The sequence below is a fragment of the Polypterus senegalus genome, chromosome 4 (genome assembly GCF_016835505.1).
Source record: "Polypterus senegalus isolate Bchr_013 chromosome 4, ASM1683550v1, whole genome shotgun sequence".
NCBI lineage: Eukaryota > Metazoa > Chordata > Cladistia > Polypteriformes > Polypteridae > Polypterus > Polypterus senegalus.
Window position 1 is genome coordinate 41,800,001 of NC_053157.1, and position 137,442 is coordinate 41,937,442.

Genomic DNA, 137,442 nt, shown 5'->3' on the forward strand with positions numbered 1-137,442 from the left:
AATTTCCAGGGCTTTCCTAGCAATAGTAGGATAACTTACCATTTGTCGACACCAAAACGATGATAGCGTTGTTGTTCTGAAGAGTTGCTGTTGAATCTCACTCTGTTGAATTTCAATGATTTCATCGAGGTATTCATCATTGACATCTGCTGTCTCAATGTCAAACGTAAACGGCTGTCTCACCCATGCTGGATATGACTCTCTTGTAGGGAAGTATCCATCGAGAGACTTTGCAAGCTCATCTAAGTGCGTGGCAATTGCTTGCTTCAGTTCCATAGGTACAGAAATATCTCCGATTCCAGACACATCTTCGATCTTACTTACACAGTCGTCTAGCAGGGGAAAGTTTGCGAAGTTATCATTCTTTGTTCGTCGTTTCCATAGCGGCAGATTTTTTGAAAAGCCTTCAGGTTTTTTTCTGCTTCGATGATGTTGACTCCCCCACCCTGCATCTGCTGATTGAGATGATTAAGAGCTGCAAATATATCGGCCATGTATGCTAAAATGAGAATGAACCTAGAATTTTTAAAACAATCTGCATGACGATGTTGGTGCTCTTCTAAAAACTGAGTTAATTCCACACGCATAGCAAAAACACGATTCAACACCCGTCCCAGGATAACCACCGAACGTTAGAATGGTACAGAAGTACCTCGAATTCAGAATCCATTTCTTTACACAGCACACTGAAAATGCGGTGCCTTGTCGCACAATTTTGCACATAGTTCACACATTCAACTATAAATTTTAATGCTTCCGTCATTTCTGGAGGTAAGGTTTTTGTTGCCAGCGCATGCCTGTGCAGAATAAAATGCGTAACAATGATGTGTGGTGTGTCAGCTTTCACTAGCGCACCAAAACCAGACTTTCTTCCCAACATGACTGGAGCTCCGTCCGTACAAACTGCAGAAACCATATCCCACAAAAGATTGTTGCTTCTGAAGAAGTCATCCACAAGTTTCATCACATCGGCTGCTTTAGGTGTTGTTGTAAGAGGCTTACAAAATAAAAAATCTTCCTTTATCATGTCATCTTTCACATAGCGCACAAATACAGCAAGTTGACTTAGATTAGAAACGTCTGTGGTCTTGTCGAGTTGGAGGCTGAATTTTGTCGGGCTTGAAATTAGATTGGCAACTACTTGAGCTAAGATGTCTTTGCTCATATCCTCTATTCTGTCGTTGATGGTGTCATTTGAAAGAGGAATTTGTGATAATTTAACTTTGGCTGCTTTTCCCAGCATCAGAATCGCCATCTTCAACACAGCTGGTTTTATGAGTGCTTCACCAATGGTGTGTGGTTTGCCCTGCTTTGCGATCAGGTAAGCAACTTCGTACGATGCTGTTAGGATCGGTTTGTTGATGGGTACAAAACCGAGAGCAGGCAGAGTGGCCTTTTCATCAAATCTGGCTCTCTTTATCTTGAATTCAGCAAGCGTTGTGTTCTTGTATTCCCCATCTCCATGTAGGTTAAGGAAGTGTTCTTTTAGTTTTGCCGGTACTAGACTAGAATTGCTTAACTTGGCATTACAAATCATGCAGATAGGATGCTGACTCCCATCACGTTCTGTTATATATGTGAATCCATGTTGTAGACCTACATATTCATCCAACCACTTTCTTTTTTAGTTCAACATAGTTAGTATGGATTAAAATATTATGAAAGAAATCTCACGACATACTATCCCGACAGTCACAAGTCCACTACTGAGTGCACCAAATTCCCTGCAGCACCGATTGGCCGAACAATATAGCGTAATTACCTACAGCTAATGATGACCAAGTGGGGCGTGTCATACGAATCATATGAGTCGGGTGCATGTCTTGACCTCCCGGCACTGAACCCCTGAGACTGACTCACCAAACCCCTAAGGTTCGATCGAACCCAGGTTAAGAACCACTGTTCTAGTGCAATGTTGTGAAGTCTGGTAGAGAAGATAGTTGAACAGACCATAAACTGTCAAAGTCAGGTTTAAAACAGACTCTGCTGTGACTCTCTTGGTTCACTGACCCAATGTCTTACTTGTGTTTCTGAATGGATGAGTAGGAATTTTCTCAAACAAAATAAGGAGAAAACAGAAATTTTAGGGATTGGCAAAAATGGATATAATGAGGGAATTAGAAATAAACTTCATCCATCCATCCATCCATTCATTATCCAACCCGCTATATCCTAACTACAGGGTCACAGGGGTCTGCTGGGGCCAATCCCAGCCAACACAGGGTGCAAGGCAGGAAACAAACCCCAGGCAGGGCGCCAGCCCACCGCAGTAAACTTGATCCATTAGGCTTAAAAGTCAAAACAGGAAGTAAAGAATTTAGAGGTCATTATTGACTCTTACCTGAATTTTAAATCACATATTAATCAGATTACTAGGACAGCATTTTTTCACTTAAGAAATATAGCAAAAGTTAGACCTCTTATAACATTGCAAGATGCTGAGAAATGAGTTCACGTGTTTGTTTTCAGTTGACTAGATTACTGTAGCACTTCTGTCAGGACCACCCAAAAAAGACATCAATCGGTTACAACTGGTGCAGAATGCAGCTGCTAGAAACTTAACCTAGGAAAAGAAAATCTGAGCACATCACTCCAGTTTTGATGTCACTACACTGGTTACCTGTGTCATTCAGAATTGACTTTAAAATACTGCTTATGGTTTACAAAGCCTTAAATAATCTCACACATTATTTTAACATGGATTTCCCATAGCTTCATTTTAGTTTAATCCTAATATTCTGTATATGCATTTAATTATCATTTTTATCATGGCTTCACAATACATGCTAACTTCTACTTTCTCTGCTGTTTTTTTATCAGGTTTATTACCTGATCAGGGCACCATGCATTCCTTACATTGACGGATTAAAGGCCAGAAGTCCACATGACCATCATCATCAAGTTCTTCCATGAGAACCCTGAATACAATGAGGACTGATTGAGGTCATTTATGTTAGGTAGAATGCCTAGAGTGGGCTGGGTGGTCTCGTGGCCTGGAACCCCTGCATTTCTACTTCATCACTATACACCACTGACACGCCTCTTTGAAGAACATCTTTGGATTTTTTAGTCTTTTTAACATTTTGCTTTGCTACTGAATATTGGCAGCTGTGCTGACCCAGTCAACTGTAAAGACATTGAACTTTTGTTTAAATTCTAATTTAATTCTCTTGAACTAGTTTTAATTAGCTTGGCAATTACTGCACATCTCGAAGAAATTCAGTTCCTTGATTGTTATTGAGCATAAAAAAAATTGACTTAAGCTGCAAAAACAAATCAGATAAATTGTCCAATTAGCAGGGTGGAATTTAATATTTAAAACATGTTTTTCTTTATCAAATTGCACAATTGAGCAATTAAGTTGTGTCACTCAGATTCTACACCCTGTCTCTATTTCTCTCACACTCTCTATCTTGCAAGTGCGCTGAATTCTGATTCGAGAGATATTACTGTTGGCAGCTTGAGACACAGATAATCATTCCTCATCTATAAGGACGACCACATCCCATTTGCATAGCGATATTGTGAAAGTCACGCAAATGTAATGAGAATGAGGAGCTTGAGTTTATCTGAGGTTTCAGTTTGAAGAGGTGCAGTTAAACTGGGTATGATAATGGATACTGGGGGAGTGGGCACCTCAAGTTTATTTTCAGGAGCGAGGGGTCCAGAGACACTGTTTATGTATGGGGCCCAGAGTTCAGTGCTACAACCCTGGGTATAATAATCACAAAACTGGGCTGATGAATATTTTTGCTGTGAAATGTGAGATGAAAAATTTGTCAAACCTCTTTTTTTATTAAACGCCAATTAGACAGCCCTTTATATACATACAATCTTTACTCTAAAGTGCTCCCAGACAAATGATGTTCAGCTACCTTTTGAGGAGCTTTGACACTAAAGCATGCAGTCAGCCTGCTCAGTCGTCTAACAGCCATCAATTAATTATATGTTTGTTGTATTTAGAATTTAATGTCTAGTCCTATGACTAATTGCAGTAGCAAACTTCTTGTGCCATACCCTAAACTCCTTCTCTATTGCCTATTACTGTGAATACATGTAAATGAATTATCTCTTTTCATTTTCATAATTAAATTAATGACGTAGGCCCTGTAAACAGTAATGCATTTTCATTTGAAAAGGGACATATTTGCCTTTCGTTTACACTACCCCATTGACTTTGACCCCTGAAAATGAACACTTTTAAAAATGCTCTTCAGAGCCATAAACTTCTGAAAACGCAGCGCCAGCATTTTAGTGTGAATGGGTATAAACTCTGCATTCTGATTGGTTCATGCTGATTTCATGGCCCTTCCCTTCCAGCTCCTTCCAACGGCTCATTCCCTGACTGATCACCCTTCACGGAAAAATAACATTTTCCAACATAGTAGGCATAAATGAGTTGCTTTCCATTGGGCTTGTTGTACTGCTTACTTGTACACATCTACAGTAAATCATGTTTTGCAAAGTCTGAATGCTGCTGCATATATGCGTAAAAAGCAAATTACTGTACATACTTACTGGTTGCTACAGTTCTGTGATTAATACCGTTGCCAGCACCAATACCATTGTACGAAAAAAATCAAAGTTCCATGAAAATCAGATTGTAAATATCTCGGCTGATAGCATTTAATGAATATTTATTATTTAAACTCAATCTGTTCAGTAAGGAGGTGTACAATTTGCAGAAAAATTAATAATAAGGCGCTTAACGAAGTGGATGTGTGTAGAATGCAGCCAAGCAGGACAGTGAGAGATACGAAAGCACAATGTGGTTATGATATAGATGCACGCACTCGCTTATTTAGTTATGTATTCATTTATTTAATATTTATGTTAGATTTACAAATGTTGTTTGTTACAATTGCTATGGACTGCTTATAAGCAATCATCTTGCAAATGAACATAGACTCCATCCATCCATCCATTACCCAACCTGCTATAACCCAACCACACGGGGGTCTGCTGGAGCCAATCCCAGCCAACACAAGGTGCAAGGCAGGAAACAAACCCTGGGCAGGGTGCCAGCCCACCGCAGGGCACACACACACACACACACCAAGCACACACTAGGGACAATTTAGGATTGCCAGTGCACCTAACCTGCATGTCTTTGGATCGTGGGAGGAAACCAGAGCACCCTGAGGAAACTCACACAGACACGGGGAGAACATGCAAACTCCAAGCGAACCCGGGTCTCCGTACTGCGAGGCAGCAACGCTTGAGCATAGACTCAAATTCTTTTTTTTTGTGTCGCTTTAATATTTGCTTTTTTATTTTATAATGAGAAGCGAAGCAAAATGACACCTTTTATTTTTATTTTATAACAAGACAACCGTTGCCAGTTACATTCAACAGTAATGAATGCATGAACGTGACACAGGGGCAATTTGCTCCGGCTTCATAAAGAATTTCTTTCTTTTTCTATGCTGTGAACGTGGTATTGCAGTCCTGACCTGAGAGTTTTGAAAGCACATAAGGGAATCTTTAAAGACCAGTGTGGATGGAGATCACAAGTGAAAACGTGGTAGTGTGGACAGCTGCATTTGGCCAGGGGCCCTGCCCAGTGGGAATAGAAAGATGGATGAGAGCATGTTCAGGATGCTATGTCCCCTGGGACACTACAGGGCAGCCACTCTGGGTTGCTGGGGACCACAAATTCCTGTGGGACATGCTGGGAATTGGAGTTCGCTGCAGCCCCTGTTGGGTTCTGTGGCTTTCACCACACCTAAGGACCTCCTGAACAAGTCACTCGGAGCACTTCCAGGTGCGGCTTAAAAGGAGCCACAGGCCACTACTCTGGAAGCCAGAGGTGGGAGGGAGAGGACAACGCTTGCCGGAAGAGGAGTGAAGGAGGCGAGAAAGAAGAAGAAAAGAAAGTGCTGTGATTTGTGCTTTATTTGTACTTTACTGTACTGTGCTGCTGTGGGGAGTGAGGGAGAAACGCATCCTCACTTAATAAACGTGTGTTGAGTGCTGAACTTGCGACTGGTGTCTGTCTGTGTCAGGTTTGGGCCCATCAGGCCACAGAACATAGCCATAGATAATACGCCACATTTTTTTCCTGTCATATATTCATATATATTGTATGTATAAAGATTTTATATGTTTACTTAGGTAAATCCATCATTTAATTAATAATAATAATCATAATAATAAGAATAGCAGTGGTCCACCCTGTTTTGGATTTTAATACTAAACTGGTCACTGTGTGTGTTTGCGTGTTTTTTCTTTGAGTTACTTTAGTTTTCCTTCCACAACCCAAAGATAACTGACATCTCCTAACTGCCTCCTTATGTTATTTTTATTGTGTTGAATAGCCAATTCTTGTTTAGATTGTTGTAAAGTTCTAATGAATAAGTCTGGATATGTGCGTGAGTGTGTCCTTTGATGGACTGTAACCCCATTCAGGGTTTGATACTGGAGAGACGGATATTACTTATATGAGCTATGTAACTTTCCTTGTACAGTATGTAAAGACACATAGATTGGAAGTTAGTATTAAGTGCTTTGTGTCACATGGAGTTTCTAGTGCAATGTTGTGAAGTCTGGTAGAGAAGATAGTTGAACAGACCATAAACTGTCAAAGTCAGGTTTAAAACAGACTCTGCTGTGACTCTCTTGGTTCACTGACCCAATGTCTTACTTGTGTTTCTGAATGGATGAGTAGGAATTTTCTCAAACAAAATAAAGAGAAAACAGAAATTTTAGGGATTGGCAAAAATGGATATAATGAGGGTATTAGAAATAAACTTCATCCATCCATTCATTATCCAATCTGCTATATCCTAACTACAGGGTCACGGGGGTCTGCTGGAGCCAATCCCAGCCAACACTGGGCACAAGGCAGGAAACAAACCCCAGGCAGGGCGCCAGCCCACCGTAGTAAATTTGATGCATTAGGATTAAAAGTCAAGATGGAGGTAAAGAATTTAGGAGTAACTGTTGACTGTAACCTGAATTTTAAATCACATATTAATCAGATTACTCGGGCAGCATTTTTTCACTTAAGAAATATAGCAAAAGTTAGACCTCTTATAACATTGCAAGATGCTGAGAAATGAGTTCACGCGTTTGTTTTCAGTCGGCTAGATTACTGTAACGCACTCCTCTCAGGACCACCTAAAAAAGACATCAATCGATTGCAACGAGTGCAGAATGCAGCTGCTAGAATCTTAACTAGGAAAAGAAAATCTGAGCACATCACCCCAGTTTTGATGTCACTACACTGGTTACCTGTGTCATTTAGAATTGACTTTAAAATACTGCTTTAAATAATCTCGCTCCATCCTATATTTCAGAATGCCTCTCACCTTACACTCCAGATTGTAACCTTAGATCTTCAAATGAGTGTCTGCTTATTGTTCCGAGAGCTAAACTTAAAGTGGTGAGGCGGACTTCTGCTGTTATACACCTAAAATCTGGAACAGCTTACCAATAGGAATTCACCAGGCTGATACAGTGAAGCACTTTAAAACACTGCTGAAAACACATTATTTTAACATGGATTTCTCATAGCTTCGTTTTAGTTTAATCCTGATATTCTGTATATGCATTTAATTATCATTTTTATCATGGCTCCACAATACATGCTAACTTCTACTTACTCTGCTGTTTTTTTATCAGGTTTTCATCACCTGATCAGGGCACCATGCATTCCTTACATTGACGGATTAAAGGCCAGAAGTCCACATGACCATCATCATCAAGTTCTTCCATGAGAACCCTGAATACAATGAGGACTGATTGAGGTCATTTATGTTAGGTAGAATGCCTAGAGTGGGCTGGGTGGTCTCGTGGCCTGGAACCCCTGCAGATTTTATTTTTTGTCTCCAGTCGTCCAGAGTGTTTTTTGTTTTTTCTGTCCTTCCGGGCCATCAGACCTTACATTTATTCTATGTTAATTAGTATTGCCTAATTTTATTTGTATATATTTTGTCTTTTTTCTCTTTCTTCATCCTGTAAAGCACTTTGAGCTACACCAAAAGAGATCCTACTCTGCTGGGCCCTTGAGCAAGGCCCTTAACCTTCAATTGCTCCAGGAGCGCTGTACAGTGGCTGACCCGGCGCTCTGACCCCAAGGGGTATGCGAAAAACCAAGTCATTTCCTTTGGGATTAATAAAGTATAATAAAATATAATTGTTGTGTGGAATTTGAGGGTTGGATTGTTTGTACTGCACACCCAGGTATAATTAAATCAAAAAAAAGTTTAATATGGCGGGTTGTCAAATTACCTGAAAAGCTGTGATTTGCCACACTTTCATTGAAAACCAAAGTCTTTTGGTTGGAACAAGTATAGTATATGATACTTTTTCTACAGTAAAGTTTATCATTTTTTTGAAACATGTATGTTGGAAAATGTAGGGGAGTAAAAGGAAAATAGACAGATAATGTTAAACTCAAGTAAAGTAGAAATATTCTCAAAACATACTTAAGTGCAATAATAAAATATTTCTACTTCATCACTATACACCACTGACACGCCTCTTTGAAGAACATCTTTGGATTTTTTAGTCTTTTTAACATTTTGCTTTGCTACTGAATATTGGCAGCTGTGCTGACCCAGTCAACTGTAAAGACACTTAACTTTTGTTGAAATTCTAATTTTTTATCTGTCCCTGGCACTCACTGACGTACTACGCTTCCTAGTAACAGTTTAACTCGATATTGTTTGTTAACTTTTGTGGCAGACGTTAAAGGTTACTTCAACCATAATACCTATTGCTTATCAAATTTTACTGTCATATCCGTACTCTGATTTTTATTTGTGTTTGGGCATTTACCAAAGGTGAAGTTATTTACTGATATCTCAAAATGTAATAAACATGTCTTAAACTACTTTTAAGATATTTTGAAATTGGATCAGAGTTGCATTATCTAAAATACATTTTCAGATATCTTAAATTTATATTTGAAGTTTCTTTGACTGAGTTGCAGTGTCTTAAATTTTCTGTCCCTTTTGCAGAATATGAAATGCATTTGAGATATCATGAATTATATGGTGAGTCAGTTCTGAGATATAATAAAATGTATGGCATTTATTCTGAGACAGATAGGAAGTTAAATAAAGAAAACATAGTTAATTAAAGATATCCAAAAACTTTTTAAAATATCTATAAATGTTATGGCTAGCAGTACTTTGTGTTCAGGATGCAGTCTCAGTACCACACTGACATGCCATCATGTGAATACTGCTAAATTTGATTTTCTTATAAGAATTATAACAATCAGTTTAAGAGTTATGTGTGTAACAACCTGAGATGTTATGTTTGACAGTTTCAAATTATTATTCAATATGTGAATTAGCTAGCTCTGTTGGTTTCATTCTTTTGGAATTTCCCCACAGGGGAATTCTGACACAAGTGATACCACTGCGTATAATATCTCTAATTCTCGCTTTGTTATTTTTATCAGTCTTGCGTCTGAACCCAGACCCTAGTCATTTTTCTTTTGTCAAAAGCACCAAAAGCCACTGTTTGTAACTTTGTGCTGGCTGTATTTTTAATGGAAACACATTTTTTTAGTCTGGGTGAGGAAAATACATTTTATTTTTTAGATGTCTTTAACTGCATGTTCTCCCCGTGTCTGTGTGGGTTTATTCCAGGTACTCCGGTTTCCTCCCACAGTCCAAAGACATGCAGGTTGGTGATTCTAAATTGTCCCTAGTGTGTGCTTGGTGTGTGGGTGTGTGTGTGAGCTCCCTGCGGTGGGCTGGCGCCCTGCCCGGGGTTTGTTTCCTGCTTTGCACCCTGTGTTGGCTGGGATTGGCTCCAGCAGACCCTCGTGACCCTGTAGTTTGGATATAGCAGGCTGGATAATGGATGGATGGATGGACGTTTTTAACAAATAAAAAACAAATGACTGCTAAAAATTGAGAAACTAATTACATCATTCAACTACATACAATTATATACTATATATATATATATATATATATATATATATATACACGGTGTCCCAAAAGTAACTATAAACTTTTAATAAACTAGGGGGCCTCTGCCCTCTGCTCGCTTCGCTCGCCCACCCCCGTGTTTGGTTTACCAGATATGCAATTTAAAGAGATTGCTATTTTCATGGGAATTGTTACATATGCATTATTTTCACTTTTACTTTAAAAACTTTTGTAAAAACAATGCTTGTCCTTTATTTCCAGCCCCGTGCGTGGTTACATCTCTTTCTCACCACACATATAATGCTGCTCGCGTTGTGAAGGAGGGGCGGCTGAACGCACGCTAAGGATATGCTGTTGGATCATCAGCTGTCTTTTTGCTGCTGGCGAGCTGCCTGTTCTACTTGTCGCATGTCGTTGTTTTAACAGCTGGGACCACATGATGCTTGTCTGCCAAAAACAATCCAACAACTGCTAGATTAGATGTCCATGGACTTGTTTTAAATGATGGCTCACTGCCTTGTCTCGCGTGATGTTGTAAAAACAATACTTGTCCTTTATTTCCAGCCCCGGGTGTGGTTACATTTCTTTCTCGCAGGACATATAACGCTGCTCATGTTGTGAAGGGGGGTCAGCTGCTGTCGCGCTGCCTGTCGCTCATTTTAAAGCCTGTACAGCCGCTGTCCTTTTTGCCACTTCGTGTCTCTGCTGCTCACCGTGTGAAGAGGGGTGGTTAGGGTGGCTGAATGCACGCAAGGAGAAGTGGTCTGATCATCTGCTGCGAGCTGTGTGTTTTGCTTGTCGCTTATCATTGTTTTAAGAGCTGGGAACAAGTTAAAGTGTCTCTCGTGGGACTTCAAATTGTCTTCTGTCTCGTCTCCCTAGTCTGCCTCCCCAAGATTTTTTTTTATAATAGAGAGATTCCTAAAAATTACACAAGACTAGCATCAACAAAGGAGTCATTGCAGTTTTACTTGCTTGGGTTCCCATCACGTTCCAAAGCCTTGTATACCTTCAAATGAGCGCCTCCATTTTCGACAACTTTCAGCCACCTTCAGACACAAGCCTCTCCAACATTTTGCAGAATCTCTTCCCCAACCTTGCTGCAGGCCATGCAGATTTTTTCCTCAAGCTGTGACAGGTTACGGGGCTTAGTGGCATACACCTTGCTTTTGATATAGACCCACAAAAAAAAGTCACAAGGTGTAAGGTCAGGGGAGCGCGGAGCCCATTAGAGGGGACCCCTTCAACTGATCCATTGGTCAGGAAACTTGATGTTCAGGAAATCTCTGACTTACCTGGCAAAGTGGGGAGGGGCGCCATGGTTAAGGGAATGCTACGCTTGCAAAAACTGCAAAGCCAAAGTTGTCAAATGCTGATGGCTTAAGTCTCTCCGAATGATACCTGGAACGAAATAGAAAAAAGGAAGTGTATAGTGACTTTTGGGATACTCTTGTATATATTGTGATGGACAGCACAAATGGCACAAAGGTTCCTTATGTGAATGGGAGGCTAGCCCTGCGGAAGCACAAGAAGGAAGGTATAGATCATCCTGCTCTGCCAGGAGACAAGCAAAAGATGGCATTGTGGCAGTGAGTTAGACTAAGGCAAATACCTGGCTGAGAGGCCAGTATGGTAGAAAGTTCGGGGGAGACAATCTGGCAGGGCTACATGCTCCTCCAACATGCTAGGTGGCAGCCTCCCTGGACGACTCTATCTGCGTGGACACTCACAAGACATGCTGGGAACAGTAGTCCCAAAGAGCAACCTTGTCAAGATATGTGGGTGCCACCATTATTACAACTTTGTGGGACTTCCAATTGACCTGGAAGTATGTCCAATGGGCTATGTCATAGGACCAGAAGTACTTCCTGGTCTAAGATAAAAAAGCCACTCGGTCTCATCCAGGTGAGTTGGAGTTGGGTGGAAGATGGGCAAGCTTGCCTGGAGGAGAGAAAGGAGAGGGAGAAATAGAAGAGCATGTGTGTTTTTGTTACTTTCAAAGTTATTTGTAAGGTATTTGTGTGAATAAACATTTTATTTTGAACCTGGGACTTGTGTTGTGGTGGTTGTGTCTGGGGTTTCGGGTGCTGAAATACCCCCTACTGGTCACAATTTATATTGTGCTGATGAAAAACACTTCAATCAAGAGCCTTGTAGATTTGTACCCTTCATGTACAGAAACAGTTTGGTTCTTTCGGGAAATTTTAATCACATACTATTGAATTACTCACCTATGGTCTACTCAGACACACTTCACTGAAATTAAACACAATTCTGAAGAAAAAGAATGGAATGCTAATCAGGCAGTCAAGGGCTGACATCCAAAACTAAGAAAATCATTTCATAAAGAAGAAGTGGGAGAATTTGCACTGTGTGGCTGGATTGTATTTTTAGGAATGTTGGGATGGGTTCTGTTTTTCAAGGTTTAAGTTATTTTTGTTTTATTCAGTAATGTTTACACAAGAAAACACGACATTTGCCTTCTCAGCCGCATTCAATAATAAAAAAAATACACAGAGACAAATAGGAAACATTCCACACAAATTCTAAAACATTTAGATCATTTGAAAAAAAATAGTACTTTGTTAGCACTTTTTACTAATTTGATTTTTTTTTTTTTTACTAAAATACATATGAAGGACTTTCCACTCCTAGAATTTTTACCATCTTTGATAATCCTCATGAAAAATATTTTATAGCACTAGGAAGAAAGTGACTGACGTCCCTGATTAACTGAAGGAAAGTGCTGCATGTAATGGGTGTCTGTCATCGGCTGAGGTGATTTCCAGTTTCTTCAACACTGCCGTCAGACACAAACGCACCAAATCATCTATGGCACACCCAATAAATGTAGTTGCACATTTGGTTGTGCTGATGCATCTCGAAGAGCTTTATTAAATTTTGATTTGTCAGACCATTTAACCAGGCAATGAAACTGAAAGTGATGATAGGCTGGATGACACTGCGATAAAAAGCAAGCATTAATGTTAATATTAAATAAATGTTTATGGAACTGTTTGCCTTTTTTAAAATTATATTTTTGTGTTAATGTTCTAGTTAACAGTACAGTTGTGGCAAAAATGACACCAATATTGGTTTTCACTAAGTTTGCTGCTTCAGTGTTTTTAGATCTTTGTATACTGAAGTATAGTTACAAGCATTTCATGAGTTTCAAAGGATTTTATTGACAATAACATTAAGTTTATGCAAAGAGTCAATATTTACAATGTTGGCCCTTCTTTTTCAAGATCTCTGCAATTGGCCCTGGCATGCTGTCCATCAACGTCTGGGCCAAATCCTGACTGGTGGCAGCCCATTCTTGCATAATCAATGCTTGGAGTTTGTCAGAATTTGTGGGTTTTTCTTTGTCCACATTCCTCTTGAGGATTGACCACAAGTTCTCATTGGGATCAAGGTCTGGGGAGTTTCCTGGCCATGGACCCAAAATTTTGATGTTTTGTTCCTGGAGTCACTTAGTGATCACTTTTGCCTTACAGCTCGGTGCTCCATTGTTGCTGGAAAAAGCATTGTTCATCACTAAACTCAGGACATAACAGAATTGGCAAAAATGTTCCTGAATTCAGTTTGGATTTACCAGAGTGAGGAGATAGTTCAAAAGTACAGTGTGCTAAGTTAGGAAATCATGGTGAGCCCCTCAAACAACGTGGATGTCTTTGATGAAAATGTGAGGCAATGGATAATTTACATTGAAATAACTGAGCACTCTATAGTGGCTAATGATATTAGAGTGTACAAAATGATGCTACACAGTGTTCTGGGAGACAAAATGCATGAATTGCTCCTTAGGTTGATCACTCTGGGGAGCAAGCCAGATGAGAAACTGATGTTTTACAGCAGAACCTTTGACCAAAACTTCTGGTCATCACAGATGAATTTCTTTTCACAGAAAAGGTGGAGAAACTGGATCTATATTTATTTGTGCTTAGAAGAATGTCAGAATAATGTGCGTCTGGAGGATTCGTTATGTGGATATAGAAATTAAGTCTCGCAAAAGTGGTGGTTAACAGAGAATATAGCCATAATGGAGACAGTACACTGTACAAAAAAGTTAAAAGTATTTTCATGTTATTCCAAATAACTAGTATCTTCCTGTATAGAAACAATCTCGTCAGAGGGTCACCGAGTTAAGCAATACCACCCTGGGACAAGAGGGTTTGCTGTTGGTAATGGTATCATCTCTTTCTGCCCCCACAGATCCGAGAAGATGCCCAGTGAGGGTAACTGGTTCTGATGCTTCAGGTGGGAGGACTATAAATTCAAGGCGATCCCAGAAGGTGCTGTTTCATTTGGTCATAAACTCAGTGAAGGATGGAGCTCAACCACAGACCTCACCACTTTACAGAGGCACTACCACCTTGTATTTTTGAGCCACCAAGCATAAACCCGGTTGGCACCGTAACATTTTTTTTTTTGATCTTGTGTCATACCTCACTCAAGAACACAGCAATGAACTGCAATTTAACATTTCTTTGTTATTTAACTAATTTCCCCAATTTTTAAAGAAAATCACATCAATCTTCCATCCATTATCCAACCCGCTATTTCCTGACTACAGGGTCACGGGGGTCTGCTGTAGGCAATCCCAGCCAACACAGGGCGCAAGGCAGGAAACAAACCCCGGGCAGGGTGCCAGCCCACCGGAGCATATCCATCTTATATCTGTAAATTTAGTTTTATTGCCATTTAAAGTAGTATTACAGAAAATAACTATTCAAAAAAATAAAATATAAAAAAAAAATCAAAAATATGGTGAAAAGTACGACAGCAATGGGTGCCCACCAAAAACCTTAAAATGACAATCAACCCCTAAAATAACAGTAATTTCTATTACATCATTAAGTGGTAAGAGGCTTAATTTTAACAGATACTCCTTCTATCCTCAAGGCAGATGTCTGTTAAAAACATGTTTTTCACATATTAGAAGGTTTTAAGTACTTCAAATCAGTACTGAAACCTTAAACCAATGCAATTATCACTTAAGTGATCTCATCTTCACCCAAATAAATACTTTTGCCAGACCATAAAGAGTATAAAGGCTGTTTTTTTGCTAGTGACTTAGTGTTTACATAATTTTCATGATTAAGTTTCAAGTTTGACTTCACCTCTCTTAACTCTCAGACAGTTCCACTTCACTCCAAATCAATATTTTTACATATGCATATTAATAGATTTATATTTTTACTAAAAATCTGCATTATTTTAGAGTTTCAATATTGATTTCAAATAATTAAACCCTTTTAATATGTTAAAAACATGTTTTTTAACAGACATTTATCTTCTGGATACATGGAGTATCTGTAATTTAATAGTCTTTCATCACTTAATAACTTAATTATTATCATTCTAAGGTTTTTGGTTGGCACCCATTGTTGCCATACTTTTACAATCTTTTTACTTTTTTTTTTTTATTTCAAGGGGGATGAACCATAAAATAGCCAGCTTAGTGAAACAAGGCCACAAAAAAATCTTATTAAAGGAAGAAATGCATTTGGTTTTAACAAAAACAACAAAAAATGACAAAAACAGTAAAAACGAAGGCAAAAAGGATTTGCCTAAAAAGGCATTCCAGAGCAAACAAGTCCTAATACACAATCAAGAACAGAAAACCCAAAAACAATAAACCTAAGAAAGCAGAAAATCAGTACTCACAAGGAAATACAAACTCTAAATATCAATGAACCACTGAAAGACCACCTCCTCAGGTTCACCAATAAAGGCTGAGGGTGGTCCTTAGCAGTGACATCATGGTGGTCCTGCCTCTTGTGGTTCCACCCACAAAACACATGGAAAATATAAACATTGAAATACATAAATACTAAATAATACATATAAGAATATTAACAAAAATAAACATGAAAAATACTTAGCAATAAAAGAAAAGCAAACATAAGCCAGGGAATAAATCTTGGCTGTAACATAACAGAGTTCTGTTTGCGTTCAAAACTGTTGTCTGCATTTCCATGATAATAAAGGTCCCAGACATCATAATTTAATAAATTGCATTTTAAAACAAATGTTGATTGACGTTTTGCTATATCTCTCTAATTACGTCTGGGATCAAAAATTGCCCTCTTACGCCACAGAGACATCATGCTGAAGCTTCTTCTGTTATCCCCAGCTGTGTCTCTGTCATCTGCATCACCTCTGGGATGAGGAGATTTCCTTCTTTTCTTACAGGAACACCAGGCTAGAATTCCCTCTATGGACCCTAATAAAAGAATAGGTACTAGCATAGGACCCAAGAAGAGGATTATTATCATAATAAAAGCAGAGTCTTAAATAGACAAATAACAGTGGCCATATAGTAAAAACAGTAAATGTTTTTGTTTCTTTTCAAAGCAAAATTTCCCCCGGGGGAAAAAAAGTTCTAGCTATCGATCTATTTCTCTCACATGATTATTGCTAAAAGCAAACAAATGAAAAGAAAGAGTATTGTTAATAAAACAATAATTATCTTTCAAAATGGGGAATAGATTACTGGGGTATATTGCCAGTGCCAGTGTAAACATTTAATGAAAGCTTTAGTAAAGCGGACAGGTGTAAATTCCTGGGGTGCAGCACGAGAACGTTTTAAATTTCACAAGGACAGAATGAATGGTCACTTGACTCATGGTGTCAGTAGTCAAAACATAATTAATTGACACAGTTTATTTTCCTTGTCATCAATAGCATTACTTAAAAAAATTATGCTTTCAAATGAGCTACACGATTTTTCATAAATTCTTATAAATAAGTTTGAATATTGTTTGAGATATCCTGGTTTCATTTTACAATTTAACCCTATAACGCCATACATATCATATGGGATACAGGTATTTCTAAGGCCTGTTTCTTAGTAACAGGATTGCCTATTTTACTCAAAAACCAGTAGTATACAATAATATACATGTTTTCTCCCCCTGGTGGATGATCTATGCATCACAGGTGGCAAACACAACTTTTTTTTCAAGATTCCAAGATGGCTGCAGGCAAGGTGGAAGTTAGCTTCGTTTTCAAGCGATAAGATGCCCTAATTTTAAAACAGTTACAGTAAGTGAAATGAAAAAAAAATGTGATTATATTTCAAAATAAGTCTTTACTAGGTTGAAAAAGCTCATAACAACTTAATTTGATTTTAAATATTTTATAGAAAAACCGTCAGGAAAAGGTGTGAATCAAATATGATACTATGGGCATATCAATGTATTTCATGGGTCAGTGCATCAGTTGTTGTTTTAGTGCATTTCTTGATTAAATTTGTATTATATGTACAGTAATTCAAACTGCACTAAATATATTGTTCAATTTAAGCTTGAATATTTCTTTCACTATATATTTTGATTATAATTTTATGTTTGTCAGTTGTAAATAGTCAGTATATAATTTGAAAATAAACAATGTATTGTTTGTATGATTATGATTTGAATATTTAGATGGCAAAGAAGTACAGTGTAGAAGACGTCTTAAATATGATGATTGATGGAAATTCAAGTGACACAGAACAGTTAGGGGAGGAAGATGATGATGGTAGTGATGAGGAATGGACTCCTAAGGGAATGTCTGCTACAGAGGGACCAGACAGTAGTGGTGAAGAAGATGAACCTGTAGATGAAACAGACACACCAGTAACACAAAAACAGAGCACAACAAAGCAGTCAGCAAAGGGCAAAGTAAAAAAGAAAGAATACAAATGGAGAAAAGTGCCATTTAAAAGTCCAACTGTTGATTTTGATAGACATGTTGTGGACGTCTCTACAGAAAGGTCAGAATGGACACCATACATGTATTTCAAGCAGTTTATTACTGATGAAATGATTCATGATATTGAACAAACTAACTTGTACAGTGTACAGAAACTGGGAACATCAGTAAACACAACACCCAAAGAAATTGAACAGGTTCTTGGTATGTATATGCACATGGGGTTGGTACAGATGCCCAATGTAAGAGCCTATTGGGAGATGGAGACAAGGTACCCCACAGTGTGTGATGTTATCCTGAAATTGACCTCAACCCTTCCAGCAGGACAAAATCACAAGGTTTTTGCTGACAACTATTTTACATCAGTACCTCTGGTGGATCACCTGAAAGAACGAGGACTCTACTATTTGGGAACAGTTCGAATGAACAGGGTAAAGAACTGCAGTATGATGGAAGAAAATGATTTGAAGAAAAAAGGAAGAGGGTCATAGGATTTCAGAGTGAATCAGGAAAACACTATCATTGTGAGATGGTGTGACAACAAGGCTGTGAATCTGCTCTCCTCATTTGTTGGAGTTGAACCAGTGACAAATGTGAAACGCTGGGATCGAAAATCCAAAATGTATATAATGGTGCCAAGACCCGCTATTGTGGAGACATACAACAAATTTATGGGTGGTTTTGATCTTCTTGACATGTTGTCTGCTCTTTACAAGTTCTCCTTTAGATCCAGAAGATGGTATCTGTACATTTGGTGGCACACTGTCACTGTGGCAGTCATAAATGCATGGAATCTTTAGAGAGACCGGAAAGAACTGAAACCTAGGAAGAAACCAATGCCATTGCGAAGATTTCAAGCTTCTGTTGGGACTTCTCTCACAAGCGCAGGAAAAGGCAAGATCCAGTATGGCAGACCACTGTCCTCTCCAGAACATGAGAAAATACCCCCACGTAAAAGACGAGCTGTTGCTGTACCCCCTGATGTGAGAAAGGATGGCATTGACCATTTACTAACTTGGAAAACAAGACAGAGGTGCAAGCACTGCCCAGGAAGTCACTTCTCACATGTCTATTGTGAGAAATGCAAAGTCAACCTTTGTCTAAACAAAGAAAGAAACTGTTTTTTGGCATTTCACGATACATAAACAAGTTGCCAAATATACTAAACCTGTTGTAAAAAGTTGTTAAATGTTGTAAAACATATTTGTGTGTGATAAGGTTTTTCTAAAGGCACACAGTTTTTGGTTGACTTGAAACACCTGGTGTTTCAAATGTGATACAAAAAAAAAACATATTCCTAGGTCGTATCTGAAAATTTTTTTTTTGAACTCTCAAAAGGATCCAATAAACAGTTCAATCCTGAAAAAACAGAATTTTCTGACTATTCATTCATATAGCAGGCTTTATAGGGTTAATAAATAGAGTACAAAAGTTGACTTGTGTAGCTAAAGTATTCCAAAAAAATATGTGCTAGTTGTATTGTGTACAGGTGACAGATAAAGTTCTAATAAATAATCTTGCCAACAGTCCAGTCTGAAATGTTTGATTCTATTGACTGACCTCATACTGAACGCAGAGTGCTTTCCAGTCTATTTGACTGTTCGTACAGTTCTCTATGATCCAAAAATTAGTCAAAAAATGAATCCATGCAGTTTATTTACCTTTTCATGAATAACATTTTTTAAAAATAATGTTTTTCATATGAGCGCCACCATTAATATAATAACATATTTTTCTACATGAATATCCTAGTTTTCATTTAACAATTCAATAAACTGAGTAAATAAGTAGTTAAATTATTCCTAAAATTGTAGGATGAAAGGATAAATCTTGAATCAGCAAAACAGTTCATTGGGAAATGTTTAATGCTATTGTGCTGAATGTTTACAGCCCTTGATATTTTCTGACAGTTCTTCTTACAGTTCTCAGTGGTCTAAACATGTACCTCACACTACCGGTAGACTTGTATTTATCATACCACCTTAAAACAGAATTAAAGAAGGAATTATTCCTCTCCAAAGCAAATTAAACTTCATGCAATATCTTTTTTGCACCTCTGTTTCAGAATCAGTTTTTGTTTATGCCATTACAGAAAACACGTGACAGAGCAAAGACTAGTTTCGATGACCACTGAAAATGAATATAACATACAACACTGCTATGGCACTATATATATATATATATATATATAGTGGAACCTCGGTTTGTGAGCATAATTCATTCCGGAAACGTGCTTGCAATCCAAAGCACTCATATATCAAAGTGAATTTCCCCATAAGAAATAATGAAAACTCAGATGATTCGTTCCACAACCCAAAACTATTCATATAAAAATGATTAATACAAAATATAAAGTAAAAATACATAAAACAAATTAACCTGCACTTTACCCTTAAAAAGAATCATGGCTGGTGTGAGTGAGTTTCTAAACTCTTGTGGGATTCCACCCAACGAGACGACACGCGGAAGAGTATCCCAGAGCAATTGCAGTCTCCCAGCACTGTAGCAGTTCGCCGTATAAGCACATCCAAAAAGATCGCAGACATGCTATAAGCGCCTGCCGTTGATGGGTGATACAAGGAACATTATAAAGATCCCGCTACAATAAATAATAGCGCTGTTGCTGTTTCAAGCTGAATAAAGTTGGTGTCGTTAGAGTACTGAGACTCAGCTTCGTGTTTTGAGGCGCAAGATGGGCATTCGCACCTCACAGCACACACGTGCGCGTGCGTGCACACACACAGTCACAATGCTGTAGTAAACAGTATATGCTTGTACGGATGTTGACTATATGAGTGAGGCACACAGACTCAGACGGAGAATAGGAGACGATTGCCCTCAAGAGAAGAGAGAGAGGGAGAGAGAGAGAGAGACACGAGAGATGCGCAAGCGAGCAAGCAAGATAAGTAGCGAGAGACGCGCGCGAGCGAGAAAGATAAGGAGAGAGAGAGAGAGAGAAAAGGAGAGAGAGACATGCGCGCAAGAGAGAGAAGAACCATCAGCTCAGTTGTGGTCACATGATATGATGCTCAGCAGACAAAGTGTATCCATACTACTCATATTGCAAGACATCGCTCGTTTATCAAGTCAAAATTTATTAAAAAGTTTAGCTCGTCTTGCAAAACACTCGTAAACCAAGTTACTCGTAAACCGAGGTTCCACTGTATATATATATATATATATATATATACACTCACCTAAAGGATTATTAGGAACACCATACTAATACGGTGTTTGACCCTCTTTCGCCTTCAGAACTGCCTTAACTCTAGGTGGCATTGATTCAACAAGGTGCTGAAAGCATTCTTTATAAATGTTGGCCCATATTGATAGGATAGCATCTTGTAGTTGATGGAGATTTGTGGGATGCACATCCAGAACACGAAGCTCCCGTTCCACCACATCCCAAAGATGCTCTATTGGGTTGAGATCTGGTGACTGTGGGGGCCATTGTAGTACAGTGAACTCATTGTCATGTTCAAGAAACCAATTTGAAATGATTCGAGCTTTGTGACATGGTGCATTATCCTGCTGGAAGTAGCCATCAGAGGATGGGTACATGGTGGTCATGAAGGGATGGACATGGTCAGAAACAATGCTCTGGTAGCCCGTGGTATTTAAACGATGCCCAATTGGCCCTAAGGGGCCTAAAGTGTGCCAAGGAAACATCCCCCACACCATTACACCACCACCACCAACCTGCACAGTGGTAATACGGCATGATGGATCCATGTTCTCATTCTGTTTACGCCAAATTCTGACTCTAACATTTGAATGTCTCAACAGAAATCGAGACTCATCAGACCAGGCAACATTTTTCCAGTCTTCAACTGTCCAATTTTGGTGAGCTTGTGTAAATTGTAGCCTCTTTTTCCTATTTGTAGTGGAGATGAGTGGTACCCGGTGGGTCTTCTGCTGTTGTAGCCCATCCGCCTCAAGGTTGTGCGTGTTGTGGCTTCACAAATGCTTTGCTGCATACCTCGGTTGTAACGAGTGGTTATTGCAGTCAAAGTTGCTCTTCTATCAGCTTGAATCAGTCGGCCCATTCTCCTCTGACCTCTAGCATCAACAAGGCATTTTCGCCCACAGGATTGCCGCATACTGGATGTTTTTCCCTTTTCACACCATTCTTTGTAAACCGTAGAAATGGTTGTGCGTGAAAATCCCAGTAACTGAGCAGATTGTGAAATACTCAGACCGGCCCGTCTGGCACCAACAACCACGCCACGCTCAAAATTGCTTAAATCACCTTTCTTTCCCATTCTGACATTCAGTTTGGAGTTCAGGAGATTGTCTTGACCAGGACCACACCCCTAAATGCATTGAAGCAACTGCCATGTGATTGGTTGATTAGATAATTGCATTAATGAGATATTGAACAGGTGTTCCTAATAATCCTTTAGGTGAGTGTATATATATATATATATGTAATATATATATATATGTAATACGCCGCTATATAGCGCCCGACCTGGCACAGATTGATGCAGAGGCATGTGTAAAATTAACACACTTTTTACTTTTCTCTTCAGCTGTGGGACACACCTTCCCCATGTCCCACAGGGCCAACACAGTCCCAAAAGCACTTAGCCAACACACAAACACTTTTTCTCTCCACCTTGGCACCACCACTCCTCCCAGGCAACCTCGTTCTCTTCCTTCCGATTCTGGCTCCTGAGTGGTGGATGCTGGCCCTTTTTATAGCCCACCGGAAGTGCTCCAGGTGCTTGATCACCTGTGCTTAATTGCATTTCTGGGCGGGGCTGTAGAGGTGTCCATACAGGCTACAGGATCCATGCAGCACCTCCTGGCAGCCACCCCAGATCCCCACAGGGTTGTGGAGAACTCCATCTCCCATGGAGCCTTGCGGGAAACTGAGGCACCCACGTCACCCAGGGAGGCTGCCACCAAGTGTCCCGAGTGAGGTACTGGAGAGCCCATGGCTGCTCTCTCTGAACATATGCAGCAGGGGCTTCCGTTAATATATATATATATATATATATATATATACTGTATATATATAGGGTGGCACGGTGGGACAGTGGGTAGCACTGCTGCCTCACAGTTAGGAGACCTGGGTTTACTACAGGTATTCTGGTTTCCTTCCACAGTCCAAAGACATGCAGGTTAGGTGCATTGGTGATTCTAAATTGTCCCTAGTGTGTACTTGGTGTACTTGCGTGCCCTGCGGTGGGCTGGCACTCTGCCCGGGGTTTGTTTCCTGCCTTGTTCCCTGTGTTGGCTGGAATTGGCTCCAGCAGACCCCCGTGACCCTGTGGTTAGGATATAGCGAGTTGGATAATGGATGGATATATATATATATATATACAGTGGTGTGAAAAACTATTTGCCCCCTTCCTGATTTCTTATTCTTTTGCATGTTTGTCACACAAAATGTTTCTGATAATCAAACACATTTAACCATTAGTCAAATATAACACAAGTAAACACAAAATGCAGTTTTTAAATGATGGTTTTTATTATTTAGGGAGAAAAAAATCCAAACCTACATGGTCCTGTGTGAAAAAGTAATTGCCCCTTGTTAAAAATAACCTAACTGTGGTGTATCACACCTGAGTTCAATTTCCGTAGCCACCCCCAGGCCTGATTACTGCCACACCTGTTTCAATCAAGAAATCACTTAAATAGGAGCTGCCTGACACAGAGAAGTAGACCAAAAGCACCTCAAAAGCTAGACATCATGCCAAGATCCAAAGAAATTAAGGAACAAATCAGAACAGAAGTAATTGAGATATATCAGTCTGGTAAAGGTTATAAAGCCATTTCTAAAGCTTTGGGACTCCAGCGAACCACAGTGAGAGCCATTATCCACAAATGGCAAAAACATGGAACAGTGGTGAACCTTCCCAGGAGTGGCCGGCCGACCAAAATTACCCCAAGAGCAAAGAGACGACTCATCCGAGAGGTCATAAAAGACCCCAGGACAACGTCTAAAGAACTGCAGGCCTCGCGTCAATTAAGGTCAGTGTCACGACTCTACCATAAGAAAGAGACTGGGCAAAATGGCCTACATGGTAGATTTCCAAGACGCAAACCACTGTTAAGCAAAAAGAACATTAGGGCTCGTCTAAATTTCGCTAAGAAACATCTCAATGATTGCCAAGACTTTTGGGAAAAATACCTTGTGGACTGATGAGACAAAAGTTGAACTTTTGGAAGGCAAATGTCCCGTTACATCTGGCGTAAAAGGAACACAGCATTTCAGAAAAAGAACATCATACCAACAGTAAAATATGGTGGTGGTAGTGTGATGGTCTGGGGTTGTTTTGCTGTTTCAGGACCTGGAAGGCTTGCTGTGATAGATGGAACCATGAATTCTACTGTCTACCAAAAATCCTGAAGGAGAATGTCCGGCCATCTGTTCGTCAACTCAAGCTGAAGCGATCTTGGGTGCTGCAACAGGACAATGACCCAAAACACACCAGCAAATCCACCTCTGAATGGCTGAAGAAAAACAAAATGAAGACTTTGGAGTGGCCTAGTCAAAGTCTTGACCTGAATCCAATTGAGATGCTATGGCATGACCTTAAAAAGGTGGTTCATGCAAGAAAACCCTCAAATAAAGCTGAATTACAGCAATTCTGCAAAGATGAGTGGGCCAAAATTCCTCCAGAGCGCTGTAAAAGACTCATTGCAAGTTATCACAAACGCTTGATTGCAGTTATTGCTGCTAAGGGTGGCCCAACCAGTTATTAGGTTCAGGGGCAATTACTTTTCACACAGGGCCATGTAGGTTTGGATTTTTTCTCCCTAAATAATAAAACCATCATTTAAAAACTGCATTTTGTGTTTACTTGTGTTATATTTGACTAATGGTTAAATGTGTTTGATGATCAGAAACATTTTGTGTGACAAACATGCAAAAGAATAAGAAATCAGGAAGGGGGCAAATAGTTTTTCACACCACCGTGTATATATATATATATATATATATATATATATATATATATAGTAAAATAAGGACAAAGAGAATGGTTTGGGGGACCCCCTCCATATACTTTGAAAATGGTTGGTGTGCAGTGGTCCCTAAACAAGGAACCCTGTATTGATGTAATGAAGACAGATGCCCCAGCTGTCCACAAGACCAACATCATCAAATACAATCAGGTGAAGCATGAAAACAAAGAGGAATTAATTAAAAACATTGTGGGTGGTCTTTTGGCCTTGGAATCCCTGCAAATTTTGTTTTTCTTTTTCTCAAGTTCAACTGGAGTTTTTTTTTGTTTGTTTTTTTTGTCCTCCTGGCCATCTGACTTTACCTTTTTTTTTGTTACTTAATTTCTTAATATTATTGCCTAATCTTAATTGTTTTCCTTTTCTTGTAACTTTCTTTTTGTCATCTTGTAAAGCACTTTGAACTACATTTATGTATAAAAATGTGCTATAGAAATAAATGCTGTTGTAGTTATTATAAAGCATGTATACATTGTCTATCACATTACATCTAAAGTAACTCCAAATGCCTAAAACTGGACATTTAACAGGCCCAGAAGCATTCAGTGACATACACCGGTGCAATAAATAGACATACAATATTATGAAACTGAATGAAAATCAAACACACCATTTTTTCAAAGTCAGATGAAACTAGATTAGAATTAAATGACAATGTGAACCTTTCAGATAAAAAACTAAATAATGTGGTTATGTAAGCAACCTGAACAACAGAAGGAAACAGAAAAAGAGGAAAAATTATTAAACATATTTTAAATTACAACCAAAAAATTCAGCAAATGTATTTTTTGCTTATCACATATTTGTCTTTATATTAGAAAACAAAAGCCACGGTTTGAAAATCCTAATCCCTAGTATTGGAAATCCAGGAAAAATAGCAGTATCCAGTAAAATATCCATCCATCCATTATCCAACCCGCTATACCCTAACTACAGGGTCACGGGGGTCTGCTGGAGCCAATCCCAGCCAACACAGGACGCAAGGCAGGAAACAAACCCCGGGCAGGGCGCCAGTCCACCACAGGGCTCCAGTAAAATATTGATTTTGAATTTCTGTAAAGTGATTTGGGCCTGGGTAAGGCACTATAAAATTAGAATGTATTATTAGTATTATTATTATTATAAGAAGTAGAAAACATTTCAGATATGATGGATATTTAGCAATTCTGATAAATGACTACATTAAACAAAATGAAAAGGGGAGCAAAGCAAAGAGAACGTGAAGCTCTGCAAATACATAACTTATCTTATAATTACGACAAATGAGAAAATGATGATAAAACAAGAAATACAAAGTAAACATTTATGAATAGAAAACGATGTAAATTGTAAAAGCACAAGGAATAAATCTGTGGCAGCCAGAAACAATAAAATGACTATAAAATGCCTCAAATTCAACCTTTGTAAAATTGTAAGCCCTGGAAATGTTAACTTGCATGTGGAAAACAGTCTAGGCAAACAGAAGATTAGTATACAAATACACTTAATATACTTCTGAAATTCCTCACATTGAAGAAAATAAAAGCAAAAAGGTAAAGACCAGACATACGTAAGCATGCATAAGGACACATGGGATAACCCGACAGGTAGAGAAACGTGACAGGACAGCAGTTAAGGTGACAAAGTTGCATGTTCTGTAATTCCGTTCATGCAGAATGTGACGGTGCGGGTTGGCTCCTTGCTCCCACTCTTGTCTGTCAGCCTCTTGAACCGAAACCATCGATAACGTAATTGGATGAGCTTGGCAGATGAGGGCACACATACAAACCAAGTAGATGGTGAAACAGTGCTCAGTGCTTTTATTAAAAAACAATTAAAACAAGTGTCCATAAGGTACAGTGTTAGTTTGTGGTTAAAATACAATCAAATAAAATTTCCTTTAAAAACCTGAAGTTAAAACCAACAGTGAAGGAAACTGTCCCTTGAAAACACGTGCCCTGGTGCAGTCCATTAAAATCACCGTTTCTCCAGCTTATCCTTTCAGACCTTGCAGCTGAGGAGGTGCCTACCTGACAGGCTCAGCCATCTTTCTCCTGCAGTCTACAGGTCTGGAGCCCTGCTGCTTCCATGGCCTCACATAGGACCCCCAAATCAGACCTAGACTTGGGTCCTTCTCTCACATGGAAATGTGCACCGTCTGAGCCTCTGTCACTGACTCTGTCTGCCTTAGGCTGAGCTGCAGTCCTGGTACTTCCTGCTCCCTTAAATGTTTAGTAGAAGTGAACCATCACTGCAACCCGCATGCTGTCCTCCTAGCTGTCTGCCTTCTCATGCCTGCACTGGCGCTCCCCTGTTACCTGCCCGCTCCACACTCTCTTCTTTAACCTCTGTTCTTTTCTCTTACTCTTCTCTTTTTTCTTTTCTTTTTCCAACAATCACACTTCCATTTTTGAGGAGGAATGAGTATCATTGTTATTTGTTTATGCTTACAGTTGGGACACCGTAAAGTAGCTTAATCTGAAATACCTGACAATATTGACACATGAAATCCTTACCTGTAACTTGCCAATGGCCTCCTTTACTTTCTTCTGGTGACATTCAAGATTTTGCAACCTTTACCTTGCTGTAACCTAAATTTTGGATTAAGGACATTTCAAAGATGGCCAGATTAGACATCATTCTACCTGAATACATTTGAGTAAAATGGCCCCTAATACATTCTTGTGTGTTTTGCAAGGCGTTGGTACATCAGTGTTGATCAGAGGATCTTAACCAAACTGACAATACCTTGTAGCAGTACACTTTTTGCATTCCAGAAAAGGCTGCATTTTGTCCATCAGTATGGGTTTTCCACTTATCCAACACATTTACAATTAATTTGTACTTGTCTCTTCCTTGTATTATGTACTGGGATCTTGGGGAAGAGAAAAGTAATTGAATATGGCTTGATTTTGGCCGAGTTTGGGACATTTTATTCAATCTTACTTTGGGCAGGGAATATAACTCCTAATTTACAGTACTAGGGGGAGATGTTACACATTTCATCTGCACCTCTTAGTAGTACCCCAGCCCCTGACAAACCCTTTTCCTGCTGGGAACTCTCATACAAAAATGTATTTTTGTATATCTAAACACTTTCATTTCCTTTTCTCTTTTTTCTTTTCTGTACTTGGCCGGTCATTTGATTTGGAGGTCAGAACAGCACAATGTGTCTCTTCAATTATATAACTAAATGCACACACAGCAATACACATAAAAAAAAATATATATATATATATATGAGACCTTTCTCTGTTTATATATTTCAGGTATCAAAGCAAACTATTTCCTGTTGTTTATGAACCACAAGGCCCATCTCTCCTCCCTCTTCGCTAAACTGAGACGGATGTTGGTTATATATCAGGACAAACCAACTTCACAGCACAATTTTCAAGCCAACACACAGCAGCTTTGCTTTTCTTTGGATTTTACTAATTCTGAAAAATGATCTACATGACTCTGTTTGTATTATTACTAATGCAGTTATCAGTTTCTGCTCAAAGTGGATCAGGGGATTATGACAGTGGTAAGTGCCCAGCTTGTTCATTTATAGAATGACAGTGACTGATATATTTCATGGTATTATAATCACAGCTTAAAGCATATTAGATGTCTATTGAGTCATCTGTCTTAACAATAGGTCTCTGGAAATGAGCATTTGTGTTCAAACAGAGTGGTTATAGTTTGCTAAAAGCATATATAAGACATGTTGAAAGAAAGACAAGGCTTAATGCTTTTAAATAAATTCAGTGCATTAATACTTGATACTTAATGTGTTCCTATTTACACTGAAAAAAACTTGTGAGATAAAGGAAACAGAAGATGTGCATATCATCACTGATATAATGCAGTAAATGCATCAGAGAAAGTATCAGCACAGAACTTGACATGGATAACTAAATATACTGCTATAAGCTAAATGATTATTAATGACACCATTTAATACATTTATAACCTACAATTTTGCTATGACACTTCCAGTTCATCAGTGAACAGCCTTAGCACAGCAAAAGCTTTTATAAGAGACCCTTTACACTTCATAACATTTGTTTTTAAAACTGATATAACCCGCACTAGTTAGCAATTATAAATTAAATAAACGCACATAAATTAAGTTGCATTCAGATTTTTAGTAGGTGATATTAAGTCAGTCATGCTAACCTATCCAAATTTATGTTATATAGTGCTTTATACAAGTGCCACAATTACAAAGTATCTTAGCCTACAGACTAAGCATCAGCAGAAAATCTTGTTTAAACTGAAAAATCTTTCTAACTTTGAAAAATCATGTTTAAATTGAAATCACATATTTATAACATGTTTAAGTTAATTCTGGGACAGTTTACCTCATCAGCATCAGAGGCAAGCAATGCAAGATCCAGTCCCTTGATGGAGTCCAGGTTTGTCCCATCAATGCGTAAATGTTAACTTATTATATAAATATAGCACAAGGCAGGACCCAACCTTGTAAAGAGTGCAATCCCATTGATGATCTTTAATTTGGATGGATTTAAATCTCTTGAACATTTTTAAAATTATATAATATATGTAACATATATATTATATACTGTATGTTTAATACCGTATATATTATCATATATGCAACAAAACACTGGATTAGAAAAATGCAGTTACACTTTTCACTTTGTGCCCTAGTTTGAGGTTATTTTATTCAAACCGTTTTATTGTGGTAGGCACAGTGGTTAGAACTTCTTCCTCAAAGCTCAAAACTCCTGACTTCAAATTCCCGGACCCAGACACAGCCTGTGTGAACGTTGATTGTACCCTACCATGGACTTGCATTGTGTCCTGCGTTGTCTCTTTCCTCATGTCCAGCACTGCTAAGATAAGCACCAGCTCTCTACAACCCTGAACTGGTTAAGCATGTTAGGAAATGGAAGGGTGTATAGAATATTTTATCACATATGAAGCATTTACTTGGGAAGACCAAAATTTCTATATACGGTATAGTGTTTCTCTTTACGTCCATATTCCTACCGTAAGGTCACAGTACAGAATTCTTTTTGAATCATCTTTTAGTAAATTTTGTGAGGTGATCCTCTAAAAGAAACAATAAATTTCAACTTTTAATTTTTAAGAAATCTCTTTTTTTACAGGATAGTTGTGGGTAGAGTGTGTGGGGAAAGGACGTCATTTGGGTTGTCAAATCAGGTCAAGTTTTTTTGTCATTTATACTCGGCACATTTAAATTCTTACTTGCATGTCTCCTTTGAATAATCGGCATTAAAGCAATGCCTACTAAAACACATATATACACACACACACAAGTATACATAGTATGTAACACACTCTGTACATAAGTATATACAGAATATATACAATCATATAAGTATTAGATATAAAAGTTATAGACAACGTTTGTTATGTGACAGTATTTGTTCTTACGAATTACGATCTATGGGAAGAAGATGCCAATTTGCCTAAAGGGAAGAAAGAGAAATGGTCATGTTTGCCTTTCTAAGGCAGAGGGTGTTGTATATGTCCTGAATAGTAGGCAGCTGGGTTCCAGAAATATATTTTGCCAGCTTACTCACCCTTTACTCTCCTGAGTCAAGCAGGTGGTGGGCCAGTATGTGGTACTGAGAATAAACTCAATGAGTGCACCTGTAGGAGTTTTTTAGAACACACGGTGAAATCCAAGCTATCCTCAGATGCCTGAGGAAGTAGAAGTGCTGATGAGCCTTCTTAACAAGAGCTGAAATGTTTTGTGCCCATTTCACTTTATAGGTGATGGTTACTTCAAGTCATTTAAAGCTTCTCACCATTTTAAAGGCATCCCCTCCAGTGCAGATGGAAGTGTAGTCTGCCTTTTGTTCTTGAAGTCTATGACACCATTCTGACACCATTGAATCAGCAGATAGACCTCTTCTCTGTAAGCTGGTTTTGTCATTGCTAGTAATTAGGCCTGTGAGGTGGTATTTTCAGCTAATTTAATTATAGAGTTGCAGTGCATTGGCCACACAGTCATAGAGTACATGGAGTACTGAAGTGGACTCAGCACACTACCCTGTGGAGAGCCTGAGCTCAAGGTCACTGTGGAGGATGTGATGCTGCCAATCTCCACATGTGAGATCTGCTTGTTAGGAAGTCTTAAACTGAGGGGTTTGGAGGTCAACTTACCTGGTAGAACATTGTTAAATTCTGAGCTGTATTCTGTACACTATGTATCTTATCTTTGACTTACATTGATTTTATTGAACTTCAATAAAGAATGTGATTGCTAAAAAAAGCACAAAGGTATATTTATATATATTTTTTTTTTATTAATTTTATTACAATCCATACAAAGCAATCAAGTTTTTACAAAAAGAAAAATTGAGTTAAGAACAGATCGAAACAAAGCACAAAGCTATATTAACTAAATAAAATTGAAAACAATAAAAACAGTGAAAATGTTTCAATCAGTGACACTTCATTTTTAGCCCACATAGGCCACACTTCCTGGTAATTTTCATTGTAAACCATTTACTTAATTTATCACCAAATCTGGCCATTTTCTGACCCCATTGATAAATCACACTTATTTGAGGTTACCAATTCCTTATGAGGCAGGGCATAATAATAAGTACTGCAATGTGAATAGTCAATGTGAACTGCACAGTAGAATCTGAAATCACTGATCTGCTACTGTCCAGATGCATCCATCCATTTTGTGACATGCTTGTCCATTTCCGGATTGTGATGGGTAGGTGACTATACTTAAAAATATTTCTGCTCTTGGCGGGAACCCACACCAGTCTACAACAGACAACATGCAAACTCAGTTATACTGGACCAATGAGGACATGAGAAATAACCTGCTTGTGTTGGTATGCTTTTATTATTATTTAGAAAGAAAGAAGAGGAACAGATCCTAAAGTAAGGTATGGCCCAATTGCACTCATTTGGGCAAAGCATTTTAACATTTATTAATGCAACTTCTTGATGATTTTCATACTTCTGTATTATTTGGATTACAGTGCTAAGTCAAAGTTAACTTTATTTGTCATTCAAAAGCACATAAAAATTAGATCACCTGACCACATTATGTGTAAGAACAGCCTATAGAAATAAACAAGAATAATAATGAGAGTAGACTAGAATAGACAACAAAGATATTTACAGTATAATCATAAACCCTACAATATAATACAATCCAGCCCATAGATTTAACTTAATAGACTATAACAGAAGTCAATAATGAACTTATAAATTATATATTGCACTGTATTAACAGACTAACGCTATATCAGTAAACTAATCATGATTTAGAGTCTAATGGTTTGTGAGATGAATCTTTTATGAAACAGCACTCCAAATGGCAGAATACCAAACAGAATATTGTGGTGGTGAGTGTGGTCTCTGATAAGGTTGTTGGCCCTGTATTTGCAGCATTTGCTGTCGAGTTCTACAGTGGGAGTAGGAAATGTCCCAATGATTCTGTCCATTGCTCTCATTACTCTCTCCAAGGAAATCTGGTCTGAGGCATTGCAGTCCTGACACCAGACAGAGATGCAGGTTGTCAGTACACTCACTATGCTGCCTCTATAGAAAATGACGAGGGTGGAAGTAAGGAGGTTGGCTCTCCTAATGTGCCACAGGAAGTGTAATTGCTTTAGTCCTCTCTTGACTAGGGAGGTGTGTTGAGTCCAGGAGAGATCATTTGTTACCTCTGTGCTTGTGACTGACTCCACAGTGATGCCATTGATAGACAGAGGAAGGAGGGTGGTGTAGTTCTTTCTGAAGTTAACATTCAGGGTCAGGTTATTATTCTTACACCAGTCCAGTAGTTCTTTAACTAGTTGTTTAATTGCAGAGACAGAAAGCATATGATGAGAATCAGTCAAAATGACAGACATAATCTTGGTATTGCTGTTTTAAAGCAGTCAGTACTTTTTCTATTTTTATAGAGTTGTACTGCAACTCAATATCTTTATTACTAACTTAATAATGATGTTGTATTTCTAGAAAATGATGCTATTTTGAAAATAATAATGAAATTAGTGTGTAATCAGAAAGTAATACATAGAAATAACTGCCTATAAGTTCTAAATTATGCCATGTTGCTCAACAGACTCTGAGATGTGTGATGTGATGTGCCAATCAGAACTCAGTGATCCTGAGGAGGCGATCTTTTCTGTTGAATGCCAGCTGGATGAATGTACTATTGAAGATATTCAAGGACTGGAACTATGGTAATTCTTTTTGCTCAGCTATATCAAACACATTTTCTGATGAAGTATAGTCTTCATGCTTCAAAAAATGTATTTAGAGAATTATAGTCCTACATGATCAGCTTCAGAAAAGAAACAAAAATGGGTTCTTCACATACAGCATTACTTTCATGTCCATGGCATGAACTGTGATTCATGTAGTCCCCCCTTGCTTTCTCTCCATTGAATCTCATTAAACATTTTATACTTTTGTGGACTATAGGTATGACAATTCAGTATGTCTTATTTACGCTTTATAGAGCAAAAAGGATTACACTACACCATTAAATACAGAAACAGTTAAAGGAAAAACAAAAAAAAACCATAAAAAATGACAGTTTCTGGAAGTAAGTGGATGTACTACCTTTTATTATAGGCAACAGGATGGAAGTGCTTCCAAGCATGAATGGTATTCTCACATTTTCTCGTGTCCTTTTTGCTGCTCATAGAGTATTGAACGTCTACAGAAATGTTCTCCTGGTAGCCCCTGTTTCTCCAAGTTGATACAATTAGGAACTCCCCAGTCAGCAGGCTGTCTTTCCTGGTACATATTCTGCCCTTATATTATGTTCCAGCTCTGCGTCCCTTCTATTTTTATTTCTTTATTCTTGATTTGGAAGACTCAACCTTTTAAAACATATATGTTCAAGGGAATTTATTTGTTTGAAGGTTTTGTGCCAATATGTAATTACAGAATGTTAGCCCAGATATTCTAATAGACTATTGTAAAAAATAAACATTTAGTCTTTCTTAGAGACCAGCACACTGTCCAGGGTTAGTTCTTGCCTTGTGTGCAAATGTCTTTGAAAAAGACTTGTTTCTTATTTCCATAAGTCAATTTAAGCAGGTTCAGAAATTTTGTTACAGGCCCTCTAAAATTTGCTTTATAAGATAAAATCATGTACAGTAAAAATCTGGTTTCTCTTTAATTTGCAAAATATGTATGAACATTTAATACTTTTAATGAAATCAAGTCTTCATTTTGGCCATACTTTGATACTTGTAGAAATATTTTTTCAGAGATAAACTGTATACCACTTCTATGTTAAAATGTGTACAATTGAACTCATTTTCCTGTGACAATTTCTTCTAGGGCACACTTTAAAGGGGAGGCTGAGAAAGGGGAAATAAAAATGGCCATTAACTGTGGCTTTCTTTTTCTTGCTTCCTCTCAGCAATATCTGAGTGTAGTAAAAACAGATTGTAGGCACACAAAACCCTAAATACACACAATACAGTGCAGGACTGGAAAGTGCCGGCCAGCAAAAACAGGGGATGGAATCTAAATGCATAGCAATAAAGAACACAGCAGGAATTGTATTTAAAATAATTTGGATATCACATGCTGAGCATTGCTTTCTGTTATCTCTTGGCAATACACACTTTAACTTGGGTTTTGTTCCCTTTATTGTGTGTTGATGCCTACCCTGGATTTGTTCATGTAGGATTTTTTTGTCTTACTTGAAACAGAGCCACATGCATTTGTTCACATAGGTGCTGACTCTTTGCAGTAGCTATAACAGAAAGTAAGGTCTTTAAAAAATTAATATAACTTAATTTAAATTAACTATGAAAACCACCAAATATATCAAGCCGGAGCGAACGAAAATAGTCACACTACTATGATTGGCCAAGAAAATTATAGATGTTTTCTTTACTTGCAGAAGAAGATCTCAAATCAAACAATTTCAATCAGACAAGGCAAAGTTTTATGAACAATATTAGTCAACAAATTAAAGCATTGGAGCACCAAGACGAGTAGGGGATTCTAAAAGTATTGTTTTGCAAGAGCCAAAACATTCTCTTTAAAAAATCAGCTTACTCAGACAGTTGCAGATGACTCCTAAGTCAATCCCATTTAACTGACCTACTAATAGCTCTGCAGCCAATGATCCATATGTCACTTACATTGTACTATCAGAAGAAAAAACATAAAACACTACAGTGGTGTAAATACTAGACAATGTTTGTTAGGAAAGCATGGGAATAGAGGACAGCAGGCATGGAAAATGATTAGCACTGCTGCCTCACAGCACTTGGCTTAAAGAGTTCTGTCTCTCAGCTTAGCTTTGACACAAGATTGCTTGCCTTTCTGATTAAGAACCCCTCAAAGACTTTTCTTTTTCAAGTTACCTCCCAGTCCATCTATGCCGATTTTTAATATGACAATTTCCACATCCCGTGTCAAAATAACATATATGTTAGATTAACTGGTGACTCTAAACTGGCCTGCTTTGAATAAGTATAGATGTACCTGATCTCTGAGCATGTACTCAATGAAGAATGTTACACAAACAAATTCGGATATGAGCTCCAGTAGCCTTTGCACCCTAGGAACCAAACTATTCGATAACATTTCAGTAATTATTTACTGCTCTGATGCTGATCTTTCTGATCATAAAGAAAGTAATTACAATAGCAATTGACAAGAAGAATTCATAATTAATTCTTCAATAATTAATTGCAGATTTATGGTATTTGAGGGTTCCTTTAGAGTGCCTCTTTCTGTTGCAAGATTTGGCTGAAAAACTAATCAGTACATCATCATCTCATAACAGGCTTAAGTTTCGAGTTTGGTATTTTTCTGTCCAAGTGTCCTGTGTCTGTGTCTGTGTGTCACAGTTTCTTGAGGACGGTCTAGAGCTAAAACCGTCCTCAAGAAACTGTGACACACAGACACAGACACACACCCATCATCGAGACATCGATGTTTTCAGTATTAGGGGATCCTAAAAAAACAAGATCCGTTGAAAATCGAAGATCGAAATTTTTCATGAATCTAAAGCTTTTACTCCTCCTCCCCCTTAGATGTTAGGTTATAGTGGGGGAGGGCGCAAAGCAAAAATAAATAGATTGAATGTCTCTTTGAGTATGCTGTGCTGTCACGTGTACCCAGTGCTGCCCTATCATAAAGAGATGAGGCCGTAGAAAATGGATGGATATATGGAGGAGACGATATGGATATATGTGACGCAGCACATTACAGATTTAAAAACGCTCTCTGCCCCTTCAAAAAGTATTGCAGTGGTTTATTCTGGCAATGCACACTAGTGATTCAGTTTGTCAAGTACAATAAATCATTTTCTAGGGTATGGCATATGTTTGTTTAGCTTTAAATACTAATGTAAGTCTCTCTTTGAAGAAGGTAAAGCATTTTTAAACTTTTCTTTATTACCTCTGTGTGAGTTTGGAAAGATAGCAAACATGAGGAGCTGATGGACATGAGGCCCTTTATGTCTGTCTTAACACAAATGTAGTAGACAAGCTTGTATCTTCCTCTGTGAATTAAAACCCACAGCTTGCATATGCTACAGGACTCATTGATAGTCCTGAACATAAAGGTAGTGGTGTGATTTAAATATTTATGACCATTGAGCTGTCAGCTCTTCAAGCATATTCTGTGAGCTACCTCCTTATTCTAGCTTTAGATTTTACAGAGCTATACTTTGACTTTGAAAAGTCCCTGACAAAAGTAATTGGTAAAATGACTACACGTTGTATGTTTAGTTTATTACAGCCTCAGTGGGCCAGTTGTGGGACAGCAGGGGCTGCTGCACTAATGTAGAATGGAGAGACTCTTTTACTGTACATCAAACAGATATGCAAAACAGACTGCAAATGTGCTAATCTTTTTTTTCCAGCTAAACTGAAATTATTCAGTATCTAAACTAAACTCTCAGATTAGGCTGTGCTTGTAGCAATGTTAAAACTACATGCTAGTTAAAATGTTTAATGTTTTGAGGTGCTGCTCTTAAGACTTACACATATTCTGGTATATACAAGGATAAAGTTGTGTGATGTTTAGTTCCATCAAAACTTGAAGTGTAGGACCAAATTGTAAACTTTCCAAACCCCATCTAAGTTGTCCTTTTATTTCCAGATTTCATGAAAGATAATCAAAATTTGTTTCTAAACTGGCCTGATTTGAATGAACTTTAGGGATGCCAGTACCTTGCAACCCAAGAAAAGACTATTTACTTCCTTTATTGCACAGAATTACAACTTTTCAAACACAATTTAAAAGGTTTCTTTAATAACTAATTAACATTTAAACATGATTAATTAAGGATAAGCTAAGAGAGATTACCATTAGAGCATTGGAGTAATTGCTGTTGAAACTTGGGCTTTGCACTTATATGTGAATAATTAATTTAAAATCAGCCATTTCAAGCAAGACAAGTCAAGTTAGGGAGCATGCACTGGTACAGAGCGTTACCGCACCCACTACACGACGAAACACCTCCGGATTCCCAGTTGGCAGCCCCCCAGGCAGACACGCAGTCCAGTCCTACCCTCCAGAAATGACCCTCTATCTGCCGCAGCCAGGTGTTATGTGGGCGACCCCTTGGCCCGGTCCAGCCATTTGGGTCCCCAACAATGAAGATCCTATATGCTGGATCATCCGCGGGGAAACGTGCCACATGGCCGTAGTGCCGTAACTGACGTTCCCTCACAATGCAGGTAATGTGCCTCATTCGGGATCCATGAGCAACCGGTCATTCGACACAAAGTCAAACCAGCGGTACCCAAGGACTTTCCAGAGAGACACAGTACCAAAGGAGTCCAGTCTCAGGTCACTGGATAGCATCCATGTCTCACAACCAGTATAGCAAGACAGGAAGCACCAGGACTCTAAAGACTTGGACCTTCGTCCTTTTGCATAGATATCTATTTCAAACAGTAAACTTTATTTAATTCAGTGTGGAAGCTACAATAATAAGAATTCCAATTATTGGAGGGCAGAATGGTATTCGACTACAGTGTATTTGGCACCCTTGATCTATTGGTGCAGACATTGTAGTCCATTGGTCCATTATTATTATGGTCATCACAGGTTTGGAGTGTAGGAAAGAACCCTTGTGACCACTAAAGGGAGCTCTGAGGGTATATCTGCAGTACAGTATCCATGTTCCCCAGAAGAACTTCTCAGGTTGTACCCAGAAGTAGTCTTCGACTAGATCTTAAAAATTCTACTGGCAAGAGGGACAGTGAACTTGAATTCAGGAGGTTAGCATTTAGCAAGGACTCAGTAGGTTGTAGGAAGTACAGGTGAGGGTGTGGAGTGGGAATACGGTATATCCAGCCGCCACACATGATTCATAGGTGTTTGTCGTTTTATTCCTTTTCTGTATTTTGTTTTATTCTGGTACTTTTATTCTTTTCCTTTAATAAAACCCCCTTTTGTACTTTTGTCCTGTGTGGCTTGTCTTTCTGTTCAAGGACTGTATCCCTTATAGTCCACAGGAGTCAGAAAGTAAGGTCAAGTTGTGCTTTGAGTGCATTTGCCTGTGTAACCATATAACCCAATGTGAAAATGACCACCTCTGATGATAGAAACACATTCTTAGGTATTTTGAAAGAAAATGAATAAATATAACAAGATATATTTTTCCAAGAAGCAGACTTTGATAAGCAGACAATGTCATCTCAATATATAAAACACCTGCAAGATCAGCATCCCATAGAGCTTTCTATGCATAACGCTTGTGTGCTTGAGCATTTACAGCTTTCGCTTCTTTTGTGCTAATAAAAATTTAGCATATATTAGGAAAAAAAACAGCATCAACCAAAAACACAGACCCCAGCAAATACTGGATATTGCAAGGTGAAGTAATGGCATTCAAAATACTTGCCTAGAAAAATACAGTAACAAAAATGTTCAATTTACAATCAGTTGGAATAATAGAAAGATATTAATATGACTAAATATCTTAACATTTTTCATGTAGTGAAGGTTGTCACACACGTGCGCATGGGAAACAGCTAAAGGGCCTAAACACTAGTAATTCCACGCCAGGCCAGGGGGTGGCGGAGTGTACTGACTATCTCTCTCAGTCCCTTGCAGACCTTTCCCGGGAAATCCCGCCTGTTGCCGGTCCCAAGGATGATGTCACTTCCGGGCACAAGGATGCCACTCCCAGTTCCTGCACAGATGATGTCATTTCCCTTCCAGGCCTTTAAAACTGCCATCTTGCCTCAGTACAGGCAGTTCTGTTCTGGACTCTGAACTAAGCACCTCGTGCTACTTAAAACCAACTTTTGCAGCCGATACAATTATACGGGTGGCTGTCCCAAATCTTTATGATGTCTCTGACTCATTCTTCTTACAAGGTCCAGGAGTAAAGCGTTCAAAGTTGATTACAAAGAACAAAATCACAAATGGGTGAGCCACGTTACAGTAACAGAAATGTTCTGTTTTGAGCGTATATCACAGTCTTTTGGTTATAACTGTGATTTCTACATTAAGAAAGAAAAGAACAACATAAATATTTTGAAAACGAGGCAAAGTTAAATGCCTTATTTACATGCTATAAAAATCCTGTCAACAGCAGGAAAGCCTGAGCATAACATTCCCAAAGTGAAACGCGGGACCTCTTGACCAACAAAGCGTGTCTTGTAAATGCAGATCCGAAACAAATGAAGTTTTAAATCAGTTAAACGGATTAAAACCCCTTTGGGTGAGGAGATACCCAGTACCAGTTGTGTGCATGGTGGCGTCAGAGCCGGCGCCACCATTAAGGTAAATTAGGCATTCGTCCAGAGCACAGATAATAAGAGAGGGAAAAACCCAGCTGCACATGTTAGCTACCGAACACTCAGTTGGCACACTAATAAGCTTGGCTAAGGGTGCAAAATAACCCAGCACTGGCACTGGGTGGCTGGAAACCCTACATGACTTAACTATGTCCTTTTAGGTTTTCAGTTTATTTTTGGGTTCCTCAGGTATGCAATACAGAAATATCAAGTTCAATGCCGATCCAACTCCCAGGCTGACAGAAAGATTCAGAAACAAGTGCTAGATTCAGACTCATGTTCTTGCCAAGAGCTACCACTTACAGAAAATAACTCTTTCAAGGGACTGGCATTTGTAACTCTCCACTGGCTGGTGACCCTTATAATCTAGTATCTCAGCCGTAAGAGTCTTCACTCAGACTTGATTCAGTGAACACCTAACATCTGGAGTGTTCAGCATTCACTGACTTCTAGAATCGAATGTAAAATCCTGTTGATATTCTACGAAGCTTTAACTGGACTTGCATTGACTACATCAGTAGCCTTCAGTTTGGCTGCTCCATTCTGCTGATACTGGTAATCTTGCTGTGCCCCATTCAGTCGATAGGTAGCAGAGTTTTCAGTTCTGTTGCACCCAGATGTTGGAATGACCTCCTTAAAGTTATTTCTTAATAACTCCATTCACTCCTTTTAAATGCAATTGTTGAAGATGGCATTTATCTTCTACCAACAATCAGCACCGACTCTCTCTTTTCACTCCTTCCAATCAGGTCTTTTATGATTTAACTATGTATCAAAGTTAGTTTGTACACTAAATTCATGCATTTTTGTGCTATTCCAGATCTGTGTTTCATTTACAGTGGTGTGAAAACTATTTGCCCCTTCCTGATTTCTTATTCTTTTGCATGTTTGTCACACAAAATGTTTCTGATCATCAAACACATTTAACCATTAGTCAAATATAACACAAGTAAACACAAAATGCAGTTTTTAAATGATGGTTTTTATTATTTAGGGAGAAAAAATCCAAACCTACATGGCCCTGTGTGAAAAAGTAATTGCCCCCTTGTTAAAAAATAACCTAACTGTGGTGTATCACACCTGAGTTCAATTTCCGTAGCCACCTCCAGGCCTGATTACTGCCACACCTGTTTCAATCAAGAAATCCCTTAAATAGGAGCTGCCTGACACAGAGAAGTAGACCAAAAGCACCTCAAAAGCTAGACATCATGCCAAGATCCAAAGAAATTCAGGAACAAATGAGAACAGAAGTAATTGAGATCTATCAGTCTGGTAAAGGTTATGAAGCCATTTCTAAAGCTTTGGGACTCCAGTGAACCACAGTGAGAGCCATTATCCACAAATGGCAAAAACATGGAACAGTGGTGAACCTTCCCAGGAGTGGCCGGCCGACCAAAATTACCCCAAGAGCGCAGAGACGACTCATCCGAGAGGTCACAAAAGACCTAGGACAACGTCTAAAGAACTGCAGGCCTCACTTGCCTCAATTAAGGTCAGTGTTCACAACTCCACCATAAGAAAGAGACTGGGCAAAAACGGCCTGCATGGCAGATTTCCAAGACGCAAACCACTGTTAAGCAAAAAGAACATTAGGGCTCGTCTAAATTTCGCTAAGAAACATCTCAATGATTGCCAAGACTTTTGGGAAAAATACCTTGTGGACTGATGAGACAAAAGTTGAACTTTTTGGAAGGCAAATGTCCCTTTACATCTGGCGTAAAAGGAACACAGCATTTCAGAAAAAGAACATCATACCAACAGTAAAATATGGTGGTGGTAGTTTGATGGTCTGGGGTTGTTTTGCTGCTTCAGGACCTGGAAGGCTTGCTGTGATAGATGGAACCATGAATTCTACTGTCTACCAAAAAATCCTGAAGGAGAATGTCCGCCATCTGTTCGTCAACTCAAGCTGAAGCAATCTTGGGTGCTGCAACAGGACAATGACCCAAAACACACCAGCAAATCCACCTCTGAATGGCTGAAGAAAAACAAAATGAAGACTTTGGAGTGGCCTAGTCAAAGTCCTGACCTGAATCCAATTGAGATGCTATGGCATGACCTTAAAAAGGCAGTTCATGCTAGAAAACCCTCAAATAAAGCTGAATTACAACAATTCTGCAAAGATGAGTGGGCCAAAATTCCTCCAGAGCGCCGTAAAAGACTCATTGCAAGTTATCGCAAACGCTTGATTGCAGTTATTGCTGCTAAGGGTGGCCCAACCAGTTATTAGGTTCAGGGGCAATTACTTTTCACACAGGGTCATGTAGGTTTGGATTTTTTCTCCCTAAATAATAAAACCATCATTTAAAACTGCATTTTGTGTTTACTTGTGTTATATTTGACTAATGGTTAAATGTGTTTGATGATCAGAAACATTTTGTGTGACAAACATGCAAAAGAATAAAAATTAGGAAGGGGGCAAATAGTTTTTCACACCACTGTATGTATGTTGTTATTTAGTATTTAATGATTATGATATCACTGCTTTTTTAAGTTTTAATGAAGCAAGGGAATGGCTCTTTATAAGTAAAGCATACTATAAAGTTTACACATCATTTCTTTGTACACTAAAGATATCCTTTATTTTTCCATCAACCCCATTCTGCTTTTGTATGTGTCTTTGTTCTCCAGTTTCCCAGTCTTATGTCTGCCTTGCACTGTCAATGCAATAGCTCATACCTTAACACACCTGCTCACATACCTAGTGTTGAGTCCTAAGGTCACTAATATTGGTGAATATTGCAGAAACAAACAGGATTGCTTTTCCTGTAAACGTTTTAAATGTCCATAAATTGAAATCTCCCCACACTGCACTGTTTTGGCAGTGAAAGCCTTACATGTTTGGTCCATGTATTTGCTAGAGCAGTGCTGGGGAACCCATGTGGCTGCAGGTTTTTGTTCCACCATCACTTTAGTTCTAATTGATCTGATTTAATTATTTTACATTCATCAGTGTAAAAGGCAATACGGGTTGGCTGGCATCCTGGCCAGGATGGATGGTTCTTTCCTTTAATGGAAAGATGTGGGTGAATGGGCATCACGACCAGGTTGGTTAGTGGTGCCCTTATTAGCAGGAAGGTCGCTATAATGGACGGACAGAGGGAGACTGCTTCTCTGGGCCATGTGCTCCCCCTGTACACAATGGATGGCAACATCTCTGCATTGAATTTCCCAATGGAACACTCACAGGGCTACATGGGAGTTGTAGTCTTGGTAGGTAGCCCTATTGGGGTCCTTGAGTGCTGCTAGAGGAAGTTGCAGGCTTTCTTGTCACGGGGAGGGAAGTGCTTCCCAGATGCAATGTGATAGCACTGGAGGTCCAACTGGGTCCCATATTAAAAAAAGCTGCTTCACTTGACCCAGTGAGTCAAAGTCGGGAGATTGGTCGGATGAAGCTACCCTGGGAGGGGTGTTGAAGGGACGAATTGTATTGTTGGAATTGTGGAGTATGTGAAAGAAGAAAGCTATATAAGGTATTAGTGAAAATAAATTGATTTATTTGCACCAGGAGCTGTGTCTGTAATATTGTATCAAAGGTGTCGGGCCGAGAGACACCCCCTAGTCACCACACAGCCATTTAGAAATATTTGTATTTTTACTATCATTTTCTCTTAATTTATCTTGTTGTCACAAACTCCACAAAGGGCCATCGCAAGGGTTGGGGCAGACACCCGTATATTCATTTCCTGGCTGCAAAAGTTGCAAAAATAAATGACAGCATTGATGTGCACAAACTGGAGTCCAAAACAGAACTGAGGGAATAGGGGAAAGGTGGAGGTTTTTAAAGGTCAGGATAGGAAGTGACATCAAAGGGGCCGGGATCGGAAAGGTCTTCAACCGTACGCTCGAGCCCGGACGTGACATCAAGGGGGCCGGAGCCAGCAAGACCTTTCTCCGTAGGTCCGGACCCGGAAGTGATGTCAACAGGACCAGGTGAAACTTCCCATTAATGGTCTCCAGGAAAGCGAGAAAGAGTCAGTGCCACATCCCAGTCGGATTCGGAATTGAGCCGTGAAGGGGGAAAGCCTACTGAAATGTATTGGTGAATAAAGGTTCAGTAAGATGATGCATATCTGTCACTCCAGCAAGTGCACAAGTGGAGTAGGAAATTTAGAAATGGAGTGAGTCCTGTGACACACCAAGTATTGACTCGAGAGCTGACTGCAGAAATTGAACACATCCTGGCAGAAAATCATTAAATGACAGTGAAGGAAACAGCTGTAACTCTGGACACCCGTCATGGTTCAGTACGATGTACTCCACTTCCACAAAGTGTGTTCCATGCGCACGTGTGTGACACTGTGTTGTTTGCTCCTTTATTTGTATCCTGATAATGACAATTACCAGGAAGAACTGGGAATTAATGTTGAAAGGTTGTAACTACTTCAGTATCAGACCCACTAATGTGCTCATTAGTCAATGATGGATTAAATAATTAGAACACCTGGAAATGCAGAAAGAAAATCATGATGATAAAAAAATCTTATTAAAAATCAAGTTAAAAACACACTAAATTATCCCTATGTAACATATTTACTTATGCTTGGTACATTTTAAGAAACATTTTATTAAACTCAGCTTTGTCGTTTCTACATTGGCTGTAAATTTTTGAAATTGGAAAATAACAACTTACTTAGATAGGCTGTTTTTATTTATGTAGATAAGAAAAGTAACACATTTACATATTTTAAATTTTCATTGCTTACTAATTCCTGCCTTTATTTTTGTTTCCATACAGTGAGGACAAAAATCATTGCAAAAAAATGGAGAAAATAAATGGAGATTATAAAACAAACAACGTTAATATAACTTATCAGGCATTTAAACTGTGCATCAGTAATAACAGATCAAGGAACTGCTTCACTAAAGCTGATGTATTGCACATTAGTAAGTATCGCTTCTTTATTTCTTGTTACTCTTGATAATACAGTGTGGCCATCCATCCATCTGTTCGTTATGAAACTGGCATGATAATTTGTTATGTCTAAGGGTAGAGTCCATTTGTGCAGCATTAGGTGAAGGGCAGTGCTGGTTAAAGCCCAAATGTACTCCCACTCTAAAAAATAAAGATGCCAGAGCGTTTCTTCAGAACGATGCCATATGGGAAACCATTTTTGGTCCCCAAAAGACCCATCCGGATGAAAGTTCCAGAAAGAATCTTTATTTATATAGATCTGTAACAGGCTTCATACAGTGAATAACCATGAATAGATGGTAAAACATTGGTCACATTAAAAGGAAAGTACAATAACACAGGCGAAGTCCAGGCCTTCTTAATCTGTTAGTGCTCTGCTTGGTGGCCTACCATAAATGGTGCTTTGTCAAGCAAATGTGCTAGTAGGAACCACACAACCCAGTAAAGAACCTTATAATGTCTTTAAAAAAGCATTATTTCTAAACGTATAGGCAGGCAGTGTGGGATGGACATTCACTCCTTTATTTTCCAGAAAGGTGCCCCTCACTGTCCATAACAGGGATAGAATGATTTGGAGCATGCGCCACTTGAGTTACATAAACTTCACCCCTCCCTGACTGGAGCATGTGCCTCTTAACTATAATAAATGGGGTCCCTCGGGTGTTGGCAATTTCAGCGGCAGCCTGTTACCTAATGGAGTAACCGGCTCTGGTGAAAGGCAGAAACCAACAATGGATGAAATGACTATCTTGTCACAAGACATCACGTGTGCTCCCAAACTCACTTAGATACAGTGACCAGATTTTTCTGGGGGCAACCTGGGACACAGGGCCGGGGGGGCAGAGCCCCAAGAAGCCAGATAGACTTCAATAATGGAAATGCCTTATTCTGTACGAGTTTCTTCCATTCGAAACAATCATATTATTAAGCTACAAACATATACCTATTTTCAAAGTAGGGTTCTATACCATTGTATGCTATTTTTCGTGAAATTACAGGCTAGATCTTGCCAAAAATAGTTTGTGAAAATTGACAGAAAGACACGCTTTCCTGAAGAGCAAATAACAAACTCATTAGTGTACATTATATTATATACTGTATGTTATGGACACACCAAAACCTTACGTTGTTAATCAGGAAACGCAGTGAAAGTAGAGAAGTGCCAGACATGTTTTTTGAATAATTTATTAATACTTTCTGAAATTGAACATGACACTTTTTCAATGTTTATAAAGGAAAAACACCTTTTCAATGAGTAACTTTCATAATCATGAAACACTAATATTTCTGAGATGAGTGGATAGCTCTCAGGACATCAGGATTTTGTTATAACATGTCATAAAACTTGTCACATGAATCACTGAAATTGCATTTCACAATATTGCATCCCACGTACATGTGCCGACTTCAAAAGAAGAAACAGCAAACTAAATTCCAAAGAGGCAAGGGAAGAAGCAATGTCACTCTGCACTCTAAAGTAAAGGAAAACAAAGTAAAATACAGCTGTAAGTGTAAGGAACAGGCAAGCACCCGCAAATGTTGTTGCGACTTGTGTCAAATATTCATTCATTATTAATATATAAATTAACATTATCAGATTCACAACTACGACGAAATTTACAGAGTACAGACTGCAGACTTGAGACTATACAGTAAAATGTGTACAGCAGTACTTAAAGAATAAAGAGCTAAAATTAAACTTAAAAAAATAAACTTTGTCAGCACTTTCAATTTTGTCGTACAAAATAAATTGGCAAGTTTAACTCTTTTAAGTTTAAGCTTTAACTTCAGTGTAAACAGCTCACCTCGAATGCCGTCAGGCATCAGCTCTTATATCAGGCTCAGAGCAGGAATAATAAGATAATTCCTGGCTCAGAGCGTAGCATAGCCAAAATGTGTCGTATCACAAGGCATGGCCGATACCATCCGACGATGCGTCCGCTTCCACCTTCTCGCCTTCCGTGCGTTTCCATACTGCAAACAATGGCCACCAGCAGGCGTCAGACTCACAAGAAGGTCGACTAACCGTCTGACGTCATGATGGGTAGAAAGTATGATTTGGAATCAGAAAGGCTGAATGGGGTCTAGGCCTCTAGGGAACAGTACGCATTTTGTTGGAAAATGCCACAGGCTGGGACATTTCCTGATCTTTCGGGGATGTCGGGACGGGTGATCCAAAAATAGGGACTGTCCCGGGTAAACCGGGATGTCTGGTCACTGTAACTTAGACAAAGACAGTTTACGGATGCTAATTAACCAAATGTAGACATCTTCGGGGATGTTTGAGGAATATTAGAATTCCCAGAGAAAACTCATCTAAAGAGAACTACAGTATATTATTAGAACTATAATATTGTTTTTTATCAGTATGCTGCTGGAGTATGTGATTTTCCTTAGGATTAATAAAGTATCTATCTATCTATCTATCTATCTATCTATCTATCTATCTATCTATCTATAAAGTAGTGATATTGCAATGGTTTAAAGCAATGACTTTGAAGCTTTGAGGCATTACCCATGATATTTTACAATTTCTTGTAAGTAGCACTTGATGATAATCTGAGCAAAGGCAAATAAGTGCAAAGTTCCAGAAAAGTGAAATAAAATAAGAGCTCAGGTGTGTTTTTGTACTGCTTATACTGTCAGTAGGCAAAGAAGTTGTATGGAGGAGCAACCATCCCATAAAACAAAATTTGTAACACTTTATGGATGCTTTCTTGCATGTGGTGCCACATTAAGTAACATAACCCATCTTATCAGTTATGTGCAGATTGCTCAGATGTCAATCTGATCCCTAAGCTTTAATGTGTTGAACAACAATAAAGAAAATATGAAAAACTGTGAACAGCTCTTGAAGCATATCAATGTTTTGAATTTTTCGGCAGATTTTGCTTTTTGCATATGTTTGTTAAATAATAGAAAACCTGTAGTCTAAATGTTCAACGTTTATAATTTAAAGGGTGGGTGCTGCAGGGGCAAACACTTCTGCCTCGATGCTTCACAGTCCTGGTTTCAAGTCAGGTTTGCTGTGTCAGCCTGGTTTTTCTCTGAGTGGCTCTGTTTTTCCTGTCACTTCCCGCTGGTGTACAGATTAGGCTGCTCAGCAACTTTACAATGCCTTTGTATGATGATGCGTGCATAATGGTGCCAGGCAGAGGGCTGTGAACCAGTTCACAGCTGGTCCTCCCTTTGTGCCTAATGCTTCCAGAATAGGCTGACCCCCAACTACAGCCCCTTACTACATTTTTGGGTTCAATAATGAATGGATGCTCATTATTTTATCTCATTACATGTAGTATGAATTACCATCTGGACGAAGAACATCATCATGTTCAGCCACTATTGTTCCATATTTGGCAGTGTTGTGGGTGATTTTGGCTATCCTTAAATGTGCCAGTTTTGCTCAAACTATGTTTCTCACAGGCCTTCTGAATATTGTCGCTAATTAATTTTTAAATCAGTGTTGTTGTGCACAAAAAGGCAAAAACAAAACAGTGTGCAAGAAAAAACAACAAGCAATGATCCCATCTGGTGCATTGATTTAATCTTAAAAAATGGAGCCTGAGCATTTTCCTCTTTGGGACCATAACAAACACAGTTTCTTCCTTTAATTAAATGACAATGTAAAAGTGACGTCTGTATGTTGAAATGCTCCATTTGGAGTAATGCATGCCATTGGGATTTACATGACTCACAATTTTTTTTTGCCTTTGTTTTCCCCAGTATGAAATGAAAGTGCTATGTTTGCCCCGGAGTGACCCTTTTGCCAAGTGTAGGCACGCTGCGAGATCCCCGCTCGTCACCATCAGTGTCTGTCCATGGCGATACCGAGCTGGCTTTTGAGTAGAGCACCACCTAGTGACAAGTCTAGCACTTACAGTGTCAGCTGCAATATTCTGCAGATGCATGAATTGGATTATGAAGGTTTTAGAATGGAATGACAGATAGAAGGTGTATGATAAGTGGAGTTTACATCATTTTAATAAGGTAGAAAAATGTAAACTCTATTTTTTAATAATTGTTTGCCCTAAGATGAGAACTTTGTTATCTGTAAAGGTACAGGAGTGTGTGCAGCAGTTATATTAATAAAAAAGTAACAATGAAATACTGAGTAGACGCTTTATTAGACATGTTGATGCCTTCTATGTAATTGACTGCTCAGTCAGTAAGCACATCACAAAAGTATAATAGCAAATTTTCACAAAGATACATGAACAAAGTTATCAAGCAGTCCGGTGGATACTACTATTTAAAGTCAATTTAGCAAAACGTTCAAGAGAGTTGGACAACTGATGTCGGACTGAATGGCCTGCTTTCCTCTTACTTCAAACTTATTAGTAAAAATGACACTATGATTCAATGTTGTATAACAATAAACTACAACTTCCTAAGGGGTGAACACTTTATATAGTTACTTTATGTTATTGTTAAATGACCTATTGCTAATTATGGAATGATATTCAGTATTTGCCAGAACTTTTTGTTGTCTCTTATTACAGGATAGTTGCACTGTAATTACTCAATAATTAGCTGTCTAACTGTCAGGTAACTAAGCATTATTAAAAATTCTATATGAAACCATTGCAGGAAATCTTTTAACATCTCAGACAGTTTTGGTCTGTGGGAAATTTTCCTGATAAAAGTCCATGAAACCAGGAGTTGACTTAGGCAAGGAATGCTGGGGATATTGTGTTCCTCAACTCTAAAATCCCAATTTTTCTTCTTATTCTTCTTCTTCTTATTTCTCCATTTCTATGTGGGGTTCATGTGCTTGATCATCTAAATCTCATTTATTACAAATAACAAGTTCGTATATAGACAACATTTATTTTCATTAAACACTGACATTCGTTTCTGCTTCCCTGTTGGTTTGCCTTGATAATTGTGTTTATGTATGTAAATGTTGTAAGATTGAGTAATTTACTCTTATTATTTTGTAGTGTAAAATATGTGTAAGCGCTCTGAGCCTGTAGTCAGTGAAGAACGCTATGTAAGAATAAATTGAAATGTATTGAATTGAAAAATTTGTAGTTTTATTTGTCTGCTAGAATGAAAAAATGATAACAATGGAAATACAAAAATATAATGAAATGTTATTTATATGTCTTATTAAACAAAAAGAAAAATATCCACATTACATTACTGTGTGTTTTATTTAAATGTTTTACGGAAAGATTGTACTTTAACCAACTGTGACTCTTTTCTATTGAAGTTAGACCCGAGGCACCTTCCATAATGAGAGTAAATTATACTGAAGAAACAAAAGCAGCAACAATCTTCATTTCTTCAAATGCCAATTTATTTTTGGAAAAAAATTTAGTTTTTAACATTGCATATTGGATTCAGAATTCCTTAGACTACAAGGTAAGTTGATTTTGTTCAGTGTTTAGTGATTAGACTGCCAATTTCCTGCCATCATTGATTTTTGAGTTGGCTGTTTGCTTGGAGATCTGAGGGTTTGTTGGCACACTGCAGGTGGCACACTGCTGCTTCACAGTGCCAGATTGAAATCCTAGAGGGGTCGGTGTATATGATAGGTTTGTGATTCTCCCCATGCTGATGTATGTTTTTTCCTTGTTTCTTTCTATGTTCACATAGCATGCTTGTAAGGTGATTTTGTAGCTCTAAATGGTCCAAGTATATGTGAGTGTGCCATTTATGGTTAGTTCCTGATTAAAAACAAAAGATTGTAATAATTGATCACAATTTATTAATAGAGGTGTGTACAATTTTCCTAGTTACGAAAACCAATAATTCATTTTCCCACTGTGATATTAAAATCTTTTTATGCCCCATTACTAAAATAAGTAAATTACAAGACATGCAGCCATCCTCGTATCCTATCCCATTTGTAAATTATTTTGCCCAAATTCTAAAACCAGCAGCAGGGGGTGTGGCTTATTCTCTTGCCAGAACCAAAATTTCTTAGCAGTTTAAAGGCACCACAAGAAGGATGGAAGTCCAGTGTTTGTAAAACATCGCATTCCAGGAGATACTTCATCTGCCATTCCTAAGAGTATTTTCTTTCACCTAAAATAGTTACCTACAATTTAGTGTGAGAAATCATAGATTGAGTTTGTTATGTCAATATGATAATTGAGTTCTAATGAGGTGAAATTGGGACTGGACTGGCTAAACTGGAAACAATTAGTAATTAGATTAATAAATACAAGAATATTTCCCTAAACAGACTCAATTCATGAGGCAATTCTGGTATACAGACATCAGGAATAGATAAGGAATGCATGGATCAGAGTCAGAACCAAGCAAGGACTGATACGTAAACACTTTCTGTATACAAGGTTTAATCAAGGAGTCACGTATGGAATGGACTTGTAGAATCCAAATGTGAAAGACGCAGCATTTGATTTGAGACCAGACAAGCATCACCTTCTTTGCAGATGGCTGCGAAAAGGAGACTTCTTTGGTTAGGGTTAGGATGTAGGGCACCATTCCTTGCTCCCTCTCTTTGTTTGTGGTCTTTGGTTGGTGGTAGTGAACCCGGGGTTCATCTCCAGTAACAATTATTGCTACAAAGTCATAACCTTCTGCTTCAGAGTGCGGCAGTAGTTGCTGACTGGCATCATCACATGGTTGTTTCAACTCTGGAGTCAGCTGCCATGGCACAAACCTTTCAGACACTTTGTGGAAGCGGCGTACATCATAACGTATGCTGAACCATGACAGGTATCCAGAAGTGCAGCTGTTTCCCTCACTGTCATTTAATGATTTTCTGCCAGGATGTGTTCAATTTCTGCAGTCAGCTCTAGAGTCAATACTTGGTGTGTCAGAGGACTCACTCCATTTCTAAATTTCCTTCTCTACTTGAACACTTGCTGGAGTGACACATATTCATCATCTTACTGAACCTTCATTCACCAATACATTTCAGTAGGCTTTCCCCCTTCACGGCTCAAAAAGTGGATGACAGAGCACTGCACCTGTTTGGTGAACGTTTCCAGTGGGCCTGCCATCTATATACTGTTACTGGGACGCTTCCACCTGCTGGACACTCCTAATGTTATTGCTAATGATGTTGCCAACTTCCATGACAATGGTACAGTGTTTAGAATTTCTGTCACAATTTTAAGGGTTTTCGTTTGACCCACCCTTGTGCAATAAGGATTCAAGTACTTTGTGTAAACACAGTATTTACGACGTGTGTAATTGCATGGTTCAATTTATTAGCAAAATAACATCCATCCATAATGTAAGTAATCCATCGTTGATTGCTAGTGAAATCATTTGCTGGTATAAGACTATTTTGTAGGTGATTTACATCAATGGGTCATGGCCCACTAGAGAAGCCTGCAAACTCAGGGGGGTCCAAATGATCAGTCATTGTCCAACCCGCTACACCTTTACACAGGGTCACGGGGGGTCAAAATGATGATGGAAAATAATGATAAAGTAGCAGCAAAATATTTAAATAATTAAAAGTCAAGCTACAGCAGTGGTGTCAAACATTTATTTAAATTGGCCCATTTCATCAATATTTTGCATGCATTGTGCAATGTCAGCCTTCTCAAAGTCCCCTTTTAACATTTGTTTCATATGTAGATTGTATCTGTTTATAATTTAACCGAATTTTAATTTGTACGTTGGATGAAAATACGTCTCCAGTGTCTGCTCTACTCAGCACATTGCACCGCAGCTACGGGTCTACAATTAGAATTGTAATGATCTCCTCATAATTGCTCAACAAGAAAAAGTGAAAAGAAGGTGATGTGCTGCATTACCATAAAGAAATGTAGTGCTTCAGCTTCAGTCTGATGCCAAAGATCAGAGTCTTCATGAAGGAGATGCTAGGTGTGGACACTAGAGGCACTGTTGCCCCGTTAAACCCACCAGACAGACGTCCAGGACACACTTGTAGAAGCATCAAGAAGATTTCTTTAATATTTTCTTCCAGCAAAGTGCACAAAGCACTGCACACTCCACGATACTTCACTAATACAATAATAATAAACACTAATCAATAACAATAACAATCCTCCTCTCCCAGCAACTTCGTCACCCAACCTCCCAACTCCGGCTCGCCCTGCTGGGTTTCCAACAGTCCTTTTATAGTCTGTGACCTGGAAGTACTTCTTCACTGGGTCAAATGCCACATCGTCCTTCCTCAAGTGTCCTGAAAGTACTGCAGGCTTCCATCCTCATGACCCTGAAGTACTTCCGGGTTGGCGTAACAGTAATACTCCCCAGGTTCTTGGTGAGCTCCCCCTGGTGGCACCCACGGAACCCAATAAACGAACTCCATGTCCCATGCTGCCCTGCATGAATCCAGGGAACCATTTCTGTCCAGGGTAGCTGCCATCTAGCATCCTGGGGGATGTAGTGCCCTGAAAAGGCTATTCTTACTCTTTCTTTAGGTTGAGGGACGTCCCGGCCAGACTAAAATGCCGGCCGTCCATCACATAGGTCAAATTTACACACGCTGCTGCTGCCACCAGACTGCACTCACTTTTTAAAAGTGGCAGGGCTTACCTTACTGCTGCCTTCTCCCTACACGATGCTTTTAGTAAAGTAAGTTAGTAAGTAAAGTTAATTTATAAAGTGCATTTCACAGACAAGATGTCATAAGGCGCTGTACAATAAAAGAAAAATGAAAAAGATTAAGCTAGGCAAGACATATACATATTAAGATTCATAATAGAGTATAATCTCTATTAAGTAAATTAAGATAAAGTAAATACAAATAAAATTAGTAACAATAAAACTCTAAGCCAAAGCCTGGCTAGACAAAATAGTTTTTAACTGTTTTTTAAAAGATTCCACAGAGTTAGCCATACGAAGGTGAACAGGTAGATTGCTCCAAATCTTCGTGCATAGGATTATAAGGCTCTATCCCCCCCTTTGGTTTTAATCTCATGAACAACTAACAGATTCTGAGCCTGAGATCTAACTGTACAAGCGGCAGTAAGTTTGAGAAGGAGACTGGATAAATAGACTTGAGCGTGTCCATTCAATGCTCCATATACAAGTACAAGAATTACATCTGACCTGAAGAACAGGGACTGAGTTGCCTCGAAAGCTTGCAAATTGTAATCTTTCTAGTTAGCCAATAAAACTTGTCATTTTGCTTAACTTCTCACTATATACATGATGGTTAACATGGTACAACACCCTTGTACTAAAGAATTTTAAGCAAATCCTGAAAACCACTGGAAGCCAATGTCAAGAGTATAAAACAGGCGTAATACAATCTCTCTTTCTGGAATGACCTGACCGCTGCATTTTGTATAGTTTGAAGATGCAAAAGCGATGATTTGTCCAAGCCAGTAAACAACATATTGCAATAATCTAATTGCAAGGAATCAAATGCATGAACAACTTTTTGAAATATTCCTTAAATGAAAATAACAGGAATGAGAAATAGATTTAACATGTGAGTTAAAACTTAGAGAGGAATCAAATATAACACCGAGGTTTGAACACTGGACCTAGCAGTCATGCAGAAGGATGCAAGAGCCTGATTAATTTTAGGATAAGTGTCAGGAGAAACACTAATCATGACATCGGTTTTGCTGGAATTTAAAAATAAGTAATTGTTAGTGAGACACTCTTTAATCCGTGAAACCTACTCAACTAGTTTGGACAACTTATCGAGTTGGTGTGGTTTCAAAGAACTATACACTGAATATAATCAGCATAACAGTAATAAGATATGTCTTTGAAAGACTGAATGGTCCCTGCTGAAGGAAGGATGTTAAATGAAAATAACAATGGACAAAGGACTGAACCTTGGGGTACCCCACAGTTTAGAGAAGCAGTGACAGAAGACAATTTATTCATACCAACAGAAAAGCTCCTGCTTGATAAGTAGGATGAAGACCAGTCTAAGGCCGAGCCGGAAATACCAGCGAGCTGTCTAAGCCAATGAAGTAAAATGTTATGATCTATGGTATCAAAGACTGCACTAAGGTCGAGTTAAACGAGTACGGAACAATTCCCTACATCAGAAACCATTAGGCAACCATTATAGACCTTTAAAAGAGCAGTCTCAGTGGACTGCTTTTGTCTTTTCCAACTGACTTGATCATTGTATGTAGAGAGAAAACAGATTTACATTTCAACTTATGTTAAATGTGGCTATCGCTGGTGAAAACGCTACAGTGATGAATCCAGAGGGTATTTAAGTTGCTTTTGTACTTAAGTTTTGAATAAATATCTGTAATGACTCATTATGCATTTAAAAATTACTTTTATTTTTTATTTTCTGCTTTTAAAAATTGTTAATACTTAAGCCCAGGGAGTAGTGAACAGCTTTTGTTCTTATCAGAATTATCTACAGTGACAAATTCTATATGTTGCTGAATACCGGTTTGATTGTTTTTCCCTAAAAATGCCTACTTATTTTATGATATAATTAAGAAATTCTAGGACTTGTAAAATAACTTTCATTTAATAAAAACATATAGGCTCTTTTTGAATTTGCCCACTAATTGTATTTTGTGCTTCTCTAAACCATATGCAGTGTAATATCTGTTAATAAATGCAAGTTTAAAACAAGCACATCTGTCAAGACTGCAAGAAAAAAGTACTGGAGGGAAAATATCAGGGTCTGTGTAGGGAGCGGGCAGGGGGGTCACGGGTGGTGCACTGGGAGGAATAAAAGTAGAGAACCACTGCTTTACATTAAATTTAGCAAGAAAAGATCACCTAGCAAATTCACTGCATTAGAATTTTGAGGACTGGGTGTTGAACTTTCTTTACTAACAAGTTAAACAGTAGGGATAAGAAGGCGGGAAATAAACCATGAAGCTAATTTTGTCCTGTTTTTTTACGTCTAAAGGAACAACACACCTTGACCCACTCATGCCACAGCCATGCTCTTGGTAACCAAAGGAAAAACAGGACACAACCGTTACATTAGTCAGTGAGATGCCAACATCTCTACTAATAGCTGATGAAAAACAGAATATATCTACTCTGTATATATAAAATCCTAAGCCTAAAAGTGCAACAATGTTATGTGACGTTTTAATGTCACATTTTTTGTCACGCTTTAAATCAGGCTTATTTTAAAACCTACATACATATGCTTGGTATCAACTATCCATCCATCCATTATCCAACCCGCTATTTCCTAACACAGGGTCATGGGGGTCTGCTGGAGCCAATCCCAGTCAACAAAGGACACAAGGTAAGAACAAATCCCGGGCAGGGTGCCAGCCCACCACAGGGCACACACACCCACACACCAAGCACACACTAGGGACAATTTAGGATTGCCAATGCACCTAACCTGCATGTCTTTGGACTGTGGGAGGAAACCCGCGCAGACATGGGAAGAACATGCAAACTCCACGGAGGGAGGACCCGAGGAGCGAACCCGGGTCTCCTAACTGTGAGGCAGCAGCACTACCACTTTAATGTGATGTTGTTAGATTTTCAGATTCTTATTCCGTTTTTAAATTATAAACAAAAAAATATCAAGACCTCACTTTCCCTGCGAGACAAAACTTTGTGCCAAGAGATTTAACCATGCCCGTGGCCAGAAATAAAAGACAAAGAATAGGACAGCTGCTGTACAGGCTTTTAAATTTTCAAAGCGACACGCGAGATGCAGATCACGTGGCACAGCAGCAGCAGCAGCAAATCAGCAACTGATCAAGCAAAGAGGAGGTAAAAAAAAAACTGCATTTGTGTCCCATTGTATCACCATTTAAGAGGGGGTTTTGGAGGAGTGACTGCGTCTCCTTGGGGTGTGCCCCCCACTTCACAACGTGAGCAGAAGAGACACGAAGTGGCTGGTGCATAGCATAGGCCAGGAGGGTTGGCGGCGGCGTGCAGGGATAAGCTCCTAGCATATATACTGTATAGGTTTCAGCTTCTTACAATGAAAGTCACCTAACATTCTACTTTCTAGCTTATTTTGTATTGATTAAGTATGTAGAATTCTCTTTCACTTTGTTTCCTTTGCTTCTATTTTCTTGTTTCATTTAGCATCTGAATGTAACAAGTGAGAGCCTGATCATTTCAAGTAAATATCTAAAGCCAGGCTCTACTTATGAAACAAAGGTTCGATCCATTCCAAATGGAGACTACTTCAAGGGTTTTTGGAGCAGTTGGAGTGAAGTGGTATCCTTCAACATCCCTTCAAGTAAATCAGGTGAGTTTGTATAATGTGCCTGGTCTTGCTTTTGGTTTAGTTCTGGTGGTGCCAAAGCCTTTATCTTCTATTGACCTTGGGAGCAAGAACCTGGAGTAGCACCATATTGAAACTACCTTTCCTCCCAGTGTTTCTACGTATTTTTGCTATTTGTCTTCTTCTTTCGGCTGCTCCCGTTAGGGGTTGCCACAGCAGATCATCTTCTTCCATTTCTTTTTGTCCTCTGCATCTTGCTCTGTCACACCCATCACCTGCATGTCCTCTCTTACCACATCCATAAACCTTCACTTAGGCCTTCCTCTTGCCTGGCAGCTCTATCCTTAGCATCCTTCTCCCAATATACTCAGCATCTCTCCTCTGCACATGTCCAAACCAACGCAATCTCGCCTCTCTGACTTTGTCTTCCAAACGTCCAACCTGAGCTGACCCTCTGATGTACTCATTTCTAATCCTATCCATCCTCGTCACACCCAATGTAAATCTTAGCATCTTTAACTCTGCCACCTCCAGCTCTGTCTCCTGCTTTCTGGTCAGTGCCACCGTCTCCAACCCATATAACATAGCTGGTCTCACTACCGTCCTGTAGACCTTCCCTTTCACTCTTGCTGATATCCTGACACTCTTCTCCTCCCATTCCACCCTGCCTGCAGTCTCTTTTTCACCTCTCTTCCACAATCCTCATTACTCTGTTCTATGAATTGGTTGTCCTTTTAAATCATATAGAATGTATAAGGATCCCCTTCTTTTGGCTTTGGCAATAATTGGTTTTGACTTCTGTTTTAAAATTCTGAGTGTATATTAGTAAGAAAGAAATAAAAGACACTACGTTAACTGTGTGCCTGGAAGTCCTTCCACCCCTCTTATAATCCTTCAGTGGGGCTACAGCACACCATGTGCCCAGCACAATGGGGCACAAAGCAGGATTACACAATGGATAGTACGCCAGTTCACTGCAGAATTCAAATATATAAATCAATCTGTTAATTAATCTCAGCAGCACTGAGCACAAGGCAGAAGTCAAACATAGACAAGAACAAGTAACACTCGCTCATGCGTGACCAATTAAGACTCCACCGCTAACCTAATGCACGTCTTCAAGGTGTAGGAGGAAAACAGAGCAGCTGGAGAAACCCAGAGTAGGCACTCCACACACACTCTGGAGCTGAGCAGAGAATTGCTCTAAATGGATCTTCCAATTTGGGAAACAGGAAGTTATTGATTAAAGTTAATGTTGAAGAGAAACCCATCTCTCTATTATATAAAAAAATCTTGGGATGACACGAGATATTTTCAGAAAGATAATTTCACGTCCAGCATGACAAGACTTTGTGCCAAGAGATGAACTGAAAACCTAACAGGTCCAAGCTGGTGGGGGGGGGAATAAAACACAAACAGTAGAAGAAGAAAAGACAAAAACGTTGATGCGATACACATGCAGAGCAGGTTAGAGATTATGAAAGTACTAAAATTCAAAAGTCTCAAAAAACTGATAATAAAGATTGTATTAGCGCTAACAAATGGAAATTATTACTAGGTGAAATAATGGAACAGCAAAAAGAGATCAAATATATAGACACAGGTGATATGACAGAGCTACTACAAGTTTAATTTCAAAGAAACCACAATTCGGTCAGGTTTATATTTATGATCATGGAAAAGCGATGCAACATGGAATCGAAAGACTTAAACGATTGGATGTATTAGAAATTCTACAGCCAATAATGGATACAAATCCATATGTCCAAAATTATTGCTCTTTTACACAAAATTTATCTGGAAAAACACGGACAAAGACGTTTTCTTGGATTTCTATATGAATCCAAAAGATCATGCTCGCATCAATAATAAACCAACATGTGAAGAATTTTCAGCGATAATAGTTTCAAAAGACACAGTTGATATTCGTGTTTTTCCAAAAGCACAGCACAATTTGTCACAAGATCTGGGAAATGACCAGCATGTAGGGCCCGCACTGGGGTTGGCAAGCAAAGCGAGCAGAGGGTAGAGCCCCCTAGTAGTAAAATAAATTAATATTCATTAATTGACAAGTTCTCTAAATGCAGGAGTAACTGGAGTCCCTGAAAATCACTCATTCTTATAAGAAAGTTTATAAACACGTGAATAGCATTTTTTTAGATAGATAGATAGACAGATAGATAGATAGATAGATAGATAGATAGATAGATAGATAGATAGATAGATAGATAGATAGATACTTTATTAATCCCAAGGGGAAATTCATATACTCCAGCTGCAGCATACCGCTATATAAAAGCGGTCGGGATTGTCCTTCCATCCCGTGAGTGCTACGCAGGCGCGGAGTTTCACACACAGCCCCATCCATTTTGCAATGCACGATGGGATTTGTAGTTTCGTTTTTCCAGGTAAAAGATGATTTTCTACCGCAGACTGTGCGATATCTTCTTCTTTTTTCTATATAATTTTCTATATAAAATCAGTCAGGATTGTCCTTCTGTCCCGTGAGTGGAAAGCGAGCGTATTCTGCTTATCACAGACTTGCTACTTGCAGCTTGCGGTACGAAGCGACATGATGTGAGCAGAGTTCTGGTGCTCCCATCGTTCCCTTGCTTTTGTGCGCGATGCGCTGGAAAAATAGACAAAATGATGTCTCTGGAAATAATTAATGTTGATGGAGTACAAATGCCTCACCGCGTAGTAAATATCAGGGGGGTTCAAAAGGGCGACCTCAGTATAGAAAACAAGTTTAAATTTAATCAAAAAAATAACAGAAACTACGAGTATTAAAGTAATACCGCTCAAATGCAATATAACCAAATTAATGAGTTTGTATAAAATATCAAATTGATCTACATATTGAATTGCCTTAAGAAGTGGTCAGCTTAAAAGTCAGTCGCCTTAAAAAGCGGGTCAGCCTAGTATTAAATTAAAGAGTGATAAAAATGCAGGTATAACAGAAAATAACATTGTATAATGTTAACATTTTGGAATTGAAGAGTCATTTAGTTTATAGTTTAGCTCATTTACTTGGTTTTTTTTTTTATTTAAATGCCATAGCCATGAAGCACTTTTTTACGCAAAGAGTTTTGGGACCCAAATGCCATACAAGCAGTTACTAGACCAAGAACTAAAACCTGGCCTGGTCCATAGACCCGATGGCACTCTTCAAAAGTTAAACAACAGTGGGGATCATCGTAAGTAAGGACAACAGGCCATTGTGTTGTACATTTTCCCTACTCTCTGCAAGAGGAAATGTTTTTATATTTTATTTGGTAGTGCATGTCAAGCTTCTTCAACAGAATATTGCAATACTACCTGCCTAAAGTGCCTAAACTGTACAGGTCCCTGCGATCATCGACCAAGTTTCTTTCTATCTGAAAATTTTTTTCCTTCTGTGTTTTCCCAGGGTATTCTGTTTTCCACCAACATCATAAATATGTTGATGTTCAATTAATTGGTGTCTGAACAGCATGAGAATTATGCTGTGGTAATTGGGAAGTGTTTACCCTGACCGTTTTAAACACGTCACAAAAGGTAAAGTTCAAGGTCTAGGGCTGGCAATAATTATTGAGAGCATCCAGATAGATAGATAGATAGATAGATAGATAGATAGATAGATAGATAGATAGATACTTTATTAATCCTGATGGAAAATATAGTGTTACAGCAACAGACAAATAATGGCTCAAATACTGTATACATATAATAAGAATTAGAATAATCTTAAGTATGCTAACAGGGTACAAATCAAATACACATATAACATGAATTATCAATAAGTATATTATCAAAGTGTAAGAATTTGCTAAATGCAAAGTGATTATAATTACAAATTCTTATAAATTATAATTTTGCAGTACAGGATGCAGTCATTAGCACAGCATCACCCACATACCATGATTGACATTTAAGATGTCTGTTAGACCAGCTCAGTACCATTCAGCACACAAGGTAACAAAACCACTTCAGCTGACAGGGAGCTCATTATAAAGCCTCGTGGCTAATGGTAGAAATGTCTTGACATAGCACTCCTTGGACCGACACAGTTGTCTCAGTCTGTTGCCAGATTGACTCCTCTGTTTAACCACAACCTCATACAGAGGGTGAGTGTCATTTTCTAGGATAGTAAGCAGCTTCATGAGTGGCACCTCTTCTACCACTTCCTCCAGTGAGTCCAGCTTGACTCCCAAGACTGAACTACTCGTTTTAATCTGTTTGTTTTGTCAGATTTGCTTCTCTAGTTATATTTTAATATTTAATAGGAAAAGAACCAATACACATACACATTAAAATTGAAGAATTCATCGGAATCCATCGGATTCCATCCATCCATAGTATGTGTCCTGGTGCCCATAAATCAGATAGATTATTTACAAAAGGCTTAGAATTGAATCTTTGCCAAACAGTTTCATGAAGGTCCACAAAATATGTGCAGAAAAGACTAAATTCCTCCAGCTGGAGGATTTTATGTCTGAATCGTGCAAGGCAGAGGTCCCTAACACATACTGATCTGAGCTGAGAAGGTAGACCTGGTTTGCTGTACAAAGATTACCAACATTTTCCTGATGATGTACTTTGTAGTTTATATTTCCATTTCGTTACAACATTCAGTCAGCATTGCAGCAAATGCACACATTTCATCTTTCCCATAAAACTGCACTAATACATGCATAAAAGAAATAGAAACATATCCTACACCAAAAAGGTAAAATATTAATTAATTTTTATGCATTATAATTTAAATTATCCAATTTGGATATTTTAGTAACCTTATGCGATGCACCCACCATTTTTAGACCGTAACTCTGAGTTGTGCTGGAGTCAGTGAGTTGCACCTTGCAATGAGCTCGTCTTCGTTCTGAGTCCACTGCACCCAGGTAAGGCTTTGGCTCTATGCAACTTTTTGTAAACAGGAAATAAATGGACGGATATGACAAAGGAACTTCCAAGAGAGGAGTAGGAAAAGCAACACGGGCTACAGGTTGACATTCTTAGCAGGTTTAGTTCTTTTCACGTTAATCCCTGTAACTTTTTTAATGAAATCCCACACTTCTGCCAAGTCAGAATTTCATTTTAAAGTGTATTTTACCCTCTTGATTAAAACAACAAAATAAAAAAATAAAATATTCTGTATTGTTAAAACAGCTTCTTTTTATAAAGCTCTTGTAAGCTCTTAGCTGCTTGTAACATTTGAATCTTATTTGTTAACAGCTGCTTATTAAGGAAAAGGAAACAGAGGTAAAAGCCCCCTGCCAAAGTCACATAGAATTAGACGAGTCTCTAGTGTGGTCCATTTTTCCTATTTTATTGGCCTTTGCTTTGTTTCTGACTTTATTTTCTGCTTCACAAGTCAGCTTCTACTCCTGCTTGTTTCAGATTCTGACTTCAGCACAACTTTCGTCTGTATTTCTGTCCTGGTTTCATAGGTCAGGATTTAATTTGTTCCAGTTTACTTCCCCATGCTCACATTCTCCTTTTTCATTTGTTGGCTCCTGACCTGATGGCACCTGACCTCCACTTGCTTCTCACTCCTTGTGCAGCAGCTCTAAAGTCACCTTAAAGTGTTACTATCACCATTTCAAGTACTGCCATGTCCTCCTGTCAAACTTATATAAATGTGCGCTCACTTTAATTTTTTAACCCAAAAACTGTAAATGTTGTTTGGTTTAAAATAATTTTAAAATTATCCTTATTTTCTCATTTTCTTTTACAGAAACCAATCTAAGTATGTCAGACCTGATAATGTATCTCTCGATCTCTCTTGGAATATGTCTGCTAACCTGCACCATCTTTGCTGCATTATACAACCAAAAGTAGTAAGTCTGTTATCCTGTTCTTGTTGTACTTTCCTGCTTTCACGCCTCACGAGCTTAGACAAATTTTACAATTTAGCTTTCATATTGACCAGTGCTGTCAGGTTCGTGGTTTTCTCGTCCAACTGGCTAATTTTTAATCGTCATCCATACAAAAAAAAAGGCTTTTCACAGCTTCCAGTTTTTTGTGCTATATTTTTTATAAACAACATGATGTTTTGGGCTATCTTTAAAACCACACTCCATTGCACTTTTACTATATCTTGTCATCCCTCTGGTACCCCTCCTGCTGCTACTTGCACTTGTATATGTTGTTTATATTTATAAACCCATTCTGTCACTCTAAAATATCTCTGAGGGGGGACACCCCCCCAAACCCAGCTTTTATACGAGGGACATTCAAAAAGTTCCCACACTTTTTTTAACTCTACTAGGGGGCTCTGCCCCCAGCTCATTTAGCTCGCCAACCCCTGGGCGGGCACTACACGCTAGCCACTTTGTGGATCTGCTGCTCGCGTATTGGGAAGCGGATGTACAATTTAAACAGATTGTTATTTTCATGGTAATTGTTAAATATGCATAATAGAATTAACTATTTTACATCACAGCAAGTAATTAACCATAGTAAAAAATAGTAAAACGAACAAATTGAAAGAAAATTATGTTTCATGTTGCGTTAGAGGTATACATTGCATTATACGTTTTAGTTCTGTTTGGCTTTGAAATTGACAGGCAAATACTTTTTAAACTTACACTTTTACTGTAAAAATTTAGTAAAAACAATATTTGGAATTAACTTTTCATCAAAATCGCATTGAATTTTGATTCCATGTTTGGACTTACATCGTGACAATGCAACATATAACTGCCCATGAGTGAATATTGTTTCTTTTTTTCTAATAAATAAACCGACTTTTTCGAATGTTTGTCCCTGTGATTTGTTAATTGTCATAGCAAAAGTTATTCTAACGGGAAACTGTAAACATTTTAATGCAAATTGCATATCAAGATCTCATTTGGTGTCTAATGTCATCCATGGAAGATGTCCTACATTACCTTTCTTGTCGCCTGTTAAAATTGTACATGTCAGAATTGTTCGACCAATTTTGAATACAACTAATCTTGTCCTATTGCATAGCCCATCACTCAGACATAAATTACATAAAAACATTATGATACATCCTTATTTCAACTGTAATTCGTCTGGTGGAAGACCGGACAGTGTTAACGGTTGTAAATGTTCTATGGGATATTGTAAGTTGATGTTTTCATCTTCTGCACCATCACAACCAACTGTTTCAGCTTTGCCTATTGATATGCATTTAACCGATCTGCCGTGTAACTGATTCGACAATTTTCACGTGATTTGTTTGACTTCATCGTTTCTCGGTGCTAGGATTGCCCATGTACTCATTTCTTCTGTTGATAACCCTTTGGGATGAAATTCTTCAATAAAATTTGGACATAATACATCTTCTTTTATTGGGAACTTAAAGTGAGGAAAACATAAAAATTTACAAGAGCAGAGAGTGCAGGAACTTTGTCTGACAAAGGCATTCACACAAATGAGAGGTGAGAGGACCATAGGCGTGGGCCATTAACTGGAAATGGTTGAGAGGAGGGTGGGACCCACTCTATCAACTTGAAAAAACTCTATTGGCAATAGTCTGGTCTCGTCTCAAGATTTTCTTTTATAATAGAGAGATTTATTAAGAATTTCAAAAACAAATCACTTTGTAGTCCCCTTCCTTTGTGATGCAATTTTCCCAGCGTCATACCAACTTTTTAATGCTCAATTACTACCCCTCCCGCCTTAACCATTTCCAGCAAAAATACGAGAGTGCAGAAGCTTTTTCAACGTCCCTCGTAGTATGTACTTTATCCTATCACTCTGACTCTACCCCCTGCTTTCCAGTGTGTCATTTTGTCTACCTCAGGTACTGTGATTTTTTTTGGGTGCAAATTCTTTATTTTTAAGCTGTCATTGGGCTATAAATTTTTTAACAACCTGGCAACCCTGATACTGACCCACATGTGACTTTATTGTCATACCATCCAAACTCAGTGTTGTAGCATACAGTGGTTTAAAATAACAACCACACAGCCATAGTGCAACATACACATAAATTCAGGACAAGTGCAAGGCAAGTAACACACTGTACTATATTATACTGTACTACAAACAGATAAATACATAATAGGTAAATGAATATGTAATAATAAGTTGAAATAGATAGTAAAAAATAACAATGACTAATAATAAAAACATAACAGTAGTAGCAAATGCTGCTAGTAGCAAGCAGGAGGGTAGCACAGAGTTCAAACTCTGGACAGCCAAGAGCTAGAAATTATTGCAGAACCTGGGAGAACGGGTTCAGATACTACAGAACCTACTGCTAAATGAGACCATGGGAAGGGTGGGAATAGTCCTCCAATAATGCTGTAGGCTTTATGGTTGCAACGATTGATAAAGATATCTTCAATGGAGAGTAGAGAGGCCCCAGTGATCATTTCTGCCATATGCACTACATGCTGTAGGACCATGCAATCTGAGACACTGTAGTTCTCAAACCAGATGGTAATTCAGTTGGTCAGAACACTATCGATGGCACCCCTGAAGAATGTGGTGAGAATGGGGGTGGGTATACTTGCCTTTCTCAGCCATCAAAGGAAATGAAGCCGCTGTTGCAACGTCTTGGCTATGTATATAGAGTTAATTGACCAAGTAAGCTCAGCTGCCAGGTGCACCTCAAGGAATGTAGTGCCATTATCCAGATTCCACTGCAGAGCCTTTCCACTGGGATTTGGAAAGCATGGGCCTTCCTGGAGTTAACAAGCGACTGTTGCACTTGCACTAGTCCACTAATCATTGTATCTCTATTCTGTAAGCTGACTTACACAATTTGCTGATGAGATTCATGACCGTTATGTTGTCAGTAAACTTTATGATGGTGTTAGAGCTGTACAAAGCCATACAGTCATGGGTCAGCAGGGAGAACAGAAGTGGGCTGAGTAAACAGCCCTGGAGGGGGTGCCAGTTGTCAGCGTAATGGTATTGGAGATGACGTTTCCCATGCAGAATATCTGGGATATCTTTGTCAGGAAGTCCAGGATCCTGTTGCATAGGGGAATGTTGTAGCCTTGCAGACTCAGCTTCCCTGTGACCTCCTGAGGGATGATGGTGTTGAATGGTGAACTGAAGTCAACAAACAGCATTCAGGCCTAAGTGTCTCTTTTGTCCCGATGAGAAAGGAACAGATGAAGATTTGTTGATATGGCATCCCCAGTGGAACAGTTCAGGCAATAGGCAAACTGGAGAAGGTCATGTGATATGGGAAGTCCAGCTTTCAGATGGCCCAAGACTAGCCTCTTGAAGCACTTCATGAAAACCGGTGTGAGTGCTATAAAGGCAATAAAGGATCTTAGTATACTTAACTACTGAATAAGGCAGCACATTATACAACTGCAAATCAGAAAAAATTGGTGCGGTATGGAAAAAGAAAATAAAAAATAAAAAAGGCAATGATTCTTAAATTTTCTTTGACTTTAATTTTATTGTAGACAGTATGAATCCAAGATATTTCATGTTTTGTCTGGTCAACTTATCTTGGGTATATACTGAGTATCTAGGGTTCATATTGTTGGCAATGAAATAAATTTTAAATTAATATAAGAATCATTGTGATTCTTTGTTTTTGCATTTTCCGCACCGTCCCAACTTTTTCTGATTTAGGGTTGTAGAAGGAAGCGAGTGGCACAGTGGTGTCCCATATTCCATCCACTCCATGCAAATTTCAAAGCGTTATTGTCTGTGTTGAGTGGTCAATGAGAGTAAGCATAACCATCCATGGTTGGTTCCTGCTTACAGTAGGCTATATCTACTGCAACCTTCATTTGGATGAAGCAGATAATACACTAATGAAGCAAAGGATGAATAATATCCAGGGTGGAGAATAATCATAAGCACTACATGACTTCAAGCCTTTCCAAGAAAGATTTTGCAAGTGGACTCTCAAATTTTAGCCTACTGTACCTTGACACCATGCCAGTTTTGATTGACCAGGTGCTGTCCTTCTTGTTTCTCTTCATGCAACTGTCAGATTTCATGGCTTTCCAGCGTTGGCTATGTGCCTTCATTATTTTATTTCTCACAGTACACTGCCGCCCATCTTCTGTATATGCTGTAGGGCTACCACATTGATTATAGGGATTATGACATTTACAAAGTTTGCATGTACAGTATGGTTATTGTGTTTATAGGCTGCATGTGATGTTGCAAAATTCAGTGTGTAAAAGGAGCAGAGCAGTGAAAGGAGTGTTGTCTGACACCATCTTTGTGACTTTCCTGTTGGTTCACTTTTTCTTATTTGTTTCCCCTGCTTATCTTTTGCTTGCATTGAATTTTATTTCTCCTCTCCTTCCATTTTTTGCTTGCTTTATTTATTTTTTATTGCTTTATTTATGTGCTCCTCAGATTAAGCCTATGCCCGCACTACTACATTTTGATTACCGTGTTTCCCCCAAAATAAGACCGGGTCTTATATTCATTTTTGCTGCAAAAGATGCACTAGGGCTTATTTTCAGGGGCTACCTTATATTTATTCATGTACAACAATATACATTTATCTAAATACAGTCATGTCATCTTCTTCTGGAATATCGTAATAACTCTCCACATTCAAACCCTGAATTCCAGCCTGAATTTCTTGCTACTCCAGCTGCTTTTAGAATCCTCCAGGATCAGTGAGCATGCAAAATGGACATTCAAATGTATTCATGTTGCTTTTATATTCAAGCATCAAATATTCCTGAAAGTAATAACACAATACATTTTAAAAGTCTCGCATACCATCTTCTGTGCCGTCTTTTTTTTTTGCACCTTCACAATACCATCAGAATGTATGGCGGTATATTTGAGCCACAGAGAAAAATAAATAAGGGCATAATGAAAATGTCTATTATGTGATTAAAGTGGAAATTTCGGCTTTACCCTCAAAATGTCCACTTTAACCTCGTACTTTATCATTAAAGTAGACCGTTGTAAACGTCATCTTAAAACCAACCCAGTTGTTAATCGCTACGCACTTCTGGGGCTTCCTCCTGACCTGACAGCAGCGGCAAGCAGCAATAGATCACCACACAGAACACATTAAATGTATGATATTCCAGCTCTCTGCACGTTTAGAATTCCTAGATTTATACTTGATATCACTTTCATGATGAGATGCATTAAAATATGAATGTTACATTTTAGAGATAAATTGTTCTTTGTTTAAATAATGAATACTGTTAATAGTTACACATGTGGGGTGGCACGGTGGCTGAGCAGTAGTGCTGCTGTCTCACATGGAGTCACATCCCTTGTGATTCCTGCCTGGAGTTTGCATGTTTTCCTGGTGGGTTTCCACAGTGTGCTCACTTTTCCATCCAAAGACATGAAGGTTTGGGTGTGTGCTTGTGTTCACCTTGCGATGAGCTGATACCCTGTCCAGGGATTTTGTTTCTGTCTTGTGCCGATGCTGCTGGAATGGGTTCATCCTCGAATTGATGGATGTAATCATTAAAGATCCTTTTCAGAGATATTGTGGCAAGGTGTCCTCAGAATTTAATGGATGTTTTGGGCACACTTGTCGCATCGCATGAAGTATAAACCTGGCCTTAGGCACCTTACTTTTCAGCTGACGATCTTGATTAAGGCTTATTTTTGGGGTACAGCTTATATTACTGAGCAGCCTGAAAATCATGATAGGGCTTATTTTCGGAATAGGTCTTATTTTTGGGGAAACACAATCTGTGTCCACACTAGCACTTTCATGTTGCTTGCAAAAGTGTCTTTATCCACACTAACAAGAGTGAAAACGCAATGACTTAGAAGTTCACCTACACTGGGTATGCACGCATTATCATAAACTTCTTGAATGGTTGATGACACCGACGGCCAGGATATCTCAAAACTGTATCAACCACTGAATCATCTGCCTTTTGTACATGCATGCGTCATTCAAACCATACAAAATGCAATTTAGATGCATGCAGCAACACAACAAGCGACACTGAAAGCTGCTCTTCAGTGTTTGCTATGTGGAAATGTGATTTTCTTTCTTGAAGGGCGACCAATCAGAAAATGAGATTGGGAAGGGAAGGGCTACGCAATACATACGAACAAATCAGAGCATGATTAGGATCTGCATCTGCAAGTCTTCATTTTTGCCCATCCACATTGCAACACTGTTTTCAGAAGTCTATGGATCTGGAGATCGTTTTCAAAAGTCTCCAGTTTCAAGACTTAAAAACGGCAGGGTAGTGTGGATGAATGGTGAAAGCAGAGACTAACGTCCATTTTTAAACTAAACTGTAGTAGTGTGGATGTAGCTGAAGTGAGGCTGAGCCTTGGATCTACTTTCATAGTGCCAGGGTGTGAAGAAGAACCTTGCAGGACACATTACTGCTTTTCTCCACATACTCTTTCTTGGCAATTCAAAAAACATTTTCGAGTAGCACAACTTTATAACTATTATTATACTTTGTGGTTGTTGATTTTTCACTAGCACTGTATTATTGAATTTCAACTAATTTTCATGTTTCTTAACTATGTTCTTTTTGCATGTTTTCCATTTATACTTGGACAGAGATCAGCATTGTACAATTCTTTTACATTTGCATACTACTAGTGATAAACCGTAGCCATTTTCATAAAGGTAAAAGTTTGCAATATCTTCTATATTGCAACATCTGAAATATTAATTCATAACACATATATTTTCTGCTTATATCTTGTATATAGCATGATCTGAAATCTGAAGTCATAACACATATTTTCTGCTTATATATATATATTTTTTTTTTAAATTTCAGTATTAAATCTTGCCTTTGGCCAAGCATTCCAAATCCTAAATATACACTGGAGAAAATGTACAAGAAACCAAGCAAAGTAAGCAATTTTTTACATTTACTATGGAATATTATTCATTTACATTTCTGTTTAAGTTTGCCTGTTATCTACAAAGCATCAACTTGTTTATTACAGTCAACAACACTGAACAATAACAACATATTTCAATGCATGGCACATACAGTACCATCAAGACAAGCTGGCAGTCATGGGTGATCAGCAATAGTTTGGTTGAAATGCCACCTGGCTGTTATTCCTAAAACCCACTAAAGTGCTGTTAGATGGGGATTAGTTTCTAAAAGAATATTTTTTGAACTGTTAAACTAAAAAATGATTGACATTTTCGACTTTGCTTCAAATCTAGGCTAACAGTGCAAGTTTCAACCCAGACACTTTTGGAGACCACAGCATTCACAATGTGGATGGAATGGAAAAGATGGTAGTCTGCGAAATACTGCTTCCCCCTGCTGATAGAAGTCTTGCCAAATCCATGGATTGGGTTCAAGCATACTTATCTGTGAAATACCCTTTGCCTAATATTGAGATACCTCAGAATGAAATGGCATCCCAAAACCAAGAAACTACTGTGTTGTTAATCGACGATCGCCATTTTACGAGCATACCAGGCGCGAAGGAAACAGTGCCTACTGCCTCATCAAACGAGGCTACGGATGGAGTACCCTGCTCTTTGACCCATCAAACACAGAAACAGGAGGAACCATATGTTACAATGTCCAACTTTTATAAAACGCAAGATAATGACATAAGCTGTGCCTCCACCTAAGGATTCTCAGAAAAATATTCAAACTGTCAATCTGCACTGACTAACTTTACTGCTTACTGCATTGTCAAATGACAATGTGACCTTGGCGGACAGTTTTTTTCAATCAATGTCATTCATCACAGCAAACTCTTTTTTTTTCTGAATTTTGTGAAATTTTCAGGATATTTCAAGTGACAGTGCATACACTAAATGCACTAAACTGCTGCTGGTACTGTTAAAATAAAAATGCTGTTTACTTGTAGGTTAGTGTGTTACAACCACTGTACAAAGATTCATACAACTGAGTAATATACTTTGCTGCCTTTAGGAGGGTACAAATCAAGGAAAAAATTAATATATTTACTTTTGTTTATTTGTTTTTAATGCATATAACACACATAAATCAAGAATGTAATGAGCTGCAGCAAATCGACTATTCCGATTCATCAAGTTATAATTAGTGCTTGTGAGTGCTGCGGTTAGCACTGTTCTGTCACCACCCCACAGACTATGGTTGAATTCTTGGCCTTGTCACAGTAACTGCGGAGTTTACACATTCACACTATGACTGCTTCATTTTTATCTGGGAAATCCAATTTCTTCCCACATACAATTAAATCATCCATCCATTATCCAACCCATTATATCCTAACTACAGGGTGACGGGGGTCTGCTGGAGCCAATCCCAGCCAACACAGGGCATAAGGCAAGAAACAAATCCCGGGCAGGGCGCCAGCCCACCGCAGACAATTAAATCAGCGTTAGGTTAATTAGTACCTAAAACTGACTGTGTGTCAGGGTGTTCTGCATTGGACTAGAATGTTACCCAGGTTAAATGTATTGTGTCCGATTTGCCAGAATAATCTCTGGCTCCCCAAAACCTTGTAATACAAACGTAATTAGATCAGGGGCAGTGCAAGGCACAACATAAAACAAATACGTAACAATGCATTTTTTGGTGGCATCCCAATTAGGACTGCTACTTCCTGGATCCAGAATTCAGCACTTGGTCATTCTGCTATGGAGTAGGTGCTTCAAGTTGGCACAGTGTTTTCTCCTTTCACTTCTCAAAGACATGCTTGTCAGCTAAATTAGTTTCGTGTGGGTGCCCGGTACACTGGTGCCCTGTTCAGGTCTGGTTCCTGCTTTGCACCCAGTGTTGTCAAGACTGGCTGCAGCCCTCCACTGCTCTGAAGTGGATTAATTGTGTTTTCAGAATGTATGTGAGAATATTTTTTTACACAATTTATACTGCAATAGGTGTATATATTTTTTTTTTCTACATAAGAGTAAGAAATTCAATATTCATTTATAGTCAGTGAATACAAACAAAGGCATTGGGTATATGTGTCTGTTGAAATGCAATGGCCTCCCCAAGTTAGCTTCAGCCTTGAACCTCCATCAAGCCAACACCCCACGACTGAGTCAGTATGGAAAAGGGATGGATGGATGGGTGGAGGGACAACAGATTCAAATTTCTCTATTGCGCTGTATCTTCCTACAAGAAATGTTGTGTTGCCCATACAAAGTGGCCAAAAGAAATTAAGCACTTATTATTTACCAGGCTTACTTCTGTAGTAGTAGGGTGTTGAACCGTGTTAGCCATTACGGATGCAATGAGAAATCAAACAAAATGTCACCTTTTATTGACTAACTGAACAGATTACAATATGCAAGCCTTTGAGGAAGCTAAGACCCCTTGATTACATCTTACCTGAAGAAGGGGCCTTAGTTTCCTGAAAAGCTTGCATATTGTAATCTGTTCAGTTAGTCAATAAAAGGTGACATTTTGCTTGACTTCTCAGGCTAACTTCCAAAAGATGTCTGAAACCTGTTTCACAGAACATATGTTGAAAGATGGAGCAATTAACCTTAACTTTTAATATCTGGCAATGAAGGGCAAACTTCTCTAATTGCATTAGATAGATAGATAGATAGATAGATAGATAGATAGATAGATAGATAGATAGATAGATAGATAGATAGATAGATAGATAGATAGATAGATAGATAGATAGATAGATAGATAGATAGATAGATAGATAGATAGATACTTTATTCATCCCAAGGGGAGATTCACAAGTAGTAAAAAGTGTCCAGGGAACGAGTCCACATAAAAGAAAAAGATAGGAGTGATCTGTGAAATAGAGAAAAAGGTAGAAAGATAAAGTCGAACACAAAGCTGCTGGAAAGGCTGCCACTCCCGGCGGTGCCTATATATACATTACCCAGACTCTCTGAATCTTTACATGCAGAGTGAAGTTTACACAGATCATCACTTCATGGGCTCCATTTGCTAGTTGCTGCTACAGTAAATAAAATCAAATTGCACGTCCTGTAAAGAAACCATTTAATACCTCAGCATTAAGCTTGTTTTAGTTTAGACTATTGAATGATAACTGCATTGCAATCATTTTTTCGCAAACGTACCACTGGATTTCCTCAAAGTGCTGAAAATTCTGGTCGCACCAATCTGTCATAAAATACTCGAGCTTGCAATGCAGCACAGACGCTGGACATGGGAAAAGGACATCAGTGAGGACATTTCCTCATGACAAGAGCAGTTGTCTCAGCCGTGTGACGCTGATTTGCTGAACTTACAGTAAATCCCATGGATGCTATGAATTTCCAAGCAGTTTTCATATAGACATATGGAATGTGATAAAAGAGAATGTATGTGCATGTGTGTGAGATATTTGTGCGACTGCTTTCAACAATATAAAGGTAAAATAAAAACAGCTTGTCTATTCTTTGCTGCATAGTCTAACTTCTTACACTTAATAGTGTGGAAGAAAAAGTAGGCCACAATGACAATTAACAAAAGGAGATCTTTTACTGTATAACACCTTATAGAATGTGATTTACGTCTCTAGCAGAAACTAAATGAATGAAATTTTCATATGTCAGTTCAGGTACAAACAGAATGGGAAAGACAGGATGGCTTACCCTGAATTTCCATATCCTGTTTTCCAGTTCTTTTAAACTATGGGTGTTTTTATTAAAGCGGAGAGGAAAGGAAAGGAAATGGCACTCCTGTCTTTCCTGCTCAGTGTGTTTCTCAAGCTGGAGTCACGACTCACAAAGCAGAGAGGGGGGTCCCCCTTGGTGAATCAAGAGCAATCAACCAAGGTGGGGTGGTCCTGCTTGGTTGAATCAAGTGCAAACAACAGAGTGGGGTGGAGGGGCTAGAGTGGGGGGATTAGTAGGATCAACCAAGATCTTTGGTAGTAGCAACCCTTTGTGTCCCACTCGTGACCCACCATGACTCCACTGACATTCTAAACAATAGCAACTCAAGAGACGCTACTCTAGCAGACCTCGGCAATCAGTACATTTTAAGTTATAAAATCTAAGACAAGGAGTCCATTCATTTTTCACAATAGATGTTTGATTTTGGTGGATTCATAGATCCAAGATATCTCTTTCAGTTCAGTAATGTTATCTATATTGTTACTTTATTAATATCCTATGATAATCATGTATGAGGTAATGCTTGTATTTTGTAAAGTATGTTACAATATTTTTACTGTATTGCTTACTGTAAACTCCATTGTGGAATAAAGGAAACATCATTTGAATAGAGAGGTGGAGGTGGGACTCAATGCATAATGTAGGTGTTTATGCTTTATTTTACTAAATAAATCTATGACAATTTGCAAATATTTAGTCCAGGAAAATAAAATAAATGATTTTTCACCAGTTGTTCATATTGTAAAAATATTTGTGCTAGCTGAAACTAAGCAAATAAAACATTAAGATTCAAAATGGTAGCATTATCAGTGTGGAAAACTAACACAGGTTAAATACTTTTTTCTTTTTGGTTAATAAATATCCGAAAAATAGGACAGTAAGTCAAGTGTTTCACAAGACTTTTCTCAATAACACTTATCAGGGGTTACACAAGTTAAGAGGTTACATTTATTTACTGATAGGGTATGTTTTCAACAGAGAAATATTCTATAAAATTAGGTGCAATACTTCTTAGCCAGTCAGTCAGTCACTATTCAACCCACAATATCCTAACACAGGGTGCAAGGCAGGAAATAAACCCCGGCCAGAGCGCCAGCCCACTGCAGGGCACACACACACTAGGGCAGGGGTATCAAACTCCAGGCCTGGAGGGCCGCAGTGGCTGCAGGTTTTCCTTCTAACCGTCTTCTTAATTAGTGACTAGTTTTTGCTGCTAATTACTTCTTTTAATTAACTTGACTCAGGCCCTTTAGTTGTTTCTTTTTCCTTATTTAGCAGCCAAACAATAATGAGACATAAAACAAGGCACCACATCACACAATATCTGAAAATAAAGAAAGGTGAAGGTCTCAGTAAGGTTTATCTCTCAACTCACCAAAACACCTTGACGTTGTTCTTATGAAAAACAGAAAATCAACAGTTTTGGAAATGTCAGCTGTGGCAGAACGAGAGCAAAAACAAGCCGTGGAATTAAATAACGAGTTTAATTAACAGCAAGAATTGGGTTCTCATTAAGAAACTGGTTGGAGTTTGAAGCCCCAGTTTAGCTGGTCATATGTTGGTTCATTTCACGTCTCATTTCTGTTTGGCTGCATTTTAATGAGGAAATGAATCAATTCAGAGGACTGAGTCCTTCAAAAAGGGCTATTAAAATGTGAACTAGCAGTGAAAACTGGTCACTGATTAGGGAAAGGGTTAGAATGAAAACCTGTAGCCACTGCGGCCCTCCAGGCCTGGAGTTCGACACCCATGCACTAGGGCAGGGGTCCTCAATCCCAGTCCTGGAGAGCCGCAGTGGCTGCAGGTTTTTGTTCTGACCTGGTTGCTTAATTAGAAAGCAATTCTTGTCAATAAAGCACTAACAAGCTATGAAATTAAATTAACTCTGCTATGTCAGGTCATTCTCATATCCTAGATTTTCTTTCCCTTTCTATCATGCCTTCACTTTTTTCTCTTCATTTTTCTTCCAAGTATTTAATTAAACCCAATAGTGCAGATAAATACACACAGGTGTAAATGTAAATAAGCTAAATGGAGAAATGCTGCTCTCGCTTGTCATTTGCATGTTATTGATAATAAGGAGCAATTAAAATAGCTGTTTAAGACAAAATTAAGCAATAAGGGCTCAAAATCACTAAAGTGAAGCAGAAGTGTTACTTTAGCAATAAGTGCTTTTTATTAAGCAACAGGGTTGGAGCAAAAACCTGCAGCCACTGCGGCTCTCCAGGACCGTGATTGAGGACCCCTGCACTAGGGACAATTTAGGATCACCAATGCACCTAACCTGTCATGCAGACACGGGGAGAACATGCAAACTCCACGCAGGGAGGACCTGGGAAGTAAACCCGGGTCTCCTTACTGTGAGGCAGCGGCGCTACCACTGTGCCACCATGCCGCCCCAATACTTCTTAGACAATTTTTAAACTAAGAAAACTTCCTCAGGTTCTAGTTCCCCATATTACACATTTGTTCTCAAATTTTGATTTTTTTAACCAAGGATATCCCAAAATAACCTGTGCTGTTGGCAGCTTGTAAGAACAGTTAACATGGAAATAACATACTCAGCAAAATTTCACCCAATCGGACTACAATCAATAGAATCAAAGATATTTTCTGAAAGTTAATTTGCTGTAAAAAATCTAAACTTACAAAAGTTTCTGCTAAATGCTGACACTATTAGTGCTGTTGGTTTTTAGTAATTGTCTTACAGATGAAGTTACGAGGGTTGATTAGTGCTACTAACCACGACCAAAGCTGACAGTTGTCGTTTCTTTTAATCATCTTGAGAAACTGTTCAAATTATGCCAGGAATGTTCACAGCACAGACATAACCCTTCAAAGATGTGCCAGACAATCTTCTGCTCTTAAAGGATAAGTTCAGTATTTTTCCAGTCAAAGTTATGTCTTCACAGACATGGTATATAGTGTATGCATTTACCACACATAACTGTTCTAAAGTTAAGCATTTTCTATTACTTTTAAAAAACACATAGCCTGTCCTGACATTTTATAATGGAAGTCATGGGGCACGGTGCCCAACCGGAAAACAAAAATCTAAAACCATACCAATTATACATCTACTTTGAAGTAGCAAAAGTTTCAATATAAGAAAATATGCCTTCTGTGTTTCCAATGCATGTTTGTGACAGCAAGAGGTATCTGGAAATAATCATTTAATCTCATATTCCTGGCACTATTTTTCTCGGGGTAAGGATACTTTTCCTATTTGCTTGTGATCTGCATGAAAGGAGTTCTCACATAAATACAGAAGTAAATTGACACGATACCAAGCATGTGGCACAAATAATTTAGTGTGAATTTTGTCTTTCAAGAGGAAACCAGGCTCCTCGGGGTGAAAGGTTGTTGTGGAGGAAGACAAGCCCTGAGGAAGCACACACAGCTGGTCTTCTTCTGAAATGGTAGAATCTCAAAAAATTTGTATTTTTTTTGGTTGAAAATTAAATGTCTACGCTATTGAACAATGCGTATGCAATCTCAAGTTGCGGATCAATGCTGTAAAACTTTCTCAACTTTAAATATTGACATATTCGGTAAGCTTTAAGGCTTTTTTTTGGGGGGCAGGTAACATAAACCATAACGTCCATTATACAATTCCAGGACAGGCTATGATTTTTTAAATTTATAGAAAATGCTTACACCTTACATTTTATTGGTAGTCTGTTAATAGGCAGTTACTTTAGATCTGAATTCATTACATTTTCAGTTGCTTCCATGACATTCACAGAACCTTTACAAGAAAATTTACAAGTACTATTTATGAAACGGGATTAGGATAATTTAGTTTTAGTGTTAATTTCTGTTACCGTTGTGCCAATCTTGTTTGGCAAACCAAAACACCTCCTCTAGAGTTGTGACTGACCTTTTCATATTTTAACTGCTCTGATAAACTGTTTATTAAGAGCAGCATTTAAGCTCCTAAGGTTATAAAGATCATAGTATGCTCACCAGTACATTTGTTAAAAGGGCTATTTATTTTAAAATGCCTCTTTCATGATAGTTTCATCACCTGTCAATGAATTCCAAGTAGCTCCTATTGGTGTGATTAGTTTTTGCCTGATTGTAGACGGTAGCCTAACAAAGATCAATTGGGCTGCTTTTCTTGCATTCAAACTAGCAAAAATATTGAGCTGTGATAGTATTTTTACTAAGAAAACTAAACATTTTGTAATGTGTGCCAATTCTATAGATATAAAATGCTATGGGTTGATTCCATCTGGCACACAGTAACTTGCGAACCACTAGGACAGAATCTTGATCTTACTTGAAAGCTTATGACATGATACATACCAATGAAGCAAAAACTTTGGGTAAAGGCAGCCTCTGCGAACTTATCAGGGTTCTTGTGTTTCTTATGACAAAGTGCTCTAAACAGTCACATGGCAGAAAGAAAAAGAACAGCGGTGACATCTGCTAAGCGTGAAGCGCTTTGCAGAGACCACTCATAGGAAGAAGAAAAGCATCAATTACAGTGGTGCCTTGGTTTGCGAGCATAATTCATTCTGGAACTGTGCTTGTAATTCAAAGCACTCGTATATCAAAGCAAATTTCCCCATAAGAAATAATTAAAACTCAGATGATTCGTTCTACAACCCATAAATATTCATATAAAATGATTAATACAAAATATAAAGTAAAAATGCATAAAACAGATTAAAATGCACTTTACCTTTGAAAAAAATCATGAATGGTGTGAGGGAGACGAGAGAAAGGAGAGGAGGAGGAGGAGGGTTATTGCGTGGGATGACTTTCACTGTACCTAACGGAATCACTGCTATCTGTCGGCTCGCCGGAATCTTTTTCTTTTTATGCGACTTTAACAAAGAACCTATCCAATGACAGTTGCCTTTGCCTGGAGAGTCAATACACTTGGACACAAAAAAAAAAAATGCTTTACGCACTGTAAGGTTTCTAAACTCTTTTGGGATTCCACCCAACGGGACGACACACAGAAGAGCATCCCGAAGCAACTGCCAAGGCTCCCAGCGCTGCAGCAGTTCGCCACAAAAGCAAATCCAAAAAGATCACGATCGTGCTATAAGCGCCTGCCATCGATGGGTGATGTAAGGAACATTATAAATGCAAGGGCACAGTATTACTTGGCCATTAACCTGGCCCCCCCGACCCTGCCTGATTGCTGTGTCTGTGTATAGGAAGAGCAGCAGATCCCGCTACAATAAATAACCGTACTGTTCCTGTTTCAAGCTGAAAAAAGCTGATTTTGCTAAAGTACTGAGACTCAACCTCGTGTTTTGGGGTACAGGACAGGGACTCACACGTCACAGCACACACACGGTCACAATGCTATAGTAAACATATAAGAGTGAGGTACGCTGACTGATACCGAGCATGGGAGAGTGAGAGTGAGAGAGAGAGAAGAACCATCGGCTCAGTTGTAATTAAATAAAGTTGACGCTCAGCAGACAAAGCGTAGATGTACTACTCGTATTGCAAGACCTCGCTCGTTTATCAAGTTAAAATGTATTAAAAAATTTAGCTCATCTTGCAAAACACTCGCAGACTAAGTTACTCACAATCCAAGGTTTTACTGTATGGGATACTGAATGCCTAAAGTGACCTGTCCTCATAACAAAGCATAGCCAGCCTGTGGCTTAGGCAAATTAGGCAATCACCTAAGGCATCTAGCATCCTGGGGGTCCCTGCACCAGCCACATTGAAAGATTTTTTTTTTTAAAACATGCAAAACAGTAAAAAGTCAGAAATATAGAAAGTACAGTAATGATACAAATCTATTATAAAAGAAAATCTTGAGACGAGACGAGACTGTTGCCAAGAGATTGTTTCAAGTCCCGCCCTCCTCTCAACCATTTCTGGTTAACGGCCCATGCCTACGGTCCTCTCATTCGTGTGAATGCTTTTGTTAGACACAGTTCCTGCGCTCTCAGCTCTTATAAATTTTTACGTTTTCCTCACTTTAAGTTCCCAATAAAAGAAGACTTATTATGTCCAAATCTTATTGAAGAATTTCATCCCAAAGGGTTATCAACAGAAGAAATGAGTACACGGGCAATCCTAGCATCGAGAGATGGTGAAGTCAAATTAATTTATGCGAAAATTGTTGATCAGTCACATGGAAAATTGGTTAAATGTGTATCAGTAGACTATGCCGAAACAGTTGGTGGTGATTGTGCGGAAGATGAAAACATCAACTTACAATATCCTGTAGAATATCCACAACCGCCACTTCCCCATACGTGAGCAGCAGAGCCGCAAAGTGGCTAACACATAGCGCCTGCACGGGGGTTAGCAAGCAAAGTGAGCAATAATACAAAGTTAGTAATAATAATAATGATGATGAATAATGACGTGTGAGTCACGCGAGTGTCACTTTCGCATTCACTGACTGTTTCAATTTCAAAGAAGACAGACGCACTTCATCATCACTGCTGAGAAGCGTTTCTTTCTCTATGAGAGGTCATAATGAGGCTAGGAGAAGACGCTCTGACACTGTTGCCTGGATGATGCTCGGCACTAACACTGTTGGCACTTTTACAGCCCGAGTGAGGCTCGGGTATAACGCTGAGGAGGTTAAAAAAAACAAACACAAATTAGGGTGTCCAAAACAGGAATGCAGGGGTGGGATGAGTGCAGCACAGTATTTTCGTGGTGATTCTACTACTGACGGACTATGTTTTGTATACATGTTGGGAAAATATAAAAATATATTAAAACAGAAAAAAAAATGCATAGGAAGGTATGGGATCTAAAACAATTTAAAAAATTTGAACTAACTGATCTCCTTTGTTCTTTGAGACAATACAAAGGCTAAACCCTGCAACACACTTCATAAGTAATGCTTTTATTTTTTCGAATGCCACATTTATAATAAAACATTAAACTACCAAGTACATTTGGCAACATTTTTTATAAGCAACAAAAGATGTACTACTGTGTGAGCAAAAATGTGTCATACTTCACCATGATGACTGCAAATGAGTTGTTTGGGTTTAGCAGTGTCATAGAGAACTGTTAAGGAAAAAGAAATGAAGGTTTATTTCAACGGTAAATAGGAAAAAGGTAGGACACATTTTGGTGAAACACATAATAAAGGTTACACAGTTGAAACGCTGTGTCTCTTACGCTTTGTCATTTTCAGCATGGAAACAAAGTTTCTTTCCTTTGAAGATGTATGCTGACACAGTCCTTTGTTAACTTTCTGTTACAAAGAAAAAAATCTGTAACACATAAGTAAATGGACTCTGCATTTTGTCATATTTTTTTTCAACTGTTCATTGTATTTATTTTAAGAAACTGGTATAAAGCCTTCACTCTGAAGGCTGTAATCTCTGGAGGACCACAACCATTCAGGAAAAATATTCTCAAAATGTAGCTATCAAGCCCCACCCACTCATGCAAATAAAGTAATAATTGGCCAGTCAGACAAGTGATGTTCAAGGATGTTTGTAGTTTGTGAGAGAAGGTATTTGGGTAACACTTGGCTTGTTTGAAATGGACTAACCAATAATGGGCAAGATTTGTTAGGATTGGTTGGCATTTTCACTTTGATAGGGCTGTAAAGTGCCTGTCAAATCTGGCAACTGTTGCAGAAAGGTGGGAATAACGCAGACAACCCTGTGAGTTTAACTGACCACAGCACTAGAATGAAATTTTGAAATGAAAATAACAGGAGTGGCCTAAAGATGTGAAAATTTTCAGGGTGTTGTGAAGGGTGAGTCTATAGCAATTTTTCCCAGCCTCGGTCCTGGAGGCACATTGTAGCTGCAGGTTTTTGTTCCAACCAGCTTCTGTTTTTAACTGGACTCTTGGGCTAATTAAGTGATGCGTTATTTCCCAAGTTCTGTGTTTTGGGAACAATATAAAAATTAGAAAACTAAGTTTGGTAAAAAATATATATATAAAAATATATACAATTTTAAACTGTACCAAGCAGTTATATTGGAATAATGTATTTTTTCTTTTTAACAATATTTTCATCTTGATTTTCATTCTACTTTTCTAGGTGTTCTAATTGTTTATTTAATTCATTATTTACTAATTAGTGGGACTGATGCTAAAGTACTTGCAGCCTTTGATTATTCAGTGGTGTTTGCCAACGTGTCTGCTCTGCTCATTTTTAATTGCCATTCATAAGATACAACAAAGGGGAAAAACTGCACAGAGAAAGGGCAAAATAATAAGTTAAGCATTTAAATCTATAGCAAAAGCAGAAATATTTCTAAATGTCTTATACATGTAAAAATCAGGCTGCTGAGCTTTTCTGAATGTAGAATAAATGAAAAAAAATACCAGCTAATTAAATGAGATCAGTGCTATCAGGGGTTGTCACTGATTAGATATCTGGTTGGAACAAAAACCTACAGCCACTGGGGGTCTCCAGGACCGAGGTTGGCAAACACTGGTCTATAGGGTGAAGGTATATAGTACTTAGAGCGATGGCAGTACTGTGTGAAAAATTTCACATGGCCATAGACAAACAGTCTGTACCTTATCATGTTTCCACCACTACGGTATACATTAAATTGAAATCTGTAACTGAGATGCAAAGAAAATTTTCTGTTAGATTGAATGTGCCTCAGCTAAAAAACATTCCTCCTCATTTCCTAGTCAAATCATATTTTAAAGTGATTTAAGAAATTTCCATCTACTGTACTGGTAATGAAAAGGATGTGTTTGCTGGACCACAGAGAACTGTAGGAACTCCTGAAAATATTAAAGGGTGAGAAAGAAGGGAGAGCATTTGGCATTCAGTATGAGGTCAGTCAGTAGCATCAAACATTTCAGACTGGACTGTTGGCCAAATTCTTTATTAGGATTTTAATTCTCACCATTATAAAACACAAATAGCGCATAACAAGTTTTGCAAATAGTTTAGCTGTATGACTCAACTTTTCTATTCCATTTATTGAGTTTTTAAATGAAATAGGGATATCCTGGACAATTTGCAAACTTATTTAGAAGAATGTATGATTAATCATGGAGCTCAGTTGAAAACATGTTTTTTTAAATAAAGTTCTTTAAGAAGAGCTGTGTGACCCGTCTAAGACGGCTTGAAATCTAAGTAATCAATGTAGCCCTCAGTGTTAATGTTTGCAGTGCATTCTGAAATGCACATGTCTCTGTTATACAGTATGCCGTTTGGTATGGGATTTGTAAAAGCAGTGTTAAATGTTTGTGATACAGAATCTGTTGGAATGATAAACGCAATACATTTTATTACTAAAAAGGTTTGTAATGTGCCATCTTTTGGAATGACAGAGATAAAGCAAATGGACAGACACACAGGCACTTTTCCTGACAGGGAGAATTAACTGCGTCTATTGAACATTTTCTGACTACTTTAAGTGACCATTCGTGCAGTCCTTTCTAGAATCATCACATTCTCATGGTATACCCACTATAAACTATTTCTTTCAGGTTTACTAAAGCTTATCACTAAGTATTTAATCCATTCCCTGTTTTGAATGATAATTATTGTTTCATTAACAATATGTTTGCTTTAGACTTTTCTCTTTTAGCAATATTAATGTAAGAAATATGGCTGAATGAAAATAAACGTCATTTTTTGTATTATTTTTGCATTATATGGCCATTGTTATTTCTCTGTATATGGTTTTACAGTTAATATGGTAATAATCTTCTTCTTGGGTCTCAGTATGTTACTGATTTTCTTATTTGGGTCTTCAGAATAGAAAATTTAAGAACTCTGCTTTATACAGTATAGATGGATCAAGGCAAACTATTTTGAAATGTTAACAAAAACCAGCCGATTATTAGTCTTAAACAATATCTTTGCAACATGCCATTCGTTTACACCGTGATGAACATTTACAGATTAAATGCAGAATCTATATGTAACAATGGAATGAAAGAGTTCAGATATGCATTGGCATCCAGACAGTTTCAGACATTTCAAGCCACCTGCCTTGCCATGGCGGGCGGGAGAAGACTGGCTCAGTAATGCACGTATTTTCTGGATTTGCAAATGCAGCTTCCACAGACACAGCAGACATTCATGTCTGGAATTTGTTCTCATCATCTGTTTTTGATGTCATTGCCTCTGCTATGTTGACAGGACCAGCTCTGTCCATGGATTGTTTTGCCTTTTTGCTTTAAGTTTGTTTTGCTAGTGACGTTTTATGCAAACATTCTTGTATTTTATAGTATATTAATGGGGGTGACAAACAAATGTGGCACTATTTTTTATTGTGGTTTGGGAGCCCAGTATCGACTCTTAACATAACACTACTTACTGTACATTGTGTTCAGAGTTTTTTTCTATAGCATGGAAATCAGGGCTGATCTTGTAGGTTGCTTTGGATAAACACAACTTAATAACAAAATTTGCCACACACGTGTTTTGGGAGACAACGTCAGAGCTCATCAAAGGATAATTCTACAGAGTTAAGGGCTGGCACTGTTTTTTTAATGCCTCTCCTCTTCCTCCATCTACAAGTCAGAAGACTGAAGACCCAAACACCTCTGATGTCAACTGAGCCTGCCTCATCCTGCTTCCCTGCTTTATAACAACCTCCACTTCCATCTTGTTTCAGTTCAGTCTTGGACTAGTGTCTGGAAAGACATTACTATGGTTGCTATTTTGCCAATAGTTCTATGAGATTTGCCATCTGGTGCCCTAACTCTTTATGATCTTCTGTGTATTTTTGTTACAAATAACAGGGCAGGTGAGTGGTACAGTATTTAATGCTTCTTGCTCACAGATCTACCATCATAGATTCAAACAAATCATTGTCAATGTGGGGTTTCCTTCCAATACTGTGGTTTTGCTTTTATACCCCCAATGACTTGCAACTCTAAACTGGCCCATAGGTCTGGTCTGTGACTGTAGATATGTGTATGAGAGGGTCCTGTAATGGACTGGTACGCCATGAAGGGATGGTTTCTGTTTTACCGGGATGCAGGCTCCAACACTTCACTAGCCTGAATTAGCTCAAGCAAGTTTGAAAATGTAATAGAATAATAACAATTACTGATTATTATGATTTACAACGACTTCTGTTACTGTTAAAGCATAGTAGTATTACGCAGTACACCATAACTAAAAAAAGTACCAAACTACCAAATTTTTAAAAGGGTAATATATTGGCATTATGCAAAGTTCAGTATTGACATTTGTAGCCTCCAATCACAGCTTCTCGATATAATATGCATATGTCAATTTCCAAGAGGGGCCATAACAACTTGCCAACTTCACCTCCCTGTGTAAGAAGCCTACAAGAGACACAGTTTCTAATAAGTCATGGACTACAGAGCGGGCTGAACATCCAGCACTGTGAGAAGAACCTTATTATGTGTCTACTGGCCTATGAGCAAGATTGCTAGTGAGCCTTGGATAGATCTTGCTGGAAATGAGAGAATAGAGTGGCAATCAGGTTCCCTCTTAGTGAGGTGTAGCCAGGCGGTACGTGTGTGTAGAGGGAGACGAAACAGCAGGGGTTCCGGTATGTAGTTGGCAGGGTTTGGTGGGGTGTATGAAGCAGCTGGAAGCTGAGTGATGTTTTAGAATTGTTTTGGTGAGTATTGCAGTGCAAAAGCTTGTATCGGTACCAAAGTTGAAATTTTAGTATTGACTAGCTGAAATACCTGCCGTTGCCTGGGAGGTAAATAAAGTGTTTTTTTTTAATTGTATGAGAAAAATATAATTAAAAAAAACACAACTTTAAAAATAAAAATAAATTAGCAAACAACAAAGACTCACTAATGCACTTATATTGTTTACTTAAGTGCCTTGTTATATATGTATTTAGTTTTTTCATCTTTAGCCAATATACAAAGTTCTTAGGACTTCCTACCCTTGAACATGTCACATAAAGTTGTCCATGTGAGAAACAGGCTGTGTCCAAATTGATTCCAGCAATTTTCAATGATTGTCCAAATGTTCAAAGCGTCAAGACATACAAAGACCAAATCTCCAATTAGTCTCTTCCAGTTGAAATTCTTTTACAATCAATTAAACATTAAATATTTTACCTATAGTGTAAAAATAAATATTATAAGTTAAATGTCATAGCTATATTTGGTTTATACTTTACCTTCGATTTTGATAAGTGAATTAAATGAGCTTTTTGATTATGAATGTATTAAAAAAAAATCCCTATTTCTTTTTTACGAAAAAATTGTAACACCAACACATTAGCTTTGATGTTGTGAAACAAATGACATTTAGTTCATTAATGAATAAACAAAAATTGCAAAGAGAGCCGCTGAATCAACGAAATAAATATAGGATGTTTATGGTAGATAAAAATAAAATTGCTCACTTATATATATATATATATATATATATATATATATATATATATATATATATATATAATAATATATTTTAATCAAAATATAATCGCAGAATACTTTCAAAGTAGTGTAAACATAATGGGAAAAACAAAGCCTTTTTTAAGGTTTTTCGACAGATTATTTTTTGTTTTGTGGTGTAGTAATAAGTTTTTACATGCAGAATTTTTGATGACGTAAAAAAACGTCAATTAGATTAATATTATTCTTAGGTTGATTTAATTGTATTACCAGTACAACATTGTTACAATAAGAATAATGCAAGATGAAAATATAGCTAACAAAAACAAACATTAAATGACAAACAAATAATACTATGGATGTTTTATGATAAATGAGCACACCAGTAATGCTCTGAGTGTCAACTGGATGATAACATACGTACAAGACCGTAAGATTGTTACAGTCTGCTTTATATATAAGAATATATAGAATATATATATATATATGGTGGCTCGAGTCACAAAGACAGAATGACTCCCAAAAATAGTTGGGACGCCAACCCGGCCAACTCTATTTAATTTCAAAAGCAACAGGGGTGTGGTGGAGCTCTTAACATAAAGAATGCTGGCAGTCACCTCCAGTTCGCCCTCTGGTGGTCATTCCGAGTGTCAACTGGATGATAACAGGCATAGAAGACTGCAAGATCACCCCCCACCCTACCCAGAAGGGGGTGGGTTAGGGTTGTTTTCACCCTACAGTATATTTAGTTGACCAATGAGAAACATGTACCAAGTTTCAAGAAAATTGCTCCAGCCGTTTGGAAGTGATGCTGGAACATACATACACACACACACATACAGTACATTGACTTTTATATATATAGATAAATTAAGGCTTAGTAAACTGATATGATGATGAAGCTCCTATTTAAGGCTACTCACTTAGTTTACATTTTGGATATATCTGATTATCCAAATAGCATACAGTAGATTGTAGTATATTTACAGAGCAGACCCACAGTTTGCAATTCAGACATTATTTAAGGAACAATCTGCAATCTCCTGTTCTTTTAGCCACTTTGCTCTTTGGATCACGCAGTTAGTTTATGCTATTTGCAGTTTATTTTTCATTTTATACAGTATATCAAGAACTGCCTGCAACTTCACTGCCCTATTCTATAAAATGCACCACTGTTGCCATCATCTGGGTAGTGCATTTGGGCAATGCACCATAAAGAAACTCAGAAATCTACAGCACACCCATTTTGGGTACTCAGTCACACTTCAGCTCAGACTTTAAACATGATGGCTCATGGGGCTGACAGTAAGATACACACACCTCTTTCTGCTCCTCTCCATAAAGCTCTATAACAAATGGTTTGCCTTTTCGACAATAGTTTTTGGGTGTCATTAGTAGTCTTGACTAGATGATCACATCCTGTGCTAAGGATGGAAATCTAGAATATTTATTAAGAATTTCAAAGCAAGCTACATACTAAAAAAGGTTGTCTAGATTAACTCTTAATTCTGTTTTAGCATTTATATCATGACTACAAATCAACCCTTTCATTCTTACAATCAATGACTCAGTGTGTTTTGAATTTACAAAAATATTATATTTTAGTAACTTTAACAAACTTTTTACACATTTTCTTTATCTTGGAGTAACACACAACTGCAGAAAGGACATGATGAACAGAATTTTTGATTATTACAAGAAGAGGATTTCTTATCAATATATCACTGTGAACTTCAACAAAACACTTTATAAATACGATGTGGAGCAAAAAAAAAACATTAATTTAAAATAAAACTCAAAAAAGTTAAGACGGAAAAGAAGCCATAACATGACAAACCAATTAATGGCATGACAAGGCAGCAGGAGATTTTCTTGCTAAAAAATATTCTTTTTACAAAGAATTTATCTTGGCTCAGTGTTCACCAGATTTTTCCTTCCAGAAATATACATTCTTTAAAAAAAAAACTGATTTTAGAGTGAGAAGTTCAAAAATATTTCTTTTCTTCAAGGTCCCAGCATCAGTTTAAAAAAACAAAACTAAATCACAATCTCCATGCATTCTTCATCATTAAAATGAAATAGACATCACTGTCAATAGAGGCACTGACTCCAGCATAATAGTTATAAAATTCATCTTTTGTAACCTAGATGAAGCAAAAAGAAAGAGAGAGAGAAAAAGAATTAAACAGTTTTCAGAACATAAACAAGTTTCTTATTTGAAGGTGGAAGGAGTGATTTTGATTTAATGGAAGCAGAAAAGCAAATTTCACTTGAGACCAAACACAGTAGGTGTTCCACAAAAGTAAAGCATGGAAATCTTAACGAAGAATATCTGTTCATGTATTGTTGATGGGTCTTTAACTAATGTAGCAAAAAACTGACAACTGGAGTCGTTCAGATTAAAATTTAGGACTGAACTATCACACGCAGCCATCCCGTTAAATACATTTGTGGACGCTATTCACTTATAACAGGTAAAAGTAATCATCCACAATACTTATAATCAATTTTAATTACATTTATAGAGTGCTTTTCTAACCTATTCAAAGTGCTTCCCACAGAGTGGGGAACCAATTGAACCCCCACCTAAGTGATGCAATGGCAGCCATTCTTGAGCCAGTATGCTCACCACACATTACCTATTAGGTGGTGAAGGCTTGAGAGATACTTAACCTAAGATGACCAGGCCAAGGTGGGTTATTTTTCTAAAGATGTTCAGGGATCTTTTATGACCACAAAGAATCAGGACCTCAATTTAGATCTCGTCCAAAATAGGGAGTGCCAATTTATACAGTGCTCCCTGAATACCTCACAAGTCTTTCGTTGAAGGTCTAACTTTTACATACTGACCAGGCCCAGACAAACTTAGCTTCAGGTGGATTGCCTATTCCTGAAGTTCAGGTTGTAAGGTTGCAGGTTCACAGTGACTGATTTTGACAAAAACAATATGATGGCACAAGACAGACACAGAAAAGTCTTGTTTGAAAAGAAAATGGACAGTAATCCTCGCTATATCGGCTCGACTTTCGCAGCTTCACTCTATCATGGATCTTATACAGTGGTGTGAAAAACTATTTGACCCCTTCCTGATTTCGTATTCTATTGCATGTTTGACACACAAAATGTTTCTGATCATCAAACACATTTAACCATTCGTCAAATATAACACAAGTAAACACAAAATGCAGTTTTAAATGATGGTTTTATTATTTAGGGAGAAAAAATCCAAACCTACATGGCCCTGTGTGAAAAAGTAATTGCCCCCTTGTTCAAAAATAACCTAACTGTGGTGTATCACACCTGAGTTCAATTTCACATGTTTCGCTGTGTAAAGAGTTAACTGTTGTGTTTATCTTTGTGCATAGTTATGGCTCCAGAACGATCTGCTCCTGCTACTGCTTAAGTAGCCATGCCGTTAAGGTAAAAGATAAAGGTTTTGGATATGTTGAAGTAAGGGAACAGCTACAGGACGCCATTATGGCATCAATGAGTCCACGATTCTTTTTATTTAAAAAGGAGGAAAAGAATATAAGATCTACGGCCGCAGTGTCCTGTAACCAGGGCGCAAAACGAGTTGTAAGTGGGTGTAATAAGCCAGTAGTCGAGATTTTAGGGATTTGGATTGAAGACTGCCGGAAGAAGAACAACGGCGGTGCTACCCAATCGCCTGAAGAGGCTCTTTTAGAAGAGCTGTAACGCTCTCATTTGTTGTGTAGTAAAATTAAACTCATCGTTATCGGACGTCGTGTCATTGTTGGTGAGTACCCATAACTAATTTTATACGTACTTCACGTCTTCCCCAAGACCTCCTCCCGGTTAGACATGCCCGGAACACCTCACCAGGGAGGTGTCCAGGAGGCATCCTGATCAGATGCCCGAGCCACCTCATCTGACTCCTCTTGATGCGGAGGAGCAGCGGCTCTGCTCTGAGCCCCTCCCAGATGACTGAGCTTGTCACCCTATCTTTAAGGGAAAGCCCAGACACCCTGTGGAGAAAACTCATTTCAGCCGCTTGTATTCGCAATCTTGTTCTTTCGGTCACTACCCATAGCTCATGACCATTGGTGAGGGTAGGAACGTAGATCGACTGGTAAATTGAGAGCTTTGCCATATGGCTCAGCTCCTTTTTCACCACGACAGACCGATGCAGAACCCGCATCACTGCGGATGCCGCACCGATACGCCTGTCAATTTCACGCTCCATTCTTCAGTCTCTCGTGAACAAGCCCCCGAGATACCTGAACTCCTCCACTTGTGGCAGGATATCTCTCCCAATCCTGAGAGGGCACTCCACCCTTTTCCGGCTGAGGACCATGGTCTCGGATTTGGAGGTGGATTTGGATTCTCTTTTTCCTAGCTGGTTCACACTCAGCTGCGAACCAATCCATATTTACCATCTAATTTACCATCTAATCTAGATATAGTCTAGATATAGCTGTCAAAATATAGTCTCTTTATATAAAAAAGATTTATTCTTCAAAAATGCTCAATGAAGCTAAGTAAAGCATAAAAGGCAAAAGGATTTATACAAAGTGATAAGGCAATCCAAAGCAAACAAAGTTCCAATACGGTAATCATAAGAACGGTCAAAATAAAAACAGAGCAGAAGGCCAAAAAAATGGTAGACATCACAAACGCACGAGCACAGCAAGTAACACAAGCAAACTCACCACTCCCTAGCACATTTCAGTGAACCACCAAGAACTACGGAAAACCCTTGCCTTTATAGGGCTGAGGGCAGAGCCAGGCAGTGAAGGGCAAGTGGTCCCACCCCTTGGGGAACCACCCATAAAACACATGGAACAAAACAAAAGATATACAGTACATATAAAAGAAACTAATTAAATTACAATTTTAACATAAACAAAACAATCAAAACTGAACAAAACAGACATTAAACAAGAATTGGAAACCCAGCCAGGAGAGGGACCTTGGCGGAAACATATCAGAAGCAGCAAAGGTCTCAGTTTAAGAAAACCTGCCTTCCACATTTCTGGCCCAAGCCTGTGAAAATTAAAGTACACTGCAAATAATACATTTTATCATAGATTCATGATACTGATTTCACAAGGTAAGGATATGTTTCTTGCTCACTTTTCTGCTTACAGCGGAAGCTGTTGGTTTAGTTACGATTTCCTTTATAGATGATGCCAAATGTGAGCAAACTGAAAGTTGGGTAATAGCAAAGAATCACACATTTCTGCCTCCTCTTTACAAGATACTGAACTGTACTGCTTTGGGTACCCCAAATGAAATTTGCTTTTCACACAATATTGTAAAAGGAATGGCGGCAGTCACGCCATCCTGCTGATATATTAGCAATCAAATACTGAAGGATAAAAAAACAACCTTGGAGTAAAAGGAGAAGAGACACCACTTATCATTGATACAAGTCAATATAATAGATTATCTTATGCAACAACTCAGAAATATGTTATCATTTAGAAAAATTGGATTAATAAACACGTAAGAAAAAAAATGTATATTTTGCCAATTAAAAACAGGTGGACCTTTTTGCCACTAAATGGACATAAAGGGCCAAAGCTTTCTTAAAGGCAACAGGTTTCTTAAACAACTCTTTGCTTAGAACTCATTCTTAATAAAAATAAAAAAGGAAGTAATACTATTGGAGATGTTGGTATGATCACTTTAGTTAAAGATTTTAGCACTTTAAAGAAATAAAAAAAAAACCTTCAAAAGCAATACTGCATATCCAGAAATTCCCAAATATTGTTGTTCAAAGAAAAGGGTACATTGGAGAATGTTAGTATAACAGAAAATCCTGTTTAATACAGAAAAAAGAAATGTGAAAGACTCCCATCTGATTTCCTAAAAGCCAAACAACCATATGCTGCATTTTTCTGTGGAAAGAGAAATCTTACAAACACACACATGCATAAAGAATCCATCCCCTGCATGGATATTGAATAAAGCCGTTAGTTACCCTAAACTATATAAGGTTGGTTAATCTAATTTCCAGGCATTTTTCATCATGATGACAAAGTAGACGTCAGAATCTATGGAAGCGCTCACTCCTGCATAGTAGTTCATAAATTCATCTTTAGTGACCTGTTATGAAGAAAGACAAATCACATTAAAAGGGCAACTGAAAAACTGATCCATGCTGTAAGAAGTGGTGTTACAGTTAAAATGACAGAAAAAAATTGAGTTGGCAAGCATTTCATTTCGAATTACATGTCCATTCATTTTATATACCTGCTTTACCCATTAGAGAGTCATGGGGAGCAGAATCCATCACAGCATCTATCACACTTAATCGATGGTCACCCCCATAAAAAACACACGCACACCAAACTCACTGGGTCAATTCAGAATCACTATTTTAACAAAAAAAGGCTTTGGTTGGAGGAAACCAGAAAATCCAGGGACTATTAGGATTGGATTCCCTTTTTCTGATTTTTATGTTTTTTTTTATCATTTATGGTAATCTTACACAAGTTTTTTTTTTTTTTGAGTCGCTGGGTCAGAAGGTCCTCCTTGAAATCACTCATTTGAGTTGGGGCTTCAAATCCCTTTTCAGATCGCCCTTTCAAACTCTTTTTAATAAATGATCTTTGATAATCTCTTTGCTTTTGCTTTTCGACAACAATTTTTGTCTCTCATTTTGCCCTTGACACGCATTCATTTTGATGTCCTGGTATTGACCCACTTTTGGTTTTCATATTTTCTCCTGGCTCACTCTCAAAACCAGTCTGCTTGTAGAAAGAGATTTTTATCCAAAATAAAAACACAACCCAGAAACAAAACAAAAGCAGCATGATAACACAGGCCAAATGGCATATGGATCATGTACTTAGCAACTACATGGCATCCTACTGATCATTCACAAAGAAAGCATACAAAATGGCGACATGAAGGGGTCATAATGCTTAATAATATGAAAAATTAAATCAAAAGCCATTATCTAGTGCATTCTTGATCGGCAGAAGGTTTAAATTCTACTTAAACAGACTGTAATATTTATTATACTAAACAGTTTAATACATAGTTTTTTTTTTAGAAAATCAGACTGCCTCCCAGTCTTATTTTGCTGTTGTGTTTTCCTAAAACTGCTAAGCAAAGTATACTATAACTTTATATTATTCAACTTTCTTTTTATTATTAGGGTGCCCAGATGCAAAATGATATGTGCATAATCTTATTATTCTGACAACTAAAACACATTTACTTGAGTTCTTTACAGGTACTGTCATTTCTGTGTTCACTGAATCAAAATTACCCTTGGGCTGTGCTGGTAAGTGTCATTAGTCCTTAAATCCAGTTATCTAAAGTGTAGAAGAAAAATGTTGAAAAAGCTTCTAAGACAAATACCAGCTCTACAGTAAGGCTCAAGGATTCTAAAATTTCGATTTAAATATGTGACTTTTTTGTAGGTGAAGGTAAGTCTAGAAAAAACTGAATAGACTGCTCTTACTAAAAAAAAAAATCAGAATGGTAGAAATTGATTCTCCAGCAGACTTAATGATCAAAATGTAATCTCACCGAACAGTGGACGTCAGGATAAACTCTGGGACACCATTCTAAATGAAACAATGTTGTTCAGATTAGCTAGAATACAATAGCAGATGTAAAGTGTAAAGAAGTAAAATCTCTGCAAGCAAGAGATCACACTGGAAGTGGGGAACTGTGATCAGATGTGTTATGACCATATCTGTACACTCTGTAGACAATTTGTAAAGTGTGTATAATAATGTTAGCCAATTCTGTGTTGTCCACTAACATTCTAAAATTAAATGATTTAGCTGGGCCTAAGTTCACAGATGTGATTTAAGTATGTGCAAATGTAATGCTAGGCATCATGGAAATGATCAATTACACTGCCCGTCTGCTGATGTGCCACATTGTATTTGTCTTTGGCTGTCATCTTAGAGTTAGTTAAACGTGTCAATTGAGCTATGCACAAAGGGAATACCTGCACCCAGTACTCCTCCACTGCCAAACTCCATGATTCTTGCCTTTTGACACACTATCAAAACAAAGACATCAGGGATACTTCATGGTTGCTTTGCTTCTACTTCAGTTAAAAGTACTTAGTGACTGCAAAATCACCTGTATGTTCAAAGCAGAGAACCTTTGCATCAGGTGTAACTGGGGTGAAGGCTGAAAGTATGAATGGGTGTCAGTTACAAAACTATTTCATTCAGTTAAAAAACATTGAAATGATGGGTTTGTGAGGTGGTTGTCGGAGAAGACAAAGAATTCAATAGACAAATTTTCTGCCAATTCATGTCCTTTACTGTTCTAACTTCCCCGTTCTTTTCAAAAACAATTGTAATTCAGAAAATGTGTTTGTCAAAGTAAAGATAACTGCGACCAGATTCTTCAAAACATTTACAGAACATAGAATTATTAACTTATAAATCTGTATTCTTAACAGTTTAAAGTACAATTAACTTAATTTATATATAAGATATAATCCTACAAATGCATTAATCCATTTCATCAAGATAATGATATTATCTCAAATGTAAAGTGAATTTAAAGTAGTCCATGTCACCATGGTTGGTGCAAGACGTAGTCATCTAAGAAGAATTGAGCGATTAACGACAGGGTCAGGGCACGTGTAGATACCAAAGAATTTAACATGCTGCTTTAATTATGACAGGTTTTGAGAAAAATTATTAAATTAATGCTCAGACTAAGATCAAGTTTAAGATGCTCTTAGTGTTACAGTGCTTTCTGGAAACACAGCCCAGAAGAGATTCTAACCGGGACAAAATGCATCTTACTCAGTTTAATTTATTTTGGCATACTTTCATGTCATTTGGGGTCCTGCTCAGGGAGCATCACCACAACCTAATAGATGAGGTTATGATTAAAAGGAGTGAAATCTGGGGATAATTGTGACAAGTCTCAATGGCCACTAGTCCTCTTCTTCTTCTTTAAGCTGCTCCCGTTAGGGGTTTCCACATAGGATCATCTTGTTCCATATCTTCCAGTCCTCTGCATCTTGCTCCCACCCATCACCTGCATGTCCTCTCTCACCACATCCATAAACCTTCTCTTAGGCCATCCTCTTTTCCTCTTCCCTGGCAGGTCTATCCTTAACATCCCTGTATGCCATGAAAATTACTGTGGTCTCTGAATACAGTTTTGTCTTTGGTCCTAAGAAAGCGTATAGCTGAACATTCCTTCCAGACAAGAAAAAACTTATGTGGCACTTTCATATTAGGATTGCTATTTTTATGTAAAATAAAAATAAAAGGGAAAGATGAACAATTAAATAGAGTATATCCCCAGCACAACATTAAGCTTAAAGCTAATATCCAAGTGGAATAAGACAAACAATTTTCATTCAGTTGTGCTTTGATGGTGTCATCTCATTTTCATTTGGTTAATTCTTAAAGCCCTTACCATGGGTGTATAAACATAGTCTGATCTGAAACCTGGAGAACATCTATAAAGGTACAAATGCCATAGACCAATTTATACTAGAAAACACGAATTTACACTAAATATGCAATATGCACAATAAATATCACAGTTGGCTTTAATAATTCAAGCAATATAATTTATAATTATTTAATAAACTCAAATCATTACTGACTTGCAGATTCATAAAAACATAATCCAGAAAAGAAATGCATGCCAACTATTAGAACATTTTACAGTTTTATTGGAAGGTTTTTTGGAGTAGTAGCTAAATATTTTTTGTGGAATTATGGAAAGTGAATACTGTGAAGAATGTAATATGACCATTAAATATTAATACTGATATACGAGCTTTACAAATATCAGAGGTAGGGATTCAGAAATGAAGTGTAGTATGAAGTACATTTTCCTGTTTGAAGTCTTCAGACCTAAAAGTATTAAACAAACCATAGCTCAAATTCTGAAAGGCAAAGATAAGTTAATAATAATTAGAAAAATAAATAAGTTAAAGTGAGAGTCTCTGGAATAAAATTATAAAGAGATAAAATCTGTAAAATATCCGATCATTAGTATTTGAAGATATCTTTGCATATGCTAGGTCAATTTTCAGCTTCTTTTCTTCAGCTAAATGGAGAAATATGGGTTAGAAGAACACACAATTCACTAAGGCTACACATTTCTTTGATTTGTGTGCCTTTTCAAAATAATTTTTTTTATTTTTTTAATAGTGCAAATAAATCCATTCCTGCATCCATCCATTTTCTAACCGGTTTATCTAGTTTAGGGTCAAGTGGCGCTAGTGCTAATTTTTTTTTGTATAATAAGCGGTATTGTACAAAACAAGTATAATTTCATCCCTTTTTCCTATTTCAAAAGATCTTTTTTTAGAATGTACAGTGTTTGAAGGCCATGCTTACTAAAATGATCTCCTCTGCAATTTTTTCTTTGAATAAATGATAAAATGTATTAATTTAAGAAAAAGACTGTGAATAGAGTAAAAACATTTTATGGGTCACTAGATTTTAGTAGTCTGAGAGTAGTTTGTTTAGATTTCTATTAAAGCTAAATGCTTACATCCTTTGACTTTGTCTATTTTATTAACAAAAATGCACTTTACACCCTTGGCCCATAATGGACATTTTTATTAGGCATTTTACCCCATTTCTATGAAAAAAAAAATATTTACAGAGAGTAACAGGAAAACATATTATGCAGTAAGAACATTGATTATAAATCTGTAAAACAGAATATATCTGAACTTTATCATATTTTCTTTTTTCTAGAAACACTCTAGTTTTATTTTATTTTCATAGTAACTGGTATCCTTCTGGTATGCTAATGTTGGCATGAACTGTACTCAGTTGCAGAAGTGGATTTGTTACGAATGTGGCACTGTGAGAAATATTCTGCAATAAGAAAGTGCCACCGTGTTTTCCTCAGTACATTGTGACTCTGGACGATGGTGTTGTGTTTACACTTTAATAACTCAACAATGGAGATGTTTTAGAGAAAATAAGCAAGGTGTAATGAAGAGAATACATGTTAAATCAAGATGTTAGTTTAAACAACAATAATAGTATCAAACATGAAATCTGCCTCAAATGTTGCACCATGTGTGAGAAGCTGTATGGTATGCAGACATGAGGCACAGCTGTTGAAACTAAAATGCCAAACTGTGGAATGACGTACTTCTTACTATTAGAGATGCACCTCCACTGTGTAACGCATTAGCAGTTAGTGAATCTCTACTCCAAATAGCTCTTTCAATTTCATTACGCAGAGACTCCAGTTGGATTTAGATGTTATTCGCTTCTCAAATGATCTGTGGCTTTCCATATCCTTGTGGTATGGAACACTAATGTATACTGATGAGGGAAAAACAAATAAAAAAACTTACAGATGGGAACACTGCTGCTATGAAATAATGTTCCAGATCCATTGTAATGGTCAGATATACTGTTTCATTCATATGACGTACAAGTAATCTAATATGTATCACAAAAACACGTCCTATTCTGTTATGTCTCCATCTCTAGCCTATACAGTATATAAAGAAATGTAATGTATCCTCATTATGTTAGGGCCGCGGAGTAAAAATGTCTACCAAATATGCAATAATTCTTAATTACCTGTAAAATGAATACATACATCAATCTCATGCTTTTTAAATTTAGTCATTAATAATAATAATAATACATTTTATTTATATAGCGCCATGCTCAAGGCACTTACAGAATATAAGAAAGAACGGCAGGGTATACAGTGCATAGCATTGTACAAACCAAATAAATAAATAAAGAAGATTAATTCAGACAGTGAATTCAGAGAAAAGCCTAACAGACAACATAATTGATGGTCTAGCACACACACAGGTTACATGAGCATCTTGACAGAGAGGTAAACTGAGAGAAGGAGAATGAAGTCAAGTAGAGCTAAAAGCCTTCCTGAACAGATGAGTTTTGAGTTGTTTTTTAAAAGAATTAATGGAATCAGCTGATGTAATTAATTTTGGTAGATCATTCCAGAGTCTGGGCGCTATACAGCTGAAGGCCCTGCTGTCACCCAAGGAGTGTAGATTAATGTGGAGCACAACAAGATTGCCTGAATCAGAGGACCTTAGTGGGTGGGCAGGCACATAGTGATGAAGAAGGTCACTGATGTAGGTTGGTGAAAGGTTATTTAAGGCTTTGTAGGTTATTAGTAGGATTTTATATTCGATTCTGTAAGAGACTGTAATGGAGCAGGATGGGTGTGATGTGCTCGTTGCTGCTGGTTCAAGTAAGATCTCTTACAGCTGAGTTTTGAATAAGCTGGAGCTGTGATATAAGATTAGAAGGGGCACCTGCAAGCAGCGAGTTACAATAATCGATGCAGGATGTCATAAAAGCATGGACAAGTTTCTCAGCATTAGAAAAGGAGAGGAAGGAGCAAACACGGGATATGTTATGGAGACGAAAGTGAGAAAGTTTCTTAATGTGATTTATGTGGACGGAATAAGAGAGGGAGGAATCAAAAATGACACCAAGATTCTTTGCAGTAGAGGCAGGTCTGATGAGATCACCGCCAAGATGGACTGAGAAGGAGCTCATTTTATTGACTTGCATTTTAGTCACAATTTGCAGGAGTTCAGTTTTGTTGCAATTTAATTTTTAAGAGTTCTGCTCCATCCAGTTTTTAATTTCACTAAGGCAGGTTGTGAGCTGAGAAGGCTCTGATGAAGTTCTACTTTTAACATCGAAGTAGAGTTGAGTATCATCTGCATAAAGATCATAACCCAGTCCATAGCTACGAATAATATGGCCAAGATGAAGCATATACAGTAAATGCAGAAGAGAAGAGGGCCGAGGACAGAGCCCTGAGGAACTCCTTGTGTGACTGGCGTCGAGCTGTTGTTGCCAAGACTAACAAACTCTTGCCTATCAGTCAGATAGGACTTGAACCACTGGAGGGCAGTGCCAGAGACACCCAGCATGTTCTCCATTCTGGACAGTAGAATGTCATGTCTGACAGTGTCAAATGCTGCACTGAAGTCTAATAGAATTAATATGCTGGTTTGTCCAGAGTCTGCTGCCATAAGCAAATCATTGGTTACCCGTAGCAGAGCAGTTTCACAGCTGTGCCGTGCCCTGAAACCAGACTGAAAGGGTTCCATCAAGTTATTATTGGTTAAGTAATTGGTGAGCTGGGAGGCTACAACACACTCAAGAGCTTTTGACAGGAAAGGTAAGTGGAAAATAGGCCAGAAATTGTTAAGATTGTCAGCATCAAGACCAGACTTTCTTAACATTGGGGTTACAGAAGCGATTTTAAAAGTGAGCGGCACAAAGCCAGTGTCAAGGGATGAGTTTATTATTGTTGTATTTATTATTTAAATACAACAATAATATGAGTTTATGAGTTTATTATTGTTGTAATTAGCCTAGAGGTTCACATATTTTTTCCATATTTTATACTGTATATGTGTATGTCTGAATGATCAATACAATAAACAACAACACAATAATGTATAGGTAGTTCCTTTACTGTGTTTGTACATAATTGTAAATTAGATAAAAGTCAGGCGATATTTAAGACAAAAAACTGCTCCATCCTGGGTATAACGTTAATCTGCATCCTGCACTGCATATAGGCCCTCCAAACTGCGGGGAAAAACTTGGGGGTTGGTGGCAGAATTGGCACTCCAGCCACCATAAAAAAGCTCACACTAGTTCCACTCTATCTGAACTAGTGTGGTGTTGAGGTGTCACCTGTCGCATGGTTGTACTCAGGTCCCAATCTGGGATCTTGAGGTGGTTTGTCATGTGGTGGGTGCTGTATCAGCACATGCTCCTAACCTCTCTCTCTCTTATACATAAATGCAGTTATATGCAAAAGGTTCACGTAATTTTTCTCCATATATTATATATATATATATATATATATATATATATATATATATATATATATATATATATATATATATATATATATATATAGTATAATACAGTGGTGTGAAAAACTATTTGCCCCTTCCTGATTTCTTATTCTTTTGCATGTTTGTCACACAAAATGTTTCTGATCATCAAATACATTAAACCATTAGTCAAATATAACACAAGTAAACACAAAATGCAGTTTTTAAATGATGGTTTTATTATTTAGGGAGAAAAAAAAATCCAAACCTACATGGCCCTGTGTGAAAAAGTAATTGCCCCCTTGTTCAAAAATAACCTAACTGTGGTGTATCACCCCTCAAATAAAGCTGAATTACAACAATTCTGCAAAGATGCGTGGGCCAAAATTCCTCCAGAGCGCTGTAAAAGACTCACTGCAAGTTATTGCAAACGCTTGATTGCAGTTATTGCTGCTAAGGGTGGCCCAACCAGTTATTAGGTTCAGGGGGCAATTACTTTTCACATAGGGCCATGTAGGTTTGATTTTTTCTCCCTAAATAATAAAAACCATCATTTAAAAACCGCATTTTGTGTTTACTTGTGTTATATTTGAGTAATGGTTAAATGTGTTTGATGATCAGAAACATTTTGTGTGACAAACATGCAAAAGAATAAGAAATCAGGAAGGAGGCAAATAGTTTTTCACACCACTGTATATACATAATATAATATAATATATATAATGACTTAGGCAAAGGTAAAATAGCAGTAATAAAACTAAATAAACTGTACTCAATTCTGAAAAATCTGCCCAAATTAATTGTGAATCCAGTGCTAGTGGGAGCCTCCTCGCTGAATGTATGAATCAGCTTAGAAAGTTGTGTGCAGAGGGGAGATTTAATATTACATGCTTTAACTGGATCTACATTAGTGACTTTAGTCCGAAAAATCACAAAACGTTTGGGTAGTATTTTAAAGACAAAGTTTATCATAATTTATTTTCAACTGTAAATATAATGACAAACTAAAAAAATCTACTTGATTAGACAATTAGCTAAACAAAATACTTTTTTGATTAGTTTGGTATTTTATTTACTTTCTACCTATATCTAATTTAAACCATCAATTCTGCATATAAACTTAAAAGTTCAATTTCCCATTTTTATGAATTATTTCATGTTTTGTAATGCAAGATCACTGTATTGACTTATCACTTAAAACCTAACATGGAAAAACTAGAAAGACAGTAGTATTATATTATCTGAAAGGTGGTCATTCATTGTTAAATATTGTATATACAGTGCATCCGGAAAGTATTCACAGCGCATCACTTTTTCCACATTTTGTTATGTTACACCCTTATTCCAAAATGGATTACATTCATTTTTTCCTGAGAATGCTACACACAACACCCCATAATGACAACGTGAAAAACGTTTACTTGAAATTTTTGCAAATTTATTAAAAATAAAAAAACTGTGAAATCACATGTACATAAGTATTCACAGCCTTTGCCATGAAGCTCAAAATTGAGCTCAGGTGAATCCTGTTTCCTCTGATCATCCTTGAGATGTTTCTCCAACTTAATTGGAGTCCACCTGTGGTAAATTCAGTTGATTGGACATGATTTGGAAAGGCACACACCTGTCTATATAAGGTGCCACAGTTGACAGTTCATGTCAGAGCACAAACCAAGCATGAAGTCAAAGGAATTGTCTGTAGACCTCTGAGACAGGATTGTCTCGAGGCACAAACCTGGGGAAGGTTACAGAAAAATTTCAGCTGCTTTGAAGGTCCCAATGAGCACAGTGGCCTCCATCATCGAAACCACCAGGACTCTTCCTAGAGCTGGCCGGCCATCTAAACTGAGCGATCGGGGGAGAAGGGCCTTAGTCAGGGAGGTGACCAAGAACCCAATGGTCACTCTGTCAGAGCTCCAGAGGTCCTCTGTGGAGAGAGGAGAACCTTCCAGAAGGACAACCATCTCTGCACAATCCACCTGTATGGTAGAATGGCCAGATGGAAGCCACTCCTTAGTAAAAGGCACATGGCAGCCCACCTGGAGTTTGCCAAAAGGCACCTGAAGGACTCTCAGACCATGAGAAACAAAATACTCTGGTCTGATGAGACAAAGATTGAACTCATTGGTGCGAATGCCAGGCGTCACGTTTGGAGGAAACCAGGCACCGCTCATCACCAGGCCTATACCTTCCCTACAGTGAAGCATGGTGGTGGCAGCATCATGCTGTGGAGATGTTTTTCAGCAGCAGGAGCTGGGAGACTAGTCAGGATAAAGGGAAAGATGACTGCAGAAATGTACAGAGACATCCTGGATGAAAACCTGCTCCAGAGCGCTCTTGACCTCAGACTGGGGTGACGGTTCATCTTTCAGCAGGACAACGACCCTAAGCACACAGCCAAGATATCAAAGGAGTGGCTTCAGGACAACTCTGTGAATGTTCTTGAGTGGCCCAGTCAGAGCCCAGACCTGAATCCAATTGAATATCTTTGCAGAGATCTTAAAATGGCTGTGCACCAACGCTTCCCATCCAACCTGATGGAGCTTGAGAGGTGCTGCAAAAAGGAATGGGCGAAACTGGCCAAGGATAGGTGTGCCAAGCTTGTGGCATCATATTCAAAAAGACTTGAGGCTGTAATTGCTGCCAAAGGTGCATCGACAAAGTATTGAGCAAAGGCTGTGAATACTTATGTACATGTGATTTCTCAGTTTTTTATTTTTAATAAATTTGCAAAAACCTCAAGTAAACTTTTTTCACGTTGTCATTATGGGGTGTTGTGTGTAGAATTCTGAGGAAAAAATTAATTTAATTTAAGGCTGTAACATAACAAAATGTGGAAAAAGTGATGTGCTGTGAATACTTTCCGGATGCACTGTAAACTTGAATGAATCTGAATGTCTAAACCAAAACTGAAAAAAATGGAGTAACATTATTTATGCACATACCTGTCCATCTTTGTCATATGGAGAATCAAAATTATCAAGGAAAGACCTAAAAACCTGATCTTCTGTCCACTCTCCATTTTGATATTTAGGGTGATGCTTTGCATTATAAACTCCTCTCAGATCTTCGACTGTTATGAGTCCATCTCCAGTCTTATCCAGTTTTCGAAATGCTTGTATGATGACCTCTTTTCTTGCATTGGACATGGGAGGCTATGGAAACAGTTAAGAAAAAAAACACTGCTACTTATTTTTAACATCACTAATAGAAAAACATTTTCTACACTAAAAGAAAAAAATGTAAATATGTCTAATGTTTTTAACCAATTTAATTAAATTTCTTTTACCAGTTGACTAACCTTATCAGAAGGACTTCTTACGTTCTGAAAGAAGAACTTGCTACATGTTTTGCTCTTTAGATTTGCCAGAGATTATTATTTTAATAGTGTCTACGCATCTGTGTTTGCTTACTGCGCTCTAATGATTTCCTCTGCTGCCTTTACGCCCCTTGACACCCGGTGGTTTGTCAACACATTGTAAGCGTCACTCCAGCTATTCACCCTTAGATGAGAAAGGTTTCATAGTGAAGGGAAGAGAAATCATATTATCTCAGTATCTAATGATGGGTGAATTGTCAAAGGGTACAGCTTTTCTTTAGCTTGAACTGCCTCAGGCAAGGGAAAGTATTACCTGACCTAAAAGAGAAAATGATGCATAATATGTACTTGTGTGTGTACTACAATATATGTAATTACTCAACAGGCTCCAGAGGGATGGTGTTATAACAAGTTTATTATAATATTAAGGTTAATGTCACTGTCTCTGTAAAACACTTTTAAATGATTCATTCACACGTGCAGGCTAAGTATGGCACACAGGAGCTAGGCTGCATTTAGAAACCACTAGTCTAGCAGTTTGGAGAATGAGACAACTACAAGTAGGCATTGTGCTATTCCTGTATTTTTGGAGGTGGGGTTGAGTCTGTTCCTTTCCTTGTTTGGAGACCAGAGAGAGCCTGCACGTGGAGCAGACAGTATATAAGGCTTGGACTGCTGCCAAGACACTTCGAAGCCTATGGATGGATGATGTCATCTGTCCGGAAAATCCTTTCTGCGCAGTGACAAAAAATGGCAGACTCTATAGATCAAGATCCTACCTTGATATTGTCTTCCTATGGCTTCCTTTCGTCTGTTATGCCACTTGAATCGTCATTAAAGAAAGCTAAGTTATAATTCTCTTATGTGATTTTTGTACTGCCGTATCACTATGGGAAGGATATCTTTTAATATCATATCTCTATATTTTTCGGTTACTTAACACGCCGCAATATAAAAGAACTTATTCCAATTAGAGAGCTTTTGCTTCTAAAGGAAACAGATGGGGACAATATCACCTTTATCCAAGGCTACTACTAACAAGATGCACTAAGTCAGTCTAGTGCCTTCAGCAAATCTTTCATGATTCCCAAACAATAAATACATTTGTAACAGTATGACGTTGGAGAGAAAACTGTCAACTGCCTTCCATAAAAATTGTCTTAATTCAAATCATCCCTAACACACCGCAATTCATATTTGGACTGATATCTTAATATTAGGGGAGTTAAACTTGGAGCTGAGAAATGGCACTGAATGACCAAGCACCTGTTTAATGATGTATGGAGAGCAGCCAGGTGTTCTCTTTTATGTATCTGCAAATTTCCCTATATTTCTTCATCAGATTGCATACTATACTGTATATGCCAGGGTGGCCAACTCTGAACAACCACAGCGGCTGCAGGTTTTTTCTTCCAATTCAGTTGCTTAATTAAAAAACAATCCTCACCAATAACTCTTATCTTATTTAATTTTAAAGCTTGTTAATGTTTTACCTCTACTATGTCAGTTAATTTCTAAATCATAGATTTTGTTTCCTTTCTAATGATACATGTATTATCCAAGAAATCTATCCTAAAACAGATTATTTTCAGTTCTACACTTTCTTCTCAGCTTCCTTCTGAGTAGTTAATTAAACCAAATTGTGAATCATGGATACACATGGGTGGAAATGGAGACAAGCTAGATGTAGAATGCTGGTTCCTTTGTCATTTGCATCGTATTGCTAATGAGCAGTTCAAACAATGAATACAGCAGTTGAAGACTAAAATAAGCAATTAAGGGTTCAAAATCTTAACAAGCAAGACAACTAAAATGAAACAGAAAAATGTCACTTGAGTAATAAGTGCTTCATCAGCAGTGAATGATTTCTCATGAAGCAATTGGGTTGGAACAAAAATTTGAAGCCATTGTGCCTCTCTAGGACTGACATTGCTCGGCCCTGATTTAAAGGATCCAAGTCTTAAATAGCAAATAAATTAAATGAAGTTAACTCGTAGGAAAAACTACTCACTAATTAAGAAAATGGTTAGAATGAAAACCTGTAGCCACTGTGGCTCTCCAGGATTGGAGTTGGCCATCCGGGTATATGATAAAGAAGAACAAGAAAAATACACACAGGTAGTGACAATTACTGTGCTGTTTCAGTTATGCCAAAAATAAATATTTATGGCTTTCTTTTACATATGTTTATTTAAAATACATCCAACAGTCACTACACTTGCCTGCATAATGAGATATCACAAAGCTAAACTTATCTGCTGATACATCACTAGTTGTATCAATTTATTCTCTAAATTCAGTATTCTCCATAGTATTGCCCAGGAAGGAGACAGCAAGCAACTGAAGTAGGCCATAAGACTGACCAATCTGCATGTTAAAGAGTTATTATTCCCCTTAAATGTATTTTATCCGTGAATGCCATTAGCTTTGTTTCTTTTGTTTTCTTTTCCTCATGTGTATATTGGCCATATCTTCTGTTAGCAAGACTTTAATTACATTTCCACCAAAGTTCACCTAGTTTCGTTTACTTATATATTGTATGTATCCCTGTTAAGATCTGCTCTTCGGTTGCTGTATTTGTTAACTTGAACCTATAAAATAATAAACTTTATTTAATTGAATTAAATTTTATGCTTGTTTGGGAATTGTTAATTACTATGTATGCCCACCATAGATGTCCAAGCCAGTTATATGACCCATTTCCTTTATCAATAATACTTTTAATTAAAAAATAATATGAAAAAGATATACAGCGCTGGGCCAATAATTTACAGGAGAACAGTTTGTTTTATAGACTGGGATAGATTAGGCATCACAATTTTTCTCCAATTTGTTTTCCTAGTGATCTCAAAGAAAAGGACAACTACATTTCTACTGTATAAGCCACCTTCATGTTTTGTTTTAGGTGTTCTAAATCCTAATAAGAATAAGTAAGGATTTTGACCCACAACATAATTGAAATGAAGAGGCACTAAGGTAACATCAATAGACTATTGCAATAAAATTTCTTAGAAAAATCATTCACACACTGCAGTACATTTTTGACTTTACACTTAGAAACGCCCAATACAAAATGGAAACCAGTGAAAGGCGTGAGCCAATATCTGAACAAAATCTTGGTAAACATGAAAACATGCAGCCACACATGTCCCCAGGAGAAAAGCTAAAGAAAACACAAGTGAATAGATAAATGTGCTGTATCAAGAGGGGTAGTCCATAGTATTTCAGATGCAATAAAAAATTATGATCACTTCTTTGTCCACAGTACTTTTTGTTGACAGATGGAAATTGGCAAACTGGTTCACACAGCTGCTTCCCTGACCCAGTGGCCTGAGTGTGAACCTCAAACCCAGTCACTGTCTGTGTGGTGTTTGTATGTTCATATGAATGCAAGCACATATGATAAATAAACTTGCTCCTTCCTACATTTTTGAGTGCCTATGCCCCCACATTCCAAGTCGTAACCTTAGATCTTCTGATATATATTGTAAAAAAGGAAGAGGGTCGCTCCTCCTTCAATGCTGATACAATAGGAACAAATACAGTTTGCCTCCTCTTTGCTCCGCTAGCTATTAGACTGCTGCTGTGTCGCGAGATGTGCTTCTCGCGTGGCGCTTAGTATATTTAAAAGCCTGTACAGCACCTGTCCTTTTTGCTCATTGCTTTGTTTCTCTCTCCTCCCCTAGACATCCTCTGCTCCTGTTGGGGGTTCCACTCCTGTTGTGCACCCCTATGATGTTTGTTTATTCTTTTAATTGAGTGATGGAACTGTCCCCTCTAATTACATATGGAGCTCGTTTTACTTCTAAAAGAGACATGTTTGCTTGAAATGTTTGAATAAAGTTCCTGTCTCTACAATCTCCAGTGTTTCTGTGCAATTCTGTGACCCAAGCATGACAATATACGTATGTATAAAGGTAATAAGAGTGAAAGTTGGCAGTATGACTGGTAAGGGGAGAGAGTTGGCTGATATAATAGAGAGAAGGAAGGTTGATATATTACATGCGCAAGAGACTAAATGGAAGGGAAGTAAGGTCAGGTGGATCGGAGGTGGGTTCAAATTGTTCTATCATGGTGTGGATAGGAGGAGAAATGGGGTAGGAGTTACCCTGTAGGACAAGTATTTCAAGAGTGTTTTGGAAATGAAAAGAGTGTCAGACAGTAATGGTTCTGAAGCTGGAAATTGAAGATGTGATGATGAATGCTGCTAGTGCATATGCCCTGCAAGTTGGGTGCGTGATGGATGAGAAAAAAGATTTCTGCAGTGTGCTGGATGAAGTGGAGGAAAGTGTACCCAAGGGAGAGAAAGTGGTGATTGGAGCGGATTTTAATTGAAAGGTTGGTGAAGGGAAAAGAGGAGATCAGGAGGTTATGGGTAGGTATGGTGTCAAGGAATGGAATGCAGAAGGTCAGAATGGCAATAAATTTTGCAAAAAGGACGGGCATGGCTGTGGTGAATACTTATTTGAAGAAGAGGCAGAAACACAGGTTGATGTACAGGAGTGGAGGAAGATGCACACAGGTAGATTATATCCTATGCAGAAGGGTCAATCTAAAGGAGATTGCAGACAACAAAGTGGTGGACTGGGGAAAGTATTGTCAGGCAGCATAGGATGATGGTCTGTAGGATGATGCTGGAGATCAAGAAGAGGAGAACAGTGAGGGCAGAGCCAAGGATCAAATGGTGGAAGATGAAAAAGGAAGACTGCAATGTTGAGTTGACAGAGGAGGTAAGACAGGCACTGGGTGGTGGAAGGGTCCTTGTCATGACATCTGGACAGAGGAAGGAGGAAAAGGAAACATGGTGGTCGAATGGGGAAGTATGAGAGAGTATAAAGAGGAAGAGGTTGTCGAAGAAAAAGTGGGATAGTGAGAGAGATACAGAAAGTAGACATGAGTACAAGCAGATAAGGTGTAAGGTGAAGAGAGAGGTGGAAAAGGCTAAAGAAAAGGTGTATGATGAGCTGTATGAAAGGTTGGACATTAAGGAGGGAGAAATGGACCTGTATAGAAAGATGAGAAAGATGTGCAGCAGGTTAGGGTGATAAAGGATAAAGATGGAAACGTACTCACAAGTGAGGCCAGTGTGTTGAGCAGATGGAAAGAGTACTTTGAGAGGCAAGAGAATGACAGAGAGTGAAGGCTGGATGATGTGGAGATAGTGAATCAGGAAGTGCAACAGATTAGCAAGAATGATGTAAGGACAGCTATGAAGAGGCTGAAGAATGGAAAGGCTGTTGGTCCAAATTACATACTTGTGGAAGCATGCATGTATTTAGGAGAGATGGCAGTGGAGTTTTTAAACAGATTGCTTAATATAATCTTGGAAAGTGAGAGGATGCCTGAGGAGTGGAGAAGAAGTGTACTGGTACCAATTTTTAAGAATAAAAGGGATGTGCAGAGCTTTAGTAACTATAGAGGGATAAAATTGATGAGCCACAGCATGAAGTTATGGGAAAGAGTAGTGGAAGCTAGGTTAAGAAGGGAGGTTTCATGCCAAGAAAGAGCACCACAAATGTAATGTTTGCTCCTAGGGTGTTGATGAAGAAGTATAGAGAAGGCCAGAAGGAGATGCACTGCATCTTTGTGGACCTGGAGAAAGCGTATGACAGAGTGCCTCGAGAGGAGCAGTGGTATTGTGTGAAGAAATCAGTAATGGCAGAGAGGTATGTAAGAGTTGTATAGGATATGTACGAGGGATGTGTGACAGTGGTGAGGTCTGCTGTAGGAGTGACAAATGCATTCAAGGTGGAGGTGGAGGTGGGATTACATCAGGGATCGGCTCTGAGCCCTTTCTTATTTGCAATATTGATGGACAGGTTGACAGAAAAGATTAGACAGGAGTCCCAGTGGATTATGATCTTTACTGATAACATTGTGATCAGTAGACAGAGTAGGGAGCAGGTTGGGGAGAACATGGAGAGGTGGACATATGCTCTAGAGAGGAGAGGAATGAAGGTCAGTAGGAACAAGACAAATACATGTGTGTGAATGAGAGGGAGGTCAATTGAATGGTGAGGATGCAGGGAGTAGAGCTGGCAAAGGTGGATGAGTTTAAATAGGTGGCAGAGTTAAAGATGTTAAGATTTGCATTGGGTGTGACAAGGATGGACAGGATTAGTAATGAGTAAATTAGAGGGTGAGCTCAGGCTGGACGGTTTGGAGACAAAGTCAGAGAGTGGCAAGATTGCATTGGTTTGACATGTACAGAGGAGAGATGCTGGATATATTGGAAAAAGAATGCTAAGGATGGAGCTGTCAGGTAAGAGGAAAAAGGAAGACATAACAGGAGGTTTATGGATATGGTGAGAGATGACATGCAGGTGGTGGGTGTAACAGAGCAAAATATAGAGGACAGGAAGATATGGAAAAAGATGATCTGCTGTGGCAACCCCTAACAGGAGCAAACAAAAAGGGGAAGAAGAAGAACCTTCTAATCTTCTAATAACACTCTGATTATTATCTCAAGAGCCAAGAATAAAAGAAGTGGTAAGGCAGCCTTCTGCTGTTATGCACCAAAAATCTGGAATAATTTACCAATAGAGGCACAGACTATCACTGTGGATCACTTTAAAAAACTCCTAAAAACCCACTTTGTTAATTTGGCCTACAACAGCGGTTCTCAAACTGTGGGATGCGCCCCGAAGTAACAAAAAAGGGGGCGTGAATGTTGCCATATGTGGCATAATTTCACTATTTGTAGGGAAATTTTAAACTTGTAGTGGTGTATCGGCAGCAAAAAATATAGGAATAAATTTTATTAGGGTTTCAAAAAAACATTAGGGGGCACAATTAAAACTGTTATGAAAACTTGGGTCGCAAATACTTAAAGGTTGAGAAACGCTGGCCTACAATTTAGTTCTCCCCTAATAAACTAGATATGCACAGAATTATCATATACTTCAATGAATCTGCAATCTTTATTAATCTTTACCTTTCTCTGTTTTCTTTTCTGGTTCATTTGTGGTGGCAATCTGCACGACCAGCACCTGAACAAAGTCCTGTGCAGACAACTCTGATGTTGGAATGAAAGCAGATACCCCAACCTGCCATAAGACCCACTACGCAAAATATTCTAAGACAAACCCTTAAAAAATACTGCACAATAAAGAACTATTTTTATGTTAAGTAGAATGCCCAGTGGGGGCTGAGTGGTCATTTGGCTTGAAACCCCTACAGATTTTGCTTTTTCCTCCAGCTTAACTGGATCTCTATTTTTTTCCTATGCACCCTGGCCAACATACCTTACCATCAGCCTGTCACTTAGAGACTTAATAAAAGAAATTCTGTATTTAAGGACTCTGTTTCGCTTATATCTGTCCAAATTAAATGGGCATTATTTATTTTTTATACTATATATGCATTATACTTCTTACCTAATTTAAAAAAAAAATTGCAAGAAATTACTTCTTTGATGTTTTGTAAAGCACTTTGAGATACACCCTTTTGTATGAAAAGGTTCTATAGAAATACATGTTGTTTTTATTACTTTAAGGCATCATTCAGAGGTTAACATCCCATCTGAAAAAAAACAGCAAGGTATAGTACACCTTGGGGACAAATGTTTAAGGATGTTCAAACAGTCTACTGAAGGACTGTATCTAAAGGTACTGTAAATCTAGCACAGTACAGATAAACATGGTAGTTTCTTTACCCGTAATGTTACGAGGAATTCATCAAAGTCGATTGTTCCATTTCCATCTTTGTCAAATCTTTGAAAAAGATCCTGGGCCTCTTCCTTTTCGATTAATACTCCATAATCATGTAACCCTTTCATAAACTCTTTAAAATCAAGGGTTCTGCTGTTATCATCATCCATAATCTTGAATACCCTGCAGGAAAAAAACAAAAATAATTGAAAATGAGAAAATCTAGTAATAAGCACATACAGTATATGCTGTTTAATACTACTACAAAAGTTCTTTGGGTCAAATTTTCCCAAGTCTGGATTTAAGCTCAGCTGTACTTTTAACAATTTTAACTTTCTGTTGTGAATATTCCAATACACTCATGAGTCAATTAAGTCCAAAACCAGAAAAAAACTCTATTAAATAACTAGATAATAATCTAGAAAGCAATCAATTTTGCAATAAAAGTAATTTGCTAAACAATAGTAGCCAATTAAGAATAAAAAGGAAAATAACAAACAATTAACAAAATAAGAAATTAGTGAACAGAAAATTCAGAGAGGAAAACCAAATGGAAATAATAATGTTTACTATAAAGTGGAATAGAAAGAAAAAAGGAAACTACATTTAATAAATCCTATTATTGCATTTAACAACTGAAAACAAAGTCCAAGAAGCAGAATTGATTACAACAATTCCAGTGTACACGAGAAATGACAAATACCTGAGCACAAAGTACCATTCCAAAATTCTAAATCCGTACTTGCAATGCCAATGAGGATTCAAAACAAAGTTTCAAGTGAGACAAGTCCAATGAAAAATTATTTTACAGATATAAAAGGAGCACTAGAGAGGAATCAAAAGCATTGCAGCTAAACTCTTGCTAATGGGTGTGAGCCAGCAGGTGTCTTAAACAGACCTCTCAGGCAACTGTGACCCTGATGACCACAGCACCCAAGAATAGTAATTATATCAAAGGCACCACCCCTGCACCCACTGAAAACAAGAAACCAAGGAAAGATGAAAAACATAAAAACAAGGGGCAATGATAAACATCCAGAAATACATAAACATGGCAAGGCTTTGCTATAAACACATCATCCTCTGTAGTTGGTTAAATTTATGGAACAGCACAATAGCACAGAAGTCAGCAATGTTTTGACTTTGTTTCGGTTAATATTTTGATTTTTAACATTCATTTTCTTGACTTCCAGGTACTGCCCCATGCCCATTTCACAGACTATTCTTTAGGCATTTTACTTTCCTAGTCTGTTCACATGGGATAGCCTGTCCACTAATTCACAGCAAAGACCTCCAGAATATAGAAGGAACCACACTAACAATAGGGGGACTGCAAAAGGTCATGTCTCATTAGAAAATCTATCCAACGACTTTCAGTTGTAGCCTTCATTTACGTATCTGAGAGACTCAAAGGAAGTCGGCAGCGTGCTCTCATGAAGGCTGGCTGTATAGTCTGACAGATCTGGCAACTCCAACAAGTCCATGACTTGTCCCAACAGATTCAAACAGGTTTGATTTTGTCTGTGGTCACAGGGGTGGACTCTATGTGTACAACAACTGCTGACAACCATTCTGTTTTATTGTAATTTAAGTAGAAAAACTTACCACTTACTGTCTATAAAATGACGAGGGACATCCTGATGAGTTTTTTTAAGGTCAAACACTAGTTTCAAAATCTTAGATTGGCTGATTCTGACACCAAAACTGATTTTTTTTTTTCCTCTTTAATAAGATTTTAAACTAAGCTCCTGAATAACCAGATGTGGAGAAGCCCTATGTTTTATAATTGTAATTAATTCAGATCACTTTGTAGAGATCTGTTTTCACTTTAATATTAAACGGTCTTTTTCTGTTGATCAATGTCAAAAAAGCCAAAATAAATCCACTGTATTTCAATGTTGTATAATAAAATATGAAAACTTCCAAGCTGCATTTACTATTATGGTTATTATTAAGTGGTAACATTTTAATAATGTAGCATATTAGATAGATTAAAACATTATTAGAGAAAGATGAGTAAAGTGTATCTTTTAAGTATTTGACTTAAAACTTCAAGGTGCTTAACTAAATTGTGCCCATTGTTGCCAGGAGTCCTGTGACCATGAACAGGATTAAGAAGGTTTAATGGAAAGAAAAACAAAAACAAAAATATTCATATACAAAATTAATACTATTTTCATCCACTGTGATAGCTTAACAGAATACATTTGCCAATAACCTCCACTGAACCATTTCCTGAGCCTGTTTAATGCAAATTTAATGAAAATTTAGTTCTCTTTACAATTTTAGTTAAGGCTGATGCTCCCCACCATTTTTCTGTCCATTCTTCCATCTAAATTGCTCATAATCACCCAATAGCAATTATCTCAACTGTGAGTGGAATTCAGAACTCCTTGAGGAATCTAAATCAGATATGGAATGTATATACAAACTCCAGTGGCCATTGTCAAAAGACTCAATATCAATGAACTGGGAACACTACCTGCTTCCTTGTGGGTTATCAGTCTATACCCAAATATTATTTCAACAATATTATTACAAGCAATAATAGCAATAGGCTTTATATTTCCTACCTGCCAAGACCTTTAATGCCTGATGATCCTCTAGCTAAGCACTGAAGCCGAAGTTTATCAATGGGATCTGTGCAACTCACAAGCTGTTTCTTGGCTGACATGGCCATTTCTCGATCATGTCTCGCTGTCCCAGGCATTCTGTACCTAAAATAAAAAATAATGTAACATTAGAGGCAAAGATTGTACATATAGCAAACAGGCTTCATATATGATATCAGGCTTTTATCATATCATCTTGAATACTAGCATTGCAATAGATTTACGATAAATAGAGAATGTGTAAGACTCGAGCCTTTCCTGTAATAGGGACAGTTGACTGATGCCAATTTGGTTGAAATGAAAGAGTGTACAAATTACTGTTAACCCACTAATCTATAAAAGTGAAGTCCAAACCAATATGAATAATGCATACCCGTAGAATATGTACATTTGAGAAGGTTAAGTTATATTATCATTAACTGTGCAAACTGTCACAAAGATAACAATACCTCAATACAATATCAAAATTAACAATTTAACAGCACAGTTAGTAAAAAACAGACATGAGGAGGACCATATGAATTATACCTGGTGGTATGTGTCCAAAGGATCTACATATATACAGGATATAGTTATGGAATCAATTAAAAAACACCAATCTAAAACAGGGGTCTCCAAACTACAGCCCGTGAGCCAGATGCGGCCCGCAAGGCCTTCTCATCCGGCCCGTGGAGACTTTTTTATCTATGGAAAAAAATTACAGAAATTTACGTGTATCCTGCCAAGATCAGCCGCCGCTTACGTGGACGTTACGTTTTTACCGAATTAAAATAGAGGCGCGCAGTAGTGTGTTATGTTTTTCAACCGATCACTACATTGCAAAACCTTATTCGCTGCTTACTTTTTCTACTTCTGTTCACAGTCAATGAGATGATATAACGCCACCTAGTGGCAGAGTTTTTAAATGGTTTGCTGCTTGTTCAAGACTTGATTATTTTGATCACAGTTTGCCAGTTGCGGTTGACTGCTGCGATGAGGAGGTGTTGGTGTCAGTTAGCGTCTAATTGCAAAACATGTTACACTCTATTTTATTTAGTGATAATTTCCTTCACGTAATTACTTACCAGTGTGTATAAAGTACTGTATTGGGAATTTCATTACTCTGAAGAGTAAACATTAAAAGCAACAATCTCTCTACCATAAGTGGCTATATTTGCAGACTATATTCAGGTAAGTTTAACTTAAGAAATCATAAGAATATTAAAAAATTGTTTCGGGTCATTTGCAGCTATAATTGCGACGAAATTAGTTCGCATAATCAGGTTTTTTGAGCGATATTGTGTGCAAGATACTTTCAGTTTATTCATGTTGAAGTCACTTTATTTTAGTGCCCAACGATGGCCGAGAAGAAGAAAAGAAAAATAGACAATGAGTGTCGGCAATTTCAAGAAGAATGGAGTTTGAAATACTTCTTCATCAAATCCGGCGAGAAAGCATTGTGTGTGATTTGCAACGAAACTGTGGCTGTGATGAAAGAATACAACCTGTGCCATCATCATCGAAGCAAACATCAGGAGAAATATGCACAGTTGGAGGGTAAAGTTCGTGCCGAAACATTTTCTAAATTACAAAATCAACTCACATCTCAGAGGGCATTGTTCAGTAAATCCTCAAATGAAAATGAATCCTTAACTAAGGCCAGTTATAAAGTTGCCTACGTCCTGGCTAAACGTGGCAAACCGTTTACAGATGGTGAAGTAGTGAAGGAATTTTTGTTGGAGGTGGCTGAGGAACTTTGCCCAGAAAAGTCGAAACAATTTAAAAATGTAGCTTTGGGTGCAAATACCATTGCCCGCCGTGTTGCAGACATGGGTGAAAACATTATGACTCAAATAGCGAAAAATGCAAGTAAGTTTCGCCATTTTTCAATTGCAATGGATGAATCGCTGGACAGCTGTTTCACCTCTCAACTGCTTGTGTTCATTAGAGGTGTGGATGAAGTCATGAACATAACACAAGAGCTGGCTTCCCTACATAGCATGTATGGCACTGTTACCGGAGAGGATATATTCAATGAATTGAAAAAAACATTTGCTGATTATAACTTGGACTGGACTAACCTCGGTTGCCTGACTGTTGATGGAGGAAAGAACATGAGTGGCATAAAGAAAGGCTTGGTTGGACAAGTGAAGCAGATGTGTAATGAGAAAAACATTCCACAACCAATGTTCCTGCACTGTATTATTCACCAGCAAGCTTTGTGTGCTAAATATGTGGACATTAGCAGTGTACTGAATCCTGTGGTGAAGATGGTGAATTTAATAAGGTCACATGGGCTCAACCATAGACAGTTCAGAGACATGTTGAAAGATACTGACACAGAATCGCAAGATTTACCATATTACACAGCAGTAAGATGGCTAAGTTGTGAGAAAGTTATGAGCAAAGTATTTGAATTAAGAAAGGCCTAAAGGCCTTCAGATCTAAACTTGTCTTGTTTTTGGAACAAGTACAGACCAACAACTTGACGCACTTTCAGCAGTGCAAGGTCTTCATAGCTGAAGCAACAGCTGAGTTCCCCACGTCATTTGCATGCGAGATCATCAAAGACCTCCAGCTGCAGTTTCAGGAGCGGTTTTCTGACTTGGATTCAAAGGCAGAAGAAGTGAGACTGTTTCAAAACCCATTTGAAACAGATGTGGCCAGTTGCCCAGATGAACTGCAGCTGGAGGTCATTGAGTTGCAAGCAAATGACTTCCTTAGGGACAAGTTCAAAGAAGGACTGGTGGGTTTTTACCAGTTTTTGCCCAAGGAAGACTTTCCTAATGTCAAAACTTTTGCATCAAGGTACCTTTCAATCTTTGGAACAACATACTTGTGTGAACAAACATTTTCAAGAATGAAATACGTGAAGAACAATTTGAGAACAGACTTGTCTGCTGATAATCTCAGGTCACTGTTGATGTTAGGGACACCAAATCTAAAGCCAGAAATGTCTGCTATTTTGGCATCCAGGAAACAATTTCACCATTCCCACTAATACAGGTGTTCAGGTGGAGTGTATCAATGTGTTATTAAATAATAACTGAATAAAATAAAATTAAATAAATAATTAAAAACAACATCTATGTTTTGATTCTTTTTTATTTGGACCTCGAGTGTGTAGTCGGCCCCCAAACTGCCTTTTGGTAGTTAATGCGGCCCTCAGGCTGAAAAGTTTGGAGACCCCTGATCTAAAATATAAAAAAATACATGAATGAACAGCAAGGACAATGCAATGCTACATTGCAATGTAAAATAAATATATTTTATTTAAAAAAGAAATTGAATACAGCTTTCTAGGTTAGCAGACTTCAGTCTTAAATAATTAACAAAGTTCATTATGGGTGCAGGTCATACTGCTGTTAAAGAACCCACTTAATGAGAAATGAAAACACTGAAAGTTATGTCTTTGTGTTTTTAAACTTGCTGCCGTTTTTTTTTTATTTGAAAGCTCCAGTTACTTAAACAAATTGTACCTGTCCCCCTAATTAGATTCATGTATTATACACTGTAACAAAGGCGCTATATAGGCACCGGACCCGACACAGATGGACACGGAGACACGTATAAAAAGTACAAAGACCTTTATTTTTCTTCACCCATGGGCGCACGTCTTCCCTGTGACCCACAGGCAATACACAGTCCCACAAAACACCAGTCCAACTCACAGCAACACCACCTTCCTTCCTTTACCACCACTCCTTCTCAAGCTTTGTCTCCTTCCTCCCAACTCTGGCTCCTCGAGTGGTTTTATAGCCCACCCGGAAGCGTTCCAGGTGATTAACCACCTGGTCCTAATTGCACTTCCAGATGGGGCTGAAGACTTGTCCAGCCGGGCTGTGGGAAGCAGACAGCCCCCCCTATCGGCCACCCCAGGCCCCAACCAAGCTGTGGAGGACTCCATCTCCCATGGAGCTCTGCTGGCAGTTGGGGAATCGTCGTCGGCCAGGGAGGCGGCCACCAAACGTCCCGGGGGAGGTATTGGACTGCCCATGGCGGCTCCCCCGGAACATAAGCAGCAGGGGCATCCCTGCTGGGCATGGGACCCGGCTGTCCTTCACAACACAAACCAGTAATGGCGTACTGCACGATAACGTGCAGTGAATCCACTTGACTTGACCATTCCTAGATTTCCTCCTCCTTCTTCTCCTCACATTTATCATTCGTTTGCTCAGAGGTTGATGCTCTTGCTGCTTCCTGAGCAGCTCTTCTTTTCTCCACCCTAGTGGTCTGCTGCTTCTCTTCTTTCATTGGCATCTTTTCGCATTAAAACTGATTAAGTTAGTTTTTGTGTTGCAATTACTTAGTATGTTTTTCTTAATTTTTCACTTAAGCTGGAACTTAAGTCTTCAATCTGCCTCAAGAATGATTAAAGATATGAAGAGGTAGGGGAAGTGACCACGAAGTTGGTAGGGAATGAGAACGATGCACATACGCATGCACCGCACGGCCGCCCTGCTGCACACTGCAGAGAGTTCTACAATAAAATAAAATAAAAATAAAAAGAGTAATAAAAATCATCACCCGAAAGCGGATAGTAGACATCACGTAGTATATGTGTACCAAATATAAGGTGAAAAGGTTTGCGAACGATAGGTGATTTAAAATCCAGAACAAACAAACGAACAGCCACAGTACCGCATTATATAAGAAGATATCAAGCACTAAAGTCACTTTTAAAAATCAGTTTGAGAGTAATTTAAGTGTGCATTACAGTCTGACAAAAAATGACATAAAAGGATAGGTAATGCATGTAACCCTCAAGCATACTGTATACTGTACTTTCAGAAAGTATTCAGATCTAATCACTTTTTCACATTTTGTTATGTTGTAGCCTTGTGCTAGAATTCCTCCTCAAACAGTACTTAGTACCCCAAAATGACAAAATGAAAATGTTAAAAAGATGAATGAGTATGAATATTTCCTGAAGGCACTGAATTGTCTCATTATTTGTCTTCCACCAACCTATTATTACTACCACAGGCGACCAAAGCAGACAGAAAAGCATTGTTTTGTACTGTTGATATGAGCATTCAAAAACAGGAAGCACATAAATATACTGCACTACTATTCTTATGATTTCAAATTTCATGACCTCCAAATAGACCATTAATTTATCCATGTATTTATTAACCACCTTGTTGGGGTCTCGAGCATATAGCATCAGTATGACCTGCAGTGTACAACCCCTAACAGCACGCCAGTCCATTAAATGGTACAATGGCACAAACACTACCATCACACTTATAGGCCAAATTAGAATCACTGATTAACTTAGCCTGATGGTTTAAATAATATACTGAAAACTGTGGAAAGTCCATACTGACAGTGACCGGTTATGATTTTGGATGTATAAGGAAGCAGCACATGGAGTAATTTGTTGTTCCATGCCCATTAATGTAGAACTTGAAAAAGATTGTTTTTTCCTAGTTGGGCCAAGTGCAAAATATTGTTAAGAATGGCAGGCAGCAGGACAGTATAATGTGTGGAGAGATATGGAAAAGTTAAAATCTTAGTCAGACACAGGCAACAGGTATAAACACTGAAAATCAAAAGAAACAGTAACTAAATAATTAAACCCAATATGCAAAAGACAGTAAACAAACTGAAAAAAAAGCAAAAGTCGTGACACTAAGATCTTCCTGGAAGTGCCTTTTAGCTTTCTGTAATAAAGAAAGGTTCAGTATTCATATAATTTCCTCGAAAGCGCCTGGAAGAAGCACAGCGGCTTTTATTATACCAAACCTGGAAGTAATTCTAGTGCCACAATATTGCACCCTGGAAGCACTTCCTGTTCAGATGGTCCTAAAACATGGAATTCTCCTCCCTGCGGCTCTCAAGAAAACCAGCAGGTCATCTATTGGGACTCCCATATAATCCTGCCTGTGTACACATGGAAGATCCACCAGAGGTTAAGCTGCCACCTACAATGATGGGGGAGCATGTGGTCCCAGAAGGTAGTCTCCTTCCATCTACTGTTACAAAGACCTCCTGGCTTGGTAAGGGGCCATCCATCAACAAAAATATTTATAAACAGTTAGCATCACTTCTCCATTCTTGTTTTACTGATGTGGCACATGGAGCCACTGCTCAGCTGTTAATTTCTACTCCTGTCCATGGAAAAGTCATGTCAGATACTGGAAGCACTGGAATCATCCGATGGAATGATTCTGTTATCAAATTGGACGGCTCAACACAGACTCTAGTATAGAATGCCCAGGAGGGGGTGGACAGCTAGCCAGCCAGAGTCTTTAGGACGATGACTCTGATTTTGTCTTTGACTTTCCCACTTACAACTGACCATGGACCCCACCTGAAGTTTTTTTTTTCCTCCAGGGATGCATATGACTGGAATTTTTATTTTCCTCTCCTGGGTCGTCACCTGGCCATAGTTCGACAATTAATTAATGAACAAATATTGTTAGTTTTCATTTATGATAATAAGTGTATTTTAACAAATCTGTCTTTATAAGTGCTTTCACATGTACCTCAATAATCCAGTTCTTCACAAAATACTGATTTTTGGTCTTTGAGACACCTGATTAACTTTTGTAGATTTCTCTGTGAATAACCTACTTATGTAGCCATGCAAAACCTTAACCGTGCTACAGTTAAGGAATTTGTAGTCTGTGCACATCTGTTAGCTTGCACATGTATTTGCATTTCACACGTTTTCAGCAGCCTTGGGTAGAAGCGTCCAAAAAATAAATTTTCAGAGGCAAATGTTCAGCCAATTAAATTATCCCTTCTCTTGACTGAAATAATCAATCTAAATATTTGAGAAATCGCTACATTTGAGCTAAACGTACGGTGCTAAATACAGTAATACAATCTCAAGAGCAGTAGGGTGACAAGTTAAAAGTAACCTACAATACATAGTCTGATTACTTTTTTAAAGTAACAAGTGACCTATCGAAATATGTATTTTATTGAAGTAAAAATACCTGTGTGGTTATTATTTTCCCAGTAGCTCTGGGTACAAGTCAAGAAGCCCACATACTGGGTCTTTGAAGGGCCCAAGTACACAATCAAGCAGAGAAGTGTGTGCTGCATGCAATCCGGTAACATAAACCTATGAATAGAGTATCAGTTTAACTAAACATTTTTAGTCAAACATAAAGCATTCTAGTATATTACTTTTGACTATCCATCCATCAATATTCTAACACGCTTGCTTAAATTAGGCACACCTCTTGTATCCAAACTAGGATTAATTTCCAGCACTCTTGGAGATTTGACATACGGTACTGACCTCTGAGGCATTATGCAACTAATATAAACTTCTCAAAAAATTAAAGGAACACTTTGAAAACACATCAGATCGCAATGGGAAAACAAATCATGCTGGATATCTATACTGATATGGACTGGTAAATGTGTTAGGAATGAAAGGATGCCATATCGTTTGATGGAAATGAAAATTATCAACCTACAGAGGGCTGAATTCAAAGACACCCCAAAAATCAAGGTGAAAAAATGATGCGGCAGGCTAGTCCATTTTGCTGAAATTTCACTGCAGCAACTCAAAATCGTACTCAGTAGTTTGTATGGCCCCCAAAGGCTTGTATGCATGCCTGACAATGTCGGGGGGGCATGCTCCTAGTGAGACGATGGATGGTGTCCTGGGGGATCTCCTCCCAGATGCGGACTACAGCATAACTGAGCTCCTGGACAGTCTGAGGTGCAACCTGCTGGTGTCAGATGGACCAAAACATAAAGTCCCAGAGGTGTTCTATTGGATTTCGGTCAAGCGGGCGTGCGGGCCAGTCAGTGGTATCAATTCCATCATCCTCCAGGAACTGCCTGCATACTCTCGCCACATGAGGCCGGGCATTGGCATGCACCAGGAGGAACCCAGGAACCAATGCACCAGCATAGTGTGTGACAATGGGTCCAAGGATTTCATCCTGATACGTAATGACAGTCAAGGTGCTGTTGTCTAGCCTATAGAGGTCTGTGCGTATCTCCATGGATATGACTCCCTAGACCATCACTAACCCACCACCAAACTGGTCATGCTGAACAATGTTACAGGCAGCATAATATTCTCCAGGGCATCTACAGACCCTTTCACGTCTGTCACATGTGCTCAGAGTGAACCTGCTCTCATCTGTGAAAAGCACAGGGCACCAGTGGTGGACCTGCCAGTTCTGGTATTCTATGGAAAATGCCAGTCAAGCTCCACAGTGCTGGGCAGTAAGCACAGGGCCCACTAGAGAATGTCGGGCCCTCAGGCCACCCTCATGAAGTCTGTTTCTGATTGTTTGGTCAGAGACATTCACACCAGTGATCTGCAGGAGGTCATTTTATAGGGCTCTGGCAGTGGTTGTCCTGTTCCTCCTTGCCCAAATGAGCAGATACTGGTCCTGCTGATGGGTTAAAGACCGTCCACCTCTCCTAGAGTAACTACCTGCCTCCTGGAATCTCCTCCATGCCCTTGGGACTGTGCTTGGAGACACAGCAAACCTTCTGGCAATGACACATATTGATGTGCCATCCTGAAGAAGTTGGACTACCTGTGCAACCTCTGTAGGGTCCAGGTATCACCTCATGCTACCAGTAGTGACACTAACCGTAGCCAAATGCAAAACTAGTGAAAAAAACAGTCAGAAAAGATGAGGAGGGAAAAATGTCAGTGGCCTCCACCTGTTAATCCATTCCTGTTTTGGGGGTCATCTTATTGTTGCCCCTCTAGTGCACCTGTTGTTAATGTCATTAACACCAAAGCAGCTAAAACTGATTAACAACCCCCTCTACTACTTAACAGACCAGATCAATATCCCAGACGTTTCACTGATTTGATGCTATACTCTATACTATGCTCTACTGATTAAAAACTGTTCCTTTAATTTTTTTGAGCAGTATACTTAAGAAAATAATGAAAACTTGAATTATTCTTTTCAAAATATGACACAAACGTCCTATGAATCAGTTCATTTTCAATTTATTAAACAGATTTTTTTCATACAGTAGCTGAAGTGTAACAAACAGCAAATACAAGTTCAAATAACTATTTTATGTTTCCTAAAGATAACCTACCACCTCATTCAAAATCATTTAGAGGTGTTTCATAAGAAATGTGAAAATGTTCTCTTAATGTACTGTAGATGTTCAAAGGAAAACGCATGTAACTTATTACAGAAAAGGCTGGAAAGATTCTGTCTTTAATCTGTTACTATAGCAAGAGACACCTACATTGGTGTCAATTGGAGCATGGTAAGTGTAGCAGTATGGCCATGACTCTAAAAAAACTTCCTTATATGCAAAATAAACAAATCTTTGATCAAACAAATTTGAGACATAAAAATAACAAATAGAAAATATTTTCTTTAATAAAATGAATGAGAAAAGTATGAAAAATGAAGTTAATTTATTATAGAATTTACAAGCAGAAATTTGTCTTTCAAGAAGGTACTTTTTGGAACAAAATCAGATCCACTGAGCCTTCCCAAAGCACTTAGTGTTCTTCTTAGGAAGTTTCAGCCAGAGACCACCTATACTTGTGTATGACCTGTAGAAGGTCAGGCACCCTGTCAGCTCTGCTGCTGAGGCTTTTAGATCTCTATACTACTCTTGTGATAAGCCCTCTTTTAAATCTATATATATAAAATTCTTTTCGTGTTTGAAACAGAAATTGCATATGACCACGCAAAACAGAAATTACGTATGACCAAAGAAACTATTATAATACAGGAACTAATCACTTCGTTTGTGGGTGCCATTTTTAATATCGTCTTTACAAATTGTTATTATTTGTGTGAGAGTTATTTTACTGATATTGAAAAGAAGTAAACACAAACACGCCAATATATCCCATAGAAGTGCGCCCCGTGTCGCTATCTCCCAGCCCTCCTCTCTGGACTCCAGTGCTGAGCCGTCTGCCACCAGGCGCATTCTGACAGAGAAGTTTTATTTATTCATCCAAGTGACTGTTGCGTAAACTGCCACATTCTAACTTTTTTTAATTGCCAGTAATTGATAGTGGAAAAGATGAAGAAAACAGCTTTGCCTCTTTCTACTTTTTAACTGCGCCAAGTTGTAGAAGACCGCCTTCAGCGGAGAGGGGTCGTGACAACAAAGTGGGCACTGGAAGGCGCGGAATGTCGGGCTGCTCTGCCAGGTTGACAGCTTCGCAGTTTCGGGCAGCGTCCGCTCTTCTCGCACTGTTTGTGACACTTCAAGTGCCCCGTCGGCTCCTTGGACAGTGGAAATCTTTGCGGATGAGTGTAATCGGCGCCATTGAAGCGTGACTCTCTTGGTAAATTGCAGTGCACAGCTACTTACTGTTCCTTAAGGTGAGTTTGGGTCACTAAAACCCCGCAACATTCAAGGTTGCTTTTGTGATGAATTCTTTTAAGAAGATTGAGGGTTTACAACTAAGAATATGTACCAACCTCTTCATGTAAAGTATTGGACTTGGGAATTGTTTGGACCTTCTGCCCGTTAAGCACAGAAGGGCAGCGTCCACATTTCTCAGAATAATTTTTCTCTTAAATCACAGGCACGTAGTGCAAGGATGTCAAGCAGGTAGTCTACCCGAAACCACTGCAGTAGTACTCAATGTATCTTTACTTCTTAAATGTTAATGTTTTACTGTTTAATAACTTATACACATCTTATATACAGTATCATTCAAATTTTCTTATGGAAATGTTTTACTGTTTAATAATGTATACGTTTCTTATATGTTCTTCAAATTCTTTTATCAAAATGTTTCACTCCTTAATAACTTATTTTATAAATACTACATTTTATTTTTTTCCCTTGCACTCATTGAGCGAAGCCACTGGGTAGTCAGCTAGTTTATTATACAAATCACAATGAACACATTTTTCCAACACTTAAAAGCCTAACATCCACAATGGCAAACTACAGAAGTGCCTCCTTTTCAAATTAGTTACATTAGGTTATAGCTTATATAATTAAAACTGATGAATATACATCAAGGGACGTTATTTAACTATTTAACTGACTAGTAAGGCTGCATCTGCAGTATTGTGTGCAGTTCCTGTCACCACTCTACATGAAAGACAGCGCAGAAGAGAGCAACCAAATGCATCACAGGATTCAAAGATATGTCCTGCTCTAACAGACTCAGAGAATTAATCCTGTTTAGTGTTGAGCAGAGAAGACTGCACATAATACAAGTGTTCAAAATTCTCAAAGGTATTGATAAAGTAGATCCAACAGAATTCTTTCAACTCAATGTTTATCTTAAAATACATACTCAAGGACACCAATGGAAATTAAGCAGAAGTGCATTTAGGGCTGAGGCCAGGACACACTTATTTTACACAGAGAGTTGTGGGAATTTTGAGCAAACCCCAAGGCATTTAGTTTAAACAGAAACCTTTACAACCTTTAAGAAGTATCTGGATGAGATATCGGGACTGTTAGATAAACAAGCTTGATGGACTGAATGGTCTTCTCACTTTTGTCAAATTTCTTATGATCTAAGAACTCTCAGAATGACTAAATATGGACCACACACTGACCAATCGGTATATTTAATTTTCCTGAAAATTAACTTCATCTATACAGTTCATGTATAGCATGTGTACATCTATCAAGGATATGCTAAAAACACCCATAATTTTCAGTTAACAAAGTAAGGAGCTAAACCTGGTCTACAATTGAAATGCTGTTACGAGATACTCCCAGCTACACTGTACTGTGTGTCATTACCTTAATGGGTGGTGCTGTGCTTAGCGTAGCTGGCAGGTAATTCCAGAGTCTTGGCTTTGAATGCTGTCCCCGGCACAGTGTGTAGAGTTTGAGGAGTCTTCCCGTGTCCAAGTGTGCCTTTTTGCAGGTTTTCTGGCTTTTGTCCTAAACACAACAAATATGCCTATTAGGTAAACTGATTATTCTAAACTGGCACCACATAAGTGAAGGTGGGTGCGAAGTGTAAGTGTGCCTGTGATGCTGGCTCCTGCCTTGCATTAAATGATGACAGGGCAGGGCCCAAGTGTAAAAGTGGGTACAAAAATGGATGCACAGATTGAATTACCTGTGTTGATAAAGTCAGGACATTGCCGCGGTGCACAATGTTATTAACTCAAACTGCTTTGACCAATTGACAACTGGGATGTCTTCTATGTGAAGTCTGCCTCTTCTCTTTTCATGGCAACGTTGAACTGCTATGATGCTCTCAAGAATGACAAACTAAGGAATGATGTATTAATTGGTGGCATGACTATGAAAAGCAACTCAAAAAGCTCACTCCACTCCTCCAGATGTAAAATATAAAACCAATCTTTATTGCAATATGCAGATCCTTGCAGTCCTTTTATGAAAGATGCATTTACAATGTTTGGATATCCATTCATCCATCTTCATACCCACTTACCCCAATGTATGAAGGCAAGGAGCAGGAATGTATTCTAGCAACAGTAGACACAAGACTAGAACCTATTCTGAGAGAAAGTGCCTGCTTTCACATGCTGCCTGCCCACATATCTTACCTTGTCTGTAATGACACAGCATATGCAAACAATCAGAGAGATTACAGAGGTTTGCCATTTGCAAAAGGTTTAGATTTATCGCTCCTTTTCTCTTTGCTTTATATAAACTTTGTGTAGATTCCACTTACAGTTCTGTTTGTGTATTACTCATTACCTTAGAAAATTATCATTCGCAAAATAGCAAAAAAATCAAATAATATCGAGAGTGACCAGTTTTGTACTTTTACTAACGTCAGAAAGCCGCGTCTATCTGTGGACTTACCCAATATTTTTCTTGTCGCTTACTGCTGTAACGATGAAGACATAAATGTCACAATCTCCCGAACTGATTAAAAAACAAGATTTACTATTAAATGAGCAACTCGTTTCTAACAACAGATTGGCATCTGCTCAACATGTTAATCGCAGAAACAGGAAAACAACGCAAAAACCTTTTTTTGTTTGTTTTCTTGAGGATGCTGTAAAGTAACAAAACAAATGCACTTTTAGGATTCCCCTTGAAACTTGTGCCTGTTCATGTTGTAAGGAAAAAAGCCATTTCTCTTAACTTCTCTTTCCTTTTATCCACTGAAAAACAGTAATCTGGCCATGAAACCCAGCGCCCGAGGGCCAAACCGCAGTTAAAAAGCGAAGAGTCCACTGAAACAACTCAGCAGACTCCAGAGCGTGCGATGCATTGAAGCGAAACAGTAAGAAAGAAAAACAAACATGCAGATAAAACAGCAAGTTAGTCAAAATCAGAGCTCACGAGGTGTTCCTAATGAATGTAGTTTTAATCACATTGATATGAAATACCTTACAAGGTGCTGCCAGCAACGTCAAGCTCGAAACCGATCCCCGCTCTGTAGCAACTAAAGACCCTCCCCTAAGCCTCTATGGTTACCTTAGAAACAGAACCTGTTGACAGTCGGTCTTCTTTCATTGGATATGAAACGAATCAATTACAGAGACGAGTAACTGCTATTGGTTAAGAGTGCCATTACTGTAGTTGCAGATAAGGAAAGCGCCAACTCGTTTGTTGCCAAGCCTGTTGCTAAGACAACAAGAATCCGGAAAAGTGTTCTTTAGTTGGAAGTGGATTTTAGACAGAAGCAGTTAACTCCATCTCGCACTAAAACAACACTATGATGGTCACCGATATTGCTGTCAAATCATCGATAAAGTCTCGGTCTACAATCAGTGGAGCGTACGATATTTTTTTTTACATGAAAATGCCATAAACGATCGAGAACAATAGCTACATTTCTTAAGCAAATAATAAACTAACCACAAATGGCAGCAGGAACGAGTTGCGTTGATAGGCGACGCTGTCATTTCTGCTTATTTCAGTGGAGCTGACAATGGATTCAATAAGTAGTCAGACGTCTTCGCTTTTTACACATTTTGCTTCGTTTCAAGTATATACTAAAATCATTTTAATTCATTTTCCCCTCAACAGTCAACTCTCAATACCCCAGAATGTCAAAGTGAAAACAGGGGTTTAACAAGTTTTGCAGATTTATTAAAAACAAAAAACTGAGATGTCACATTGACACAACTCTTAACTCAGTACTTCATTGAAGCGCCTTTGGCAGCGATTACGTCTATAAAGATGACATTTACACACATACACTGGGATTAGGTGAAGAATAAGTGATTCCCTCTGGGTTACACGATGAATTGGAGATGAGAACTGAACAGGTAGCCTTGTAGTTTAAAGTCCAAAACCTTTAGTACTACGCTGTCTGCTGTGATATTTGGATTTATATTAACCGAATATCTTTGACGTGTGTAGTGTGAAACGTGTCTCATATTTTAACCTTTCAGATAAAATGTACATTTTGTTAATATTTTATTACATACAATGTTTGAGATCTACAATTTATTAAATTTCTTTTTGCTTCATTTCAACTGGTGAAGTGACTGGCTCATGGTCACACAGTTGTCAGTAGCAGAACTTGAAAAGCCTTAACCACTACACAACACAAAAAAGGTTTTCATTTTGATCCTGAAAAGAAATGCCTTTGATGCACATTCAGTGGAAATGCCAGATTTCTAAGTTTACCTTTTCCTGTTAAATTCACGTTGTATTTATGAAGGTTCTTGTCCTGTGCAAGGCAGCATTATGTGAAAGGCAGGACTCATTCCTATACCTATTTATTGTAAGGCACTTTGAGCTTAATTGAGTCATTCATTAACCCAACATGCCCATCTTCGGGATATACAATGATCTCAGAGCACTCTGGGAAAATGTCTGCTGACAGTGAAAATCAAAATGATACACGATCCAGAAGCTGATTTATGGGATTGTTCTCAGAATGCATAATTTTAATTGTTTTGCAACTTAAAACCAAATCTTGTCCATGTCCCATCATTCTCAGCAATTAAATATTCTTTAATAAGGTTCATTAACCAAGCGTAGAATATTCTTAGTAAAATTAATAGCATGGCTATGTACTTGGTATATCATTTTGGTATATTTATTTTTATTATTTTGCAGTGTACATGGCAGTTGACTTTTCATGGTCAAATGACATCACCTCCATAACCAAGAAGGCGCAGTTTCTTCAGTGGCTGAAAAAGACAAGCCTACCTCCCCCATTTTCACCACACTCTTAAAAATACTGGTTCTTTAATGGCACTTTATGGTTCATTACCGGGTTATGTGGTTCCTTGTTAAGTCATCGCTTGATAAAGCACCATTTCATTCTGGTAGAGTTCTTTGCATATGAAGTTTGTTCTTTCTGCTTTGAAAAACTTCCTACTATGTAGAAAAATTATATTTTGAATGTATGGCAAGCTACCAAGAAGGAAATAAAATAAATATATAGAAAAAACTGAAAGCCTTAATATATTCAACAGATTAAGAAAACCTCAATTTAGAATGTATTATTGTATGTATGCAGAAAGAGTCCCTTTAAAATCACGGCCCATTGATGTTACAAATCTGTTACCATCTAGTTATGGGTATTTACTGTATGGAGCCTGTTGCAAATTGAAATAAATAAAGGGTCTCTCTGGAACCGTCATGTGGATGTGTCTTTTAGGAACCAAAAATAGCTCCACTGTGGCATTGCTCTGAAGGACCACCCTGGCAACGTAAGTGAGCACCTTTTATAGGGGTACAATTGAGTGTACTCTGACCAGCTACATCACTCTCTAGTCTGGGAACTGCAGCGTCTCTGACCATGAGGTCTTACAATGGATAATACACACACACTAAAGAAGATCATTGGAACCTCTTTGCATTCCATTAAGGACAACTTTATCAAGCATTACATTTGCAAAGTCTATTGCATTTTGAAGGACCACTCCTGACCCCCCACAGTCAGTCTCTTTGTTCCATCTGTCAGAAAAGTCTGTAGCATCCAAACAAGTTCTGCCAGGTTCTGCAACAGCTTGTAGCTCTTGGCTGTCTGAACTGTGAACTCTGTGTTGTTGCCCTGCCCTCAGATCTGCTCCTAGTGGCTTATAAAATGTAAATGTAAATTAATGATATTAGAAATAACATAGTATATCTCCCCAACACTAAGGATCCTCCTAAACCCCAGCATCCTGTTATAAACAAATTAAACTCTTTCACTAGGATAGATTTACCTGATTTAAAGAAAATAATCTCTCAATTAAAACTCTCCACCTGTGTCCTTGACCCGATACCAACAAGGTTTTTCAAAGAAGTATCAGGCGTGCTAATTGATAATGTTCTGGACATAGTAAATTCGTCACTAGATACTGGGGTCTTCCCAGACTGTCTTAAGACTGCTGTAGTTAAACCCCTACTTAAGAAACATAATCTTGACCCCTCAGCTCTTGAAAATTTTAGACCCATCTCTAACCTGCCTTTCTTAAGTAAAGTTCTGGAGAAGGCAGTCATTATGCAGTTAAATGACCACCTAAATAAACATGCTATTCTTGATAAATTTCAGTCGGGTTTTAGAACAAATCACAGCACAGAAACTGCACTCGTTAAAGTAGTAAATGACTTGCGGGTAAATGCAGACAGAGGCCATTTATCTGTTCTCATCCTCTTAGATCTGAGTGCTGCATTTGACACCATTGATCACAACATTCTTAGAAATCGCCTTAGTCAATGGGTGGGCCTCTCTGGCAGGTCTTAAATTGGTTTGAATCCTACCTGACAGGGAGAAAATTTTTTGTTAGTTGTGGGAATTACAACTCGAAGACACATGATATCCGATATGGTGTTCCACAAGGCTCTATCCTGGGTCCGCTGTTATTCTCAATCTACATGCTTCTGTTAGGTCAGATTATCTCAGGGCACAACGTGAGCTACCACAGCTATGCTGATGACACACAGCTGTACTTATCAATAGCTCCTGATGACCCTGATTCTATTGATTCACTAACACAATGTCTGACTTGTATCTCAGAATGGATGAATAGTAATTTTCTCAAGTTAAATAAAGAGAAAACTGAAATTTTAGTGATCAGCAATAATGGATACAATGAGGCTATTAGAAATAAACTGGATACATTAGGATTAAAAGTAAACATGGAGGTAAAAAGCTTAGGGGTGATTGTTGACTGTAATCTGAATTTTAAATCATATATTAATCAGATCATTAGGACAGCATTTTTTCACTTAAGAAACATAAGTAAAGTTAGACCTCTTATATCACTGAAAGATGCTGAGAAATTAGTTCACGCGTTTGTTTTCAGTCAACTAGATTACTGTAATGCACTCCTCTCAAGACTACCCAAAAAAGATATAAATCGTTTGCAACTAGTGCAGAATGCAGCTGCTAGAATCCTAACTAGGAAAAGAAAATCCGAACACATTTCTCCAGTTTTAATGTCACTACACTGGTTACCTGTGTCATTCAGAATTGACTTTAAAATTCTGCTTATGGTTTATAAAGCCTTAAATAATCTCGCCCCATCTTATATATTGGAATGTCTGACACCTTATATTCCAAATCGTAACCTCAGATCCTCAAATGAGTGTCTCCTTAGAATTCCAAGAACAAAACTTAAAAGAAGTGGTGAGGCGGCCTTCTGCTGTTATGCACCTAAAATCTGGAATAGCCTGCCAATAGGAATTTGCCAGGCTAGTAAAGTAGAGCAGTTTAAAACACTGCTGAAAACACATTACTTTAACATGGCCTTTTTATAACTTCATTTTAATCTTAATTTAACTTAATCCTGATACTCTGTATGTTCAATTTCCTCAAAATAACTATTCATGGTGGCTCTAAAATCGGTACTGACCCCTACTCTCTTTTCTGTTTCTTTTCCGGTTTCTTTGTGGTGGTGGCCTGCGCCACCTCCACCTACCCAAAGCTTCATGATGCTCCAACAATGATGGATGGATTAAAAGGCAGAAGTCTACGTGACCATCATCATCATCAAGCCCTTCCGTGAGAACCCTAAATCCAAAGAGGACTGTTTCATTTATGTTAGGTAGAATGCCCAGAGGGGACTGGGCGGTCTCATGGTCTGGAATCCCTACAGATTTTATTTTTCTCCAGCCGTCTGGAGTTTTTTTGTTTTTTCTGTCCCCCCTGGCCATTGAACCTTACTCTTATTCGATGTTAATGTTGATTTACTTTGTTTTATAATTGTGTCTTTCATTTTTCTATTCTTTAATATGTAAAGCACTTTGAGCTACTGTTTGTATGAAAATGTGCTATATAAATAAATGTTGTTGTTGTTGTTGTTGTTGTTGTTGTTGTTGTTGATGATGTATTATTATTAAGTGCCTTGGGCATGAGAAAGGCGCTACATAAATATACTACCATTATTGTTATTATAATTATTATTTTGTATGCAGCATATTTGTTATACTTGTTACTGCTGTTGTTGTTTTATTATTAGTTGTTACTATTTATTACTGTCTATTTAAAATTATTACTACAGTATCTATTTACTTGCCTGTTATTTATTATTTATTCATGTATCAGTCTGTATTATAACATAGTTCTTTACCTGTCTTGCACTTGTCCTGTGCTTATGTTTATGGTGTTTATGTTGCACTGCGGTCATGGGGACATTATTTCATGCCACTGTATACTGCAATACTGTGTATGGATGATGTGACAATAAAGTCACTTGACTTGATCTTTCTTCATTTTTACTTGTTCAGCTGGATCATAGCGCCTTTCCTATTCCATTTCTATTCCATTTTCCTACAGTTGCACTAGGCGCTAGTACTACTTTTGGTAAGTTACACCTCCATAGCTATGAAACAAGGTGTCATCACACCCTCATACAGTTAGACCACAATTACACTCATTGATATTTACATTAATAATTTGTAGACTGCACATAGGAAAAGTGGCCAACTAGTTGAACTAAATTAGCTCAATTTTGACTTTTGCTTCTCAGTCGGCCTTTGACCTACAATGTTTAATTTCTTTAGGAATCCTGCCAACAGGGGTTTTTGATTTCCTGTCAGCTATTGCCTACTTGGTAAATCATACACTAGCTTATTTATATTAATATATCATTATTATGAGAACCCTCAGAATATCAGCAAATTTTCTTTGTAGCCTTTGTCAATTTTCATAAAGCGTTTGACTCAGTTGATCAAGCTGCCCTGTGGGACATCCTGAGGCTTCATGGGATCCCGTCAAAGCTGCTGGATCTCATGGCTGGCCTGTACAGTGGTACTATGAGTGCTGTGCAGAGTGGAGGCAGAACCTCTGCATTGTTCCCCGTTGAGTCTGGGGTTCGTCAGGGGTGAGTTCTTGCTCCTACTCTGTTCAATTATTGCATCAACTGGGCATTGGGCAGGGTCATGGAGTCCAACGGCTGTGGGACATCTAATTCAAGAGGTTCACTGATCTTGACTTTACCGGCAATGCTGTGATGTTCACAGAGTCAATGGAGGCTCTAATTGGAGCTTTCGAGACACTGAGCGAGGAGTTTGAGTGTCTGGGCTTACAAGTGTCCTGGATAAAAACCAAGGTCCAGGCCTTTAATGACCTTTTGGCACAGCCATCAGCAGTGTGTCTGTTTGAGTGAGTGTCAACTTCTCAAGATGTTAACTTACCTCAACAGTGACATTCATGTCTCTGGTGATTCATATGAAGTCAGTAGACAGATTTGGAGAGCATGGGGGTCATGAGGCTGCTGGAAAGGGATGTGTTCCACTCCCAATATCTTTGCAAAAGGATGAAGTTCCAAGTCTTTAGAGTCCTGGCACTTGAATAACCAGCTTGCAATTCTAAAGTTCAGTGCCTTAGTCACTGTGCCATACTGCTTACCACAAATTCCATGTTCTCATTGTACTTTTTCTTTACCCAAAACCTGTTCAACCTACTGGTCAAGACAGCAGGAGAAACTCAGTAGCTAGATAGGGCAGTCATGCTATATATGGATTTTGTATCCATGGCCCATAGTCTTCCAAGATTCTCTCAGTGTATACCGTAGAAAACTTAAGATAATGTCAAGAGCAGACACAAAAATATTCCTTTTGAGTTGATAATTTTGTCAACCACTAATGTTATTAATAATATTCAGAGCAATGTTTTTATCATTTTAATAAAAGCAAGGGAGAGTGAAATTCTAAAAAATGAAAATAAAAAAGCCTGCCTGTTAATCACAGCAAAGGGAATCCATATTCTGGATTATTGTTCCTTTCTTATTGTGACTTTGCATCTTCATCTTTTGCTGGGTATTTAATCATCAACTGCTTTTGTTAAATTTATTCCTGCTCAGTTTTCTTATTAGTGATAATTATAAATTCTCTGACATATTTGATTGTCAAAGCTTAATTTCTTTTGGATTAAATGGAGAACAGTGTGTGCTTAATTAGAAAAGTATGAGTAAGCATGTACATTTTCAATAGAAAAGCATAAGCTGTGCCACAGTATTTGTTTATTTAAAGGTTTATTTGCTTCACAGGTGTCTAACACAGCTGATCATGATAGTACGTTATCTGAAATACTAAATTAACGTCAAAACCAGAATGTGATAAATGGTTATGACTGTAAATATGATTAGATTAACAGTACATAAACAAAGAGCAATTCCTTTGTAGAATTCTGTTTCTCATCTTTTTCTATTACTCAATAGAAAATTTACTATATACATGCAACTGGAAACATCACCCATGACCTACACAGAATTTGCACGAAGTCCGAATGAGCAGCATAATATTAAATAAAAACATTTATTCAGAGTAGGCAGTCTAATTCATAAACACTTTAAGCAAGGAAATATCAGAGGAAAAGCAATTGTAAACCTAGAGAAACAAAACAAGGCTTAAATGTGTTAAGGTTCAGACCAATAACACGACGATATCTTTCAGTGTGAGGAGATCTCAGTGACTGCTACTTTTCTTCAATCATATTTTTGAATCAGAGTACAATTCCTGTCTTTTTGATCTTACATTAGAAGTACTGTATAATAGATGACATACTTTCTTTTTATTTTAGACAAATCTATAAATGAATCTTTATTCATCTTCAAAGATAAATTCATTTGCTCTGGCAGCAACTTAAAACATGTTAAAAAGATGCACTTTTAAATTGTTCATAAGTTTTATATAGTTTAATCAGTACTTTCTAAGACCTGTGTAGGATGATTTGTGTTCTTTTTGTACTGCTGAGGAGTGTCTGTGGTAATTTTGTTTCTAGCTGTATGTTTTCAAAACTAATTTGCAAAGTTTTCTTTTCAAGGAATTAAAGCTGTATTTGAGATTTAAGGATCACTCTACTGTATTGTATAAGAGAAAATTTGAATGTAATATTTATTACATACTGCATTTATTAATTACCAGTAACAATGCACTGCACGATAACATGCAGTGAATATACTTGACTTTAGCATTCATAATTTTCATCCTCTTTCTCTGTACGTTTAGCATTTATTTGCTCAGAGGTTGATGTGCTTGCTGCTTCCTGAGCAGCTCTTCTTTTCTCCACCCTAGCGGCCCGCTCCTTCTCTTCTTTATCGGCATCTTTTCAGGTTAAAACTGAATTAAGACAGTGTTTGTGTTGCAATTACTTAGTACGTTTTCCTTAATTTTTCACTTAAGCTGGCACTTAAGTCTTCAATCTGCCTCAAGAATGATTTAAGATATGAAGAACAAACCTTGTACTAAAAAGTTTGATTTAATAAAAAAATGGATAAAATATCATCTGCATGGGCCAGTATCACCATTCACAATTTGGATCATTTTGCATAATGATGGATTTGAAAGTCATGTGTGGCCATTACAATATTCTAGACTAGGATCACATGAAAAAAGAAGTTCCAGTATGCATCACACCATGGAACCCATGGAACTGAGATTCACTAGAAGAATAATCTGGCTGTGTTTAGTACATGATCTCACACACACAGGGTGAAAACGTGTGGTTTACTTAGCACAGAGAGTATAATATGTCACAGCATACTCATATACTTTGGTAGGCTAAGATGACACAGATGACAAATGCCCTCCTGTGGAATGTCAAGTACATGCCGTTTATATATATATATAGCAGTGTAGATATTTGTTGGCAGCTATAGTGCAAATAATCAAAGCAGTTTTGGAGACAACAGCAGATTTTGTTTTGACAATCCCAGTCTTGCAGAAAATAAGGCAGGAATGACCAGCCTTAGCAAATCTGATATTTGTTGATAATTACATTCAAGACTTTATTGCAGGGATTGCCTCACAAATCGCACTCAGAGTTACCATACATTTCAAGTTTCCTCCAAGTATTCTGGTTTTACTCATACATCCTCAAAGACATGCTTATTATGTTGGATGCCAATTCCAAACTGGCTCTGTGGACATGAATGGATCCTGTGAAGGGCTGCTTAGTGCCTTGTACTCAAGGTTTCTGGGAAAGGCTGCAGCCCCTGTGTTTCAGAATTGTATTAAGTGTGTTGAGAGTGTTATGTTATGCTTTGTGTTTCTTCCAAGTTGTTAGAGATGCACACATCAGGGTAAATGGCTACTATAAGCTGGCTTGTTTGTGTATGAGTCTCCCCTGTGGTGGACTTTCAGACCTTTTATTTCCCACATCCATAGGAGAACATTACCTCACTGTTAGTTATTATGATGGACAATGTTTCCAGTTTCACAGGTATTGTATATTATAGTATATTATCTGATAAGTTATTGAGCTCTAGAAAGAAATTACTCCATGTTTCACTACTGTAAATTTTCTCTTAATCTAACTGTACCTTTAGAGTGTAATATTCAAAATCATAATCATGTATTACAATACTGTTGATTTGAAATGCTAATCTGGTAATTCATATAACTTTACACTATTGTTTTGTTACAGCCAGGGTTTTTATTTGGTGATTTATTATTTTTGAATTATAATTTTCCATATCTTTATGTTATTCTTATGGGCTTCATTTGTTTTTTGTAATTGTGTACTGTCTTTTTAAATGTGAGCCTATTCCATGTGTGCCATCTTGACATAACCTCTCCTGACCCCTGTCCCTGGCTGGATGACATCAAGCCCATTGCTTAATGCATGTTCATCAAATGTAAATATATGCTGTATACAAGCAATTGTTCTACAACCCTATACTTGTAATGCACCATGGGATGGTGCATACTCTAGCAATGGTTCTTACACAAAGATTTCTAGTTAAGTTCTAGTTTGTGACTTGAATTAAAGATTGCACTTGGGACTTTGCAACATTATGGCTTAAATAGATAATTAAAGTATACACTGGTAAATCAAGCTAATGAACTGCTTGGGAGCCCTGTGACCCAAAAAGTACCCCCAACTCACATAGGACCGTGTTTTAGCACTTAATAGGTTGGGAATATACAGCACAGTAGTGAGAATAACAAATTATTTAGCTGTGACAAAAAGTAAGTAACAAAATGACAATATTTTCTTCTTACAAAGCAAATCAAGTATGCTTCAAATTATCACGATAAGGCTAGAAAATGTGACCACAAACTTATGACATGAACTTATGAAATGACAGTATTTTTGTAAGTATCCTACAAACTGTGTATCGACTGGGATGGCCAATTCAGATTCAACAATAAGAAGAATCAGTAAATGACATGAAATCTAAGCTATAGTAATCATTGTAACAAAAAAGGCACTGTACTGTGAGTAACCACTCAGTGTGAACAATGTTGTCACAACCTATTTTATTATTTCTATAATAAACCGGAGTACCCAGAGGAAACTCACACGGGAAGTGAACCCAGGTCTCCTAACTGCAAGGCAGCAGCGCTACCCACTGCACCACCATGCCTCCCTATTTCTAGTGTTTGTAAAAAGTTATTATCACAGTGGAAAAATAGAGCAGATTTAGCTGTTAGTCTTAAATCACAAAAAAATCAGGTTTTCACATTTATAAAGTATCAATGTTTTTTTTTTAACAGAAAGTTCTATTTGCATGCTAAAGTTATGTTGTTGATCGGTATACCACTAACCCAGATGCTGTAAATGCCTGTGCTTTAAAGGTATTCCAAGACTGAACTGAGAAAAAACATACCATATGAGAACTACTACTCAATCTGGGCTTCAAAGTGAAAGCCATCTAAATAAACAAATAACTCCAATCATTTGACAGAAAGACGACTTCTTTTCCTTTCTTTGACATCCATTAATTGCTTCTCTTGAGAGGAGTCTTCTTAGTGTAAAGTTCAATGGTGGCTACATCATTCAATGAGACTGCTCAAGTATACTGAGAAGGATTTGTAAAAACAGAAGGTAAAAATTAATGCAGTACAGCGAAGAGAAATTCCTGGATCAAATCATGCTACAGTCTGCAACAAGAGCATAATAGAAGATCTACCTTTAATGAACGTGACACAAAAACACTATGCTGTTACTCCAGATTATCTTCATCGGCCAATTCAATGTCCAAAACTAAAAAGAAGCTAAATATTGCTATTACAAACATCCCACACCCAATTTAAGTGAGCTTAAGCATAAATAAAGAACTATTGGCCAACATTTCATCCATTTTCTGAATTCACTTAAATGGCTTTGTCCGAATGTGTGAAGTTAATAGAGACTTACCCCACATCAGAGTTGACAAACTCAGTGCCTGGAGTGCCGCAGTGCCTGCAGATTTTTATTACAGTGATTATTGTTCTTTAGTAGACAATTACTACTGCTAAGAGAATGGATGTCTTTTGCCTAAATTTTAAATGAATTGCTTTTTAAGATTCATGACCTTTTTTCTATTTTTCTTAACCAGCCCCTAGACAATAATTAAATGCAAAAGTGAGCCAAGAGACAACCAACTAAATAGTGGTCTCAAACTCAGTTCTGGGTGAAGGACACTATTTTTACTCTAATTTCTGAAAAGATAAGTTTGGTATTTTTCAAGACAAAGTTATTTCTTCACAATCAATCTATATCTATATATACTGTATATTTATATATATATATATATATATATATATATATATATATATATATATATATATGTTTTGCCTCATGAAACTGTGTTCTAAAGTAAAGCATCCTTCCATCCTTCCATTATCCAACCCACTATATCCTAACCATAGGGTCACGGGGGTCTGCTGGAGCCTATCCCAGCCAACACAGGGCACAAGGAAGGAAACAAACCCCGGGCAGGGTGCCAGCCCACCGCAGGGTGCACACGCACACACACACCAAGCACACTCTAGGGACAATTTAGAATTGGCAATGCACCTAACCTGCATGTCTTTGGACTGTGGGAGGAAACTGGAGT

The 137,442-nt window shown here is 38.1% G+C and overlaps 2 protein-coding genes across 6 annotated transcripts; one reads left to right on the top strand and one right to left on the bottom strand.

Annotated features, from left to right (window-relative positions):
• Positions 1 to 27,870: 27,870 nt before the first annotated feature.
• LOC120527286 (interleukin-7 receptor subunit alpha-like) lies at positions 27,871 to 71,048 on the top strand. The gene is made up of 8 exons (XM_039750520.1): positions 27,871 to 28,071; positions 32,620 to 32,740; positions 44,031 to 44,179; positions 49,420 to 49,571; positions 56,157 to 56,322; positions 62,015 to 62,117; positions 68,970 to 69,045; positions 69,371 to 71,048. The coding sequence occupies exons 1-8, from the start codon at positions 27,990 to 27,992 to the stop codon at positions 69,788 to 69,790; spliced, it is 1,269 nt and encodes a 422-aa protein (XP_039606454.1). The 5' UTR covers positions 27,871 to 27,989; the 3' UTR covers positions 69,791 to 71,048.
• A 15,970-nt stretch (positions 71,049 to 87,018) lies between these two features.
• capslb (calcyphosine-like b) lies at positions 87,019 to 125,680 on the bottom strand. 5 transcript variants are annotated; one of them, XM_039750523.1, is made up of 7 exons: positions 125,622 to 125,680; positions 124,043 to 124,186; positions 112,337 to 112,480; positions 109,769 to 109,946; positions 101,741 to 101,950; positions 90,954 to 91,078; positions 87,067 to 87,153 (listed from the first exon to the last, which is right to left on the bottom strand). In XM_039750523.1, exons 3-6 carry the CDS (start codon positions 112,471 to 112,473, stop codon positions 90,974 to 90,976), a joined length of 630 nt encoding a protein of 209 aa, XP_039606457.1. In that variant the 5' UTR covers positions 112,474 to 112,480; positions 124,043 to 124,186; positions 125,622 to 125,680; the 3' UTR covers positions 87,067 to 87,153; positions 90,954 to 90,973. The 5 variants fall into 5 exon arrangements, with proteins under 5 accessions (XP_039606460.1, XP_039606457.1, XP_039606455.1 ...); XM_039750521.1 differs by having other exon boundaries at positions 125,617 to 125,680; XM_039750524.1 differs by lacking the exon at positions 125,622 to 125,680 and adding an exon at positions 124,368 to 124,451.
• Between the last annotated feature and the right edge of the window lie 11,762 nt (positions 125,681 to 137,442).

What these genes read in the sequence shown, in the direction of transcription:
- capslb (XM_039750523.1), bottom strand. Translation starts at nt 112,473, where the DNA reads ATGCCTGGGACAGCGAGACATGATCGAGAAATGGCCATGTCAGCCAAG. An exon ending in AATTCCTCGTAACATTACGG is followed by an intron (nt 101,951 to 109,768) that starts GTAAAGAAACTA and finishes CTGTTTCCATAG; the next exon opens with CCTCCCATGTCCAATGCAAG. An exon ending in CATATGACAAAGATGGACAG is followed by an intron (nt 91,079 to 101,740) that starts GTATGTGCATAA and finishes TCTTCATAACAG; the next exon opens with GTCACTAAAGATGAATTTAT.
- LOC120527286 (XM_039750520.1), top strand. Translation starts at nt 27,990, where the DNA reads ATGATCTACATGACTCTGTTTGTATTATTACTAATGCAGTTATCAGTT. An exon ending in AGCTGATGTATTGCACATTA is followed by an intron (nt 44,180 to 49,419) that starts GTAAGTATCGCT and finishes TTTCTATTGAAG; the next exon opens with TTAGACCCGAGGCACCTTCC. An exon ending in CATCCCTTCAAGTAAATCAG is followed by an intron (nt 56,323 to 62,014) that starts GTGAGTTTGTAT and finishes TTTCTTTTACAG; the next exon opens with AAACCAATCTAAGTATGTCA.